Genomic DNA, 106,184 nt, shown 5'->3' on the forward strand with positions numbered 1-106,184 from the left:
ATTCCAACTTAAGGCCATTCATGGGTCCTAAGAAGACTAAAGGGAAAGCCGTGTGTATACTGCTTGCAAGCTCAAAGGACAGATTGAGGCTGCCAGGAAGAGCCTGGCTGATCTGCTGATATACTCAGGAAAAAGGTGCTTCCTACAAAACTGCTGACTGTTCTGATCGGTCTAACATGACCAAGAGAAGTAATGGCTGTAACAATAATAGGAATGAGGGAAGTGCAGAAGTTTGATGGGACTTGGAGCTATTTTGTGTCTGCTTTTTGGAGAAGTAAGCTGGTGTGCTTTGGATAATTTGGTGGTGATGATGTTGACAAAGCTCCAATAATAACACTTAACAAATTGTCATTCTTTAGCCGTCAGCATTTTTACAACTAATACAGATAAATGGTGAGTGTCCACATTTTTGAACTCCAGGTAGATACAAACTATTTAATGCAGCTATGAATCTATTAAATACATAATGTATTATTTGAATTATCTGCGTAAATTGTATTCTCAGAGCTGTCATATTTATTTATCAGAATGCTTGGAAAGTGCTTACATCCTTGTTTCATGTTTCCCTTATTGCCAATGCTAACAAGGTCCATTGCCACCCAAGGTAAAGATGCCAAAGCACACCCAACCTTCAACCCTTCCCTGCCCTATGGTTACAAAGAAAAGTGTAATTTGATGTTGAGACTTTGACAGAGATATTCATTTTTCTGTGCATGTATAACACCCAGTTAGGTTAACAAAGTTGCCATTAATTTACATTTCTACATGTAGGTTACATTTATTTAAACATGGTTTGTGATTTTATACAAACAAAGAATTTTAGTGGTAATAGAAAATTAAAACCATATTGAACTCAAAAGTTTATTCATTACATTTATAATTTTAGATTCTAATTTAGTTGGGAATTTATAAAACCAGCCTAGGCACTTAGAATGGCCAGTGTTATATACAAGATAAAATATTTTGTATCCTTTCAGTCATTTCAGATATATTACATTTTTAAGTATTACACAAACTTGTAGATTTGGCAGCTTTTGTATTATTTAGAGAACATCTAGTTTTATTATCTTAGGTTGCCACATTCCAAAATATGTAATACAGGTAATAAACTGGCTTTTAACTAATTAGCATGCATAGGAATAATGGTCATCACTCTAGTCTCAGATTCTAGTACATGAATCAGTCAATGACCTTGCCTTGTACTCAGGATTAAAATGTTTCATTGTATTCTTATCTCTCCTATCTTCAGGCCACATAACACAAATTCATAAATTTACCAGCAGCTATCCTTCCATTTTTGACAAGGACACATTGGCTATATTCAGTATAAATTCCCAAATATCTAATTATTCCTGGAACCTTGTAGTTAGAAGCATTATACTCAGGACTTGACACACATGTTTGGACTATAAGACAAAAGTGTCTGTGTTGCCCATGGCTACAAATCACTCCCCAGCTGCCATTTTTCTACTATTGGTTAGAAAAACAAACGTGACAAATTTAATTTAATTTTTTCTTTTTTTTTTTCAAAAAGCAGTGGTTTTACACACAAATATGAATGTTGCTAGCTTTTCAGACAGTAGACCATGATAGAAAGTTTAATGAGTCTTTTTCTTTGGGTTTCTGTAACATATACAAAAGGTCAGATTCCACTAAAATTAGTTACAGGTAAAAGCAGGGATTGTTTGGATCCAAAGTTGCCCAGGGCACCCATAGATGCCACCTAGGTAGCACAAAGTGGCTCTATTTTGTATCTAGGTTATTGTTGATGGTTAATTAGAAAATTATATTTCATCTTCTGTCTTCTGTGTTTCACATATATAGTGCTGTGAAAAAGTATTTGCCCCCTTTCTGATTTTTTTCTTTTTTGCATATTTGCCATGCTTAAATGATTCAGATCATCAAACAAATTTTAATCTTACACAAAGATTATCGAGTAAATACAAAATGCAGTTTTTAAATGATTATTTCATTTATTAAAAAAACAAATTCTGTCCAAACCTGCCTGGTCCTATGTGAAAAGGTAATTGTCCCCTATGCCTAATAACTGGTTGCGGCCAGGGGCGGACTGACAACTCATGGGGCCCCCGGGCAATAGGGGATCATGGGGCTCCTGTGTCCTTGCCCAAACTCAAAAAAGCCTATGAAAAAGGTACCAGGGGCATCTCATGGGGCCCCTTACTGACCCCGGGCCCTCGGGCAGCGCCCAAGTTCCCAGATGGTCAGTCTGCCCCTGGTTGTGGCAACCCTTTTCAGAAAAAAGCATTTATAATAACTGGCAATGAGTCTTTCACATCACTGTGGAAGAATTTTGGCCTACTCTTCTTTGCAGAATTGTTTTACTTTAGCCACATTGGAGTGTTTTCAAGCATAAAAAGGCATGTTTAAGATCATACTACAGCATCTTAATTGGATTTAAGTCTGGACTTTAATTTGGCTACTCCAAAACCTTAATTTTGATTTTTTTTTTTTTTTTAGCCATTCAGAGGTGGACTAGCTGGTGTATTTTGGATCTTTGACCTGCTGCATAGCCCAAGTGTGTTTGAGCACAAAATTCATGGTTCCATCAATTATGGCAAGTTGTCCAGGTCCTGAAGCTGCAAAGTAGCCCCAGATCATCACACTACCACCACCATGTTTGACTGCTAGTATGATGTTCTTTTTATGAACTGCTGTTTTATTTTTATGCCAGATGTAACAGGATGCACACCTTTCAAAAAGTCCAACTTTTGTCTCATCAGTCCACAGAATATTTGCCCACAAGTCTTGGGGATAATCAAGATGTTTGTGGCACATATGAGACAAACCTTTTTATTCTCTTTGGTCAGTAGTGGCTTTTGCCTTGGAACTCTCCCATGGATGCCATTTTTGCTCAGTCTCTTTCTTATTGTTGAATCATGAACATGGACCTTAACTGAGGAGAGGCCTGCAGTTCTTTAGATGTTCTGAGTTTTTATGTGACCTCCTGGATGAGTCGTCATTGTGCTCTTAGAATAATTTTTCACATATGGCCAGGAAGGTTTGGTCAGCTTTTTTCCCTTAATGAATTAAATCATCATATAAAAACTACATTTTTGTATTTACTAGGGTTATCTTTGTGTAATATTACAATTTGTTTGATTTGAATCATGTAAGTGTGACAAATATGCAAAAAATAATAATAAATTCAGGAAGGAGGCAAATACTTTTTCACTTTTGTGTATATCAAAACCATAATGACAGCCCCTATGTTAATAAATATTAAAAACTATACTCTCTGTGAAAGATTATTTTTTTATATAAATAACCCTCTTAATAAAGATTACTCTGTATTGGTAAGTTAAACAAATAAAAAATATCAATGGAATTCCCCAAAGCCCAAGGTTATAGAAAAAGTGGCTCTTACACATTAACAAGTATGTGCTAATCATAGCACTTAGAACAGGTACTGAACTACATATGTTGGCATATCTTTTAACGTTTACCCATACTACATACTATAGTTACAAAGCTTAATAAAAGGATACATTTTTATGTCTTGTTTTTATAATTGAAACGACAATTTTTTTTATATTTTGTTGACTACAGTGAACAATGCCATTCTACAAATTCATGCCTGTGTAATGTTCACGGTCTATAGGGAAAACGTGATTTGATCAAATTAACTTTAAAGCCCAAATATATCGGCCAAAGTCTTGAATGAGACACAATACTGCAGGTTTAAAACAAGGCAGGTCTGAGTGGTATATTAAAATGTCATCTAGGTATAGCAAAACTCGTTCCTACAACTGACCAACCTGGATGCCCCTATATGAAGTGGACAATCAAAATATCACAGCCAATGGCTCAAAGGCCAGAGCAAATAGCAGCTGTGAAAGTGGGCACACCTGTCTAGTGTCCCTTTGTATATTAAATGGGAAAGAGATCCAACCATTGACCCACAATTGAATCCAATTCATTACTGAACCCAAATGCCTGCAGAAATCGGAGTAGAAAAGACCATTCAATACAGTCTTATGTGTATCGAAAGATACCAGTGCTCTAGGTACAGATGAAATGTTGGGAAATTGTAAACTACTAAACAACCTACGGAGGTTGATATGGGTACATCTGCCAGGAATGAATCCTGATCTGATTTCACTAGACAGGAAATAACCTCAACCTCCTAGCATGTAGTTTAGAAAGAATCTTAAGATCCGTGTTGATTAAGGATATCGGTCTAAAGGACTCACAATAAGTAAGGTCCTTATGAGGTTTAAGGATTAATATAGTGAGTGCCTCTCTCATGGAAGGGGGGAGGGTTTTTTCTCTAAATATAGCAGTATAAAGTGTCACTAGGCGCAGTACCACATATTCCTTGTGGGCAATATACTACTCAATTGGTATGCCTTCCAAACCAGGAGTCTTATGTTTAGATAAAGATCCCAGGGTTTCCTCAATTTCCTCTCCTGTAATAGGGCAATCTAAAAAAATTCTGTCTTCAACGGATAGAGGAGGTAATCATATAGATGTTAAGTATCCCGAGAGTTTGGCAGGATCATATTGGACAAGGGAGGTATAGAGATTAGTATAACAGTATAAGAAGGCATCCAGAATATAGTCAGTAGAGGTCCAAAGAGCACTCGTACCATCAGATATCCTAGGTATAGTAAGAGGTTTCAGGACAGGATTAGCCAAGAAGGCCAAGAGGCAAACATTTTATCACCTGATTTGAATATATTGTGGGTCTGATATAGCAGTTTCTTTTGTGTTTTATTAGTAAGAGCTAAAGCACATGATGTTTAAGCCTCCTTCCATTGCTGTTAAGTACTTGGAGAGGGAAACATAGAGTCGTTCAGCATCAGAGGCCTGTTGACCTAACCAGACAAGTTGGTCATCATTAGCTTTTTGAGTTCACAGACCCCTTTCATATAAGAAGCTCTCATACCCACTTTAAAGGTATCCCATTTAAGGTTTTCCAAGGCTTCCTGATCATTGTGTTACCAAAAGAGTCTCATATTATCCCGACATGTGTACAGAACCATAGGGTCCGCCAGCCAAAAGGGACTCCAGTATACAGGAGAGCAAAAATCCTGTGCGGAAGAAACCTTTGAGGTATCATGACTGATAAGCTTCCCTTGCTTTGGACATTAAGACACTAGTAGAGATCTTACTATCTTAAAGGGACTCTGTCACTGTCAGATGTCTGTGATAGTGAGCCTTTGTAGATCGCCAATTTGGGGTTCCCCAGGGCATGGAGTCTAAGCCCCAGCCTGTTTCTTCACCAGGACCCCTAATGGTGAGGATGGACTTTCAGCAATCTGGAACCCGTCTGCGGCCCCCAGGTATGCCCAGCAGAGGATGTGGAGACCTTTTGCGTGGACAGAGTACAAACGGCAGGAGACAGGTCAGGGCAGGCAAAAGGCAAGTACAGATGGTAGATGAAGCTGGGGTCAGTACATGGGAAGTCAGACACTGAATAAACATATAGTAGGCAAACAAGAGCTCAGAGAACTGGGAAGTTGCTCAGGCAACTTGCGGTACACTGAACATGCTGTATATAGGAAGCAAAGTGGGAGACGGGCCAGGAAGTTATGGAAGGGAAAAGAAATATAAACCCATAGAATAGCAGGCACATAGGTGAGCACAGAAGCAAAACAACACATGTGAAAGGAATACAGGTCTAGGAGAAGCACTGAAACAAGGAGGTAAGAACGACACAGGCAAAACAATTGCAGGCTAAATTTTGACAGTCATCAAAATAAAACTGCACAAAAGTAGGTTCTCTGGAAAGAAGATTGCAAATACTGCCGAATGATGCTCTACTAAAGAAAGATAGCCCAAAGACCTTTTTGAATCTGACACATCTGGGAGTGTCAATTTCCTAGGTGTTCCATAGTGAAGTAAGGGTATGGCAGAACCATACCAACTTCAGCACTGCCCTGTCCTCTCAGAATTCTCAGTTGTCACTGGTAAACACAAAAGCCGATAGAGGACCCAGTGGGCCAGATAAAAGCAAGCAAAGGGCCACAGTTTGGAGACCACTGACTTATAAAAAAGGGAAAATGGTATTTATAATATTTTTTATATCAATACACAAATGTTTTGCGTTGCATTTCTATTTTAAACTGAATTGGTTATTTTACAAGGTGAAGGTTTACAATCACTTTAATTCTCCATCATATTTTCCTCAAAAATGACATAGTTTCTGGGTAGATAGAGCCTTTAAATAGGTGGATACCAACATGAAGTATGTAAGCCCTCTTACAAACTATTTTTTTAATTGCTGTGTACTTATGCAAGTCCATTTCAAATCTTTCTTAACATCTGTAAAGGGAAGACATTAGAAAGAGAACACAGTAGATTTCTTGTACAAAACACAACTTCATTACAATGCATACACAAAAATGTATCATCACCTTAGCATCTATTCATGTTGTGTACTGGAATTTAGGTCTTTACTGCACTTCAGATCCTGTGTGTCATTGATCCCCCTCCCACTGCTGGGATTCAATGGCAGGAATTCTGCATCCCCTCCTATACTTCCTCAGGAAAAATATGAAGAAGGAACTTGATCCCAGGGTATTCAGTGTGGGACAGTGCAAGGAAGAGACAACTCCGCTGTAAATATGGTTCAGGAGTTCCAGCACAACCTCTGCCTTCTCTATCCCTATCCTGTCTAGTTCTTGGCTTCACATTGACTCCATCAACAGCAACCATGCTCATTCATATCACAAAACTGAGGCTGATGGTATTATTGTGGACTTGGCTGCCTGGATTGAACTCTCAGGACCTGGATCCCAGTGGGAAAAATATCTGTATATCTGATGGGTAAGCATTCATTACTCCACAGCTCCCACTTAATGTTTGCTCCTGAACTGGTTCTTCATTCTAGGAAAAGAAAACTCTGGCTAAATCTACATTTCCAGGAAAACAAATACTTGCGCAGTGTTTGGTTTTCATATGTGGAATAAATGAGCATTGCAGATTGTAAGGAGTACTTAGAATTGAATGAAATGCTGCTGTTGTATGTTCCAGAAGTAGACTTCATCCACTCTCATTATAGTAATTGCAATGTATCCTTGTCAGTAATTTGTCTAGTTATTTCAAGAGTCACTATGACATGCACACACTTCTCTTGACCTTATTTAAGTATTTATCTTGGATCTTTATTTGTAACCTGGAAGACAGAAAAAGAGAACTCAATGACTTGATCAGTATGAAGCAGTATACATTATTTTTCAAATGAAAATTAATATTCATGAAATATAATGTACACTTCCAAGCATCAAGTGCAATTTGATTGATAGAACAAGAGAACTCAAAGACCTGACACATTATTGTTTAAAGTACAACTAAAAGCAAAACTTTTTTTTCATTCTGGATAGGGAGGGATTTAACCCCCGTCAGTTCCTTTTTTGCCAACTGTGCCCCATTAGAGAGATTTCCCTTCACTTCCTGTTCCAAAGTTAAAGCAGGAAGTGAGAGAAAATCCTCAAAAGTTAAGGAAATCCCTGTATATCAACAGGATCACCAGAACTAGTGTCTATTCCTGTTTTGATGATATCCCAAAACGTAAAAGAGAAGTACGGCGTTTGTTTGTTTTTCTTAATCATACTTACCTAGGTGGATGCAGCTTCGGTCCGATGCTGCATCTGTGCCCCGTCGGCTCTAAGAGTGAGAACTCAGAGATCATATGACTGCTGATCGCTGAATTCTCAACGCCGCTGTGAGCAGAAAGTGCTGACTGTTGGTCACCATTGTCTGTTCTGCAGCCCCCATGCAGACTGGAGTGCTGGGCTGTGGCGGGGGAGGGAGCGGCTGAATCAGGCTCTCAGTGGATCTCAAGGATGGATCCCGACATTAAAGTCGGGATCTTTCCCCAGCCTGAGCTGGCTGGGTGAAGTCAAGAGACAGTGGGCTTCAGCACTCCTGTGATCCACAGGAGAATAACAGCCAAAAATGCTTTGGCTGTATTTCTCCTTTAAGATTTTATTTCAGTTTCGCTTTCATTGATAATGGTTACCAATACAAATAGAGAGGGTGAATCTGTCTAATGGGAACACAGACAGCAAAAAAAAAAACCTGACAGGTGTCCTAATTTGACTCCACTCATTCTAAAATCTTAAAACATTTTTGCCTTTTGTTATTCTTTAATCATCTGTAAAAAAGGTTTTACAAAGATGCAAAATTTCAAATATACTTTTCACGACTGACACCTTTCAATTAAAGTGATATTGAACCCAAAAAACAGAAATGTTATAATGCAGCTTACCAATTAGATTACTTTTTTAGACTTTATTTGTGAGCTATTAACACACTTCCTGTCCTAAGGTGGCTTCTGTATGTATGGAGGAGCAATGCAGTCACCCTTGGACTGGCATTGTCTGGAGAGGGTATTGTTAAGGTGTGTACAGACCAGGGGCAGACTGACCATTTGGAAACTCGGTCAGTAGGGGGCCCCATGAGATGCCACTGGTACCTTTTTTCATAGGCTTTTTTGAGTTTGGGCAAGGACACAGGGGCTCCATGATCCCCTATTGCCTGGGGGCCCCATGAGTTTTCAGTCCACCCCTGGTACAGACAGATTGAAATTCAACTAGTTCAGTAGGGACTGGCTGACTTTCGATCTGTGTGACCCCTCCAGTCCTACAGCAGTCGATAGGTAGATCTTCTTCTGTTGGGACGGCTATGCTGGAAAATTTTCATTCACTCAACAGTTGTTTTAATTAAACGAATAAAAGCTGACCATGGTAAGCACCCCTGTCAGTGTTAAATAGTTTGCCTCAACCCTCTATCTTCCATTTTTGCTGCACAGTTTGATCTATTAAAAGAAGCTGGAAAATAACAGCAGGGTCAATAGGTAAAAAAAAAAAGAGTTTCAGGGGGACTCACAGACTGATAAATGCTAGTGACAGACTGTGTCGATATGTCATGTTGTATTTTGCATATAATGCTACTTTATGAAATGGTGGAAAGCACAGAAGTATACATAGCTATAAATAATTACACTATTTACCTTTGGAGCCTAGAAAACTGATAGCTGGAAGTTTATTGGATAAAAATTAAAATCTAAAGCTGAACTGTAATTTACAAATTCCACAATGGATACAAATCATGTAATATATTATTATAGCCACAAAGGATACAAATCCACTATGTGCACCAATGCCTTTGCAAACCCAAATACCTTGTAAAAGTAGCAGTGAATTCATCCAATCATTACCCATTGGGGTAATGAATAAGCACTGTCTTTAGCATGAAACGCGTTGACCTGCCAGTCCCCCACTGTATTTCCACTGTCTGTATTGCTCGATAAAGTGGATTGTTTGCAGTGCAGCCGATCGGACTTCCTTTGTTCTCATCTATGCAGCTGGGCTAGCACCTACAGAAGAAGTTGTGCTTGGAGATTGGGAGTCTCTCTACTTTGAGCAGTGGTAAACATATATATGACAAGATAAATATGTTGAGTGTGCAGCTGGAGATGTGGTTTCTGCAAAGAACACCAAATATCAAACACAGCTGTCATTGTGAATTCCTGGCCCACCTCCTCCTGCCCTCTACACTTTTCTATAGGCCACCAACTGTGATAGACATTATCACTGATGGACATCTTGGCTGACTAATAAAATGTGCAGATGAGTGGAAAAGATGGGCTAAAGGGTGACCACAGAAGCTGTAACTCATATTTGCACAATAGAGCACTCAGGTGTCAGAAATACCCAGGCACTCTGGAAGAGCCTCTTTTGGGGACTTCCGGCCACCTTAGAAGGTAAGGTGAGCTTACAAAGCAAGTGCTGCACAGTAGTTTATTGGAAGACTTTTTGCATTCTATTGGACCAAACCACTGTTTATCCCATTTATATGGTCCCCGAACCCTAGAAAGCCTTGTTTTCTATACCTTAAAACTGCCAAAAAAGCCAACACACAACATGGAAATAAATGGCTCTGTAATTTTTATTTTAATTTGTGTCTGTGGTATGAGTCATTGATTCTGGATACACAGTTGCCTACAAATGGCATACATAAATTGTTTGCACAGCTATCCCAACTATTGTAAAATGATAATTAAACCTTTTAGATTTATGTTGGCAGTGATGACATGTACCTTCTGTTTTAATAGGTCAGTGCTGCATAAAACAATGGTTAACAATGGTAAAGGTCAAAGGGGGCAGAGCTTTTAGCTACAAATAGAATGTTATACTAAGCTTTAACACAGTGAGCAAAGGTTAATTTATTTCAGACTGGCATTTGCTTTCATTAGTGTGTGGGGAGTAGTTTACAGATGTGTGGGAGGTCTACAACCAAACTTGTCCCAATCCAATCAAATAATAATTGTATTTATATATGGTATACCATAAACATGAGATACGACAATGGAGATCAAAAGAGTCTTAACAAAAAATTCAGGTCCTATAATAGTAGTTAGCATGTACATGTGGGTCTCAAAATCCTATCTATTGTTTTAAGGCTGAGCATAAATGTTTCCATTATTATGCATTCAGGAAAAGACTTTGGCAGCCAACTTGAGATATTAGCATCCCCTATATTAATAACAAAACTGCACTAGAACTGCCACCACCAGTCATCGTAAAGGAGCTCACAGGTGAAGTTACATATACTTAGCCTGATTTGGAAGCACAGCCCTTGCTGACACCAACGTAAAACATTGACCAGGGGCTCTGAAACACAAAGTAATCACACAGATTAAGGTGAACCAGCATTCTGATTGTATTGAGGTCAAAGTAAAAATACTACAAGCACAAAAGAAGTAACAGTAAGCGTGTACAAGAGTTAGACACTCTGAAAAAACTCAGCCAAATGTTCAAGCACGGTACAACTTTAGAATGCAACCCAAAGTGTCCTGCAGAACCAGAGTTTAAATGCCAATTCCCACACTGAGATATCTTTCCCACAATGAGCTCAAATAGGCTATCAAGAATTTGGGCTAACTCACTTTCTGATTCTCAATGACTAGGAACAAGGCTAACTCACTTTCTGATTCTCAATGACTAGGAACAAGGTTTAACTCAAAAGATGGATATGTAGATAATAATGTCTCCTTTAGTATCACCCCTGAATATAAAAAGAACTCTTCTGACGCCGTGACGTCAAGCCGCCGGAGCAACATGGAGCTCCGGTGGCCATCTTCAATACTGGATGGTCAGTCCCTTATACAGGGAACATCTGTTTTACACATTTCTATACCTTTTGATGCATAAATTTTATTTTTTTATGACATGCCTCATTAAATATCTTTTTAAAACTTACTACACTATGGGAGCCCCATTTGATTGACAGCAGTGGGAGCCAATGTCTCCCGCTGTTAACACTGTGCCTAGCAAAGAGGGAGACAGTGATGAGAGACAAGGTAAGGCTCAGGTAAGTATAAGGGGGGGGCTGGGGGGATCCTGCAGCACATAAGGTTTTTCACTTTAATGCATAGAATGCTTTTGGGTGAAAAACCTGAAGGCTTTAGAAGCACTTTAATGCTAAAGCACATACTAAGACAGGTTGTGTACTTCTAACCTTCTAATGGTTTGAGGTATTTTGGTTTTTCAGCATGAATGTGCCAGTGTATAAAGTTCTTGTACTTTTTCACTACCAAAAACATTATGCTACTCTAATGTTTTTATTCGACCTCTAAATTACTATATTTTCTAATTTGAGGTAAATAAAAGTACTTGTGTGGTTTAGCCAATAATTTTCTGCATATTAGATCTTTGTGGCCAGTGTAATTGGGCTGTGGAATAAGTCCTTTGCCTACACACTGTATGCTAAAAGGTGTCCCATCTTTATAATTTCAGAAAGTTGCCTGTCCAAAAAAAATGCATTTTTGGCTGAAAGGGCACAAATTCCCAAAGACACACTTCAAATTTTGAGGAAAGCCTTCTGATAAACATTGAAGTTGTGATAGTCACAAAGGAGGTCAACTCTATATTATTGTCCAAGTTTTGGGATGAAACTTCCAACAAGTTAATGAGTGTGTTTAGGTGTCTTCAAACTTTTGGCCATAAACATAGTGAACATCAAAGATAGTGCAGAAGATAAACAGGAAAAAGTCAATAGTAAAATTAATAATAATAATGATGAGGATAATAATCCTATTTAGGTTATTTTCAATACCCCAGGTTTATGCCACCTGATAAGATTACAGCATATTGTAGATAGCTGTTCTCTTTGCGATAGAAGTAGGGGTCAGATGAGTTAACAGTTTTTCAGCAGGCAATTATCTTCAGGAACTGGCTCAGGACATGCTTATTTAATTGCATTAATATCTGTATAAGTATCAGACTGGCTTAGGCAGGAAAACACAGAGGAAATCTAAATACTGATAATCAGCTCCATGCTGAATTTCCCAAAGAGCCACCAAGGTCAGTAAAGCCTCATACACACAATGAGAATATCGGATGAATGATCATCCTTTTTTTTGCATGCTAGTGTAGCACTACTTCCTTACGAGTTGCTGAAGTTTTGGGTCCCCCCCTATAATCCTGCACAGCCAGGCAACATGCATTTCCACACAGACTTGCATTCAAGAGGCAGCAACCAGTCCTTGAGCTTGTTTTAAAGTTTTACTAGGAGATTTAGAACATGGATGGGGTAAAGGGTGTACGGGATGCCCAATAGAACTAAGAAACAGAGGACAACTTCCTGAACTATGTACTTAGTCCTTCTGTGTTGCTGGTGGGTCGGTGGCTGCTATCAGGCCTTTTAGCTGGGCCGCTCCTTCCCTGCCACACAGAGGGCCGGAGAAGTTCCAAGATTTCAGCCGTCCCAGATCCTTCTGCCCGGAGGTGAGCCCCTCTCTCATCTAGGCCCCCTCCCAGGCTCCTGCTCTTTAGCCTTACATCTTCCTCTTCTACCCAAACTCTCCTGCAGCTGAGCAAGCTATGTCACTATTAAAAGGGCAATCCTGACCCCATGCCAAGCCTCCTGTTGGGGATTGGTCAGGATCCCTCAAGAGTGCAGACTAGCCACTCATCACCTCCGCCCACTTTCTCTAGAACTTTCTCCAAAGTTCTAAGGCAGGGGGAAGTCTCGGAGAGCTGGCCTGCAGAGCCTCTCAACTCTGATCCTAATTTAACCTCCCTCTGACTGTTGCACCTGGGCTGCTACTCAGCCCCTGTCTAACAATTTGAGTCTAGCTCCCCCTAGCTACCTAGGAGGGTGCTACGCTAGTCTCCATATAGAAAATGAAGTGGTTACTAAAGTTAAGAAAATTCTTTACGACAGAATAAAAATTCAGAAGTGATGTAATGTATTGCATTGTAATTTCGGACGAAAACTGTACTGATTAAACAACAATAATATGATCTTGTTCCTTCGAATAATTTCAGATAAAAGCTGTGTATTAATGATCAGATTATCATACGATCACTTTGCGAGTGGTATTTTTTGTACGATTTTCTGATCATGTGTACTAGGCCTAAGTGTTCACTCTGACTTCATTTGTTTCATGTATGTTGGTTTGGTGATTCAGAAAGTATTGGAGTTTGAGACAGCAAGGCAACAAACAATTTCAAAAGCAGATCAGTAATATTTTCCCAAGTATTTATTTTGGGTGTAATGGAGAGTTAACAATCCAAATGAGTAAATGTGCAGGAAGAAAATGTATCAAAAGCAAGTTAAGCTGAAATGCAAAAGTCAGTTTCCACTACTACCTTAGGTGTAACCTTAAAAGCACGCTTAATGGCTTTCTCCTTCTTCATACACAATCTCAGTCCAGCAAGCAGGTAGACAGGCAGATATTCCAGCCACACTGTGGCTCCAGGATATTCAGTGCTGATTCAAGCAGTTCTAGTCATAATGCAGGTCTGTTGTGCACTCAATAATACTTTTTATTAATTTTAAGAGAGCTAATTTTCCAAGACTGAGAGCTGCTCTCCAAGACTTAGACTGGGAGGGAATATTCGCATCAATTAACACAACACAGAAATGAGAGTTCTTCAAAAAGACTGTATGTAAACACACTGCAAAATATATTCCCATGGACAACAAGTTTAAAAGGCTAAAAATCAATCCTATGTGGCTTACGGCCAAAGTTAAAAAAGCTATAGATAATAAAAAAAGAGCTTTTATTAATTATAAAAATGAAGAAATGCTATCATCGTTTAAACATTACAAAGAATATAACAGAATATGCAAAAAGGAAATAAAGGCCACAAAAATTGAAAACGAATGACAGATTGCAAAAGATAGCAGGACCAACCCCCAAAAATTCTTCAAACATATTAATAGTAAAAAGGTGTGGTCCGAGCATGTAGGCCCTTTATAAAATAATCTAGACTGGGTGACTGGGGACAAAGAGAAGGCAAATTTATTAAATACCTTCTTCAGCTCTGTGTATACAAAGGAGCATGGGGAGCTCTTGTCCATAATGGGTATGGTATTGGCACACCCCAGATGATCCACATTGGCTCACATTTGATATGATCCAAAAATATTTAGACAGAATAAAGGTAAATAAAGCACCCGGACTGGATGGAATACACCCACGGGTCCTTAAGGAATTGAGCTCTGTCATTTCAAAGCCATTGTTTCTAATTTTTAGGGACTCTTTAATGACTGGCATAGTACCACTGGATTGGCGTAAGGTCAACGTGGTGCCAATATTTAAAAAGGGGTCAGAAATCTTTACCAAGTAATTATAGACCTGTTAGTATAACTTCTATAGTTGGGAAGATACTGGACAGTTTAAAAAAGACCACATAGATGAGTTCTTGCTGAAAAAAAAATATTTTAGGCAACAGACAGTATGGATTCAAGAAAGACAGAAGTTGTCAAACAAATCTGATTTCTTTTTATGAGGAGGTGAGTAAAACCTTGGACAGAGGGGTGGTGGTGGACTTGGATTTTGCAAAAGCGTTTGACACAGTTCCCCACACATGGATAATGTGTGAGGTAAACTCTTCGGGCTTGGAAAAATCTGTATGTAAATGGGTAGAAAATTGTCTGAAAGATCATATTCAGAGAGTGAGGAGCCCGGTTGGTGACGTCACGCCGCACAGGCCACGTGGAAGGCCGGCGGCCATCTTAACTACTGTTTAACAGATGTGAGTGCAGTTTTACTTGGATATGCTTTGAGTTTTTCAATAAAAGTACTACACTATCAGAGTTTTCTGTTTGGGCTCGGTTTATTGCGAGCCCCCCCCTTTCAAGGTGGATTCTTCTCCTGCTCCATACATATCATTGTGAGTGATCCCCCTGCTGGTTGGATTTGATTCCTGTAACCTGGAGAGTGATCCCCTTGCTGGATGGATAAATGTTCCTGATACCTGGAGAGTGATGATAATCTGATTTCCTGTCTTTTGGTGGTTTGCCGGTTGATCCTTTGATTCTCACCTTTCCAGATCCAGAGGACCAGGAGTGGTCTGATTACTCAAATGCGCATGACATTGTGCTGTCTGGTTTGTGCAATGTATACTCATTAGTTATCACTGGAATCACGGAATTCACCTTTTTATTGTTTTTGGACTTATATATCATTATTTACCGTATACCAATTATCTATGTTACTTTTGCACTTTTAACGTCAATCATAAGATGTTCTTCTCACATTAATTCATTTGAGCGCTCCACAGCGCATGTGTGAAATTTGGAATTTTTATTACGTATCATTTATTAGAAATCTAGCGCTGCATTTGTTGATTAGTCTTATGTGGAGGTTCAGAGGTTTTGCCTTTATGCCAGCTGCTTTAAATTTTCAGTACCTAGCGCTCGTATACCCATTGATTTATTTTTGTATGTGGCATCTGTGTGAGCCCAGGACCTCTGAGAAAAGGGAAGTGAAGAAATATAGGAAGATGTCTATAATAGTGTTTAATGGAGCATCTTTCCTTTCCTCTAACTGGACTTTAATTCCAGGATGTCATCAAAACAAAATGGTGAAACTAATCTATTTCCTGCTTCTCCCTTCCCTTAGTGTCACCAAGTGCTGCCCTGGCTGGAAACAGGAAGGGCGAGCGTGTACAGCTGGTAAGTAATGCAAATCTTTAAAAGTGAGCAGAATAATGTGCGAAGATAGGATGCTACTAGCAATGATGACAAGGAACAAACTGTTCTGGGCCCCTGTGGTATTTCAAGTCAATCTGGGTGTTCTCTTTCAGAACAAACTCTATTGAAATGAAGTAGTAATATACAGGACCTATACTATATAGTTCAGTGGTATGTGAGTCCTAGTAATACCAGCAGATCTATAGCTAATGCAAATGCAGCCATGAAGGTATTTTCTTCTTAAAGTAGAACTAAAGGCATAACTGTGTTTTTTTTTTTCATTTTGGATAGAGTAAGGGAGGGTTATAAACTCTGTCAGATTGTTTTTCGCCATCTGTGTCCCATTGCAGAGATTTCTCTTCAATTCCTCTCCCATAGCCAAGCAGAAAGTGAGAGGAAATCCACTCATGTAAAGTAAGGGAACTCCTTGGGGACCCCCAAGTCACCAAAACTAGAGTCCCCATTGAAAGATTTCCACTGAGGACATTCCAATATTTGAGATTTTCTTTACTTTCACTTTCAGTGATAACGTCAAACAGGACAAAAAAAGATGGTGAATCTCCTTAAAAGGAGCCCAGACAGCAATAAAAACTGACAGGTGTTCTAATCCATCTGCACTCTATCCAAAACTTATAAAAAAAGTTTTGCCTTTAGTTGCACTTTAAAAGATCATTCCATCCAAAACCAGAAAGAAGTGCTCAAACTGACTCACCTGCTGGGTTCTCATGCATCCTAGGAACTCTGGTGGTGCAATTTTAACTACAGAGTTCCTAGTTTCATCCTCTTGTCTAGTCTTCCAAATTTTACATTATAGAAAATGTACCATTAGAAATGAAAAAGTGAGATTCACATAGCTTCCTAAAGACTACATGGGAAGGAGGGAGGACAAACTACCCTAATATATGTAAACTGGTAGGTTATTTGCAGCTGAATTCCAGGAAAGGATTTTCTTGCTTACTTCCATTTGCCCACCTATGACCAATGTAAGTATGCATATACCATACCTGTGGGCAAGGGCGTCCCTAGGGTTGGTGTCACCCGGTGCCAGAACACTTGGTGACACCCCTTCCCTCTCTCTCTCTGCCCTCTTCCCCCCCTCTCTCTGCCCTCTTTCTCCCCCCTTCTCGCTCCCCTATCTCTCTTCCCCCTACCTACTACATGACGCTGCAGTGCTGTCACCAGGGTCTGGGGATTACACACTGACCTGCTGCATACTCTGCCTGCCCCTCCAGGTCTCCGACTTCAGCACCCGTGGTAGGGATGTGGACCTGCCCCTCTGCTGAAATTCCGAGGAGGAGAGGTGTCCAAAGTGCCTGCTTCACTGTCCGTCCCCTCAATGCTTGCTTATTTCAGAAGCGGCACATACAGGGACGGACTGAGCCTCTCCTGGGGCCCTGTAGTGACCCCGGGCCCTCGCTCAGTCTGCCCTTGGTGGAGCGGGTCCGGTGTCACCCCATGCAAAAGGTGTCAACCAATGCGGCTCGCACCCCCCGCACCTGCCTAGGGACGCCTCTGCTTGTAGGACCACTGTGTAAGCAGAGAATTACTGTAGTAGCCACCTCATACTACATTGATTGCTGCTATCTTATTGGTCCTGTACCAAGGCCCTTCCTTGCTGCATAGTAAATACTTGTGGGTTGCTCACTTGGCACGGGCGCCATACACAGAATGCCTTGCATTTTTCTCAATTTATGCTAAGTTCTTTAACTGGATGAGGTATAGATCATGACATTACTGCCCTGACTCTCCACCTCGTCCAATCAGAGAAGGCCTTGCATTCCCAAGGCATTCTGTGAAGGTTGTCCATGCCAAGCAAGCAAACTCCTGTGGTTACTATGCAGCCTGGCAATCCCTGGGCATGGGACCCAGAAGACAGAAGTGATCACTATAGTAGCAGCACCCACAGGAAACCCATAGGTATGACAAATGCATATTTACAATAGTCCAATGTATCTATGCAAACAAAACCTCCATAACTGGACCTCAACTTTAGCTCATTGGGAATCATACAAATTTAATGTATCATATTTAGCTCAACTCAGTCTTTAAATCTTCTCCTTTACAAAGTATATTTCTGTTGCTTTATAATAATTAAATCCCAGCTCCAGCCAAAACCTTTTTTGTAATTTGGATAGACTGGGATATGGTTACCAATTCTGTTATTGTTGTCTATGATTTCAATGGGGCAGATGAGGAAAACACTTTTCTATTAGCACAGACAGTATCATCATAACTAGTGGCTTCATATAGTCTGCCAGCAAGCATAAAAATAGTGCTAGGCTTTCTAATTAGAAAGCTCACCATGGCTTACCAATTCAGTATTGTTTATACCAGGGGCAGGCTGACAACTCATGGGGCCCCCGGGCAATAGGGGATCATGGGGCCCCTGTGTCCTTGCCCACACTAAAAGCACACCCAAAAAAGCCTATAAAAGGTATCAGGGTCATTTAATGGGGCCCCCTACTGACCCCGGGCCCTTGGGCAGTGCCCGAGTGCTCGAATGATCAGTCCGCCCCTGGTTTATACACTCTGTTGGGGTGTTTGTCCACCTGTTGTCCAACCAACCTGGAATGCAGCTTCTCGCCAGCAGAAACCATGGTGGGACATTGGAACTCAGAGTCAGCCTATATACTATGCATATTAGTCCCGAATAGCTTCTAATCTGCCATGGAACTGGACCTTGAACTACCTGTGGGCCAACAAATACCTAACCAGACCTTAGCCTATATTTTGAACACTGTGCTAAAATTAGCTATAGAATCCCAGACCAGAAGGAACAGGGTTAACTAAAATAACTAAAATAACAGGAGCTATATATAAACTCTATTGCAATAAGCCTGATTCACCTACAAACATACTGCAAGATACATATGCTCACCGTATGACAGACTTCGCTATCTGAAATAGTGCATGTGGGATAACAACAAGGGGACAGATATACTTCTGTCACTAGTTCTTTGTATAATTGTATATATATGCACCCAGACACTAAGGGCAACAATAGTGCACTATTAAACACAGAAACACCTGTCTAGTAATCTCTGCGTCTGGTCTGAATCAATAGCACTCCTTCAAAATTCTCTCTCTCTATTTATCTCTTCCCTCTGGGGTTTCTAACCCAGGAAAACAGAGAAAGGAAGTGATGTACAAAAATATTACTCTAAGACAAAGAGGTGGGGCTGTACATATAGCAGTGAGATATGACATATACTTATATCGGGGGGTCACCACCCCAAAAGTCAACGTAAAGAACAAACACAAAAAAAGAAGGGTTTTCAAGGGTAACCCGCCAGTATATGTATATGGAAAAATCAACTCTACAAATGTGATCATATAAAAAAATTGCAACAGTTTTTATTGAACATACATTAAAAACACAGCTCATCTAACAAAAAAGAATAAAACTGATTACAGTATGGAGTTACACTTGTTGTTTGTGATGATTATGCATTTCGTGGTAACAACCACTTCTTCAGATTGATAAACTCCAGTGTGACAGATATTCATAACATCTAAAACCAAAAAAGATATGCCAGGATTTAGTCACTTCCATCTAGGCTGTAGAGAGGCATATTACAGAGACCATGGACAGGCAAATGTGGGCATAATCTCACCAGCTCTCACCAGTTCTATAGAGCCAATTATATATGTGGTAGCTCCCTATGCCTGGCAACACATGCATCAAGGCAGCAATGGGTTTTAACAGATGTACTACACTAGACGTGAGAGGCCATTTCAAACAATTTATGAGGAAGATATGTCTCTCCTGGATGCTTTATTTTGCCTCATATCATGATTTCATCTGTAGTTCACCAGATGCACTTTTTTCCCACTCCAATGTTGAGTAGTGGTGTATTTTGATAAAACTGGTTTGGACGTTACGCACCTTTGGATTGTTGATTTGAGTTGTATTTTACGTTGGCATTTACCACATATATATTTGGCTCTAGAGAACTGTTGAGATTATGCCCATCTTTGCCTGTCTCTGTTGTATGCCTCCCTATAGCCTAGATGGAAGTTACTACATCCTGCCATATCTCTTGGTTTTAGATGTTATGAATATCTGTCACACTTGAATTTAACAATCTGAAGAAGCGGTTGTGAAATGTGTAATCATCACAAACAAGTGTAACTCCATACTGTGATCAGTTTACTCTTTTTATTAGATAAACTGTGTTTTTAATGTATATTAAAAAAATATTGTTGCAATTTTTTTATATAAACACGTTTGTAGAGTTGATTTTTCCATATACTTACACCAGCGGGTCACCCTTGAATACCCTTCTTTTTTGTGTTTGTTTTATATGATGTACATAAATAACTGTGACATTAAGCAGAGCAGCCACTTACAAATACAGACTGTAGAGGGCAGTTGATCCAGGCCTACCTAGTAGCAGAAAATAAGAGACTCCAAGGTTAGCTGGAACAGAGTATAGTGCTATAGTGCAGGGATGTCAAACTCAATTTCATTGCAGGTTGCATCAGCATTATGGTTGCCCTTATGGGCGGTTGTATCCATAAGTCTATATACAGTTAGGTCCATATACTGTATATTTGGACACAGGCACAATTTTCATACTTTTGGCTCTGTATGCCACTAAAATAAATTAAAATGAAACAATTCAAATGAATTTGAAGTGCAGACTTTCAGCTTTAATTCAAGGGGTTGAACGTAGATATCAAATACAAATTTTAGGAACTGCAACCATTTTTATACAAAGTCTCTCCATTTTCAGGGGATCAAATGTAATTGGACAAATCACATAAATAATTGGACATAAATAAAATTTTCATTTTTAATATTTTGTTGAGAATACTTTACTGGCAATGACTGCCTGAAGTCTGGAACTCATGGACATTACCAAAGACTGGCTTTCTGATGCATTACCAGGCTCTAACTGCAGCTGTCTTCAGTGGTTCTTTGTAGGTCTTTCTGCCTTTAGTTTTGCCTTCAGCAAGTGAAATGGATGCTCTGTTGGGTTAAGATCAGGTGATTGGCTCGGCTATTGCAGAATATTCCACTTCGTTTCCTTCAAAAGCTCCTGGGTTGCTTTTGCAGTGTGTTTTGGATCATTGTCCATCTGTACTGTGAAGCGCCGTCCATCAACTTTGTTGCATTTGGCTGAATCTGGGCTGACAATATAACTCTAAACACTGCAGAATTCATCCGGCTGCTTCTGTATTCAGTCACATCATCAATAATCACCAATGACCCAATGCCACTGGAAGCCATGCATGCCCATGCCATCACACTGCCTCCACCATGTTTCACAGATGGTGTTGTGTGCTTTGGATCATGAGCTGTTCCAAGCCTTCTCCACACTTTTTTCTTTCCGTCATTCTGGTACAGATTAATCTTAGTTTCATCTGTCCAAAGAATGCTTTTCCAGAACTGGTTTGGCTTCTTAAGATGTTTTTGGCAAAATCTAATCTGGCTTTTCTATTCTTCAGCCTTATGAATGGTTTGCACCTTGTGGTGAACCCTCTGTATTTGCTCTCGTGGAGTCTTCTCTTGATTGTAGACTGTGACAATGATACGCCCACCTCCTGGAGAGTGTCCTTCACTTGTCTGGATGTTGTGGATGGGTTTTTCTTTACCATAGAGAGGATCCTGTGATCATCCACCACTGTTGTCTTCCATTGACGTCCATGCTTTTTTATGTTGCTGAGCTCACCAGTGTGTTCTTCTTTCCTCAGAATGTATTAAACTGTTGATTTGGCCACTCCTAATGTTTCTGCTATCTATCTGATGGATTTGTTTCATTTTTGAAGCCTTACAATGGCCTGCTTCACTTGCATGGACAGCTCCTTTGAATGCATGATGTAGGTTCACAGCAATAGATTCCAAGTGCAAATACCACACTTGGAATCAACTCCAGACCTTTTACCTGCTTAATTGATGAAGAAATAATGAAGGAGTAGCCCACACCTGGCCATGAAACAGCTTTTGATTCAATTGTCCAATTACTTTTGGTCCCTTGACAAAGGGGGGATGTCTGCTCTTAAGAGCTGTAATTCCTAACCCCTTCCTGCAATTTGGATGTACATACACTCAAATTAAACCTGAGAGAGTGCACGTTCAGCCCATATCCATTATATAACTATAGCTTGAATATGTTTTGGTAAATACCTGAAAAAATCTAAAATTGTGCCTGTGTCCAAATATATATGGACCTAACAGTAAATGTATCTACTCTTTATCATATTAAATAATTGCCTCTGCATTTGATTATTGGTTTTAGTAATAACTTAAGACTTAAGCTGTGAAGGGCAGGTGGGGATCACCACGGAGCCCACTCACACTCCTGTATCAGATGATGCAAGTCTGAAAAGGAGGGTCGCACACCGCTGGCATCATCCACAAGAAACTTTTTTGCAGACTGCTCAGACAACACATGGTTCTGCCATGGTGTTCTGTCTGAGCAGCCTCCAATATACTAGCAGTGTGCAACTGTCCTTTTCAACTGGCACAGAATTGTATTATTCTCATAATAATTATAAGCAGATGTACAGATCATTCCACTTACATCAGATGCCAAGAGTCCCCCCAACATCAGAAATCAAGAGTTCCCAACCCTCCCCTACATCACAGTGCACCACCCTTACCTTGTGCTGGTGCCAGGAAGAAGCTGTGGGCAGAGCTAGGAAGCAGAAAGTGCAGGATCTTGAGAAGGACCAGAGGAGGGCTGGCGTCAGCTGCCGGAGTCTTCTGAATGCTGAGGCCAGGGGAGTTGGAGAGGAGGGGGTGTTGCAGCTGAATAGAGAGGTTCAGGATCTGTAGGAGGAGTTATGTCCTCTTCTCTGCTGTTGACCACTAAGAAGAGGGGTCTACAGACAAGGCTTCTTGTGGCTGCATGGAGAAGTGCAGGGACAAGGTGGGGGCAGAGACGAGGGGGTGCCACAGCTACAAGAAAGGTGCAAGGACCACATGAACTGCCCCAGTGAGCTGGATTCAGCCCAGGGGCCTTGTGTTTGACACGTGCTATAGTGAAACCTAAGACTGAAGTCCTAAGTGATAAGGCCAGCAGTTGGTTCAGTCCATCAGATCCAATTAATAACTGTAAATGTCCTTATGTTTGCTGGCCCTATCAATATTAACAGTATATTTAACTAATGGAGGTAAAATGAAAAGTAATATATAGTAAATATTTGGATGTCCCCAGAGTAAATCATGTTTGTTTATTTGATTTATCTTTTTGCTATTCTGCTTTATATTATATAATAATGCTTGTGCAGAAATGTGTTTATATTATCTATTGCTTGCTGCCAGCTATCTGTGAGGGGTCTGATGAATGCAAGAAAGATGAAGTCTGTATTAGACCGGGAGTCTGTCGCTGTAAGCCAGGATTCTTTGGTGCTGATTGCAATTCACGTGAGTACAGCCGTTACTGGATTTAAAAGGGAAATTATAATCGGTTGGGTCAATTTCTTTCTAAAGTTTTTATGTTTGTTGTAGTATATCTTTATTCACCTATTAACATAAACTTTTTTTTACAAAATAAACTGCAGAGCGCACCCATGGCACTGATGTCACATTGCATTATGGGTTTTCTACAGAGAGAGCACAACAGAAGTTGTTTGCTTTCAAACTATCTCTCTCTCATTAAATTTTTCAATGGAAGTGTGTGGATCAGGTAAAGAAAGGGGAAGCTGATGCAGTCAGCTGAAAGGAAGAGCCAGTTCACTTAGCTCTCTGTGCAGTTGAGTTGTAAAGAAAAGGCTTTTATTAAAAATGAAAAAATAAACCAAAATTATATGTAAGTAGGTACAGAGATGCAGGAAGAAAATATATAAATATAAATCTATAATATAATTATAGAGAAACATCGAGGCTGTCACTGCCAACATCATTCTGAAAATGCTATTGACCTGGATTTTGTTGATCCGCTGGCTTCAGTACTTTCAAACAATGCATAGTAAGCAGAATAGAATAAAACACCAAATAGTGCATAATATGAATGGCCAAGCCTGAATAAATGGGTAATATCTTCAAAAATCCATACATGTTATTTTAAGTCCATGAATGGCATCATATATCAATGAGAGAAGATATGGAGAACACTGGCAGCATCTGCATCTCTCATCCAGAAGCAAGATCTGTGTTAACCTTGCTGAGCACCATGTAAAGACAAAATAAACAGAATTGAGAAACGCTACTATTAAAGTGTAGTAGCTTTATTAAAACAAATGCACTCACATGGAACAAGTACACAATGGCATATCAAGATGTCCAGTAGGTGGAAGACATCCCCCAAGGAAAGTGTGATACTATCTGGCAGTGTCCAGTGACCCCCTAAGATCCTCGAGACAGCAGTCTTCCACTTAACATTGCCACTACATTTGGGGGTCTACCACGTACTGGAAAACTTGGTATACTTATTACATGTGAGTGCATTTGTAGGCAGCTGCCTAGGTATTCATGTTTTTTTTCTGTGCTGACTCATGTTCTTCAGTTATCTGTTTCTCAACTGAATAGTTACAATGCAGATGTGTGGTGGATCTGAGGAATTAATTGGCTAGATTTTCCCGCCAATGTTCTAGAGATCCACATAAAAAGGGGCCCAGAGAGCTCTCTGCTGAAAAGATGGACAAGATGTGGCTGTTACTCTGTCGGTCTGTGCCCCCATTTGGGGGTTTATCCGGGGTTCCCTATGGGGCTGGGAACCTGAGGACTCTTATGGACTTTTAACTACCAGTTATGAAGTTATTGCCTTGGAGGATTACTGCCTAAACAGACTTTTGCCTTTGAAGGATTGCGTGAATGGATTTGCCATCTGCCTAAGGTACAGTCACTTTGAGGGACACTTAGAGAACTCTGTACAGAAATGTATGTGAAGTTGCTTGTAAGAACTGTTCCTGTATGCTGGTGTACTACTTCAGTAAAGACCCTTGTTATTACTTCAAAATGTCTGGTCAACAGCCATATGTGTATCTTTGCTAAAGGCATCCAACCAGCCAGTGAATGAGTGACTTGGCAAGGGTGACACTTACTCTGGTAGCGAAGGGGTGTTGGGTATGCTTCCTTCACTGCAACCGGTGCCCCACATATTGGGACCGATCTTATGGCACAGAGTGCTTAGGGACCTAGCTTGGAGGGTACAAACTAGGATGTACCTATATATATAATGTATCGGCCGAAAATAGTGTTATTAGCATTTTGCTGATAGGAAAAAGGTGCTGATAATGGCAACTGATAGAGCGCAATTTTACCCACATTTTACCACATATAGGGTGCGTTTTTCATAGGTCATGTGACTCAAAAAAAATATAAAAATGCAACACGCATGCATTTTTGCTGCGTTTTCAATACATTTCAGGCCTGGTTCACATCAATGCAGCTTGCATTTTGTCTGTTTTGCAGTGATTTTTGCAGTGTGTTTGTGTTTTTGCACATATGTTTTTGATGCGTTTTGCATTTTTTCCTTTTTTTTTTGTTGCTGGACAGATTAAAAAAGCATCAAAAACACGTCAAAACCGCACTACATTTCTGCATTGTCTTTATTGAAGTTTATTGAACCAAAGATGCAATGTTTTGTGTTTAAAAAAGCCCCTGACCCTTTCTAAAAATGCAGCAAAAAAGCATAGATGTGAACGTGTCCCCTAGGAAACCATGTTAAATGGACTGTAGTGCATTTCTGCAAAAAGCACTAAAAACACAAAAGGTGTGAACCAGGCCTCAATAGGGAGGTGCGTTTTTGATGTGTGTTTTTATTTAACTGACCAAAAATGATGCACGCAGGGTTTTTACACCGTAAAGAAAGCCCAACAGACATACATTGAATTTAAAGGGATGCATTTTTCTTGAGCTTTTCTTGCACTTCAAAAACTGCTCAATGTGAAAGCAGCCTATTGGCCGAAAAGGTGCAGTAAATAAATTCATATTCATTTAAATTCATTATATTAATTAAAAAGTCGAATATAGTACAATTATATATAAATAAATTGCCATTTTGGTTTTGGTTTTCAGCCAAATGCATCTTACATTTTCGGTTTTGGTCCAGAATTTTCATTTTGTTGCACCACCAGTACAAACATGTAGTTACAGTAAATTGAATTCCCTGTATCCAGTAAGCATTTGGACATATCACTGGGAGTGAGGTGGCAGGAATTGCTGTGTTGGTGGAGACCAGTACAAGCTCTGTGGTCCATTTCCTAGAAGTGGTGTTCTCTAACTAGTAGTTAAGTCCTGCGTTAGCTGTGTAAACTAGATTGGCCACAGGTTACGTAGAGTTAACTGCAAGTGTGCCCACTTCTAAGTTTGGGAGACATGCCTTAAAGCGGTAGTAAAGCTGTATATTTATGTGTTATCTATGGGGAAGCCTATAATAAGGCTTACCTGTTGGTACTGTAAATATCTCCTAAATGTGCACCGTTTAGGAGATATTTACCTGTGCAGCTGCCGGTGACGTCACAGGGCCATGCGCTCTGAAGGAATGGCATACACGTACCGTTCCTTCAGAGCCCTGTGCCATAAACAGTGACTCCCACGTGCTGCCTGAACTGCAACATTCTGCTTTGCCAATGGCTTGTTTGGGACTGGTGAGCTGCTGGATCTGCGGATTGATGGTCTGCCACTGCCTTCTGCCTCTGCTGCCTCACCTCAAGTGATCCTACAGGTGTATTTGCTTCATTCAGTCCATGGTTCTCCAGGTCCCCTGCTGATTGGGCTTGGAGGAACTGCGCCTGGATTCCCTCATTTGTACAGGAGTTGAGTCTGCGCATGGAGAACCCTCCAAGGGAGCTACACCTGCAAAGGATCCTGTGTCTGCTCCTTCTACACCTTGTTGGGATGTGGACCTCAGAGAGCTTGCTACTGTTGTTGGAGAAGCATTGTTGGTCCATTCTGCCAGCCCAACACCAGACCAGTCAGGAGGGAGTTCCTGCTTGCCTACTCCTAATTTACTGGAGTTACTGTATCTGAAATGGTTGACTCCACTTAACCTGCTACTTGGGATGTGTGACTGTTGCCAAGGGTTCCTCCAGCTCAGGATCTTCAGCAGGAGTCTTCTGTCAAACTGCTTTTATCGGAAAGCTCCTTATGGAAATGCCTAGTCCACATGTCCACCAAGTTCAGCGTAAACATCCTGTCACGGGAATGGGTTGATTTTCCTGGCCCTGCCTATTATTTGCAATTTGCAAATTGCATTTGCATTGTTATGTTTGATGAAAATGCTGATGCCGCTCTATCATGTTGTACTATGATTATACCAGTGTTATCTGTTGTGAAACTGTTTTGCTGCTTTTCTCTTACCAGTACGGGTTAGAAGAAAAAGGTGTTCATAATCCTAGGCCACCTCAGAGGCCTTTCAGTATGCATATTTATTTTGGCTGTGTGTGTTGGATTAACCTGAGACAAGGACATCTCAACCCTAGGGGGGGACATGTGTAGGCAGGTGCCTACAAAGGGTTTACTGTCTTTTTTCTGTGCTGGCTCACGATCTGCAGCTGTTTGGGTTCACTGTGCTCTTTATTCACTGAACTGTTACAATGTAGGAAGTAAATAGCATTTGAATTTCAGGACCCAATTAAAGTGATATTACACCTTTCGTGATATTAAACCTCCCGCTGCTGTCAACCTGCCCAATGAGGAGGGAGACAGCAACTAGAGCCACTGCTCTCATGCACATTGCGGGATCAGATTGGGCTTAGTTAAGAAAAAGGGGGGCCCCGGGGGGGAGGGGGAGCTGTAGCACAGAAGGTTTTTCACCCTAATGCATAGAATGCATTTAGGTGAGAAACCTTAAAATTTTAGAACCACTCCAAGTCTATGGCAGAGCACAGAAGTTATTAATTGGATGGGAATTTAAAGGCCACTTTTTGCATAAATTTTGCTCAGTCTATAAAATCTACTTTCAGCAGTAGAAAGCTTTACAACAATTTTGAGTCCTCCATTCAACTATTAACCAACTGAACTTTCTGCATGTCTCAGTGAAAGTCAGGTAGTTAGTAAAGAAACGCTTTCCCCTGCAAGAGAGCAAGTCCAGGTCTACATGGTAAGTGAAGGAGATCTCAGCTACACGGTGTGCACAAATGGCATATCTAACCCTGCTCATGCCGATAAATTATAACTAGAAGAATCACAATACATATTTTTCCATGCCAAATAGTTATATTGCTCATCAGCAACACACATCTGTAGTAAAAAATCATCTTTGTTATTTTTTACAAGATCTTACAAGCAAGGTCCCCCTCTTGTTTTGATCTGTACTTTAACTGTACTGTTGCCCTTTCTTTTTTAAAATGCTGCACAAACTGTTGGTGCTATATAAATCCTGTATAGTAATACAAATTTGGCAATTATTGTTAATTAAAAGTAAAAAAATAATGTAAGACTTTTCTCCATTTTTTATAGCTTGTCCTGACCAGTATTGGGGTTCAGACTGTAAAAAGAGGTGTTCCTGCTATCCCAATGGAAAATGTAATGGAGTGACTGGACAATGTATCTGTTATCCTAACCGCTGGGGTCCAGATTGTCAGCATACCTGCCACTGCAACCAACGAGGAACTTGTGACCCTGTCATTGGATCATGTCAATGTGAGCCCGGCTGGTGGTCCCAGCATTGCACTAAGCAATGTTTATGTAACTTAGAAACTTCTCACTGTAACCAGACTAATGGTCAGTGTGTATGTAACAGCGGGTGGTGGGGCCAGCGATGCGGTATAAAATGCAACTGCAACAAATCACCCTGTTTGCAAAGCAAAGGAATCTGCAAATGTCGAGAAGCCTGGCATGGTCCCAGATGTGAATTTCCATGTGACTGTGTGCATGGGAAATGCAACTCAATCAATGGTGAATGTGAATGCGACATCGGCTACCAAGGAAAGAGGTGTGCTGAACATTGCTCTCTTGGAACCTTTGGACCTAAATGTGAAAATAGGTGAGTCATTTAAGTAAGCCTGAAACTACCCCCAAAAGAGCTGGGATGTTAGGCAGGAAAGATTCCGCCTGATGCATATTCATATATTTGGAGCCTAACAGTACACATGGAATGCAGCCACCACTTACATGTCTTTACTGTGATGGTGAGCACTTGACTGCTGGACACAAATTTCTAACCAGTGCATTTAAACCACCATGAAGGTGGCAATCTGCTATATCTAATGAAAGGCATACTGCCTGTGCAGCCCAGGTCATTGTTTTGAGGGTGGAAAAGGTAACAGGATCCTAAAGGGGTTCTATTGGGCTTATGATAGAGTGAGACCTTCTTTTCCACCACATCATCTGGAGTCTTCTGTAGAGGAACCAGATTCCAAGGAGGATGCTTCACAATTTAAAGTCTAACTGAAGTCCAGTATTTTTGGCTTGGACAGAGTGAAAAGTTTAAAGCAGAGGTGCTCAACTGGTGGCCCATGGAGCCCTCTGATGTGACCCGAGACCTCCTGCTCTGGGATGGCAGGTTAGCAAGTCCAGACCGCCGGTTCCCAGCCCACCATCCCAGAGCATCAGCGTGGATGGAGCCAGTGCTGGAGGATGTAAGCGGCTGCAAAGGGAGCAGGAGCAGCATAAGTTGATGCTTCCTCTATAGCGCCAGCTCCTGTCCTAGGCAAAATGCATTTGGTATCCTGGGATAGGAACCTTTCTAACAGCCAGCAATTCCAGCAGAAACTGAAAGATAAAAGGTCACATCACAGTTTAGCAATGGGCATATTATGTATTAAATATAATTTTTCAATTAGGCTGCTTTCAAACTGATCCATAGGTGCAGCACAGTGCACCAGCAGCTTTCCTTCAGGTTTTGCAGGAATTTTGGTGTGCTTTCAGAAAGTGCACCACACCTGCAAGATATAATACAAGACTATGGCAATGCATAGCTAACGCGCAAGAAAACCGCAGGTGCACTGTGCTGCAGGTAAACCGCAGCACATCAGTGTAAAAGCAGCCTTACACCACTTTCACATAATCAATGCAATTGGATCCACCTATCCCTTTTTCAGGAAGACCAGATCGACCCTCCATTCTCCTCTTTAGAGTGGCTGGATGTAAACAAACACACACCCACCTACTTCTAAAAAAAACAGAAGAGGATCCATTTCCCTCCATTCCCTTTAATTTAATTGTGGCCGTGACTGGTTGCCAATTTTTTAAATGCCCCTCACTCTTCAAAAGGTTGAGCACCCCTGATTTAAACCCTCTGTCAGGTTTTATTGCTGTCTGTGTTGCTATTGAAGAGCTTTTTCCTCAATTCCTGTCCCCGTCAATGGGGAAATACAAACAACAATAGCCAAACCTTAGTTTTTAGTAGAGAGGAGAAACTCTGTTGGGTTTTCATTGATATCTGTTTTGTTACTGGGGAGCCTTATTCTTGCTGCCTGTCCCAGCGACACCATGGGTGTCATAGTGTGATAGGCTGTCAGTGAGACAGGAATTCAAAAGAAATCTGCCCATTGAGGACACAGGCAGCAGACTGGAGTTAGCTTTTAAGAGCCATGCCTTTGTGTTTGCTAGGGTGTTGGTGATGTCAGCTAGAGCAAACGTGTTAATGATGACGTGACAAGCATCTGTGTATGAAGACACAGCATATTATAAGAGCCTTCAGGGTTCCTGAGCTAGACAGACTCCCTTGGGGGCATACTTGCAAGGTGACGTGCACTTACGATTAGTAACAAACTAAGCTTAATGAAAGTGTGGGGTTTGGTTCCAAATGAAGAGTTAAAGCAGACTGTACACTCTGCAAAGTTCATTTTTAGTGCTCCTGTCCACTGTTATTGATCAATAAAGTCGTTTGGAAAGGTGTTAGCCTCTCAGAGGTGTTTGGCACCCCTTGCTCATTCACATGGGGGGCTGTATCTGGGGCCCCCTTGGTTAATGGCGCAAGTTAAAACTTTCTACAAAATAGTTAGAATGTGATATAAATGAGCAATGAAATTGCCCAGAGCAATGTTGTAAGTAGAAAAAATATCAGAAAACAATGTTTTCCAGTAAACAAATGTTGATATGTCAGTTTGTTCTTCCTTTTTTTAATGAATAGTTTGCCAGGTATAAACACTGTAAATCCTGGATAGTTGAAATGTGATTTTACTTACTCTTTTTGTTCTTTCATCGTGGGTGTATGGACAGCTCTCTGGCAAGAGGTTTCATGCTCTATAGGTATCTTATCCTGCTGCTGATTTTCTTACACCATGCATCCTGCATAGTCAGACATACATACTGTATGAAAGGATTGATAAAGTATATATGCAATGCATTCATAAAGTATTCAGACCCCCTTTACTTTTTTTCAATTTTGTTATGTTGCCGCCTGATACTACAGTTGTTTAAATTCATTTGTTTCTCATGAATCTACACTCAGTATCCCACAATGACAAAAGTGAAAACAGAATGTTACAAATGTCTATGAATTTATTTAAAAAGAAAAAACTGAAATATCACATCTATTCCCATGTTGTCTTGGCTGTGTGCTTAGGATCATTGTCATGTTGGAATGTGAACCTTTGTCCCAGTCTGAGGTCCCAAGCGATGGAACAGGTTTTAATTGAGGATATCTCTGTAATTTGCACCATTAAGCATTCCCTCAAACCTGACCAGTCTTCCAGTCCCTGCTGCTGAAAAACACCCCCACAGCATAATGCTGCTACTACCATGCTTCACTGTTGGAATGGTATTGGGCAGGTGATAAGCGGTGCCTGGTTTCCTCCAAAATAATGTGTAGAATTTAGGCCAAACAGTTCAATCTTGGTTTCATCAGACCAGAGAATCTTATTCCTCATAGTCTGAGAGTCTTTCAAGTGTTTTTTTTTGCAAACTCCAAGCCCTCCGGTGGAGGGCTGCAGTGATGGTTGTTCTTCTGGAGCTTTGTCCAATCTCTACACAGGATGTGTGGTGCTCAGTCAAGTGACCATTGAGTTCTTGATCATCGCTCATACTAAGGCCCTTCTCCCCCCGATTGCACAGTTTCGCCAGGCGACCAGCTCTGAAAGAGTCCTGGTTGTGCCAAACTTTTTCTATCTGAAAATTATGGAGGTCACTGTGCCCTTGGGAAGGTTTTTTATAGCCTTCCCCAGATTTATGCCTTGCAATAATCCTGTCTCTGAGCTCTGCAGGCAGTTCCTTTGACCTCATGATTTTTGCTCTGATACACTATGCATTTTCAGCTGTGAGTGCCCTTCCAAATCATGTCCAATCAATTTCATTTAACACAGGTGAACTCCAATCAAGGTGTAGAAACATCTCAGCAATGATCAAGAGAAATGGGAGGCACCTCAGCTAAATTTCAAGTGTTGTTTCAAAGACTGAATACTTATGCCAATGTGACATTTCAGTTTTTCCTTTTTAATAAACTCACAGTCTTTTCTAAAATTCTGTTTTCACTTTGTCATTATGGGGTACTGAATATAGATTAATGAGAAAAACTGAATTTAAACAACTGTGGTATCAGGCTGCAACACAACAAAATTGAAAAACATGAAGGAGCTCTGAATACTTTATGAATGTACTGTATATACATACTGTATAACACGTATACTGTAGAGAGCAGGGGCGGACTGACCATTTGGAAACTCGGGCACTGCCCGAGGGCCCGGGGTCAGTAAGGGGCCCCATGAGATGCTCCTGGTACCTTTTTTACAGACTTTTTTGAGTTTGGGCAAGGACACAGGGGCCCCATGATCCCCTATTGCCCGGGGGCCCCATGAATTGTCAGTCCGCCCCTGAGTCCGCCCCTGGTAGAGAGAGCATCCGCACAGCAACAAATTTGAAATCACCTGAAATATGCACATGTATTAAATCTTTTCTTTAGTTGTGGAAGATGCAAACAAGGACAGACATGTTCTCCAATGGATGGCTCCTGCCCATCATGTGAACCTGGCTGGAATGGTACAAGCTGCGATACACCCTGCTTGCCTGGATATTACGGGGAGAACTGTGCACAGAGCTGTCCGAAATGCCGCGGAAATGAAGTGTGCAGCTCAGGGACAGGGACCTGTCAGAACTGTGATCCTGGGAGGATGGGACCCCGGTATGTCTATTAACTGAACACAGCAACAGGTAACCTACGTATATAGCTCCAGAGGCATAAATGCAGACGATGGTGGCCCATTTCAAAAATTACTATAGGGTCCCTTGCAGGAGTGCTTTCTCAAAGTAAAAATGCCAAGCTATAAGGGAGGGGCAAGAAGTGAACATAGCAAATTTGACTTGGTTTAGAGGGACACATGGCTATGGGTGTTCCACATCTCAGGTTAGTGAATGAGACAAGACTCTGATGACTTCCATAACCTAATCTTGTGCAAGCAAACATTTGTATTTCTTTTTATTCTTGCATGTGATATAGTATTCTTTGTAAAATTAATTTTCACCACATGCACTAAGCTAAGGGAAAATTCCCTTGCAAAGTGAAAATCCTGTTTGCCTTTAGTAAATCAACCCCAATTTGTATACAGCCATATAAGAGGAGTGCTTTTGTTGATAATGGAAAAAAAAATAGGTGGTCCATAAATATACATGGCAAGCTGCCTCTTTTTCTTCATATGAATACTTTGCCTAATAGTTAACCCAACCCTGCTCACAAACTAAGCAAATCCCTTTCAAGAACAGATGTTCATCATTAGCATGACATTCTCCAGTGCTGCTGACTGATAAAGAGAGCAGGGGTCATTTGCCCTATTCTCTGACTTAGCGGAATATACACTGCTCAAAAAAATTAAAGAAACTAATGGAACACATTTTAATCAGAGTCATTAAGTCAATTAGACTCCTGAGATATTGATCTGGTCAGTTAAGTAGCAGATGGGGTTGTTAATCAGTGTCAGCTGCTTTGGTATTAATGAAAATAACAACAGGTGCACTAGATGGGCAATAATGAGATGACCCCCAAAAAAGGAATTGTTTTATAGATGGAGGCCACTGATATTTTTTTCCCTACTCATCTTTTCTGACTGTTTTTCACTAGTTTTGCATTTGGCTAGGGTCAGTGTCACTACTGGTAGCATGAGGCGATACCTGGACCCTACAGAGGCAGTCCAACTCCTCCAGGATGGCACATCAATACCTGCCATTGCCAGAAGGTTTGCTGTGTCTCCCAGCACAGTCTCAAGAGCATGGAGGAGATTCCAGGACACAGGCAGTTACTCTAGGAGAGCTGCACAGAGCCATAGAAGGTCCTTAACCCATCAGCAGGATCGGTATCTGCTCCTTTGTGCAAGGAGGAACAGGATGAGCACTGCCAGAGCCCTACAAAATGACCTCCAGCAGGCCACTGGTGTGAATGTCTCTGACCAAACAAACAGAAACAGACTTCATGAGAGTGGCCTGAGGGCCCGATGTCCTCTAGTGGGCCCTGTGCTCACTGCCCGTCACCAGAGCTCAGTTGGCATTTGCCATTGAACACCAGAATTGGAAGATCCGCCACTGGCGCCCTGTACTTTTCACAGATGATAACAGGTTCCACCCCAGCACATGTAACAGATGTGAAAGGGTCTGGAGAAGCCGTGGAGAAAGTTATGCTGCCTGTAACATCATTCAGCATGACCGTTTTTGCGGTGGGTCAGTTATGGTCTGAGTAGGCATATCCATGGAGGGACACACAGACCTCTACGGGCTAGACAATGGCACCCTGATTGCCATTAGGTATCAGGATGAAATCCTTGGACCCATTGTCAGACCCTATGCTGGTGCAGTGGGTTCTGGGTTCCTTCTGGTGCACAACAATGCCTAGCCTCATGTGGCGACAGTATGCAGGCAGTTCCTGGAGGATGAAGGAATTGATACCATTGAATGGCCCCCATGCTCACCTGACGTAAATACAATAGAACACCTCTGGGATATCATGTTTCGGTCCATCTGATGCCAACAGGTTGCACCTCAGACTGTCCAGGAGCTCAGTGATGCCCTGGTCCAGATCTGGGAGGAAATACCCCAAGACACCATCCGGCGTCTCATTAGGAGCATGCCCTGACGTTGTCAGGCAGGCATACAAGCACGTGGGGGCCATACAAACTACTGAGTACCATTTTGAGTTGCTGCAATGAAATTTCAGCAAAACGGACTAGCCTGCTGCATCATTTTTTCACTTTGATTTTCTGGGTGTCTTTGAATTCAGTCCTCTGTAGGTTGATAATTTTCATTTCCATCTAACAATGGGGCATCCTTACATTCCTAACACATTACCCAGCCCATATCAGTATAGATATCCAGCATGATATTTTTCCCCATTGAGATATGATATGTTTTCAAAGTGTTCCTTTAAATTTTTTGAGAAGTGTACATCTTTACTACATCCTTACTCACAGATGTAACTTTTTCATCAGTCTACTCCATGCAATATAGATATTTCTCTTCATGAGCAGTATATGCATTGCACTCACCCATATAATACATACACATTTTCAAACACAGTAACCCAAGCAGCACATACTTAATTCCCCAGGAATAATTTAATGCCCCATAGATGTTCACCCCTATATCCCCACAACTATTTATTGCCCCAGCCCCAGCAGCAATATTCTCTGCACATTTGCCATGATCCTGTATCTGCTCTCTTCTTGTCCATAGAACTACATGCATCCTCAAATGGAAGAAAATGTGAAGGGTGTGTTACCTTCTGACTTGTTGGCTCCATACTCAGAGGTTGATGGTGTGAATATGAGCTGTTCTAGTGGGCAGAGGGCCTCTTTTAAGTGCACTCTGACAATACAAAAGTGATGCCAGGGCTGTACCTTGGAACAATGATGCCTCTTCTACTTGTTTGTTCAATTTCCTAATGGTTAGCATGGTCAAATAAATGACCATTTTGACCATAGTGATGAGAACATTTGAAGGAGCAGGATGAAATTTGTTCTCATTTCTTATCTGAACAAACACAATTTTAACCATGAATATGATTTAAGTTATGGAAAGATTCCATTCAAGCAGCAGATCTGGATAACATTTTAAGGACATTAAAAAAATTAGTAGACTCAGTGATGGCAAGTTTAAAAGCTCTGATAAAAGAGCTTTCAGAATCTGGAACTAAAGTGAAATTCTACTGGTGTATGGCCTTCATGCTATATAGATAAATCATAATGGGGTTGATTTGCTAATAGACTGTGCACTCTGCAAGGGCAATTGCTCCAGAGCTTAGTACAGGTGAAACTGGAAAAATTTGCATATCGTGGAAAAGTTCATTTATTTCAGTAATGCAACTTAAAAGGTGAAACTAATATATGAGATAGACTCATTACATGCAAAGCAAGATAGTTCAGTTGATTATGGCTTACAGCTCATGAAAACCCCAAATCCACAATCTCAGAAAATTAGAATATTACATGCAATCAATAAAACAAGGATTGTACATAGAACAATATCAGACCTCTGAAAAGTATAAGCATGCATATGTACTCAGTACTTGGTTTGGGCCCCTTTTGCAGCAATTACTGCCTCAATGCAGCATGGCATGGAAGCTATCAGCCTGTGGCACTGCTGAGGTGTTATGGAAGACCAGGATGCTTCAATAGCGGCCTTCAGCTCTTCTGCATTGTTCGGTCTCATGTCTCTCATCTTTCTCTTGGCAATGCCCCATAGATTCTCTCAGGTCAGGCGAGTTTGCTGGCCAATCAAGCACAGTAATCCCATGGTCATTGTACCAGGTTTTGGTGCTTTTGGCAGTGTGGGCAGGTGCCTAGTCCTGCTGGAAAATGAAGTCAGCATCCCCATAAAGCTCGTCTGCAGAAGAAAGCATTAAGTGCTCCAATCTCCTGGTAGACGGCTGCGTTGACCCTGGACTTAATGAAGCACAGTGGACCAACACCAGCAGATGACATGGCTCCTCAAATAAACACAGACTGTGGAAACTTCACACTGGACTTCAAGCATCTTGCAGGGGGTGCCTCTCCATTCTTCCTCCATACTCTGGGTCCTTGGTTTCCAAATGAGATGCAAAAGCTGCTCTCATCAGAAAAGAGGACTTTGGACCACTGAGCAACAGATCAGGTCTGTTTTTCTTTAGCCCAGGTAAGACGCTTTTGACGTTGTTTGTTGTTCAGGAGCGGCTTGACAAGAGGAATATGACATTTGAAGCCCATGTCCAGGATCTGTCTGTGTGTGGTGGCTCTTGATGCACTGACTCCAGCCTCAGTCCACTCCTTGTGAAAGTTCCCAACACTTTTTAATGGCCTTTTCCTGACAATCCTCTCCAGGCTGCAGTCATCCCTGCTGCTTGTGCACCTTTTTCTTCCACACTTTTCCCTTCCACATAACTTTCTATTAATGTGCTTTGATACAGCACTCTGGGAACATCCAACTTCTTTTGCAATTACCTTTTGAGGCTTTCCCTCCTTATGGAGGGTGTCAATGATGGTTTTCTGCACAACTGTCAGGTCCGCAGTCTTTCCCATGATTGTGATTCCTACTGAACCAGACTGAGAGACCATTTAAAGGCTCAGGAACCCTTTGCAGGTGTTATGGCTTAATTAGCTGATTAGAGTGGGACACTTTGAGCCGAGAATATTGCACCTTTTCACAATATTCTAATTTTCTGAGATTGTGGATTTGGGGTTTTCATCACAATTATGACAAATCACGGCTTGAACTATCTTGCTTTGCATGTAACGAGTCTATTTCATATATTCGTTTTACCTTTTAAGTTGTATTACTGAAATAAATGAACTTTTGCACGATATTCTAATTTTTTGAGTTTCACCTGTACATGAGGGGAAGCTCTGCTGACTTCCATCACACAATCAAGTACAAGCAAAAATGTTTTTTTTTTATTTTCTTTGCATATCATTGGGTATTCTTTGTAAAGTGAAGTTTTACCTCATTTACTAAGCTCTAGAGCAACTGCACTTGCAAAGTTCATAGTCTATTTGTGTTTAGTAAATCAACTCCGGTGTGTAGTTATGCCTCTGAACAGTCCATAGAACATCATGATGTTGTATAAATTTATAATACATTTTCTATGTAAGAAAACTGGAGCACTATATTTTCATGAACACTCCATATCTCTAGTATCTAGGATGTCATTAATGCAAGGCATAAGTGCTAAACGCTAAGCCACAATGCTGCCAATAATTACAGATGTCAAGAGTTATTAAAGCAAATTACCTTTTTAATGGCATGTTTGTCTAAAGGAATGTATAGTAATTACAGTGCATTTGTAAAGGTGTGAATTCAGTTGCCCAGAGGGAAGTTATGGTGAGAGATGCCAGCATCTGTGTCCACTGTGCATTCATGGAAGCTGTGACCCAATGACTGGGGACTGTGTCTGTGAGTTGGGACACTGGAAACAAAGGTAAGAGACTGTTCATACAAAATCAATTTAGGTTCTTTGTAGGCAGGTGCAGTTAGCCTTCCCATCTTGAGGTGGCCTAGTGCCATTATTGCATGGTAAAAGGGAGTCTCATAAGGGAATTGGTCTCTTGAGATTCCTTACAGGGCCTAGAGAAAGAAAGGTAGTCTGACTAGACACTGAGCTTTCAAGAGACGGTGGCAATCTTGGCTGAGGGAGCCTTTTAAATCAGGAACCCCCACATCAGTTTGGCATGCTTTTGCCGAGTGTGTAGTAGGGAGAGGAACCCCCTTGTGAGGGACAATGCTTAGCACAGGGTCAGGTTCCAAACAAGGAAGGCTTTTTCTTCCCCTTATACACAGTAATGGAGCAGAATTGTGGAATCAGTGCAGACTGCAGGAACATCTCTGCCTATTCAAAGAAGGGACAGCTCCCTGGTAACGAAAGCAGCCCCCCAGTAACATATACTGTAACCACTGAGATTATATATTATCTACATTGCTTATATCAGTACTGAAAAACAGTTTATCTATTGCTGCAACCACTGGAGCTGCTGTGTTTGCAAATAACAAAAATGTAATAAAAATATATATAAAAAAAAGATTTATATAAAAGACATCAGTAAGTTACAAACTGCATGTGAGTATTTCCTCCCAATACAAGGTATGTAACTCAGATCCCAACTACACTTTTAGGATATAAATGGATAGTCATCCGTTTATATACGTTTTTCCATAGTAATGTACTGGTGTCCATTTTTAATCCATCAACAGATGAATAAAAAACGGACAAACAGAGCGCTCGTGTGAAAGGGGCCTTACTGTGAACTATTCAGATTCTTTGCTTTATGTTTTTTTGAAGCTGCTCTTCTGGCAGATATAAAACTCACAAATTAATGAAGTTCTGTTTTCATTAAAACATTAATTTTTTTTCAAAATTATAATGTAATTACCTCAATTTGACATGCTAGCAGCCTCTTGCAATCCCGGTAGAGCTGACTGAGGGCCAATTCACACCAGTATGTTTTAGCGCAGCTGTAAAAGCAAATCAATGAAAGGACATGTGAAAAACAATTTCCAATGTGCTCTATTCACACCATAACCTTGCTTTGTACTAAAATGCAAAAAATATATGTCAACGGATGTAAAAATGGATGTCAATGGATGTCAGCGCGCATTAACAATGCAACTAACATGGATGGAAATGTACATGCACTTTAGCACAAGTCAGTGTGAATTGGCCCTGAGAGAGGTTCTTTCATTGTGGGTTTATGGACACCTCTCTGGAAAGAGGTTTCATACTCTATAGGTATCTTATTCTATTGCTGTTTTCTTACACCATGCATCCTGCATAGTCAGACATACATACTGTATGAAAGGATTGATACAGTATCAGGGGCGGACTGACAACTCATGGGGCCCCCCGGGCAATAGGGGATCATGGGGCCCCTGTGTCCTTGCGAAAACTCAAAAAAGCCTATGAAAAAGGTACCAGGGGCATCTCATGGGGCCCCCTATTGACCCCGGGCCCATGGGCAGTGCCCGAGTTTCTAAATGGTCAGTCCGCCCCTGTACAGTATATATACAATGCATTCATAAAGTATTCAGACCCCCTTCACTTTTTTCAATTTTGTGTTGCAGTCTGATACTACAGTTGTTTTTCTCATTAATCTACACTCAGCATCCCACAATGACAAAGTGAAAACAGAATTTTAGAAATGTCAATGAATTTAATAAAAAGAAAAAACTGAAATGTCCATCCACTCCTATGCTAGTGTGAATTGGCCCTGAGAGAGGTTGAGGCAGCAAAAGGAACCAGTCAGCTGTGTTGTGGTGCTCATGTGCTAACAAGGGACATGCTGATAGGAGGAGAGGTCAGAGTGACAGAGAAATTAGCTCATCAGCCTGCTGCTTCTTTCACTGCCCAGTCACAGGCTGGTGAAAGGAACAAGATCTGTTAATGTTAATTACAGTAGACAGGTCTCCTGGCCAGCCAGACAGGGCTGTGCTGTATAGGGATGTGTAAATCTCAGTACTGGATAGATAAAATACAATTCCATAGGCAGATAAACCATCTCACATATACAGTATGCATTTATCTGTGTTTAGCTGTCCGTGAAGCTCAGCTTTAACATGAAACCTTTTTTAACCATTCCCACAATATTTCTGGGCATGAATGGGCACACAATTGCTTGTTTTTGTAACCATTTTCCTATTTTTTAGCTATGGGCCTATTAAAGTGGAATTATACTCACCATGACTCCAGCAATGGAGCGTCCTGGAGCTTCCCACTGGCCGCTGTCGTATTTGAGCAGCTAGCTTCTGGTTATTGGTTGTCAGCTGCTTTCATTGGCTGGGCTGATATGACATTACTCCTGCGCATGCATGGGAGTTCAATTGTTGGCAGCATTGCCAAACTCCTACAGTGAGCTGCGTGTGTGCAGCTCACTGTATAAGGATGGACAGGCAGGTAGGTAACTTTAATGCAGAAGAGACAAAGCATGTCTCTTCTGCATTAAAAATTCTTTCTGTTCACCCTTTTTTAGTTTTCACATAAATTCCACTTTAATTTTCCAGGAATGCTACTTATTACACCGAAGTGATACAATTTTTTGGAACAAACAAAGCTTGTTTCCCTGTGCTTTTGTCTTACAATAGTTATTTAAATATTTTTTGTATATTTTAAATGCAAAAATAATATAAAAATAGAAGATGTGCTTTTTATCCAGTTTGAGGTGTGACAGTTTTACAAGTGTTACTATATTGATATAAGTACAGCAGAGAATGAAATAAACAACAAAACACTACCTAAGGACAATAGGGGGAAGAAAGCTTTCATTAGACTTGTTAGGGATAGAGCGGGAGATTTACTAAAATTGGTGCACACAGAGTCTGGTGCAGCTGTGCACGGTAGCCAATCAGCTTCTAACTTCACTTATGCTTCGCCAATAAAACCTGGAAGTTGAATGGTTTCTATGCACAGTTGCACCAGAATTTGCACTCTCCAGTTTTAGTAAATGACCCCCAGAGTGTTAATAGAGAGTTGAAAAGGAGATTTAGGTAAATAAAAAAAGAAAACCAAGATTGTTTCCACTATCTTGGTTGCTTCTCCAGCTCCTGCTTGATAAAACATGAATAAATAAATAGTAATTTTCTGTTCCTGACAGCGGCAGCTAAATTCAGTACATACTAGTTCCTTTACACTTAACTCTACAAGGCAATATTGTTTTTTTCTAAAGTCTTCAGAGCAGTCATGTGACATGCTAGGTCCTCTTCCTCTTTAGTCCTCCTCCAGATGTGGGCAACTTTCAAGAGTTAGCCCTGGTTCACACTGATGCGGTGCGGTGTTCACAGCGGTTTCTGTGCGAATTCCTTACCGCTTCAGAATCGCATCCGATTCATGTGAACCGTTGCGGGAGTATATGTTAAGTTAAAAACACCTGAAAGCAGTCCGCAAAATGCGGTGCGATGTGCAGAATTGGTTCGCATAGGTGTGAATACCTATGCAATCCGATTCTAGTGCAGACCCAAAAAGGGTCCTGCACCTTTTTGGTGTAGGTGCGGTGCGATTAGAGCCATACAATATGTATGGCTCCAATCGGACTGCACACAAATCGCATGTGATTTGCACAGGAATGTGGTGCGGTTCCCGTGCAAATCACATGCGATATACTGCACCGCATATATGTGAACCCGGGCTCAGAGGGTGGTGCTAATGTGATGACATCAGTCCTGCTCTCTACATCAATATTATTGAGATGCAGGGTGCCAATATACATTCACAGCTATGTCCTTAGTCTTCCAAGTTCAGTGACATTGGGCATCATTCAGCTCAGAAGACTGAGGACATCTTATAGTTGAAAAGAAGTAGTAGTGAGGCAGCTATGGATTGAAGGTGCGTATCAGCCAAAGATCCTTTTTATTAATAAGCACTGATTCTTACCAAAGTTCTGCTATACGGATCAAGGTCTTGGCTGTCAAACTGACAGCAGGTCCCAGTCACTACACCCATACAGAGAAAGACATGGTAGACATAGTAGACATTGTAGAGAAAGACATGCCTGGTATAATATATTCCTTATAATAAAATATAACATACTTTACATATTGCATATATGCCCAAAAGATTCTATAGCTAAAGTAGTTCCAGTTCTAGTTCAATATTGCTGGGGCATAACATAAAAAGAGGTCTTTATGCTGTAATCCATTCACAACTTTTCTCGTGGAAGCTCTGGTGAGATGCACGTTTCACATGTAGTACTTACCATGAGGCTTCTATGGCATACAGATTACAAATAGTAAACAGTAAAATTAGAGAAAAAGTGAGAGAGGGCAAGGGGATACAAAAAAAGTGAAAATTCATGTAAGAACTCAAGACAGATGGCTAGAGACAGCTGGACTGCAGCATTCAAATGCAGCTAAACTCTGTATCTGGATGCAGCAGCACTGTGTGCTAGGACCGAATACAAACTGGACAATTACCTGCACCCAGCTTGTGTGTGGCTAGAATGTCACTGAATGCAAACTATCTGTGCCCACGTGAACAGCGGCAGTGCTGGCCATTGATTTGTACAGGGTGCAATTCTGCCTACACCGCTGGCTGGTTGCAGCTATTAACAAATAGAGTGTGCATGGAGGTAGTTTATGCATCAGCAAGAACTGTAGATTCTCATTGGTGGTAATCTTTGTGAATGGACCTTAAAAGAACAAAATGTAACTGCGAAAATGAAGAATATGTATGTTTTAGGCAGAGAATATGTTTTACTGCTTATTAAATGACTGACCCAGAACAAGTATGCAGTAAGGACCCATGCACACCATGGTGCATGGTGGTAACACATGTAAGGCAATGCACTTTACCATGTGTTGTGTCATGCACCATTACTACAGGCCATTCATTTGGGCCCCAAAACAAAACAAGAAATTGATCACTCTTTATATTTTTTCTCCTCAGAGCAACTTACATCATACCTTGGGTACAGTATAGCATAGGTACATTCTGTAGATGCTTTGAGGTATACAGCACTGTGCTTCATGTGTTGCCATGAGTTGGGTGTATTACTGCATTGTGATGGAGTGAAGTCATATTAAGTATCAGACCAGTAATGCAGCACATGTAGATTTCTATTATTGATTTCTATGTGCATTCATTAATAACACAGCAAATAGCAATGGCTTTGTTAATGTTTAATATATGAGAATGTCATGTCAAAGAGGTATATTATAATTCTCTAAGACAGTACAATATCTTTGTATTTTCTTTTGTGTATAATTTAGTTGCAATGAAACATGTCCACATGGCTTTTTTGGATCCAACTGCTCAAGTGCTTGTGAATGTCATGGTGGTCCTTGTAACCCACTGTATGGAACTTGTCTGCTCAGTAAGTCTTTTTTTCTGATATGTTACTTCTTTCTTTATAATTATAGTATATATGGGGGTGTATCTTCCATCATTTCTGAGTTCTCAAAGAAGTTCTCATAAGGAGCACATACAGTGTATAGAAATATATATATCTATAAATATATTTATATATAGATAGTGGCATGGGTAGTTAGCTCTCGTGGTAGATGCGTTTATATAGTGAGTCCATGGTAGGCAGGAACTATTTTCAAGGGCCTGGTAGCCCACTTTTATTTAAAAGAAGGCAAAAGTTCACAACAGAATGACTTCCCACAAAAGGTATTCTCTTCAGCTTCTGCAAAAAAGACAAACACTGGAAAATGCAGAGCCACCTGCCTTATAAGCTCACTCAGCTTCAGTTGCAGTACCTCTCCTGGATCCTTGGCTCTCTAGCCTTTAGACACAGTGCCCTGCTCTAAGGCCCACCTCTGGCATATGGATGCGGGTTCTCCTGACACCCCGATAGGAGCTGACCTGACTCCTGGTACTAAGACCTCTGTCTCTTGGCTTCCAGCTGGGTACTCTGACACCTTGATGAAACCTTTTGTCTGCCACACTGGGAGTGGTCTCTAACTGGGAGCCCTGAGCTATTCTCAGATCTGAGTATTTAAGGACACCTCACAGCTGTGTACTCCAATTTGCAGGCACAAAAACATGAAAACAAAGAGGGAACAAACGTCTAGCACATTACCTTAAAACAATATATTGAAAATAAAAGACAAAGGTTTTACTCACAAACAAAGTAGGTAATTGGCATGTGGTTGCCTAAACACACAATGTGGACCACTCTCCACCTCCAACTGAAGACAAGATGGTGTGAGCCTTTGACACGTTTCGTGGACCCTGTCCCCTTTCTCAGGGCCTTTGCTTTGTTTTCATGTTTCTGTGCAGTGTTGGATTTCCCTGGTCTGAAGAGGGCTGCTCCACCATTTCTTTACAACCCTGGTTGTGAAAAGTCCATGGGATCACACCTAGAGTGATGGTATCCATTTCTGAGTGCCAAGTGTCAAGTTTGACAATCTTTCTACTTGCTACTCCAATTTACAGACTTCTAGGAAAACCCAGACACAGGACTGGATGTTCCAATCCAGAGCTGCAAAATCCAGAGAAAGCCAACTCCACAGATTTCTCTGCCCAGAAACACTAGGTTGAAGCATCGCATTCACCCTAAATGCGAATCCTGTTTCACATTTTCCTATCTTCTCACAGTGACAGTCTCCCCCTTTCACACTTTTTATATATATATACACACACACACACACATACAGTGGATATAAAAAGTCTACACACCCCTGTTAAAATGTCAGGTTTCTGTGATGTAAAAAAATTAGACAAAGATAAATCATTTCAGAACTTTTTCTACCTTTAATGTAACCTATAAACTGTACAACTCAGTTGAACAACAAACTGAAATCTTTTAGGTGGAGGGAAATAAAAAAAAAAAAACTAAAATAATATGGTTGCATAAGTGTGCACACCCTTAAACTAATACTTTGTTGAAGTACCTTTTGATTTTATTCCAGCACTCAGTCTTTTTGGGTACGAGTCTGTCAGCATGGCACATCTTGACTTGGCAATATTTGCCCACCCTTCCTTGCAAAAATACTCAAAATCTGTCAGATTATGAGGACATCTCCTGTGCACAGCCCTCTTCAGAGATCACCCCACAGATTTTCCAATCGGACTCATTTTAACAGGGGTGTGTAGACTTTTTATATCATATCATATCATACATATATACACACACATGCACACTGTACTCTTTTTTTTTTTTGATAAGTGCTGTCACATTGAGGGTCTAATATACACCAGATGTCACCACAAAGAGAACCTGTCACCTATTCATGCTATCATATAGGGGGCTTGTTAGCTCTCTTGTGATAGCAATTAAGTCACAAAAGAGTGTTAAAATTAAATGTTTATAACATAAATAAAAATATTAATAAAATAAATGTAACCACTTGGCCTCTGGAAGGTTTTAACTTTGTCATGACTAGAGCATTTTTTGCAATTCAGCACTGCGCTACTTTAGCTGGCAATTGCTCCAGCATGCGACACTGTATCCATTCAAAATTTAAAAAAAAATTTCACACAAAAAGAGCTTTCTTTTAGTGTAGTTTTATCACCCCTAGGTTTTTTATTTATTTTTCATTATATAAACAAAGTGAAAATTTTGAAAAAACACAATATTTTCTACTTATAATAAAATATATAAATAAAATAATCTAATTTCTTCATAAATTTCGGCTAAAATGTATTCTGCTACATGTTTTTGGGAAAACTAATCCCAATATGTGCATATTAATTGGTTTATGTGAAAGGTATAGCGTCTACAAATGATAGTATATATACTGGAATTTACGCAGCTATGATGCTATACTTGTAATGGTGATGATCAGCGACATATAGTGGGACTGATAGTGTGGAAGGCAACCTGGCACTAGCTGATGCTGACTGGGAGGTACACTAGCTGACTAACTGGCACTGACATCTATAGTGACACTAATACAGTGATCAGTGCTAATACTGTACACTGTACTAATGATACTGGCTGGGAAGGGGTTACCATCAAGGGGCAATCAAAGTTAACTGTGTGCCTAACAAGTGTAATTTGTGTAATATGTGCTGCTTTTTACTTACAGATCTGGCTGCTTTTTCTCCCTGCTTTGTAGGAGAAGCAACAGTCAGATCACTGATCTGTGTGCAGAGCCCTTTGTGTTTGTAAACACCATGCTCTGTGTTGTGATTGGGTACAGGCAATTTAACAGGTCTCAGCCATAAATCTTTGGGAAGGACCTGCTGACAAAATCCTGATGTAGCCAGTGACAGCAGGGGTTAGCAGAGGGGGTGCCTGCATGATTCAGCCTGCAGAGGGGGACAGAGGGGGACGTACATGTGCATGATTCAGCCTGCTCGTGCCGCCTGCCTGCAGTAAATGTACTGTGGGCAAGCACCGAGTAGGTAAAGTACTTCTGTCCAATGTTAGCTTAGGGCCTGTACATGTATGTAAACAGCAATTGCTACATACAGTGAAGGAAATAAGTATTCGATCCCCTGCTGATTTTGAATGTTTGCCCACTCACAAAGAAATGATCAGTCTTAAAAAATGAATGGTAGGTGTATTGTAACACTGAGAGACAGAATAGCAACACAAAATTCAAAAGAAATGCATGTCTAACAAATTATGCACTGATTTGCATGTTCATGAGGAAAATAAGTATTTGATCCCCTTCACAAAACATGACTTAGTACTTGGTGGCAAATCCCTTTTTGGCAATCACAGAGGTCAGACATTTCCTGTAGTTGGCAACCAGGTTTGCACACACCTCAGGAGGGATTTTGGCCCACTCCTCTTGGCAGATCCTCTCCAAGGTCATTAAGGTTTGGTGGCTGACGAACTTTCAGCTCCCTCCACAGATTTTCAGATTGAGATCTGGAGACTGGCTAGGCCACTCCAGGATCTTAATGTGCTTCTTCTTAAACCACTCCTTTGTTGCCTTGGCTGAAGGTTCTCACCAAAGATTTGACGGTACATTGCCCCGTCCATCGTCCCTTTGATGCGGTGCAGTTGTCCTGTCCCCTTAGCAGAAAAACACCCCAAAGCAGAATGTTTTCACCACCATGTTTGACAATTGGGATGGTGTTCTTGGGGTCATAGGCAGCTCTTCTCCTCCTCCAAACACGGTGAGTTGAGTTGATGCCAAAGAGCTCCATTTTGGTCTCATCTGACCACAACACTTTCAACCAGTCCTCTTCTGCATCATTCAGATGTTCAGTGGCAAACTTCAGACGGGCCTGGACATGTTCTTTCTTGAGCAGAGGGACCTTGCGGGTACTGCAGGATTTCAATCCTTGTCGGTGTAGTGTGTTACCAATTATTTTCTTGGTGACTGTGGTCCCAGCTGCCTGGAGATCATTGACAAGATCCTCACGTGTAGTTTTGGGATGATTCCTCACTGTTCTCATGATCATTGACACTTCACGAGGTGAGATCTTGCATGGTGCACAAGACCTAGGAAGATTCACAGTTGTTTTGTGTTTCTTCCATTTGCAAATGATTGCACCAACTGTTGTCACCTTCTCACCAAGCTTGGTGATAGTTTGGTAGCCCAGTCCAGACTTGGGAAGGTCTACAATCTTGTCCCTGACATCCTTGGACAGCTATTTGGTCTTTGCCATGGTGGAAAGTTTGGAATCTGATTGTTTGATTGCTCCTGTGAACAGGTTTCTTTTATACAGGTAACAAAATGAGATTAGCAGCACTCCCTTTAAGAGACTGCTTCTAATCTCCACTTGTTACCTGTATGAAAGACACCTGGTAGCCAAAAATCCTGCTGAATTATAGGAGATCAAATACTTATTTCCCTCATGAACATACAAATCAGTGCATCATTTGTTAGACATGCATTTCTTTTGAATTTTATGCTGCTATTCTGACTCTCAGTGTTACAATACACCTACCATTCGATTTTTAGACTGATCATTTCTTTGTGAGTGAGCAAACATTCAAAATCAGCAGGGGATCAAATACTTATTTCCCTCACTGTATATGTAAGGTATTGCTGCAACCAACAGAGGGTATTAAAGTGATACTAAAGTCTTGTTTTTTTTGTTTTGTTTTTTTAAACAACAAACATGTCATACTTAGCTATTCTGTGCAGTGGTTTTGCACAGAGCAGCCCTGATCCTTCTCTTCTTGGGTCCCCCAATGGCGCTCCTGGCCCCTTCCTCCTAGCAGCATGCTATGGGGGCACCCAATGAGGCGTGCTTCTGAGCCACAGCTCTGCATGTCCATTCACACACACAGAGCTGTGGCTTGGCCCTACCTCTCCCTCTCTTGATTGGCTTACTGGCTGTGACTGACATTGGCTCCCGCTGCTGCCTCAGCCAATCAAGAGTGAGAGACCCCAGAGAACTGAGGCTATCATGGACATCGCTGGATCAAGAAGGGGCTCAGGTAAGTGATGGGGGGGGGGGGGGGTTGGGAGGCTGCTACACAGAAGGTTTTTTACCTTCATGTATAAAATGCATGAAGGTAAAAAACCTTGTGCCTTTAGAAGCACTTTAATTCTGAGCTGATAATTTATAGTTAACTATAAACTAGTAACCTGTAAGAGCTTTTAAAGCTTTACCTATAAAAAAATGTAGGTATCAGACTTGAAGGCCACCTCCTGTTCACCAGTTAATATAAAAGCACTAGCCTGGATCCCCAACACTTTATGTCAACAAACCTTGAGCCCCAAATGAAACATACATTAAAAAATTGGGATGGCTTTAAATATTCTAGTAACTTACTCCATATCTTCCCATACTTCCTATAACAAGCAACCCACTTTTCCCACCAGGCCTAGAGTCTCCTAACACATACAGTATCTTTGATGGACAACTCATGGCCTCGATACTGTCCATTATCTGCTTGAAAGACCTTCAGTTCTCTCATGGCCCACAATCAAAGAGAGATTCAAGCACCTCCTTCAGAATACTGTGATACATACAGTTTCAACATTGGTGATGTCCCTTATGAAAGACAAGGATCTCTCAACCACCTTCACTGTCTTTGAACATATTTGCACTTATACCCCTTCGACACCTAAGCTTATTTCAATAGTTTACTCTCCTCTCAATCATTTATCTTCATTTACCATGCATATATATATATGTATGTCACAAAATGGGAAGAAAACCTAAAAGCTAATAAGCCAGAGGAAGATTGGCATACTTTGTGGATGACCATTGCTACTTGTACAATTAATGTCACCACTCTTGAATCTGCATTTAGAGTCTTAACTAGATGGTATCTTGTACCTTCCAGACCTGCCCATATATTCCCTAGACATTCTGGTCTTTGCTTTAGGAGCTGCCAAACTGCTGGTGATGTTCTCCAGACCTGGCGGTATTGCCCAATGCTCAAATGCTTCTAGACTAGGATTTTCACACTCTTACACAAAATGTTTGGGGTTCAACTAACTAAGGATCCCTGGTTTGCCCTTTTACATTTTAAACCCCTAAACATTACTAAACTTAATTTCAAACTGTTCCATTTTATTTTACTAGCTGCCAAACTGACAATAGCTAGAACATGGAAAAAAACATTTACATTTTTCTCCAAGGTTGAAAACCATATTGACGCTTTTTTCATTCATAAAACATTGACTAGCATTCTTACAAACACCCATGACATACATGTGGCGATTTGAGAGCTTGTTTCTGTGATGGTGAGCAGAAACATCTGGGAGTGTCTTAGCAACAAGGTACGGCAAGATGATGCTATCTCTGGATGTTTTTCGGCCAGTCTTTGTGAGCTATGTAAATGTCCTACAATTATAAGGCATTATTTAACTTTAACTTTAGTCAAAGCTGCACAGTGTGTTTTTATCTACAGGAGTTCCTTACCTACATAGGCAGTTTTTTGGTAAAGGGTTTGCTGACGCTTTAAAGATATCACTAATATATTTCGCCTTTCAAGGTCACTTGTTGGCTTTTTTCAAGCAGTTAAAGTATATTTCCAGCCATAACTTAGTTTTAAATAGGGAGGGTAGGGGTTTTACTGCTATCTTTTGTTCCATTAGAGGGATTTCCCATAATTTCATGTCCTATTGAAAATGTTTAACGTCAAACTGCAACACAGACAGAGAAAAAACATTTCTTTATTAGTGTAGGGGAAGGCTAGAACTTCAGATATTTATTTCTGCCTGTGTCCCTTGTTGCAGATTATTTTCTTCCTTCCTGACTGATAAAGCCATTGTGAACAGGACAGAAAGTGAGGGAAGATCTAAGGAAGCCTGGATAGCAGTAGAAACCAGACAGGGATTGTGATCAATACCCACTCTAAAATGTATTTATTTCAAGTACCTATATAGCTTATATATATTCAATTTACGCAACGCTTTACATATATATTGTACATCCACATCAGTCCCTAACCGTCAAGGGGCATACAATCTAAGGTCCCTAACTCACATTCATACATACACATACTAGGGCCAATTTAGACAGGATCCAATTAACCTACCAGCATGTCTTTGGAGTGTGGGAAGAAACCAGCGTATCCAGAGGAATCCCACGCAGGCACAGAGAGAACATGCAAACTCCAGGAAGGTGGTGCTGTGATTGGGATTCAAACCAATGACCCTAGTACTGCCAGGCAGAAGTGCTAACCAATTCGTTTTTAAAATTCTTTTTCTTGACATACCCTTTAATAATCTTTGTTCTTTAAACTGAGTGGTGACATAGTGGCATGCATTGATTAATGAACATATCTGATCTTCCTGGACAGCATCCAGCCAGAAAGGGGCAATAATTGCTGGAGTTCTTATTCCCGTGTGCCTGCTGTTTATACTCTGCTGCTGTTGCTGTTGTTGTTGCTGCTGTGGGAACAATCAAATGGACAATAAACACAGGTAAAGAGTGACCTACTTTCATAGTCAATTTCTCTGACCAAGCACAAATCTTACCAGGTAACTTCTTCAACAATTTCCACTCTGACTTTATTTTTAGGCAGTCCACTATAGATTCATGATATAGTCATTATATGTAGTTTGAAGTTTTACTAGTCACTTTCTGCTACTGTGATGCTGTTGGTTATTAGGAAATCAACAGACTTTCACAGAGAGCAGTTTATATTACATCACTACTTGCTACTTATTTAAATCCCAATGGTCAACTGCATTTTAAAAACTGTGAAATAATTTTGAACTTTTTTAACCAGTTGTGGACATTAGGCATGCTATGTGTGTCCAAAAAAAGTCATCAAAGTATCCAGGGAGTAAGTTGAAGGCCCTATACATCTTGACCTGATTGTGTTCCCCATTGACTTTTAGCAGCAATTGCTACTTGTAAATACAGCAACCGGCTAAGGGCTGCGATCAACAACTGAGCTTTAGAGCAGTGCTTGCAAACACTATTTAGAAGTGTGATTCCAAGACGCAAAGCAACATTACTGTTACTTAGGATTTAGATGTCAATTAAAGCAACCTTACAAATAAAAAAAAAAAGTTTTTAAATAAAATGTATTTCTATTTAACCCCCTAATAGCCCTTAGTTTACCCCAATCACCCCTAATTAACTCCTTCCCCCCATCTCCCCTTAGCTATTATTATTCTGCTCTTTATTACCCAATAATATTTAAACTTTTTTAATTTGTATTTGTTTTGTTCATTATTTTTTATGTTTATTTTTGCTAGACATTATCACCAAACAAGTCCTGTCTTATCTGGGGGTGCAGTGAAAATGTCAGGGAGGCATACTGTCAACTCACCAGCTCTCCCTATTGGCTGTGTGAGTCACTGATAGTCTGCCACACAGTGTAACAGAGAACCACTTTAAGTCTATGCATATTCATGCAGTGTGCAACAAGCTGATAGGTTATATTTGCTTACCTGGTCTATATCTGGTATATATCTAGTCTATAGAATTTGAGAGGGTATTATGAGTTACCAGGCCAGTTTTCTATTCACTCTATCCATTCATATCTTCCATAGGGGAGCTTGTACAAATATGGGGTAGAATTTAAAGTATATGAGTCAAAAACTAAAAATAACCTTAATTTATCTTGGATCTGACCCTGTTATATCGCATATAAAGTAACTAAAGACCAGATTAATTTTTAAAAAATGTCACAGAGTTTCCAATGTTAGCAAAAACAAATCTAGAAACAATGGATACACACTTCTACTCACTCCAATGGCAACTGCCTTGACCTTGTATTCTCCTACTTATGCACGCCTTGCAAGCTCACCAACATTACTTTTCCTCTCTCTGATCACTCCCTTATTAGCTTTACTCTCTCCTTGGCTTCCTCCTCCTTGCCTTTCAACTACCTAACAGTTACCCATAGAAACCTTTGCCAACTTAACCCTTCTCTTCTTTTTTCTGCAACAGATTGTCTCTATGAAAATATCTCAGCCCTGTCCTGCCCCAACCTGGCCACTTTTGCCTACAACAATTCACTGTCATCCACCCTGGACACATTGGCCCCCCTCACTACACACAGAAACAGGCCCCATCCGCTACAATGCTGGCAAAATAGACAATACCAGAAGCCTCAAAAGACGTAGCTGCGCTCTTGAGCGTCTGCGGAGTAAGACTAAGTCCCAGCATGACCAATATAAATTTGCCCTCCAAAAAAACAATTCCTGACTCCACACTGCCAAACAGACCTATTTTATCACTCTCATTAACACACTCTCAACCAGTCTCCATCAACTCTTTTCTACCTTTAACTCTACTTTGTCCTTCATTACCTCCACCCACTAACTCACTCACTGCTCAGGAGATCGCTAATCACTTCAAAAATAAGATTGATACAATTTGTGATGAGATCTCCACTGTACAGATATCTCCCTCTTCTAACACTCCTTATCCACCTGCACAATCAATACTTCCCTTGTTTAACCCAGCTACCATAGAGGAAGTCACTAAACTTTTCTCTAATGCCCACCTGTCCCCTGGACCCTGTTCCCTTGCAAATACTACAGTCACCCTTTGGCTCTATCCTGCACTCTTTGACTCATATCTTCAACCTCTCCCTATCTACTGGCATCTTCCCCAGCCCTCTAAAACAAGCACTAGTTACCCCCATACTTAAAAAGGCCTCACTGGACCTCACCTTACTCTGTTTTGCATCCAAACTCCTTGAACGTCTAGTCTACAACTGGCTGAGCTGCCACCTCATTGAGAATAACCTTCTTGATCCCCTTCAGTCTGCATTTCACCCACAATACTCCACAGAAACTTCTCTCCTAAAACTCCCAAAACGACTTACTAACAACTAAAACCAACAGTTACTATTCCATACTCATACTCTTGAACCTCTCCGCTGCCTTTGACACAGTTGACCACCCCCTCCCCCTCAAAAAACTCTATTTATATGGTCTCTGGGACTGTACTCTCTGTTGGTTTGAATCTTATCTATCTCACCGCACCTTCAGTGTCACTTACAACTTTACTTCCTCCTCTCCTTTTCCTCTTTCTGTTGTCCCCCAAGGTTCTGTCCTTGAACCTCTCCTATTCTCGATCTACACTTCTTCCTTGGGTCAGCTGATAGCTTCCCATGGTTTCCAATACCATTTCTATGCTGATGACACACAAATCTATCTCTCTACCCCTCAGCTCACCCTCACGTATCACCGATTTACTAACAGACATATCAGACTGGATATCACACCACTTTCTAAAACTCAATCTATCCAAAACTGAACTCATAATATTTCCTTCCCCATGTGCCACTTCCCCTGATTTCTCTATCAAGTTTCTTCGCCCAACAAATACAATTCAAAATACTAACTACTAACAAAGCCATCCACAACTTAGCCTCCAGCTAGAACACTAACCTGGTCTCAAAATATCAACCAAACTGCTTTTTTGCTCTAGTCCCATGTCACCTCTTCCTATGCTCACATCCAAGACTTCTCCAGAGCTTCTTCCATCCTATGGAACTCCCTACCCCAGTCTGTCCAACTATCTCCTAATCTATCCACCTTCAGACAATCCCTGAAAACACTTCTCTTTAAAGAAGCCTATCCTGCTTCTAATTAATAAATTGCGTTTTTACTTTCTCCATCAACTCATTCCACACAGCTATTACCTTTTGTATCACTCAACCCTTCCTCCTAGATTGTAAGCTCTAACAAGCAGAGCTCTCTGATTCCTCTTGTACCAAATTGTATTCTATCTGTACTGTCTGCCTTCATTTTGTAAAGTGCTGGGAAAATTGTTGGCACTATATAAATCATGTATAATAATAATAATAATAATAATAAAACTAATAAATAATAATGTTCCCACCATCAGGGGCTGACTGACAACTCATGGGGCCCCCGAGCAATAGGGGATCATGGGGCCCCTGTGTCCTTTCCCAAACTCAAAAAAGCCTATGAAAAAGGTACCAGGGGCATGTCATGGGGCCCCCTACTGATGCCGGGCCCTCGGGCAGTGCCCGAGTTTCCAAATGGTCAGTCCGCCCCTGCCCACCATACATTTGCCCAAATTGGTAGAGTTACACAAAGGTAAGGTTACACATTTTGCAAACAAATTACATCATTTACTAATAGGTAATCTATTCAGCTTTCAAAATATTTGTTGAACAAGGTTGTATAAAATTAACCATGAACACTGTGATATTATCAAAATATCCACAAAAGCATTAATTACCCACTTCCTAATGTCAACAAATGAGATAAAGAATGAATGTTTTTCAGACTCAAGCCATCTTTTAAAACAAAGTGTAAACACACTTTGATATAGATCAGGTAACATGGCTTTGTAGGGTCACTTGGGGGAGTCAGTATGTTTTAAAGGAAAAATAAGAATAGACATACAACACCATTATTTTTTTAATTTGTTTTTGTTTTGTTTTCTGTCAACATCAAGCAAATGTTTAATTTGCTCGAACCTAATATTCGGATACATATGAATTTTGGAATAACAAAAGAATAGTCTGAATTTCGATTCAGAAAAAAACAATCCGCACATGTCTAATGACTGCATATTCCATTGCAGCCATTGGTATGTCTTGGTTAGAATAGTCAGGAACACATACACGGTAGATCTGCCCAGTAACCTAGGAGCTCAAACATGTTTTCTGGAACCCAAATCTATGGAAAGGCCACATTTAGAACATCAACATTTCAGCTAGAAGAGATAGACTGTCCTGCATGTCAGTAACTAATCAAATTCCCATTATTTATAGGTAAAAACAATAAGGTGCTTGTTTTTTCTCACAATATTAGCTATTTAACATATTTTGTCATTCTCGCATTTTGTACCTGGCTATTCCACTTATTGCTGTAATTCCCTAAATTCCTGTGTGGTCACCATGTGAAGAAGACTCACACCTATAGTTAGATGCAATAAAAATTGTAGAATAGGAAAATATTAGGAGCTTTGACAGGTTTTATTGCTATCTGTGTTGCTATTACAGAGATTTCATTATTCCTTCTCATATCAGTGGCACAAACCAGGAAATTTCTTCAGCGGGTACTCATGCAATAATTAAAACATGACAAAGGCTGCAAGACTTCAATACTATGTAAAAATTTAAAGTGGAGTTCCACCCAAAAGTGGAAGCTCCGCTTACCTGCCTCCTCCCCCCCTTCCCCTGCAGCCCTCTAGGAAACTCAACAGGCCCCAGAGGACTGTGGCCCATTCATAAAGTGCAGCGCGCTTTGTGCATGCGCAGTAGGAAACCAGCTGTGAAGCCACAAGTCTTCACCGGTGGTTTCCCTCAGTCAAGATGGCGGAGCCAGCACCTGATAGCAGATTAAAGAATAGGCTTGGAGTGACGACACCACTGGATGCCTGGACAGGTAAGTGCCCTGATATTAAGACTCCATTAACATATAGGCGTTTCAAGTTACATGTGGAATCGCCATGATTCTGCTCACGAAAATGAAAATGCATTGTTAAAATATGAAATGCGCATTTGTTCAGGTGGCATTCATTTCAATGGGACATGAAAATGCGGGTCATTTCTTCCATGATCTCAGCGCATTTTTCCATGCGACAAACGCCCTGCAATCATGCAAACAAAATCGCAGGATGCGTAACGCCCAAAAACAGTTCCAGAACCTTTTTTGCGTGTTGCATGTCCCACAATTTTGTTTGTGTGATCATGGCATGTTTGTCGCGTGGAAAAATACACTGTGATCGCGGCAAAAATGCCCTGCATTTTTAGGTGCCATTGCAATGAATGGCACCTGAACACGCTAATATGCGTTTTCAGATTTTACCAGTGCGTTTTGAAATTGTGGGCAGAATCGTGGAAATTCAGCCCACAATTTGAAATGCCCTAGTGTGAATGGAGCCTAAAAGTCAGCAGCTACAGTGTTTGTAGCTACTGACTTTTATTTTATTTATTTTTTTGGGGGGGGGGGCGGGGGAAGGAACTCCACATTAAAAACATTGAGTTCCACTCAGAATTTGTTGGCAAGAGGAATATAAAGGGAATGTGTAGCATTTTTGTATTTCATTTCTCTCAATATAGGCAGTTTACTAAAAAATAGAATGTTTAAAATCTTTTTCCATACTAATATTTTAAGTTTTCCCTCTAATGCAGCAGGTAAGTAAAAGGTATCCCAATCAGTTTATGCCCAGCAATTGTATCCACTGCAACCCATAACACTTGGAATACATACTTGGCTTCTGTTCACCTAAAAGCATAACTCCATGCATAGGAAAACTACTTGTTTTTTTTAAGGGGTTTTGTGGAAAAGCTATACTTACCCCATCCTCCTATCCGCCGGAAAACTGCACTCCCCCGTGTCCAGTGGTGGACTGTTCCTGCCATCCTCATGCCCAGAGCTGGTCTATGGGCGTGCTGACATCAGGAACAGTCCGTTCACAAGATCGCTAGTGTGCAGGGGGGAAGAAGAAGCAGGGACTGGTCTTGCGCTCCGAGGATCGGAGGATTCGGTAAGTATATCTTCTCTCTTATGACCCCTAGACAAAAACGAGCAGATGGCCCATGCACAGCCCCACAGCATGGTACAAAAAAATGTTTTGCCCGGATTTCTGCTTTACATATTGGGCCATCATGTGCCGTCCAAAACCACACAGTCTCTGCACCAAGAATAAGCAGAGCTGGATAATTGTACTGGAAAGTTAGAGGTGTAAAAATATGGTTATCCTTGATATGGAAATTCTCACTGGAACAGGATCGTTTACGCATATCCTGAATTTAAACCCTCCACAACACAAGTCTTGCCCCCTCATTGAAATATAGCATGTTTCAAACACAACCCAGTCAATTTTATCATGTATATCCACAACAGTATCTATTATATATTTCAACTTGTATATTCCATTGTGATTTGTGTTTTAGAAATTGTATGAATTTACTGGCCCCCAGAGGTATACTCATTAACATCTGCTTTTAACTATAGAGTGTCTAATGGAGACGAAGGGTGTTTATCAAGAATGAAGCACAATTTCCAGGGTGCCTTAGTGAACATAAGCTCCCTCTTGCCGTGCTGTTCTGTCGGGAACAATAAAGTTTCCTGGGTTACTGGTAAGAAAAACTTATTGTTGATCACTTTAGTTTGTGGTAGCAATGAACAATAATTTATTAAAATGTAATAAATCAAGCAATGTTGATTTTTTCTAACTGTGAAAAAGAAGTTGGAATTATGCCTTTTCAGCTCATGCTGTTTTTTATTTCAGTTTCTCACCATGATACTGAGCTTGCTTTCAACCACAGTTTCATTGAATCCCCGTCCACTGGCTGGATCTCTGAGAACTCATTTTCTTCATTTGAGTCAGATGAAGAAGGCCCAGTCTACTGTGTTCCTCCCAGAGAAGGTGAATAATAAGTTTACCTAATTACAGATAGAAGCACATTGCTAGATAATATTTTCAGTATATTGTGGGAGTGTTTAAAATAGATGCAAAAAAATTATTGACTTTGGGGTTGGTAACTGATTTGCCTTGCAAGCATATTGATATACAGCAGATATACTGTATATGGCATGCCAAGGTTGCTCCCTGATAGTAGACATGCCACAAGCCTTACCGTGACTCTACCAAACAGTGTGGAAAGTAACAGAGCCAAGTCTGTAAAAGTAGAGCATGTATACTTACCTTCTGGAGGCCTGTGTCTACAAGCTCTGCTTTGCTGCTGATCCCTGGCTGCTGCAGGCATTAGAAACTTTCTGATGAGTCAAATTCTTGCTCTTCCCTGCAGTATGCTGTGGTTTCTGCTGCCTGCCCATACGTTCTCTAGTAATGTAGAAGCTGTCAGGAGGAACCACAATGTGCTGCAGGATGAGCAGGAGTTTTCATACGCTAAAGCAACATATTCATGGAACTTGAAGGTAATGGCTGCCGGCTGCCAGAAAGATAGGTATACATACGTTCGGTTTTTTTACCCTGTTGTCAGGGTTTATCCCCAAAATGGTTAAATTAGCTTACTGGTGACTGACTCCCTATTTCTGCTGAGAGCTTGAAGCATCAACTACTCTTTCTGAGGTTAAATATATGTACTCCTGATAGTTTAAAGTCATGTCCCTGTGTACGTGATCTTAACTTTATATTGAAAATGCTGCCCTCCTAAACATTATTTGTACCCTTAATGTATTTAAAGGTTCCAGCCATGTCCACCCTTTCCCTTTTTCCTGGATGCTGTACATATTAATACATACTCATTCACTCCCTGGTTATCTCTTGCCTTGACTATTGTAACTCCCTCCTCATTGGCCTACCGAATCGCAGGCTATCCCCTCTTCAGTCTATCATGAATGCTGCTGCCAGACTCATCCACCTTACTAACCGTTACATATCTGCCATCCCTCTCTGCCAATCCCTCCACTGGCTTCCCATTGCCCAACAAATAAAATTAAAAACATTAACAATAACATATAAAGCCATTTATAACTCTGCCCCAAATTACATCACCAATCTTGTCTCCAAATACTTGTCTCCAATCTTGTCTCCAAATACTCTCCGCTCCTTGCACGACCTCCTACTTTCTAACTCCCTTGTCTCCTCCTCCCATGCTCATCTCCAGGACTTCTCCAGAGCCTCCCCCATCCTCTGGAACTCTCTACGCCAATTTATCAGACTATCGCCTACTCTGCTCACTTTTAGGCGATCTCTGAAAACCTATCTCTTCAGGGAAGCCTATCCTGCCTTCAGTTAATAATGGAATCTTCTATTCCTCCTACCAGTCCATCCCCCACAGTTATTACCTTTTGTACCACTAGCCCCTCCCTCTTAGATTGTAAGCTCCAAGGAGCAGGGCCCTCCTAACCCTTTTGTATTGAACTGTATTGTTGCTGTATTGTCTCCTGTTATATTGTAAAGCGCTGAGCAAACTGTTGGCGCTATATAAATCCTGTATAATAATAATAAGTCTCTTCAGTAATTTCTGATATGTTTAATTCCTCAGACCTTGTACTATTTGTGTTGCCTATCTCTGGACTTGTTTTAGCTAATCAGTTTCTTTTTGTAAGGGAAGTCTCTAGACCTAGACACGGGGAGTTTTACTAAATTGAAGCACTCAAAAATCTTCTGCAGCTGTGCATGGTAGCCAATCAGCTTGTAACTTCAGCTTGTTCAATTAAGCTTTGGCAATAAAACCTGGTAGCTGGTTGGTTTCTATGCAAAACGACACCAGATTATTAAATGTATGTATAGTGGAATCAGGGCCCCCTTCCTCCTTCAATAATCCTTCTAGTGATGCACCCTGGCAATCAGTGTGCCACACTGTTTGCTCATTGTGCAATCATCTAAAAGAAGCCCCCAAATCTTTTTATGTAGTTCTATTAATTGCAGAACAATTAGCAGATCTCACAGTAAAGATGGCCATAGATGGTTTGAATCTCGGCAGGTTCAGAGAGATTCAATCCCTGTATGGGCAGGCTGATTGCACCCAAGAAGATCCATCGATTATTGCCAGTGGCTATAGTCGCTAGCAGGCAGGGACAGCTCTCCCCCACCCCACAGTAGCTTAGCGGGAGGGATTCCCCCATAAACACTGTGTTGATGGGGGAATCTAGCAATTTGATTGCAGGAAAACAAATCACATAATCTATGGCCTGCCTAATTTTATAAGCATGCAACCTTTGACCACCACTACTACTACTGTGTTCAATGGAGGGCTTCATGTTGGTCCTCAAGCCCTACTCCATAGCAGTTATTGTTTCCAAACACTGCATTGATGATGGCCTTTAAACCCAAAAGAGCTGTATGTAGTTTGGCAATGGCATAAATGGTTCTATAATATTAGGCTGTATATGTGCTATGACCCAGAGTATATGGCTTCACAGTTGGACCAGAGGCATAAAGAAATGGTTTGCAGTACACGTAAAGCACTTTTGTTAATTTTCATTTTTTTTCTGTGCACCCAGGGGCTTCTTAGTCCCAGATACATGCTATAGTCTGTTATGTCAAAATAATTCCTCACCAGTGCAAAGACCCATTTGTTTCATTCAACTATTTTTGAACGATGTAGGCAATTCTTAGTTTCAATGGGGATGGAACTTAACTCAAAGTCAAGATGGAAAACCAAGTGTATGTACAGTGCAACGGAAAGAGAGATAGAGACACAAAGATTGGCTTTTCCTTTTTATCAAGTTTGTTCTTGCAGAAAGTTATGGGAATTAAATTAAGTTACTTTAGATTATACTCTAGGTATTTCAAAATGCATTTAATTATTTTTATAAATAAATAACGGTAGGAAGCTGTGCTTTTATAGCTGCCTGGAGTTCCACTTAAAGCTGGACCTAGGCTGGCACTGGCTGTATTAAAAGTTTGATCTAAAATCCAACTAATTTCACCCTTTGCTTGATTTCATAAGCCAGATATATATGTGTACAAGTTCCGAAATAGATATTTCATCTAAAAAGTGTCAATGTGGTACTGCTGTGAATGCATCACAAAAAAATTATGCTTCTTCATTATCCCTTATTATTGTTTAGTTAATCCAGTAATCAGTCTCTTTGATGTGCACAGCTGCAGTTATATTATTTATAACTAAGGCAGTGAAATAAATCGATAGGGGGGCAGCATTTTAAGTGCAGAGCTCAATCAAAGAAGTTGAATAATAGGAAAGGATCGAGTTTATATTTTGGACTTTGAGATATAAGTTTGTGTGTACCATTATTATGGTTATTTTTCACTTCACAATAGGCACGTGTGATTATATTATATATGTGTGTTTTTTTGGTTTATGCACATATATATAGATATTGTTTTTTGTGTTCCCACATGTTTTTGAGCTATTTATTTGATTTATGTTATTATCAGTGAGCACGTATAGACCTGTTTTGATAACATTGTCACATTTTTTTATTTAATATTTTGGGATCCCACATTCACATTTTGTTTGATTTGAATGTAGCGCAGCATTCCTTATGTTTTATATTTACTTAATCACTGGTATATGATTTAATGCTAGCAGCTCTCTTTGGGATTTACACACATATTTAATTGATTTATTTAATTTTTTAAATATACACTTGGAGCGCAGGAGGGTCACACCATCCTTATTATTAATGTGAAATCCATGAATCGCCTCATTTTGCTGAACCAGCCGAATAAAGGGTTCAAGGGTGAGGATGAACAGAAGGGGAGAAAGAGGGAAACCCTGTCTCATTCCATTCTTAATAGTGATTGTGCCAGAGAGCATGTCATTGACCTTGATCTTAGCCATGGGGTTTTGATACAGAGCAGCGATCCAGTACAGCATGTTAGGGGCCAGTCTGATATGAGCACACGTAGCAAACATGAAGTCCCAAGACACATGATCGAAGGCCTTCTCCGCATCAGTAGAGAGGAGAAGGCCCTCAACACGCATCCTATAGATTAAGGTAAGGACCTTGACAATATTGTCGCATGCTTCCCTACCCAGCATGAAACCGACTTGTTCCGAGCCAATGATATCAGAGAGAAAAGGCCTAAGCCGGTTTGCCAGTATTTTTGCAAGCAGTTTTATATCAGTGTTGAATAGGGAAATAGGTCTGTAGCTTGTGCATTCAGCAGGGTCTTTATCTTTTTTGGGGATAACAGTAATATGTGCAAGAGAGAAAGAAGGGGGTATTGGCTGAGACGTAGTTAGAGAATTAAAGGTCTGGAGTAGAGGCTTAGACAGCAGAGAACTAAATGTCTTATAATGCTGTGATGTCACCGGGTTTAAGTTTTTGATAGCATTAGCAAGTTCCACCTCCCCAATGGGGCATTCTAGCAAATTGACTTCTGAGCAGTTTAGGGAGGGCAGTTTGCTTTTCCTAAGAAAATCCTCAATTAAGTCAAGTTTTTCACCTTTAAGATCTTTGGGGGTGTGAGTGGGGGGCAAATTATACAGGTTGGTGTAATATTGATGGAACTTCGGAGAGGACAAACTGGAGCCCGGACCAACCTGCTTCTGGTGACTGGTCTTCCTGAACTGTGCTTTGGAAGGGGTTTGCAGAGGCATGTGTGCCGTGACAGGCACTGCTGATGGAAGTCGAAATTCTTCATACCATTCAGGAAGTTCCACGTGCGGAAGTTGGAGATCATCACAGAAACCCAGAAGGTCAGCAGGCAGCGTGAGCAGATAGTGTTTGCCATTCAGTGTCGCTTTAAGGCAAAATGAAACCGCCATCTGTAAAGAATCCCCTTCTCCTGCATAACGGCCAGTGGGGGGCGTAATGTTATTCTATTTTTCACCGTAATAGGGGCGAGATCCTGAAAGAGTGCGAGTTCATCACCATTAAAAGTAATGAGCTCATTTTGCCAGGCTTTTTTAAGGATTTCTCCTTTGAGTGTGAAATTGGCAATACAGCAAATAATGTCTCTGGGAGGGGATCCACCCATCCCCCTTGGCCTAAGGGCTCTGTGTGCTCTCTCAAAATCAATGACAGTGTCCACAGGCCGCTCTAACAGATTATTGAAGATGGATTGTAAGGCTGACATGAGCTGTTCAGCAGACAGATTCAGGGACACCTCTGACTCTAATGTTATGTTGTCTCCCTATGTTATCTAGATCAAGGTGGCGATTCAAATTAATCAGGTATGTGGCATGTGTTTCAGAAACTTTCTCCAGCCTAGAGATGGCCCTGTCCCTGTAAGCACCAGCCTTCTGCACAGTTATCAATTGCTCAGAGAGAGATAGGAGATCTTCCTTTAAATCGGTTATGGCAGCTGTGAACGAACTCTTCAGATCTGCAGCGATCTGTGTCATCTCAGAATATGTGAGTGGTGGATCGGGGCGAGTGTCCTCTCTTACCCTATTCTCAGATGCTGGCAGAGACTCCTCACTGTGAACCTCCTCATGCTGTATAGTCGCAATCTTGCTCCCAGCAGGGCCGTTCCTCTGTATGCCTCTAGTCTGGAAAAGATCCTGGATCTGTCATGCTGAAGACCCGGAATGCGAATGGTGTGCGCGATTGTGTGACTTGGGCTTAACGATCCTACCCATGATCGTCCTGCTGTGTACAGATTAAATGGCTCAAAAGCTGACTTCTCCCTAGAGCTCACTCAGTGTGCTGCCATGCGGCTCAAGCTCCAAGCCATGCCCTCCAGTTTTTCTGCTTCTAGTTTAATAATAGATAAAGAAATGTTTATTATTGGAAGCAGGGATATTTATGCAGTGTCTACTTATTAGGGGTACATTCATTAGGTGTGCGCAGCCTATTGCATTGATCCCCAGCCAACTCCACCCTCCCACCCAATTCCGCTGTTCCTCAGAGAAGAGAAGTACAGTAAGCAGCGCCAAATTTGTGAACTGCAACAAGATAAATGTGTAACACGGAGTACCGCACTCAGGAGGTGCCCGTATCACACTGGTCACAGAAAAAATTTGCACAAGGGACTGCACTTGCATATCTTCCCCAAAGTAACCATCTACTGCTCACCTCTGCACACCTTTTTGCTTTCCTTTGTACCCCCATCCACAGCTCTTCTCTGTACCCCCTGTCCGCAGCTCACCTTTGCAACCATTGTCCACAGCTCACCAATGCCCTGTCATCCACAGCTCACATTTTCTTTCCCCATCCACAGCTCACCTCTTCTCCTCCACCCCACCCCCCCCCTTTCCAACCAAAGCTCTCACCCTCCCCCCGCCCCTTCGACCACAGCTCCCACTCTGCAGAGGTGAGAGCTGGGGAGGGGGAATTTGTGCAAAGTTCCCCCCTCCCCAGCTCGCACCTTGGCACAACACCCCCAACCTTGTCACAGCTGTCTCTCTGCACAACCACCCCCCTTTCCCTTCACAGCAATTATCTCTTCACATATCTACCCTCCCCCCAGGCTACCACCACTTCACTACACCTCCAAACTCCCCACAGCTGCCTCTATCCATAAACACCACCCCCCCACACCCCCTTTTTCACAGCTCTTTCTCACCTCTTCACAAAAGCTTCAGATCAGTGGAGCCAACACTCTGCTATGTGCTATAAGTCTGAAAAGTGGGGGCGGGGACAAAAGCCGCCTCCCAAACTGCCACAGAAATTCATGCAGTTGCAGTGTCAGGACCTGGGCACCCACCAACATATGCCCTTCCCTGAGTATGCAGCGATAGCACAAAGGTGGTAGAGGAAGTGAATAGTGCAGTAACTTCCTCTACCTCCTTCTGTGTATTGTGACAGGTTGGGGGCAACAGGGCAGCCAAACTCTGGCTGATAAGAAGCCCTTGATAATTTACACAGGGTGATTAGGGGTTGCCCAGGCACATCCAGCACACCCCATGTGCACACCTATGGGTATATTCCTTATACCCCAGGCTATGCTTTGGAAGAATTCCTGGATATTTAAAATAATAATGACTCTTCTTCTGTCTTACAGGGTTATCTGTTGCTGACCTTGATGGATTTCAAGAGATAAGTTCTAAATGTAATGTGTTTCCTGAAGCAATGGCTCTCAATGCAGAAGAGGTCTACCTTCCATTTTCTATTCCCAGGACATCAAGTATTGCCAAAGCAAAAAGACCGTCTGTGTCATTTGCTGAAGGGACCAAATTTGAAAGTAGAAGATCTTCCACAACTGATACACCTAACCTTGCCAGAAAGCCAAAACTAGCTATTAGCCTTCCAAAACTGCCATCTATACAGTCTCAGACACTTAGAGGAAATGAGTCACAGCAGTATGATGATGGCACTGATAATTATGACAAAGTAAGTCCTAATCTAGAACCAGAAGATCATCCCAAGCTTCAGAGGTGTGTTCCAGCTGGGAGACGAAGGACAATGTCTAATGCTCAAAAGCCACTCTTTAAAGCTGAGTCGACAGATTCTGGATTAAAAGATATTAGTTCAGAAGCAAAAAAGAAAAGTCATAACCTTACAACTGTTTATGTGAGTGTTGGTCCTCCTCGAAAGTCTTACAAGCCTCGAAGAAGGTCAGAGGGCAATATGGATGGGGCAGTCCAGGCTGTTCTAAAGCGCTTTGGCAGTTTTCAGAAAGGGATTCCAAAACCTGTTAGAAAAAGCTTGTTGCAGCATTCAAACTCCAGACTTTCACAGATAAAGGCCACTTGTGAGGAAGTCACAAATAAAGGTTCTGCTGTTAGTAAATTACTGGACAATGCAAATAAGAAACCAGTTATTCAAACATCCTCCATCCTTAAGAAAAATGTTCCCGAAGATGGAAATTTATCTGAGCAGACTGGTAGCTCTGGGAAGCTGGAGAATATGTATTCTAACTTGCAAGAACCATTAACCCTGCAACAAGCACCAAATAATGAACACATTTACCAAAGTCCAGATGAAAGAGAAGATTCAGAGCCAAAGTATGAAAATGTTACCATATCTAAAAGTTCTGAGGTCAATGAACAGGACCCATCTTCTCTTTACGAAGATGCTCAAATGACATGTGAGACTTCCAGCTCTTAAAAGACAATTTATTATATATGAGAAACCATAGCTACATAATGTTATTTGTGGGTTTATATCAACACAGTTATGTGAACCATTTCCTCATTTTTTAAAAGAAAACTAATAATAAAATGCTCTTGATCCCTTGGTGGGCCTTTTTGTAAAATGTTCAGACTTGTGTTTACAAATGTCATTTGTTAACCAGTTAAGTCTGATGACCTACAGTAAAGGACTTGGAATGGTTTGTTAAAAAAAATGTAACTCATAATTTTAATGTCAGTAAAAGATAAATACAGAATAGGTAGTATATAGGAGTCTGAACAGTTTTTGTTTTTTGGGGGGGGGGGGCGGAGGAAAAAGTGCTAAAGAAAAGCCTGAGAAAATCAGAGACAGAATGAACACGGTGTATGAGCAACAGCTCACACACTAATGGTTGACCATTTGTGTATATATTATTCGTACAACCTTTTCCTTCTCTTCAAACTGTAACAACTAATGACTGGTGCTACAAGAGTACCAGAACATATAGGTGTGGAGAGTTGTGTAAATAATGTGAAAACAAACTCCAAAAATAAAGCACACACATCTAGCAGAAATCTAATCCTATAACATTGTCTAACATATTTTTTGTTTTTTCTGTACAAAAGTCAGTTGATAGTGTTTCCTTTGTGACCTATACAACACCTTTTAACACTTCTCCAGCAAGGGATTTGTATGACTGCTTACTTGAAATAATAGCAGAGGGGACCATCTTTTGTACAATCTATAATAAAAGCTTTCATAAAAGTGAAATAGAAATTCTGAAGTACCTTCAAATTCAGATTGTCATTTAAAGGGATGTTAAGACGTTATTGAAAGTTTTAATAGCTTTATTATATAATGTGGCGAAACAATGGAAGTGGCAGAGATCACAGTCCACCTAGATCTGAAGGATGTGTGCAGAAGGCCTAAGAACTGGAATGGCAGTAGTGTTGCACTGCAGCTCTGGCCACTATAATAAGCCTCCGTATCCAATCAGAACCTGTGGAGGCTTCAGACTCCGCATACTATTGTTATGATGAAAGTGTTTGTGTTAATATAATTACACCAAGGCCTCTTTCACAGGGATAGTAAAAACAGGTGGTTGGGCTGTGCCACCGCCAACCTAAAGTCTACAATACAGTGGGAGGAGGCCATTCACATGCTGTGGTTAAAATGTTTGCATGGGGACAAATGTAATGTGGCATGCCAAGCTGACTGGTAGAATAGCCTGTCAAACTCGGTCATTCAAGTCAATGAGGCTGTAACTTTGCTTGCAGTTGCAATACATTAGTCCCATTGTAAATTGCAATTCGGCAAAAAAGAAAAAAAAAAAACATTTGCAAGGTGGCAAGATTACCTCTTCAATTCCTGATGCCTATTTAGCCGCAACGTGGATCACTTTTCAGAAAATGAGCTAGTGTGAGCTTAGGCTATGTTAATTGATGTAATTGCACTAATGAGATGGCATGAATTCATCAACAGGATCATGATGTTTTCTTATACCAAGAGGGATAGAGTTTGTTAGTGTTTATGTATCCATGGAAGTGCCAGTAACTGAATTTCTGTATTTTGGTCCATTTTAGATGCATGTTATGAAAAATTATTTTTATAAATCCTAGAGTACAAATAATCAGTGGTATATTGAATAAATCGTTTAAACTTCTACTTGTCCTAGTTTAATGGTCACTTCAGAAGGTTAAGTCCACACATATTTGATTTTGGTGAATGGAGGTGAGGTGGATAACATGATTTATCGTAACTCTCAGGGTCCTTTAAAGCGTCTTTGGGTGGAGAAATTATAATACCTATTTTGGATTTTCATAGGAATAAAAAATAAATTGGCAATGTGGATTTAAAAAAATAAGGCTCAGTCTAAAACTAAAACTTTATGGTTGCTTTGGGGGGGGGGGGGGGGGAGGGCTGAGCAGGGAACCCTGAAAAATGAACTGATAGATTTTGAGGAACTAAGCCTTTACTTTCATTGCCATAAAAAACAGTGCTTTAATAGGATGATTTAGTTGACATTTATTTGGTGGGTATTCCAAAATCAGTTTGGATATAGATTTGAATTAACATGGAACCTTAGTGTTAGAAAAAACTGGTGGTAGGGAGGCTTTTAAACTTTTTAAGAAAGCCTTTCGGTTATTTTTAGGAAAAATGTTACTCTTTAAATTGTGTATCTATGACATGTACTGTATGTCATCTTGTACAGAGATTTATCTAGATTTATCAAAGAAGTCCAGCTGACCTTAACTGATTTCCCTAATCTAATACAATCGCCCTGATTTGGGTTTACCCAGATGTTCAGCCCGGAGTGTTTAGCCCTCAGCAGAGACTTCTTACTTGCCTGCCAACAGTATTTCTTCTTAAGGTTCACTGAGCCATGCATGTGCAGCACAGTGTACATTCTCAGCATGCCGTGGGCTCTGGGATAAATTAACTCCTGTGCATATGTCTGGGAGTTATGTCATCTCTGACTAGCCAACTAAGTTGGTTGAAGGTGGAAGAAGACCATTTGCAGGGAGTGAGCTTGCAAACATCTCATCTCTTGGGGGGGAGGTGATTTTTGGAGACTTTATTCCTCATTAAAAGTAGAAGTATGGCCAAAAGATTAAATTACACAGTTATCTGGGCTGCCTATGTCTGCGAGACTGTTTTTCTAAGTACCTTTCGGAACATATAGTATGTAACAGTATGTACCTGTTGATCCTACCAGCAGAACCTTTGGATAGGCACTACACTCTTATCATAGCTGCTTGGATGTTGGCACTGCTATTGGCATTATCAGTGAATAGCTCCACCTAGCTTCACACACACAGACCTTACAGCTGCCCATACATGCATCGAAATTCAGCTGGTTCAGCAGGGACTGATGGAATTTCAATCCATGTCCATACAATCGCCCTTTCAGATTTTTGCTGCTTGGTCAGTTTAGTGTATTCTGATGGCAGGGAAGTCGTCAGAATACAAAGACTCAGCAAGGACAATTCCCTCATCCACCTTGAATTTGTGGATGGAAATATTGGGTCAATTTTTTTCATTCGACTTGTTGGTTGAACAAAAAAAAATGAGCCACCTATGGGTTACTTAACTTGTTCCCAACCACGCTATAGCCGAAGGACGGCTACAGTGCGGTCTTGTAATTCTGGGATGACGTCAATGGACGTCATTTCGAGAACGTGCTCCCCGCGCGCTCCCTGGGACGCGCACCTGGGAGTGCCTGTGATCCAAAGGACACAGAATCACAGATTGCGGTATAGGGCCAATCACCGTGGCCCTGTACCATGTGATTAGCGTGTCTAATGATACGTGATCACTATGTGTAAACACTGCAGGTCATCTGGGGGTTGACAGCTCTCCTTCTTTAACACAGAGACGAGTCTGAAGGAAGGAGACGTCTGTGAGATCTCAGTGAGTGATTTACTGTTCAGCCCAGTGTCACACAGTGCCCAGTGTCACACAGTGCCCACACTGTCACACAGTGACCATCACTGTTGCCTTATCAGTGCCAACTATCAGTGTTCCCTCATCAGTGCCAACTATCAGCGCTGTTTATCAGTGCCAACTATGAGTGTTCCCTCATCCGTGCCAACTATCAGTGCTGTTTATCAGTGCCAACTATCAGTGTTCCCTCATCAGTGTCAACTGTCAGTGCTATTTATCAGTGCCAACTATCAGTGCTGCCTCATCAGTGCCAACTATCAGTGCCATTTATCAGGGTTCCCTCATCAGTGCCAACTATCAATGCTGTTTATCAGTGCCAACTATCAGTGTTCCCTCATCAGTGCCAACTGTCAGTGCTGTTTATCAGTGCCAACTATCAGTGGCAACTATCAGAGCTCCCTCATCAGTGCTGCTTATCAGTGCCAATTATCAGTGCTGCCTCATCAGTGCTGCTTATCAGGGCCAACTATCAGTGCTCCCTTATCAATGCTGCTTATCAGTGCCAACTATAAGTGCTGCCTCATCAGTGGAGCCCATCAGTGCTACCTAATCAGTGCAGGACTTTCTCATCAGTGCCCATTAGTGCCACTTATTAGTGCTGAATGTTCAGTGGAGCCTCTTCAGCACCCATCAGTGCATATCAGTATAGCTGAACAGTGCCGCCCCATCTTTGCTGCCCCAACTGTGCAGCTTCATCCGTGCCCATAAGTGCAGCCTGATTAGTGCCCATTAGCACTCATCTGTACAGCCACATCAGCACCCATCTGTGCAGCCGCATCACAAACCACCACATCAGTGTAGCTGACCAGTGCCGCCCCATCAGTGCAGCCGCATCAGCACCCATCTCTGCAGCCACATCACCAACCACCACATCAGTGTAGCTGACCAGTGCCGTCCCATCTTTGCAGCTGCATCAGCACCCATCTGTGCAGCTGCATCACCAACCATCTGTGCAGCCGCATTAGCGCCCATCTGTGCAGCCACATCACCAACCATCACATCAGTGTAGCTGATCAGTGCCGCCCCATCAGTGCAGCCGCATCTCACCGAGTGTGCCGATCACAGCAGTGTGTCACCTACAGCCCACAGTAACCAGTATGGCTAAAAAATAATTTACCTGTGAGAAGGCATATCAAATTCTATCTCTGACCGACGAGAGCAGCTGGGAGCTCCCTGTGTCAGATTCTGATTACGAGCCAGTTCCAAGTAGTGAAACTGTAACGGAATCAGAGGAGGAAGAAAGTTTGCCCACAAATGAAGGCGTTCTGGTGAAGAGCAGGCTACCACCAGTAGTGCAGTGGCATCCACTAGTAGTGCAGTGGCATCCACCTCTAGCTCAGTGGCATCCACCAGGAATGGAGTACCTCAGCAAGAAAGGCCAGGGATTAGTGGGGTGTCATGTCAGCCCCAAAGGTTTAGAGCTCATGCCAGTCTACCAGATGCCCTTGAAAACCCTCTATGGCTTCCTCCTGAATCAGGAGCAGCTAATATTCCCCTTTTTACCGGTCAGCCTGGAGCCCAGACCAACACAGAAAATTTTGCATCTATAGATTAGTTCAATTTATTTTTCATGGATTAATTATTATGTTTGATTGTGGACCAGTGTAACCTCTATGCCCAACAATTTATAGCCAAAAATCCAACTTCCAGTTATTCCTGTCCCTATGAATGGAAACCGGTAACAGTGGAGAAGTTCAACATCTTTTTGGGCCTCATGTTAAATATGGAACTGACAAAAAAAAATTAAGTCTACTCGTATTGGTCAACCCACCCACTACACCACATGCCCATTTACTCGTCAGTTATGCGAAGAACACGATATCTGATGATCATGCAGTTCCTTCACTTTATTGATAACACCCAGTGCCCCCCACGAATTGACCCTGCATATGATAAGCTGTATAAAATTCAGCCCCTTCTCAATTTTTTTTCAGAAAAATGTGCCCAATTATATTTCTCAGACAAAAACATCTGTGTAGATGAATCACTTGTTCACTTTACTGGGAGGCTGAGCTTCAAGAAGTTCATCCCCAGCAAAAGGGCCCGATATGGGGTGAAACTGTACAAGTTGTGTGAGAGAGCCACGGGGTACGTGTATTCATTCCGTGTGTATGAAGGAAAGGACACCCAGCTGCATCCCCCTCAATGCCCAGATTATATTGGAACCAGTGGGAAAATCGTTTGGGATCTTGTATTTCCCCTCTTCAATAAAGGTTACCATCTGTATATGGATAACTATTATACAAGATTGCTCATTTTCTGCAATCTCTACCCAAATCAAACACTGGCTTCTGGCACTGTGAGATCTAGTAGGAAGGGCTTCCCACAAAGGCTGGTGAATACAAGATTGAAAAGAGGGGAGTCGGTGTGTTTGGGGAATGAGGAAGTATTGGCTATGAAGTGGAGGAACTAACGTGATGTATATTTACTTTCCTCAATTCACAATGACACCTTTGTGCAAATCTACAGAAGGAATGGCCCAGTCCAGAAGCCCAAATGCGTACGTGTACAATATGTTCATGGGGGAGTTGATCTTAATGACCAGATGATCCAGCCCTACCTTGCAACAAGAAAATCCCAATATTGGTACAAAAAAATTCTCAATTTATCTTTTCAATTTGGCTGTTTATAATTCTTATGTAATTTACCGCAAGTCCACTGAAAGACCCGAAACCTTTCTGAAATACCAGGAGGATATTCTCATTGCCCTTTTGTAGCCAGAAGGCCCACCAGAAAGCATTCGCTCAGATGCTGTGAGCAGACTCCATGAACACCATTTTCCTGATAAATTGCCTCCCAGAGAAACAGGCCAAAAACATCAAAAAAGATGTCGGGCGTGCTCCAGAGCGGGAGTTAGACGAGACACCATTTATTATTGTCCTCAGTGTCCTTCCCAATCAGGCGTCTGCATAGGGGAATGTTTCAGACGTTACTATACTTGTCTGCAATATTAGAAAATTCCTGCCTATTCCCATCTGACCATTTGCCTTCACACTCATCATGCCACTGCCTGCTCCTGAACTGACCCTGGCCTGTTATTTGACCGTGCCTCTGCCTGCTGCCTAAACTGACCATACATCTGCCTGCACCTGAACTGACCCTGGCCTGTTATTTGACCGTGCCTCTGCCTGCCGCCTAAACTGACCATACATCTGCCTGCACCTGAACTGACCCTGGCCTGTTATTTGACCGTGCCTCTGCCTGCCGCCTAAACTGACCATACATCTGCCTGCACCTGAACTGACCCTGGCCTGTTATTTGACCGTGCCTCTGCCTGCCGCCTAAACTGACCATACATCTGCCTGCACCTGAACTGACCCTGGCTTGTTATTTGACCGTGCCTCTGCCTGCCGCCTAAACTGACCATACATCTGCCTGCTCCTGAACTGACCCTGGCCTGTTATTTGACCGTGCCTCTGCCGCCGCCTAAACTGACCATACATCTGCCTGCACCTGAAGTGACCCTGGCCTGTTATTTGACCGTGCCTCTGCCTGCCGCCTAAACTGACCATACATCTGCCTGCTCCTGAACTGACCCTGGCCTGTTATTTGACCGTGCCTCTGCCGCCGCCTAAACTGACCATACATCTGCCTGCACCTGAAGTGACCCTGGCCTGTTATTTGACCGTGCCTCTGCCTGCCGCCTAAACTGACCATACATCTGCCTGCTCCTGAACTGACCCTGGCCTGTTATTTGACCGTGCCTCTGCCTGCCGCCTAAACTGACCATACATCTGCCTGCTCCTGAACTGACCCTGGCCTGTTATTTGACCGTGCCTCTGCCTGCCGCCTAAACTGACCATACATCTGCCTGCACCTGAAGTGACCCTGGCCTGTTATTTGACCATGCCTCTGCCTGCCGCCTAAACTGACCATACATCTGCCTGCTCCTGAACTGACCCTGTCCTGTTATGTGACCACGTCTCTGCCTGCCGCCTAAACTGACCATACATCTGCCTGCTCCTGAACTGACCCTGGCCTGTTATTTGACCACGCCTCTGCCTGCCGCCTAAACTGACCATACATCTGCCTGCTTTGGAACTGACCCTGGCCAGTTTATTGACGATGCCTCTGCTTGCCGCCTAAACTATCAACCATGATTCTGCCTTCCACCTGAATTGACCTCGGCCTGGTAATTATAATTGACCACTCTTTTGCCTGCCACTTGGACTGATCTTTTGCCCTGCTACTGTAGTAGTGGGATTCAACATAGCACAGGGGTCTCACATATGTGAGGGTCTCCAGAGAAGTTTTTCTGAGCGGAGAAAAATAAGTGGTTTTCTCCGGGTTATGTCATTCTCGGGTTAGTTTCTGCAGAGCGGAGGCTTCAAAGAGATTTGGGTACGAAGAAGACTCTACCCCTGTGCCCAGGTCCTACCTTACCAAGGCCTTAAGGCTCATGTTTCTGCCAGCTGCTAACTAACCCTGGCCTGCTAATTGATCATGCCTCTGCATGAACTGACCACACCTCTGCCTGCTACCTGTACTGACTATGGACCATGTACCTGCCTACTGCCAGTACCAATACTGTGGGTGTGCTAGATGCTGCCTGGACAATTAATTTGGCTGTTGCTGACCACATACCTGCCTGCTGCTTGGACCAATTCTTTGGCTGTTGTTAGCCACACATCTGCCTTCTGCCTGGACCAATGCTTTGGCTGTACTGTCAATATCTCTGCCTGCTGACTATGGAAAGTATTCTTGCCTGCTGCCTGGACAACTGCAGTAAAACCACAGGTAACCTTGTGTTTATCCTTTGCTCAGCTGAATGTGGTCATTTTGTGGGTCCTGGTGCTCCAAGGCCTTCAAAAATGTGATAGGCAGTCAGGAAATTAGAAGATGGGTGGAGACTAAACAAAAATAATCTAAAAAACCTTCTGCACTGCTATAGGTATAGATAGGACTATTGAAAAAAGCTGCAAACACCTAGACCTAGACACCACTAGCATAAGGAAACAAAACAAATAAAATGGTGATGTGCTAATATCAGTAGTACTAAGGGCACAATAATTTGAAGAGTGGGGAGACAAAAAAAAAATAACCCCAAAACAGAGGTTATAAGTATAAAGGCCTGAATCCAGACCTAATTAGGTGCAATATGAACTGTGACAACAACAACGTGAGTAATAATCAGCAAGTGAACATAAATAATAAATAAAAATGTAAAGGCCTGAACCCAGACCAAACTAAGTGCAATATAGATTGTGATGAAATACGTGAACAATAGTTACCAAGTGAACATAAATAATGTATTCAACATAAAAGGACTGACACGTCCTAAATAAAAGTGCACAAAAAACACCATGCAAAGAAAACTGTGCCAAAATCAAATGGCAAAAAATATGTGCAAAACTAATCATACAAGGTGCACAAAACTATAAATGCATGAAACTATAAAATGCATCATAAATAATGTAAAGGCCTGAAACCAGAGCAAATTAAGTGCAATATGAATTGTGATGAAAACAACATGCACAATAATCAACAAGTGGACAAAAATGATGTATTCAACATAATAGGACTAACACATCCTAAATAAAAGGGCACAAAAAGCACCTTGCAAAGAAAGCTGTGACAATCAAAAAGCAAAAAATATATGTGCAAAACTAATCATACAAGGTGCATGAAACTAAAAATGCACCTTATAATCAGGATTGATGCCAGTGAAAAACACACAGTGGAAATAAACGTGCGTCAATAACCACAAAAACGAATTAAAGCAACTGTGTCCGCAGTCTCTGGTCAACTCCTGTACTATGTCTGCAGTCTCTGGTCATCTCCTGTACTATGTCTGCAGTCTCTAATCATCTCTTGAACTGTGTCCGTAGTCTCTGGTCATCTCCTGTACTGTGTCCGCAGTCTCTGGTCATCTCCTGTACTGTGTCCGCAATCTCTGGTCATCTCCTGTACTGTGCCCGCAGTCTCTGGTCATCTCCTGTACTGTGCCCGCAGTCTCTGGTCATCTCCTGTACTGTGTCCGTAGTCTCTGGTCATCTCCTGTACTGTGTCCGCAGTCTCTGGTCATCTCCTGTACTGTGTCCGCAGTCTCTGGTCATCTCCTGTTCTGTGTCCGCAGTCTCTGGTCATCTCCTGTACTATGTCCGCAGTCTCTGGTCATCTCCTGTACTGTGTCCGCAGTCTCTGGTCCATCTCCTGTACTGTGTCCGCAGTCTCTGGTCATCCCCTGTACTGTGTCCGCAGTCTCTGGTCATCTCCTGTACTATGTCCGCAGTCTCTGGTCATCTCCTGTACTGTGTCCGCAGTCTCTGCTCATCTCCTGTACTGTGTCCTCAGTCTATGGTCATCTCCTGTACTGTTTCCGCAGTCTCTGGTCATCTCCTGTACTGTCCGCAGTCTCTGGTCATCTCCTGTACTATGTCCGCAGTCTCTGGTCATCTCCTGTACTGTGTCCGCAGTCTCTGGTCTTCTCCTGTACTATGTCCGCAGTCTCTGGTCATCTCCTGTACTGTGTCTGCAGTCTCTGGTCATTTCCTGTACTATGTTTGCAGTCCATTGGTTCAGAATATTTTTTTCTTGTTTTCCTCCTCCAAAACCTAGGTGCATCGTATGATCAGGTGCGTCCTATGGAGCGAAAAATACGGTAAGTCTACTTTTTATCTTGCTGCTCAATGTTCTGTAACATTTTGTTTTGTTGACATTGTTGCAAATATTGTTAAGGGTTTCCGATCTGTATTTAACTTATTTCCCCCACGTATTTGCATGGCAAACACATGACATCCTTTGATGTCATGCAACAGAATTTCACAACTTTCTACTATGCTTTGAAATTATAAGTACAAAGTGTTTAATTTACTAATTTTCAAACACTCCACTGTCAAGGACCCTATCCTATCCTCGTGCTCCCTTCCATCTGTCCTCTTCAGCTAACGGCTCCACCTGCTAGCTGGCCTCTTATTCACTGGTACCCTCATAATCATAACACTCCTTGTGGTGACCCCATCTTGCTTCCTGGCTGAGGACCCCAATGCATGTCTGCACCAAATATACAAACCAAGCATAGGCAGACACTCAAATCAATATATAAGCAGAAAAGGAAAGGTGCACATGGGTGGGGCAATGCATTAGACATGTAAAAAAATTTTGCATGAGATACAGATCTTAACAAAAATCAATCAATAAATAAAAAACTGTTTTTAACATTTTAATTTAAAAACATAGGTTTTCGTTGCATCCATTTGCAAATATATGAGAGACCATACTGCCATGCCAAGACATCTCTGCAAAGTTTCTAACTCTAAACTATATGACTACCCAAACTTAGAGCAGGTCCCCTTTAAAAAACATTTAGAGCAGCCAGGCTTACCTTGGAGCTAGCACACAAGGACAGAAAGCCACAAGCTGGTAATACTATCTAGGGCTAAGCCATGGGTAGGTCAGACAGTAAGAAGATCACTTTGAACTATGCAATATAGTTTGCCAGTCTGATCAACAATGCTTTTAAAGTATGAAAAGTATTAAATATTTAAGTTGCTCTCGATCAAATCCCATTAAATAATATGTCTTTCAGCCCTTAGGCTTAATGCACACTTGGTGTTTAGTCCATGTATGTCAAGTCCCATTTTTTTGGTGCACCTGGGAGGCAAGGTCCATCCCTACTGCTAGCAACATGTCAAAATCTATGACAGGCCTAAATACTTGGTGGCTTGTATACAGCATTAAACCATGTGCTACAGTGCCCAGCCTTGCCTAGACTGTCATAGGTTTTGGCTGCTGCTGACTGGGATAGAAGCTGCACCTGTGCCTTTTGGACAAAAGAAATTGCCAGGATTTCACACAAAGGACTAAACATCCAGTGTGCATGTAGCCTTAATTATCCATGCATCTGATATCCTTACAGTTTTCCCTCCCAGGAAAGTGCCACAAATACCTGTTTAACCACTTGCCTACCGGGCACTTATACCCCCTTCCTTACCAGGCCAATTTTCAGCTTTCAGCGCTGTGGCACTTTGAATGATAATTGCGTGGTCATGCAACATTGTACCCATATGAAATTTTTATCATATTTTTCTCACAAATAGAGCTTTCTTTTGGTGGTATTTACTTGCCGCTGGGGGTTTTATTTTTTGCGCTATAAACAAAAAATAAAAGCAAAAAATGTGAAAAAAAAAGTTTCTTTGTTTCTATTATAAAATTTTGCAAACAGGTAATTTTTCTCCTTTACTGATGTGCGTTGATGAGGCTGCACTGATAGGCAGCACTGATGGGCACTGATAGGCAGCACTGAAGGGCACTGATAGGCAGCACTGAAGGGCACTGATAGGCAGCACTGATAGGCGTCACTGACTGGCGGCACTGCTGGGCACTGACTGGCGCAACTGCTGGGCACTGACTGGCAGCACTGCTGGGCTGCACTGATGGGCACAGGTGGGTGGCACTGATGGGCACAGGTGGGTGGCACTGATGGGCAGAGGTGGGTGGCACTGATGGGCACAGGTGGGTGGCACTGATGGGCAGAGTTGGGTGACACAGGTGGGTGGCACTGATGGGCACAGGTGGGTGGCACAGGTGGATGGCACTGATGGGCACAGGTGGGTGGCACCGCTGGGCACTGGTGGGTGGCAACGCTAGGCACTTGTGGGTGGCACTGCTGGGCACAGGTGGGTGGAACTGGTGGGTGGCACTGCTGGGCACCGATCATCAGGGCACTGATCATCAGTACCCTGATGATCGGTGCCGATCCCTGCTCTGACAACTGCCGGTTCTCGGCAGTACTTTCCCCACGTTCTGACAGCGTGAGGAAAGTGCAGCCGAGAACCGGCAATTGCATTTCTCTGTGATCAGCGTGTCATTGGACACGGCTGATCACGTGGTAAAAAGCTGCTGTGATTGACCTTTTACCACATCACGTGATCAGCTGTGATGGAGCTGTCACAGAGATCGCCGGGTGCGTGCCCCGGGGGGGCGCACAGGAGAGCGCATTCTGGGAGGACATCATATGAAGCCCTCCCAGAACTGGCCGGCCGCAGTGTAGCCGTCATTCGGCTATCTGCGGTAGGCAACTGGTTAACTTGCCAGTGAAGTCCATGTAATGCAGCTTCCTGTGATGGTGTGGAAACAATGCTGCACTGCTCCTGAATTCATAGCATTGTAGCTATTCTCAAGGAAGTTGTGCCTGATTGCACTACAGTGGGATGATTTTCTTTTTTTGGGGAGGGGCATGGCTATCAGCATTGTCAGTACTGATTCACAATCATGTAGCTTGACAATCAGCACCTGGCCACACCTTGTCCTGCTCACTGCTTTCTAGATTGAGAGCACCTTTTGTGGTAGTGAAACAGAGATTCATGTGAGTGATCCGTAAGGCCTGGATTATATTAAAAGCACTTTATGACCTTTTTTGGGGGATCATTCTCAGAAGGTGAGGGTGTGCCCAAAGAGCAAATCAGGGTGGAGGCTTCTTCTTTGAACAAGTTTCGGGGGGTAAAAAATTGTGGTGGATTTTTGGATCTGTACCATTACACACGGTGCCTATATTTTTTGCACTTTGTGATAATGCATTTGGATAAAGCGTTTTGAACTTACACTTTATTTTTGGAAGCAGTTACTGTGTGGACTAAATGTCTTTATATGTGTAGTGCTACCCTTGGCTAGGGCCACTGATTTAATGTCCCAGGTTCTATTCCTGCTATTTCAGCAGCCAGGCAAACATTTTCACACTGTTTTGAAATTTTATTGCAGTATTAATTTGGATCGGGGAGCTGTGAAATACTCCACATTACTAACTGGAACAATGAGGACACTCTTTCTTGTAGTAGTTGAACTATAGGCAAAACGTTTTTTTTTTTTTCATTTTGAATAGAGCAAGGGAGGGATATAACCTGTGTCAGATTTTTTTTACTATCTGTGTCCCATTGCCAAGATTTCCCTTCACTTCCTGTCCCATAGCCAAACGGGAAGTGAGAGATAACCCCTACAAATTAGGGGAATCCCTGGGGAATCCCCAGGTCATCAGAACTAGTGTCTCCATTGGAAGCTTTACCCTCTATTACTTTTCTCAGGACAACCCAAAATCTGTGATTTTCTTTTACTTTCACTTTCAATCATAATGGTAAACTGGACAAATAGAGAGGATATATCTCCCTAATTGGGGCACAGACAGCAATAAAAACTGATAAGTGTTCTAATCCCTCTGCACTCTATTCAAAACTAAAAAAAAGGTTTTGCCTTTAGTTATACTTTAAGTTGTGGGACATTAAGTTTACATCTCTGGAGCACAAATAACAATGATCCAGGCCAGGCAAGCTTTGTACTTTTTGCACTGGGGGTGATAAAAGCACACAGTCACTGAAACTTCTTTCTCTCTCTGGGTCAGTGCTCACAGTGTCCTTCCAGGATAGAATGCAACTCTAAATCCAGCAGAAAGGCCCCCCCTGTGAACTTCCAAGGCAGGTCTTCAGTGGTGCCACTTTTTGGTCCCTGAAAGGGTTTGTGGCTGAGCAGGCCCTCTCAGCTAAGGCTGGACCTTCAGCAATACAGCCAGTAACGTAGGCAGTCCTCCCTGGCTGGGAACTTCTCCTGAACAAGAATCCTGCTCTCAAAGGCTCTAAAGTATTTATCCACACCCCAACCACCTTCTGAGCAACACCTCCCCAGGGAATGGCTGGAGTTACATAAATATTCAGACTGCTCATCTGACTCTCTCACCCTCTATGTTCTAGAAAGCTCCAGAAAAACAGGGGGAGCAGTCAAACTTGTGGTCTGCAGAGCCCAGAGCAGCCCAAAACAAACACATGTAGCTCAGCTGATTACAGGAGAGCAAAACTAAATTTGTCTAACCAAAAAAACCTAGCAGCCTAACTAGGAGGGTGCTATGTATGATTTTGCCATACACTTGAGTATGTTTGTATGAGATGGAATAGTGCAGCATGTCGTCACATAATGTTGGTGGTGATTAATTAACAATTTGCGAGCAGCTGAGTTTAGAGTCTTTTGTGCACAAAATTGTTTTTACAAATACTTGCAACTGTACTAAACTACTAGCATTTTCAAGTGCTTTTTTCCACATATAGTATACATTTTTGAGACACTTCCTGGCAGATGCCAACACACAGTAACAGTATGTTTAGCAAGTCTGCTGTATCCGTATGCCGGAATCTACAACGTACTCTGGCAGAAGTGTCCTTTATGCTTGATTTCCGCTATTTGAGGCTTTGAATGGACAATTTCAAAGATATCATGTGACTGACAAAGGTGCAGTGTTTCTACACAGCCCGTTTGTATTCTACAAACTGTATACATGAGTATTTCTACCTTCTATGGTGGCATAAGCAGGGCCGGCGTTAGACTATTTTGCACCCTAGGCAAGACCAGATACTTGCGCCCCCCCCAATAAATAAATAAAATATCTTTTAAAAACAGTAGAAAATATTAAATCATCAAAACATGAAACTTTTAAATTTCTTTTAATTTGTAAAAATAAGTGCCATAAGATGCCACCAGCACCAAAATCAAAAGACAAAATCAGTGTCACAGACGGAATGTATCTGGGGATGGCAGTGGCAGATTGACAGTTGCAATGAGTGGAAGATGATGGATCCACACTCTGACACATCCCCGGCTGGGATTCCCCAGGCAATGGGGGGAGATAAAAGGCTGTGACAGCAAGCAGCTGAACTGAGCGATCCCGCACAGTGACAGATCCGACACAACACACCAACACTGACACAGATCAGCAGGCACTAGAAGAGCACAATGTGGGATCATGGTAAAGTCATCACTCACTGACACATTGCACATGTGATGGATGGCCGGCCAGCTGGGTCACACTCACACAGACAAGAGATATCGGAGTCAGACATTACCTTCCTCCGCAGGCGCAGCTCTGCCTCTACTAATGAATGGGAAGAGAAGGGCTGGAACTCCACAGTGATCAGCAGCAGCCAGCTGGCTTGGAGTAAGGGACTGAGTCCAGAGAGGAACATTGGAAGTAACGGCAGTTCAGCTGCTACCCTGGCCCCAGACATCTGGAATCCTCCTCTGTCCTTTCTTCCTCCCCTCTGCTACCTTTCCTCTCAGCTGAAGGATCATTCATGACGTAGCGAGGTCCCGCACAGAGAAAGTGCTGGCCTGTGCTGCACCCAGGCACCCCTAGGTGGCAGTGCACCCTAGGCAGCCGCCTAGTTTGCCCGGTTTACCCCAGCCCTGGGCATAAGGTGTATTGTCATCAACATGTGGGAGCTGCTGACAATAGTGGATTCCGAAGCCTATGGAAAACCACAGTGGATAGAAACTATTGGAGAAATTCGCCTCTATTATAACTTGTATTATAGGGCTGAGTCCAGCCTGGGACACATTTGGACTTATAGTTCTGGCATTGTCCACTCTGGGTTATGGCTGTTATTGTGTATTTGTGCACCTAATTCTTTTCTGAACATTCGCTTATTCAAAAAGTAATTTTGAGGCAGCCTGGTTCTACAAGCAGTCCCTTTGTTACGCACACGATAGGTTCTGTAGGTTTGTTTGTTGAATTTGTACGTAAGTTGGAACAGGTACATTTTCTAAGTGTAGCTCAAGCCGGAAAAATATTGTTACATTTTTGGGATAGCATAATGAAGGGTTAATACCCTTGTAATGTTTGTTTTGCGGTCTGTGCCCCTCTTCAGAAGATTTCACCTCACTTTCTGCCCCTCTGACAATTGGATTTTGAAAATGTTGGATTGTCATGGAAACAAGGATTGGTGATAAACCTTCAGTCGAGACATCTATTTCTCGTGATAACTCTTACAGGAGTGAAATTCCCTTCCTAGGGGTAGATTACCTCTCACTTCCTGATTCCCTCTCCCTTTGTAAGTCGAGTCGTTCGTAATTTAAATGTTCGTAACTCGGGGACTGCCTGTATAGATATTCATAGGCATAAATTTGTGTCAATCAGGAGAGCTGCTGTGTATAATAAAAGGATCAGGTATCAGGGTGAGTGCCAGAGTAGAACCTAACCTATAATATACAGGACTTCTATTATGGACTAATGTGCATTTATTTATATGAGATGTTATACATCTTTCTCTTTTGCCTGTTATTCTCTTTACATGTCTGTTTTGTCTACATTACATAATGGGTAATAGATGTCTCTCTTTCTCCTCCTCTCTGTATATGATGTAACACCCTCTTAGATAGGTGCTAGGTTTAGATTGATAAGATTTAGTTGTGTTTTGATAGGTAAATTTAGTTGTCGCACTGTAGTCAGTGTGGTTGTGATTTCTGTTAGGTAAAAGCATAACTTACACACTGTAATCAGTGTTGCTGTGTTCTGCTAGTTAGGTCTGCTCGGTGAGATCTGCTGCTGCCAGCCTGATAGCTCCCTCTGCATCCAAAAATTTCTGGATGAAAGGTGTGGAGCTATGCAGATGGCAGCATGAATATTGATACAGCCCTGGTTTATCGCATAGAGAGATAGGCTCTGATGGCATGCTGGGTAACTGTATATATTCAGTAAGCACACAGAGTTCTGGGTCTTTCCTGTATAGCAGTGGTCTCCAAACTGCGCTTTGCTTGCTCTTATCTGGCCCTTGGAGCACTATTTAATTCACTGATACCAACAAAGGGGCACAATTCCTCCCAATGACACCAACGATTGGACACAATTCTTCTCAATGACACCAATGATGAGGCACAGTTCCTCCCAATGACACTAACAATGGGGCCCAATAACACCAGAGATGGGGCACATTCTTTCCAATGACACCAGTGATGGGGCACAATTCCTCGCATTGACACCAGTTATAGAGCACAATTCCTCCCAATGACACCAACAATTGTGCCCAATGACACCAATATTGGGGCACAATTCCTACCAATGTTGGGGCACAATTCCTACTAATAATGGGGAACAATTCCTACCAATGACACCGACGATGGGGCATTGTTTACTCCAACTGATGCCGGGACATTTTCTACTCCTGACGGCCACAGCCTGGCCCCCCTAAAGTCTGAAGGACAGTAAACTGGCCCTTTGTTTAGAAAGTTTGGAGATCCCTGCTGTATAGGATTGTTCCAGCCTCAAGGGGGCATGCTGCCCTCTCAGGCAATGCTGCTGCATCTACTGCCATGACCTGAGGACCTGAATGCTGAGACCCGAGTTCTGCTGAAGCTGACTGAGGGGCCTTCTACTGAAGATCTGGTCTGGTATCAAGGAGGAAAGCAACTAGCTGTCCTTGGGCCTTGTGAGTACAGACACCTCAGAAAGAATCTTAGAGACTTTGTGCTACTAAAACCCCTCTGGTGCTTGGGAGTCAGCTGTGAGTCTAACTAAAAGGGACACCGGCTGGTATTCTGAAGAGCTTTGTCCACCTAAATCCCCTACCTGAAGGGACTCTTAAACCCATAAAGCAGAGTGCCCTAGGAAAAACTTTAGAAAATATTGACCATCCTCTGTGGAATTGTAAGGCTAGGTTCACATAGATGCGGTACGATTTTTCTGTCAGTTGCAATTTCAAGGGGTAGTTGTACAGTGATTCAGGTGCCATTTGGCAGCAACTTTCACAGTCAGTCTCTTTCTCACTCAGTCTTCCTCCTCATATGGACCACGGTTGGGAAGTAAAGAACAAAACAAAGACTTGGAGAAAATGTACTGGAATCATGTTATATTAGGACAGATAAGTGATTTTGTTAGGGCTCTGTCTTCGACAGAGGTGTTAGGAGACCTGGCACCCATGCCAGTACCTTGCATGGCCGCAGAAGTTCACATCAGCTCAAATTTGGCTCCAAACGGCCTTTATAAGGAAGCCCTTGCCCTATTCTCATGTGCTGGTTGATCTCTGGCTTCCCAGTACCTTGTTCCTGTTTCCTGTGCTATTGTGATCTGTGATTTCCTGATACCGACTCGACTTGCTCTTGGACCTGTCTTCTCTGCTTAACCCCTGATCTGCCCTCGGCTTGGCTAACGGATATTCCCTCTTTGCTCCTCTGTGTATGACCTTGGCTATCCCATCTGACTACATCTGCTCTGATTCCCACCTGGTACCTGACCTCAGCTTTGAACTGGCTATCCTGTGATCCTCTGTTTCCCGGAAGGCTTGCATACCTCGCACAGGCACCACCTGTTTGCAGATCCCATCTCAGTGCATCAGCCGTGCTCCTGGGTGGACCACCAACGAGCACTCCTACAGGCGACCTGTGCCACTTTGGGACTGACTCCTGCTGTCCCACTCTCAGGGGAGTCTGGAACTTAGCCACAGGGGAATCCCTCTCTCCACTGGCCTCTAACACCAGGTGCATGATAGATTTCCATTCAAGTCTATGTAGATACGAATCGCACCACACCGCAGTGCGCTAAACTCACACAGGACCCTTTTTAAAATCACATTGGAATCGCGCTACATGTATGTGGATAATCTTCATAGAAACTCATGTTATTTTACTTGTCGAGGGATTCCACAAGGTCTGGAATGCATCAGATATCACATCAGTGTGAACCAGGGCTATATGTGCTTGGGTGGTTTGCAGAAGAGGTACCTCACTTATCCTAAGACTTGGCAGCCTGCAGGTTGTAGGTTTTAGACAAGGACTTTAAGTATTGGTTTAAATCCTTGCAAGCCAGAAAATGGACTGGTGAATAATGAAGTCTATGAAAGATGTATTGTAGAAAGTGTCTTCATGGGACTAAGAGTGAGCTCTGCAGTCACTTTTGCAGCATTTATTTTCTTATTCCGGGGCACAATCCTGCACAATGTTCTTTTGCCTCTTTCAGTCAGTTGACCATGCCAGCCGCGTTTATGCTTATCAGAAATTTTCCCGGAAACTGTACATGCCGTCATAACCTTTGATACTGTACTTCACAAAATGGCAAATAAATTGGCAACTTCAGTCACAGAGGCATCAGCTAAGCGGCACCAACAATTTGCCCTCTTTGAAGCTCAGTAAGCTCTGACATGACTTCGTATTACTAGCAGCGCACGCAGTGAATGACAAAAGTGAGGCTTCTCACCTGTTAGCTAGGTGTCTCATCACACAGCAGAAGCAAAAGAATGTTACTTTTGCTTTCAACGCAAAATATGTCTTCACTTTCACACCTTCAAATCCTGTAGTGTTTCCATTTTTTTGTCCAACCTGTATCACTATAAAAATGCACAGCAGAGACATTTCTCAAATTTCAAACCATAGCGCAATGCACCGCAGAGCTCTGAACAGCCCAGTTGAATAGCATCGCTTCTTAAAGTGAAACTAAAATTTAATTCTCACAAACTGCAAGTAGGCATGCTCTATATTGCAGAAAGACACGCAATGTCTCCAGATGTAAACTGAATTGTGCATGTGCAGCTCAGCTTACATCCCCAGTGCGCTCCCTGTGTGTTGGGATAATTTACTCTAATGCATGTAGATACAGTATGTCATCCCGCACTGGCCAATGAAGGTGGCTGAAGACCGACACCCAGAAGAAAATGCCAGTGCCGGCAAGGGACAGGGACTGTTGAAGGAATGGGAGGTTTAGCTCCGCTTTAAGACAAGCAATTTTGTACTTTATAATGCATGTGTTAGACCATGAAGGTGTTAAAGAGGTATTAGTGTTTCCTAATTGCTTCTAGTCTGTCTTTGTCTAGTTACACCATCTATTGGCCTGTTTCCTTTACCGGTCCCTGTCTGTAAGTCTTTTTTTCAATGGCTATCTTTGTCATATTAATGGAAAGGGCCACAGCCTTTTAACCATTGGTTGGTGAGAATTTCTAAGTCTTTGTATTTTTATATTTTCTTGTCCTAGGCTACTTACATGGTCCTGACCACTGCTCTCAGCTTTAGTGAAATGTGACTCTTGCATTTCCTTAGGATACCTTGTTGAATCCTGATAATTATTATTAAACAGGATTTATATAGCGCCAACAGTTTGCTCAGCGCTTTACAATATAAAGGGAGACAATACAGTAACAATATAGTTCATTACAAGAGGGATTTGAGGGCCCTGCTCCTTGGAGTTTACAATCTAGGATTTATATAGCGCCAACAGTTTGCTCAGCACTTTACAATATAAAGGGAGACAATACAGTAACAATATAGTTCATTACAAGAGGGATTTGAGGGCCCTGCTCCTTGGAGTTTACAATCTAGGATTTAAATAGCGCCAACAGTTTGCTCAGCACTTTACAATATAAAGGGAGACCTTACTGGAACAATACAGCTCAATACAAGAGGGTTAGGAGGGCCCTGCTCCTTGGAGTTTACAATCTAAGAGGGAGGGGCTGGTGGTACAGAAGGTAATAACTGTGGGAGATGGAGTGGTAGGAGGAATAGAAGATTCCATTATTAGCTGAGGGCAGGATAGGCTTCCCTGAAGAGATAGGTTTTCAGAGATCGCCTAAAAGTTGGCAGAGTAGGTGATAGTCTGATAGATTGGGTTAGAGAGTTCCAGAGGATGGGGGAGGCTCTGGAGAAGTCCTGGAGACGAGCATGGGAGGAGGAGACAAGGAAGCTAGAGAGCAGGAGGTCGTGTGAGGCGTGAAGAGGACGGTTTTGGTGATATTTGGAGACAAGATTGGTGATGTAATTGGGGGCAGAGTTATAAATGGCTTTATATGTTATTGTTAATGTTTTTAATTTTATTAGTTGGGCAATGGGAAGCCAGTGGAGGGATTGGCAGAGAGCGATGGCAGATATGGAAGGATTGGTAAGTTGGGTGAGTCTGGCAGCAGCATTCATGATAGACTGAAGAGGGGATAGCCAGCTATGAGGCAGGCCATTGAGGAGGGAAGTGCCTTACAGCCTGTCATCTAAACATTCCACATCATTTTCAAAAAGGAAAACTTCTAATTCTAAGAGGGATGGGTGTGTTCTTTCCATCCAGTGCTTCAGAACATTTGGCTCTTTGACATTTAGGTCTCCTGATTGGAGAACCATGTTAAGTGTTTTACTTCATCCTGGCATTCATTAAACTACTCTTGAATGTGTATGGCATTGTGCATCACTATATTGGAATATGGTAACATCACAACAAAATAGTGTTGGATCACAGGGTGCACCAGGTTCTGTAAAAAGGTCTTATCTTGCTTGGCTATTAATTTCTACAGAGCAATCATCAGACCTTCTGACATTTGACTTTCTTACAATTATCAGTTTATGCAATATTTAAATAGACTCTGTCACCTGATCAAAGTTTATTAGTTACACACAGCAATCAGTCAATTTAGATAAGTGCATACCTGCAGCCCTACTTGTTTATTATGCTGCTAAAAGTGTTTCTTCAAATCAGTGATTAAAATGTCATGAGCATTTGACTATTCTGTTACTTATTTGTGCTGGCTGCTCTCTGCCACAACTTCAGATTAGGGGCTTCCTGCACAACCTCCCACAAATTCATTTGACAGCAAAGGCGGGATGAGGGAGCAAATTCATCTATTAGGCTTTTTGATGCATTTTGCGTTTTTATTTTTCTTGCTGCTAGGCAGATTTAAAATGAAAAACACATCAAAAAGGCAGCAAAAATGCAATACATGCTTTTCTGCAGCATTTCCATTGAAGTCTATAGAAACAAAAACGCAACTCTTTGCGTTCAAAAAAGTCCCTGACCCTTTCCAAAAAACGCACCGGGTGAAAACACACAGGTGTGAACATGTCCCATAGGAAATCATGTTAAATGGACTGTACTGCATTTCTGCAAAACGCTGCAGAAAACACATAGGTGTGAACCTAAGGTAAGGGCTTGCCCACACTATGTCCTCTGAGCTGCGGTGATCTGCATAGATCTACGCTAGGGTTGCCATCTCATCCCTTTAAAACCGAACACATATTAATTACACAGGTTCTGAGGCTAAGGTAATGCACACAAGGCACTAAGTGAGTTTAATTACCACCTTAATCAGCCACAGAACCTGTGTAATTAATATGTGTTCAGTTTTAATGGGATGAGATGGAAACCCTCATCTACGCCATTGTTTTCTATGTGCTTTGTTCACACAATACATGTCCCATCGTGTGTACTATGTAAGGCCACATGCATATTTAGCTTATGTGTCCAATCCCTGTGTTTTTGACAGATGTAGGCACAGTCCCACTGCTTGCAGCCTGTAAAAGTCTATGGCAGGATGAAAAATGCTGTAGCAGAATGATGCACCTATGCATATTTGCGGGCTGCGTTTGCTTTGGCATGCCCATTCATTTGCGTTTTTTCTGTGGTTCAGGCACCCGCAAATGCACTGCGTTTTTAAATACATGATGGTGCAATTCAGAATGAATGGGCGTTCCATGCGTTTTCTCAGCAGCGCATTGTCACTGCGGGTGCGAGAATCTCTGCGACTCCCACACCCGCATAGGAATGAACTGAGCCTTATATGCTCTTGAACACATACGACCCCAAACTGAGTTTGAAAGCTCACATCATGTGTTAACTGATAATTTTCAAAGAACATAAAATGTCAAAACAATCAGATCTAGATTTAAAAATGATAGGCTGCTGAAATCATATGTAAACCTCGACTTGTCATGTAAAAGTCACACATTTGGCTCTGCCCCTCCCTGGTGATCCTTTAATGTAATAATTTATGTCATAAGCCAAAACGGGTGTTCAAGGGTCAGAGGTCATCTTGTTATTTACTGGAAATGTCAAGATTTGCATGACTTTTTTTTTAGATCCAATTTTAATTTTGACATGCAAGATTAACAATGTATTTTTGGCAGCTGGCTACAAGATCAATGATTTGTGTAGTGATTATTCAGAACGTTTTTCAAGGTTATCTTTATTACCGATATAGAGACTGTGCCAAACTATCACATCATACAGATGGGAAAAGGTTTGTTTATAACATCTTTCCAATTTTTATACCAGCCTTTCTCAACCTTTTTACTCCAGAGAAACCTTTGAAATAATTTGTCAGGTCTTGAAGAACCCCTGTTAAAACCAATTCATTGGGCATCATTGGCAAAAATGCCCCTTACATTAGTGGCCAGTGGAAAGAATGCCTCCCTTATAAGCCTGGGGAGAATGCAGCCCTTACACACAACTAAAAAAATCACTGGTGTTATGCAGCTGGCGTAGCCAAGTAGTATTGGCCCCAGAAATTTGCAGGCACCATCAAATGGGGGAACAATCAGCCACAGCTCAAGGAACCCCTAACAACTTCTGAGGGAACCCTAGGGTTCTACAGAACCCTGGCTAAGAATAGCTGATCTATACTAACACAAATTTTATTTTTGTTTGCCTTGTCTGAAACTATGGAATGTCACTGTCAGTTTGCTCAGCCTATTCTTAGGAAATAACTGACATTGTCATGTTTTATCCATGGAGAAAATTAGTGCATGCATACTACTTTGATTTCCATCACAAGTCTAATCCACTGCTACAACTACAATTGTCACTTTGTTTGTGTAGCATTACCCCCATAGACGTTGCTAGAAGATTTGGGTCCCCCTATAGTTCTGCACAGCCAGGTAAAACACATCTTCACACAGGCTTGCATTCAGAGTCAGAGATCAGTCCTGGAGCTTTGGTTTTGTTGTTTTATTTAGGAGAATTGAACTGGGATAGGGTTAACAATGTATAGGATGCCCAAAGGAACTGGTGAAGTGAGGACAACTTCCTGAAACTATTTACAAGCCTTCACTGCAGCACAGTCTTTGTTGGAGAGCTAGCCAGCGTCTCCTTAATGTACCACCCCAGACCCTAGGTGAACTCTTCTTCTTCACCCAGCAATCTGGAGGTATCCCTGCACAGGGGATCTGGTGCCTGTTGATTTAAAAGTGGAAAGTCCCAAATAGGTAGTGAATCTGGTTTCCCACCAGAGTGCTCCTTTCCCTATCCACCCAGGGGGTGCAGGGGCACTCACTCAGATTCTCTACTGTACCGCTGGTGGGTTGGAGGCTGCTACCAGGCCTGTCAGCTGGGCCACTGCTTCCCTTTCATTACAAGTGGTCCTTTCTCTGAGGGCCCAATGAAACTCTGAGCTTTCTTCTTTTCCAGCTCCAGACCTGCAGGTAGACCTCATCCCACTGGGTCTCCTTGCAGCCTTCTGCCTTCAGGCTCACATCCTCCTAACAATCTTCCACCTGAACTCTCCTGCAGCTGAGCAGGCTCACTTACATTTAAGGATTTCCTAGCCCCTTGCCAAGCCTCTTGTTGAGGGTTGGCTAGGAGCCCTGAAGAAGACAGGCCAGCATCTCCTCAGATCCACCCACTTCCTCTATGTCTTCCTCCCAAGCTCTAGAGCAGGGGGAAATTCCGGAGGTGCTGGCCAAATGCGCCTCTCAGCTCCAGACCCAAATGTGAACTACTGACTATTAAACCCAGTCTGCTACTCAGCCCTCCTCTCTAACAATCAAGATTCTAGCTCCCCCTAGCTAACTAGGAGGGCGCTACACTTCATATATCTGAACAGGATGGTGTGCAGGAGTCACAATGACAACACTTTAAGTACCATTAAAAAAATATTGCCCGTGTGCACAAGCCCACCACTGCTTGAGCTGCTTGAGTTCCATTGTCCTTGTCCACTCAAGAGCCCCAGGGCTCCTAGTATACACATCTATTTTTCAAATGTAAGTGCACAGACATGTTCTTATTGCTTCAAAGGGAAAATGTTCCAACAAAGGTGCACATACGTTCTTTGTTCCTAATATCTGCAATGGTATACACATTTTGCTTACAGTTAAAAGAGAAGTATAGGTTTTTGATAAAAATCATACCTAGGAGGATGCAGCATCCATCCAATGCTGCATTTGTCCCCCGCTGCTTCTATGACTGAGAACTGAGCAACCAAAGACCGCTAATCTTTCAGTTCTCAGTCTTCAGTGAGCAAAGAGAGATGACTGTCACCAGCTTTCTGCTCTGCCCCTGCAGCACTCCATGGAGCTGTTGGCTCAGGCTATCAGCAGCTCACTGAGAGGCTGAGCCAACTGCTGGTTGAGGCATTTGGCTGGATCCTGACTTTAAAGTCGGGAGCTTTCCTGAGCCTGAACCGGCTGAGATCTCCAGAAGTATATCAAAAATAGCTTTGACTAAACTTCTCTTTTGCAGTATATGATACTGTATATGAGAAGAAAAAGGCAGTGTGTTTAGAAAGTCATGCTGAACCCTCTACAAAACTTGTTGTTACAGTGTTGAAAGGACTGAAAGAATCTTGCTGCAGACGGGCAGCTGAGCACATCACCAGCTGCTAAAAAAGCCAGAATAAAACAAACTGTGGTATTCTGTTTGTCATAAACATAGGTAGATGTCACAGTATTACAGGGTTTGGAATATAAAACACTACCTAATAATTGCATATTACAAATAGTGATGAGCTGAATACACCAAGGTTTGGTTCGAGGCAGGTTTGGCGATCAGTAGCACAATTTGGGTGTAGAATCTGAAACCCTTTCATGTTAAAGTTGCAAAGTTGCATTAAAGCATTAACATTTGTTTCACCCTTAGTCACTAAGGGGTTAAATTGCAATCAAAAGAACAGCCCCCAGCTAGGAAAGAACTTAGTGTTCGGTTCGAACGTTGGCTGCTCAGATCCAAACGCCAAACATTTAGGGTGTTCGGGGGTTGTAGAAGCGTGACAGCTTACGGCTGTCATTAGCTGCTAGCAGTCTCTGTGGCCCATTCACTTATAGTACATGGCTGGGAATCCCTGGCCATGTAAGTGCTGTCATCCGGCTAGTGTAGCCATCACTTATGTGCAGCGTGCTGTCAGGTATTTTTTCCAACAATCGGCGGTGCCGGGCATAATGATTAACAATGGATTTATAATGAGGGGCGTTTTTTGGAATTTTAATTTTTTTAATAAAGGACCCAAACATTTGGGTTTATTTATATCTAGGATATATATTTTTGAGGGCATGTGGCCTGGCATGGTTCAAGGGAAGGGGGCACACGCTCATTCCCGCTTTCCTGGACAACTAGGCTGCATGCTCGGATTAAGGGTCTCGTATACATTTTTAGGGGGACCTAACTCTTTTTTTTTTGTTTTTTTGAGTGGAGTCCCTTTTAAAATCTGTACAAGACCCGAAGGATCTCAAAGGGTCTGGTAAGCACTTTGGGCAGGCTCTATGAAAAATTTTTTTCATTCCTGTTGTAGGACATGTGTCAAACACAAGGCCCGCAGGCCAAATCCAGCCCACTGGCCATTTCATGTGGCTCTCATACTTCTGCAGCTGTGGAACCCCCCTCATCTCCACCCCCGTCTTGTCTCAAAAGTTGGCAGCAGAGTAGAAGGCAGAACTCCTCCACCAGATCCTGCACCTCTCCATGCAGCTGCAGCACCCTCTCATCTCTGTCTCCCCTGGTTTCAGCATTCAGTCTATGAGAGTTGACTCAAGCCCTCCTCTGGTCCTTCTCCAGACCCTGCACTTTCTGTTTTCCAGCTGCGCCCCCAACTTCTTCCCGGCAGCCAAAGGTAAGGAGGGGGAGCACTCTGATGTAAGGGAGGGTGAGGAAATTGTGATGGTGGGGTGAGCTGTTAATATATGATGTAAGGGTGGTTGGGTTGCTCTGGACATCTGCTTATACGTAATTATTATGAGAACAATACAATTCTATGCCAGTTATAAAGGATGGCTGCACACTGCTGGTATCATACACAAAAAACCTTTATTGGAGACTGCTCATGCAGAACACCATGGCAAAACCATGTTCTGTCTGAGCAGTCTCTAATAAAGTTTCACACTTGAATCATCTGCTACAGGAGTGTGAGTGGTCTCAGTGATGGTCCGCACCTGCTCTTCACAGCTAAAGTCTTACGTTATTACTAAAACTAGTCATAATCAAATGTAGAGGCAATTATATAATATGATAGAGATACATTTATATAGTCTTACAGATACAACCAGCCCTTTGGGGGCTACCATAATGCTGATGCGGCCCCCGATGAAATTTAGTTTGACATCCCTGCTGTAGGATGTGCTATAGCAAAAATGACTTTTGCAAAGAAAAAAATAGTTTAAATTGCTGGTTTCTTAAAAATAAAAACAGTACACAGACCCTTCCATCTCCCCAAATAATATGTAACATGTATTTTGGAAGGACCTTTTGGGGTCTGTGCTGGTTTTTTCTTTTAAGAGAAGAAGCAAGAGGAAGCTATCATTTGCCAGCAATTTAAATGTTTTTTTTTCTTTTGTAAATGTCAGTGCAAAAAAATCATTGCTTCCGGCTGCATGGAATTAAATTAAACAAAAAAAAAAAAGTTTGCATATTCCCTGGGATAGTGACATACCTCTTATGCTATTTTTGACTCCCCCTTGATTATTAGCCCAGAAAATTGACTTTTTTGATTCCACAGATTCGGCTCCCATTGATTTCAGTGGGGTTCACATTTGTCATCCAGTCTTTGAAGTTCGGTGAACCCGTCAAACTAAACAGAAGGCAGTTCGGCTTATCACTTTTCATGGCCACTTAATTTTGATTGTAAGCAATGCAGCCAGGGATTCCCTTCATTTTTTTTCTTTTGGCGGATCTGTGGGCAAAGTTATTGATGTGGATCTACGTCACTCGACAGCATGATTAATGATGGACATTGTGGAACTTTTTTTTTTTTTATTAAAGGACTTGTCAAAAACTGTGCCTGTCTTTAGGTATACTTTACATTTTTTGTAGGGGGGATGGAATCTGGGGGCCCCTTTAATAAAGGGAGCTTCCAGATTCGATAAGCCCCCCACCCACAGACCCCCACAACCACAGGGCCAGGGTTGTGAGGAAAGGGACCCTTGCCCTCTTAACATAGTGACAAGGTGCTTTGCCAGGGGGTCTCTACCGGCAAGGCACAGCCCCAAGTTGTGCGTAGTATGGTTCAGGGGGGAAGGGGTACATTCCCATCACTCCCACTTTCCTGGCCTGCCAGGATCTGTGCTTGGATAAGGCTCTGGTATGAATTTTTGGGGGACCTCTCTTTTTTCTTCAGTTTTGCATGGGGTTACTCCTAAAATCCATAGAAGACCTGAAGGGAAGCTGTCATATTTAATCACGTAGTAGTTCTGCTTTAATACATGACAATACAATGTCACCAAATGAAGAATGAATTGCTTAACTTCCCATTCTCCCTATCTTTTTATAAGTAAGTCAGGACCAGGGGCGGACTGACAACTCATGGGGTCCCCGGGCAATAGGGGGTCATGGGGCCCCTGTGTCCTTGCCCAAACTCAAAAAAGCCTATGAAAAAGGTACCAGGGGCATCTCATGGGGCCCCCTACTGACCCAGGGCCCTTGGGCAGTGCCCAAGTTTCCAAATGCTCAGTCTGCCCCTGGTCAGGACACTTTCACCCCCCTCCAGTCCAGGCCAATTTTCAGCTTTCAGCACTGTCGCACTATGAATGGCAATTGCGTGATCATGCAACACTGTACCCATATGCAATTTGTATCATTTATTTCACACAAATAGGACATTATTTTGCTGGTATTTGATCACCACTGGAATTTTTTTTTTGCTAAATAACTGAAAAAACTATATAAAATTTGGAAAAAAAATATTTTTGCTTAGTTTTTGTTATAAAATTTTGCAAATAAAGAATCTTTCCTCATAAATTTAGGCCAAAATGTATTCTGCTGCATTTTGTGGGTAAAAATAACCCAAAACAGTGTTGGAAAGTTATAGAATCTACGAACTATAGGATATATATCTGAAAATTTATCAGTTGAGACCCAAAAATTCCAGACGCTGGTATGATGTATGGCAGTGATCAGTGCGTTGGTATGAGATATGGTGGAGATCAGGACGTTGGCATGAGGTATGGTGGTGATCAGGATGTTGGTATGGCGGTGATCAGGATGCTCTTATGGGGTATGGTGGGGATCAATATATTGGTATGGTATATGGCAGTGATCCAGACACTGGTATGGGGTGATCAGAACACTGGCATGCGGCATGGCAATGATCAGGATGCTGGTATTGCATATGGGGTGATCAGAACACTGGTGTGGGCTATGGCGGTGTTTATGATGCTGGTACGGCATATGGAGCGATCAGAACACTAGTATGGGATATGGTGGTGATCGGGGTGCTGGTATGGTGTATGGTGGTAATCAGGGTGCTGGTATGGCATATGGCGGTGGTCAGGACACTGGTATGGAATATGGCAGTTATTATGGTGCTGGTATGGCGGGGATAAGAACAGTGGTATGGTGTATGGCAGTGGTTTTGTGAGCACTGGGACCGGTGACAGGTGCTGGCTGCATGTTTTATTAGGACTACACTGGGGCAGTGATCAGGGACACTAGAGCTGGCAGGCACTGCAATCTGTGAGTGTACAAGCAGCCTGACTGGCTGCGGTACACTCACAGGCTGCAGCATCGCTTCTCTCTGCTTCCACACTGAGAGAATCTTTACTTTCACTTGGTATTCTTGACTATGTGATTGTTGTGATTGGATACAGCAATCACATGGTACAATACCATATGACCACCTAAGCACAGTGGTAATGTGATCCACTGTGCATGGGTGACACACAGATCACCAGGCTCCTGTGTACGTGCTCTGTGACCGCACAGGACCCTCTGAGGTACGTTAGCCTGCATTAGCGCTGTCCATTAGCGCTGTAAAGGATATTGTTTTGTTCTGGATAGAGTGGAGAGGGATTAGAACACCTGTCAGGCTTTCATTGCTGTCTGTGCCCCTTTGGGGGAGATTCACCCTTTCTATTTGTTATGTTTACTATTATCACCAAAAGTGAAAGAAAATCCCAAATTTTGGGTTGTTCCAAGAACAGTAATAGAGGGGAAATCTTCCAATGGGGACACCAGTTCTGGGGACCCTGGTAACAACCAAGGATTCCCACACTTTGGAGGGATTTCCTCTCACTTGATGTTTTGGCTATAGGACAGGAAGTGAAGGGAAATCATCTCAATGGGACATATAGCAAACAAACCCCCAAAACAAATGAGTTAGAACCTTCCCTTAGTCTATCAATAATGAAAGAAAAAAGTTTCCCTTTAGTTCTACTTTAATACAAGCTAGTTTTCATTCAATAGGTGCCTGTGTTGATGGGCTTTGCTTGCTTCAAGCTGGTTTTGCATTTTCATAATCATAGTCAAGTTTATAGAAATGCAAAATGAGCTTGAAGCAGGCTAAATGCAGGTCAGAAGGAGATCAAGTGCAGGTCAAATGTACCTGTCAATTAGTTCTGAATGATCTTGTTAGCGTCTCAAGCTGATGTCAAACTGGTGCCATCGACACAAACCAAAAGCCCATTGACACTAGTTCTGAGGGCTCCTTCACATGAGCCTGCATGTGTTATGCTGTATATCATATGTGTGCACTTGTGTGTGTTGTAAAGGGCGGTGTGATCTTACAACTGTTTACTTTTCTTTTAACTTCATTAAAATTACAAAAATTACATTTCATTCTATCCACTACTGCATGTTGTGATGTGCTGAAATGGATCGACAGGTGATGCAGTGTATTATGCTGCATTAAAATGCATACATATAGCACAAATGTATGTAACAATTGTTTTGTAAGCTTCCTTGCAGAGATACTGAATTGATCTATGCAGATCAACAGACATGGTGTTAATGAACCCTATAGAACAGGGGTCTCCAAACTGCGGCCCTTTGCTAGCCTTTATCCGGGCCTTGGGGCACTATTCCTCCCTCTGACACCAACAATGGCGCACTGTTCCTCCACTGATACCAACAATGGAGCACTATTCCTCCCACTGATACAAATGTTGGGGCACTATTCCATCCCTCGAATGCAAATGTTGGGGCACTATTCCTCCCACTGATACCAATGATGCGGCATTATTCCTCCCACTGACACCAACACTGGGGCACTATTCCTCCCACTGATACAAACGTTGGGGCACTATTCCTCCACTGACACAAATGTTGGGGCACTATTCCTCCCACTGATACCAAGGATGGAGCACTATTCCTCCCACTGATACCAATGTTGGGGCACTATTCCTCCACTGACACAAGTGTTGGGGCACTATTCCTCCCACTGATACCAATGATGGGGCATTATTCCTCCCACTGATACAAACGTTGGGGCACTATTCCTCCCACTGATACAAACATTGGGGCACTATTCCTCTCACTGGTACCAACGTTGGGGCACTATTCCTCCCACTGATACAAACATTGGGGCACTATTCCTCTCACTGGTACCAACGTTGGGGCACTATTCCTCCCACTGATACAAATGTTGGGGCACTATTCTTCCCACTGATACAAATGTTGGGACACTATTCCTCCCACTGATACAAATGTTGGGGCACTTTTCTTCCAACAGATACAAATGTTGGGGCACTATTCCTCCTCATCACAACCTCATCACCTTCTCTGTCTCCTCGTCCTCAAACGCCTACAGCCCCAAATGTCAAACTATTACCAGCCGGAACCTCCGCAACCTGAACCCTGCCCCCTTCCACTCCGCAGCTGATCAACTTTACGACAGCATCCTTCCCCTGTCCTGCCCCGACCTGGCCACGACTGCCTATAACAACTCGCTGTCATCAGTTCTAGACTCGCTAGCGCCTTTAACCACACGAAGCATCAGACCCCGCCCGCTCCAGCCCTGGCAGACTGATCATACCAAAACTCTCAAACGATGCAGTTGTGCGCTGGAGTGACTATGGCGCAAAACCAGGTCCCAACTAGTGTTCACCCTCTACAAATCTGCCTTTCACACCTACACCTCCTCCCTCCACACTGCCAAACAAGCCTACTTTCTGACCCTCATCAATACCCTCTCCTCCAATCCTTGCCGGCTCTTCTCCACTTTCAACTCTCTACTCTCTCCGCCCCCACCTCCACCCAGTACCTCACTCACCACCCTCGAGATTGCCAATCACTTCAAAAATAAGATTGACACTATTCGCAGGGACATCGCTGCTGCTCAGACCTCCACCCCACCTACCTCCTCTCACACAGCAACCTCCTCAACACCCCTCCCCCTTGGCTTCACCACTGTTCAGACCTTCAACCCATCTAACATCCATCTAACCCCATCAAACATCCCTCACACAGTAGCCCCCTCAACACTCCACTCCTTTGACCCCACCACCACTGAGGAGGTCACCAAGGTCCACCCCCTCCTCCTCAAAAAAAACTACACTCCCTTGGCCTCAGAGACTCTGCTCTCTCCTGGCTCTCATCCTACCTATCACAACGCTCCTTCAGCGTTACCTATAACACTACCACCTCCCCCCCACTCCCCCTCTCTGTTGGGGTTCCTCAAGGCTCTGTCCTCGGGCTCCTTCTGTTCTCCATCTACACCTCCTCCCTTGGCCAACTGATACACTCTCACGGCTTCAGCTACCACCTCTATGCTGACAACATGCAAATCTATCTCTCGACCCCTCGCCTCACCCCTTCAGTCTCCGCCCGAATCACCAGCCTACAGAACGACATATCAGATTGGATGTAGCTCCACTTCCTTAAACTGAACCTCTCCAAAACCGAGCTCCTAGTCTTCCCCCCAGCCCACACCCCCCGCCCCCCACTGACTTCTCCATCACGTCCAACCATGCCACCATCAAGCCCACCCCGCAAGCCAGAGTACTTGGTGTCATACTAGACTCCAATCTATCCTTCCAGCCCTAAATCCAATCGCTAACAAACTCATGCAGACTCCACCTCCACAACATCGCCAAAATGTGCCCATTCCTAACCCCAGAAACTACTAAGCAGCTCATCCACTCCCTCATCATATCACGACTCGATTACTGCAACTCACTGGCCTCACTGGCCTGCCTCACAACAGGCTATCCCCACTTCAGTCGATCCTGAATACGGCGGCCAGACTCATCCACCTTACCAACCGCTCCGTTTCTGCCACCCCCCTCTGCCAATCCCTCCACTGGCTTCCGATTGCCCAACGGATCAAATTCAAACTGCTAACACTGACATACAAAGCTGTCCATAATTCTGCCCCAAACTACATCACCGACCTAATATCCAAATACCACCCAAAACGCATTCTCCGCTCTTCACAAGACCTCCTTCTCTCTAGTTCCCTGATCTCCTCCTCCCATGCCCGCCTCCAGGACTTCTCCAGGGCATCACCCATCCTCTGGAACTCCCTATCCCAATCTATCAGACTATCACCCACTCTCCTCTCCTTTAGGCGCACCCTAAAAACCCATCTCTTCAGGGATGCCTACCCCACCCTCTGCTAACTGCCGATCTCCTCCACTCTTCCTACCACTCCATCCCCCACAGCTTTTCCTCCCATACCACTATCCCCTCCCTCCTAGATTGTAAGCTCCAAGGAGCAGGGCCCTCGAACCCCTCGTGTATCGCACTGTATTGTTATTGTACTGTCTCATGTATTGTCCCCCATTGTAATGTACAGCGCTGAGCGAACTGTTGGCGCTATATAATTACTGTATAATAATAATAATAATAATAATAATATTCCTCCCACTGATACAAATGTTGGGGCACTATTCTTCTCACTGATACCAATGATAAGGTACTAGTCCTCCCACTGATACAAACAGTGGGGCATTACTCCTCCCGCTGATACAAATGTTGGGGCACTATTCTTCCCACTGATACCAATGATATGGCACTATTCCTCTCACTGATACAAACAGTGGGGCACTATTCCTCCCACTGATACAAATGTTGTGGCACTATTCTTCCCACTAATACCAACAATGTGGCACTATTCCTTCCATTGATACAAACGATGAGGTACTATTCTTCCCACTGATACCAACAATGGGGCACTACTCTTCCTCCTACTGACAACCAACCCTGAGGCCATGTTTGTTTTCACTGATGCTGGGCCCAGGACATTTTTACCCCCACTGGCCAAACCCGGTCCTCCTAAAATCTGAAGGCCAGTAAACTGGCCCTTTGTTTGAAAATTTGAGATACTCCTGCTATAGAAGATTCACAGTAAGCAACCTCATATGGTAAACAGATGGACTGGTCAGAAATATCCAGAAGAGGGCACTGTGCGGCCTGTTTTCCATCCCATAGAAGACAGATTTACACAATGCGCTTAGGGCTCTGTTCAACAACAACCTCTAAAAGAAGTCATTTTAATCTCAAATCTTTCCAAGAGATTTGAATGAATAAAAATACAGCTGGCTCCTGCAAACAGTCTGGGTTTAAAATTCTTCTCTAGTCCAGTAATTTATAGACTTTCTGTTCTATGAATTCAGATCAAGGAATAATGTACTGTTTGGAAAAAGGAGAACATCTGTACAAAAACAAATCTATTCTGCGTTCAGAGGCAGCCAGCTTTCTTGCAGTTCTGTAAAGATGTATATGCAACAAAGTAACCAGAACATGTAACCCCTAGAACTGTCTTGTTAGCAGTATCATCTTTAATTCATTGCAGGCAAGGAATATATTGAAGTGTTCTGCTGAAAATTAAAGAAGAATTCCAGATTTCAATCCATTTCAATAAATAGTTTGTTTGGGACAAGCTGACCCAAAGAACTATTTCCTTTACTAAACAATGAGGCTGCTGTGTTTGCTGTAACATACTGTAGTAGCATTAGTTACATACAGTATGTGGCGTTGCTGGAATGAAAGTGACTGTTAAAGCAAGTTTTTTGTAAAATAACAAACATGTCATAAATACCTGCTCTGTGCAATGGTTTTACACAGAGCAAGCCCGAGCAGCCCTGGATCCTCCTCCTCCCTTCTGAGTGCCCCCATAGCAAGCCGCTTGCTATAGGGGCACTTGTGGGTGCTTGCTTCCAAGCCAGGCTCTGTGTGTCATTCACATACAAAGCATGGCTCAGCCCCGCCTCTGCTCCCTACTGATTGGCTGTGACTGACAGCAACAGGAGCCAATGGCGCCTCCATGTTCAATGAGGAGAGAGAAAGCCAGCAAGTGGACCGTGCAGTGGTCAAAATCAGGCTCAGGTAAGTATGGGGAAAAGGGGGGGGGGGGTGAATGGAACACAGGTTTTTTTTACCAGGCTCAGTTAAAATAAAATAGAAATCATGTTATAGTTACATAATCTATGCATTGGTTTTGCACAGAGCAGCCCCAATCATCTTCTCATGTCCCCCGCTGGCACTCCTGGCCCCAACTCCTGCTGAGTACCCCCAGAGGGAGCTGTTTGCTCTGGGGGTACTCATGCATGTGCGCTCCCAAGCCATGCTCTGTGTGTCTTCAAGATATACTGAGCATGGCTCATCCCCCCCACCTGCTCCCTCCTCTCTACCTGTGATTGACAGCAGTTGGAATCAAAGGCTTTAATCTCCAAATACGGAAAGGTTTCTTCACAGTAAGGGCTGTGAGAATGTGGAATAGACTCCCTCAAGAGTTTGTTCTGGCCAGATCAGTGGATTGCTTTAAAAAAGGCCTGGATTCTTTTATAGATACACAGAATATAACTGGATACTAACATTTATAGGTAAAGTTGATCCAGGGAACATCTGATTGCCTCTCGGGGGATCAGGAAGGAATTTTTTCCCCTGCAGGAGCAAATTATATCATGCTTTGCTGGGGTTTTTTTGTCTTCCTCTGAATCAACTGTGGGTATAGGATTATAATTTTTTTTGTATGGTTGAATTAGATGGGCTTTTGTATTTTTCAGCCAGACTAACTATGTAACTATGTACTGTGTAAGCCAATGAGGAGAGAGAGAGACCCAGGAGAGTCAAGGCTCCTGTGCACAGTGCTGGATTGAGCTCGGGTTTAGATATGTTTTATGGGGAGCTCAGGGTAAAGCAGCGCACAGACTTTTTTTTTTACTCTCATGCATAGAATGTATGAAGGTAAAAAAACTTCACCCTTTACAACCACTTTGTAGACAGTTGGACTGAGTTTCTCCACTATTCAAGATAAGCCTTGTATTTTTATCAAGAAATATAAGGTTTCCTCTGATTGGCTGAGATAGAGTGGTGGGCTGGCGAAGCCTTCTATTCAGTAATAAAAATACAAGGTTTCCCCTGAATGGTGATGAAGTATTCAGACCAACTGTATTTATTCCTGGCAGCAGATGGGAAGTCATCTGTACTTCTGAACAAACACCGATAGTAGCATTTTTGTGTTGGCTTGTAGTAGTATTTTAGTAGCATTTAGAAGTATTTAGGAGTGTTAGCATTTTATTAGCGTTTATACAGTACATGAAAAAAAGCTGTTTTAGAAGCATTTAGAAGTGTTTAGGAGCGTTTTTTTCTGTCGGGAAAATGCTCCCAAAAACTCTACAAAAACATAATAGCCTCTAGGAGCTTAAAAAAATGGTGGTGAGCATGGAGCCTTTTTTTGATTCTTCAGTCATGTGAACAGAAAATTGCTGTTTATTGAGTGACTGGGTATTCAACATGAAAAACAACTACAATATGTTGACTGAAGATTAACAACTCTTTTAGTACCCCAGCCTGTCTTAGTGCCTCTCAGCTATAAATTCTATTTGCAGCACCACCTCAATTTTTGTTGTAGTTTGTCCATTTAAAGTGATAAATTAAAGCTTTATTTTTTTTTAACACTTTCAGCTGCTGAGGGTAACAGACTATATGCTACTTCTTCATGTTTGAAAAGTTGCCTTTCTGCCAGTTTCATCCGGTCCAATGATTTCTAGCTCTCCTTTCCAGATTCAAGGTGGTTCCTTGCTTTGCAGAGCTCTATGGATTCCTGCCAGAGTCACCCGTATGTGCACATTCCTGGGAGAGGACTGCAGGCTGACATGATGACGCTGCCTGTGCTGACATGCATAGGCAACCCAAGAACACTACATACAGAAGAAATGTGTCTGCCCCTGCTCCGCGGTTAATGATTGACTCACGTGGGGCACACATACACAATGGCACTTTAAACTATGGGACATGTATTCTGAGGGATGGCTTTCTATGACATTATGGGTGTGCTTTCCCTTTTCAGATGTTCAGGGAAGTGGTACAGAGGAAGCTGGAGGCTATGTTTATAAACAGATTAAGTTGTAAGGGTTTCTGGACTTTATATAAATTGGCCCATACAGCTGTAATTCAGTTAAAAATTCTATGCATGGAGGTAAAAAAAACCTTCTGTGTGTTGCTCCCCTCACAGCCCCTCCATTATACCCACCGGAGCTCCCTCTCAAGCCACAGCTGTCTAGGGTCTCTCTCCTCATTGGTTGAAACACAGCAGCAAAAGCCATTGGCTCCCACTGCTGTCAATCACAGCCAGAAAGCCAATGAGGAGAAAGCGGGGGCGAGGCCAAGCTGCGGCTCTATGTGTCTTATGGATGCATAGAGTGGTGCTCAGGAGCAAGTACACACCAGTGTCCCCATAGCAAGTGGCTTGCTATTTGGGGCACTGGTCAAGGGAGAGGAGCCAGGAGCCCTGGCGGGGGACCCAAAAGAAGATTGGGGTAGGTATAAAACTTTTGTTATTTAAAAAAACAAACAAAAAATCCTAAACCTTTAATATCACTTTAATATTCACACTTCATTGGAATCAATAGGGCAGATGTCAGCATTACCAAAATATTTTTTCTTAGTAAAAAACTTACCACTTTTTTGGTATGAAAAAAATGTGCATTGTGGGTGTTTAATATCAGTAAAGACTGTAGAAAGTACAATGCTTTCAATAACAAAATAAAGTAAAGTAAAATAAGAGGATCAACAGGAAACAATGCCTGTTTATGTAATGGGCCAAGATGGTTTACCTATGTCTAGTTATAATTAAAGCTATATAGAAAAAACAAGCTTTTTGAAACAGTACCACATTTTAATCAGATTATTTATGTTTGGCTGATATTTTTAACATGTGACTGTACAGATCTAAAGCGGAGGTCCAGTCAAAATTAAAAAAAAAGTCAGCAGCTACAAAAACTGTAGCTGCTGACTTTTAAAAAATGGACACTCATCTGTCCCTTGACCCTACGGTGTCCTCACACTGGCTGGGTTGAACGACCAACCTGTCTCCTCTGCACCGGCATCTGCAGTGTGGGCACCTGGCTGTGACAGCTTGCTGCCTTACAGCCAGGTGGTCATTGCACATGCGCTAGTAGTGCTGCGCTTCATGAATAGTTGCGTAGTCTTCTGAGACCTTTCACTTGTCCCAGAAGACTACGGGGAGGGAGGAGGGGGAAGACAACTTCCGCTTCCGATTGCCTAGGTGATCGCAGCGGAAGTGGGAGCAGGTACCTGTCAAATTCGGGTACCCCCCCCCCACTCCTCAAAGGTGCCAATCCTTAATGGGGATCGGGGGACAAAGCCTTAAAGCGGAGCTTCCCCTTTTGGGTGAAGCTCTGCTTTAAATATATGAAATATACAGTACATAAACATCAACATGTACAATTTTTTTGAAAATTGTTGAACTTTTAAATCAGCTAAAATAGTTCCAGGTGTTTAAAAAGGTGAACAAAGTCTTTTAGTTTGTTCTCTCTAGAAAGCAGCCATAGTTTGAGAACAAAGTCTGTCCCCTGCCAGCATGCTGTACAGAAGTACCCTTAATGTGGAACACTCTTTCTTGAGTGAGAGCCAGGGATCTACAGTAAGCAGGGAGCATATGATTTGCTGATTGGAGAGCTCTGACTCAGCAGGGAGTGTGTAGGACCTCTACAGAGAGAACACTGTTTCCATTCAGATAGCAAAGATCCTTCTATACAGTATGCTGCCAGTAGACATGCTTTTCTACTGAGACTGCAGCTGCTTTATATGAAAACAAATGCCACATCTTTGGTTTTGCTGTGCTTGGAGTGTATTTAGCTAATTTAGCAATAAATCAGTTCACAAGTGTGCTGTGCTTTCAAGCAAGGCGGTGCTGGTGGTGCTGGTAGTGGTGGTGGTGGTGGTGGTGGTGGGGGGGGGGGGTCATCATTTTCTGACTTCAATCCCACACACTAATGTCCTATGACAAGTCCTGGTACAGAAAGTTGGCATGCACTGCTTTTGCCTTGAGGGCATGTATCTTAATTTAGCTAGTGTATGCAACCTTTTGACTGAGGTACCACTAGCATGCTATGAATTTGGAATTTTGGGTAGATCACATTATCTTGGTGCCATGAAGTAGGTATCTTGCTAATTCTGAAATTAAAGTGATAGTAAAGTTTTTTGTTTTTTTTTAATAACAAACATGTTATACTTACTTGCTCTGTGCAGTGGTTTTCCACAGAGCAGCCTGGATCCTCCTCTACTTGGGTCCCGGCCAGCGCTCCTGGCCCCTCCCTCATGCCAGGTGCCCCCATAGCAGACAGCTTGTTATGGTGGCAGCCAAGCAGGCGCACTCCTGAGCCACAGTTCTGTGTATCCATTCACACACAGCCATGGCTCGGCCCCACCCCCTCCCTCTCCTGGGAGTTCCCGGAGAACTGAGGTTCTCGCTGGATTGGGATGGGGTTCAGGTAAGTATTCGGGGGGCTACTACTAACCAGGGGCGGACTGACAACTCATGGGGCCCCTGGGCAATAGGGGATCATGGGGCCCCTATGTCCTTGCCCACACTCAAAATAAGCCTATAAAATGTACCAGGGGCATTTCATTGGGCCCCCTACTGACCCCGGGTCCTCGGGCAGTGCCTGAGTGCTCGAATGGTCAGTCCGCCCCTGCTACTAACAGAAGGTCAGAAGGTTTTTACCTTCATGCATTTAATGCATGAAAGTAAAAAACCTTGAGCCTTTACAACCACTTTAACAACATATACAAATACTATTAACATGTGGTCATATTTCTCCCTGACTTTACTTCTAGGTGGCATAGTGGTTAATTCACTAAGAGATAAACATCACATGAATGTTTTAGTTAAAATAACTCATGCAGTATTTATCTCAAAAGTAGTCAATTCACTAAAAAGCATGTGTTATTTACCGAATGTGTTAAATATTTATGTTTTGCTATATTTAGCTCTTAAATCTTGTGTTATTTTTAGCAGTGATTTTTCACAATAATTTTTTTTTTGCAGGCTAACACGGCTGCAGAAGGCACACAGCAATATTGTGAAACTGTGAAAACATTGTAGTGTGCTTTCATTCACAAAACTATTTCAGATTATGTTACAATTTATTTTCATTCCTTTGCCCAGAGGAGAACATTTATACACAGATACATTGTATACTTTTCACTTTCTGCCCAGTGCAG

General features: G+C 42.3%; 1 protein-coding gene across 1 annotated transcript; it reads left to right on the plus strand.

Annotated features, from left to right (window-relative positions):
* Positions 1 to 6,530: 6,530 nt before the first annotated feature.
* Positions 6,531 to 67,523, plus strand: SCARF1 (scavenger receptor class F member 1). Its single transcript, XM_089657877.1, has 11 exons — positions 6,531 to 6,789; positions 15,884 to 15,936; positions 23,225 to 23,326; positions 28,307 to 28,832; positions 32,691 to 32,909; positions 38,031 to 38,159; positions 43,433 to 43,536; positions 50,833 to 50,956; positions 57,437 to 57,561; positions 57,714 to 57,851; positions 64,812 to 67,523. Exons 1-11 carry the CDS (start codon positions 6,677 to 6,679, stop codon positions 65,855 to 65,857), a joined length of 2,679 nt encoding a protein of 892 aa, XP_089514003.1. The 5' UTR covers positions 6,531 to 6,676; the 3' UTR covers positions 65,858 to 67,523.
* The last annotated feature ends 38,661 nt before the right edge of the window (positions 67,524 to 106,184 follow it).

Source organism: Staurois parvus, unplaced genomic scaffold (genome assembly GCF_062004578.1).
Source record: "Staurois parvus isolate SC_StPar_1 unplaced genomic scaffold, SC_StPar_1.0 ptg000029l, whole genome shotgun sequence".
NCBI lineage: Eukaryota > Metazoa > Chordata > Amphibia > Anura > Ranidae > Staurois > Staurois parvus.

What these genes read in the sequence shown, in the direction of transcription:
- SCARF1 (XM_089657877.1), top strand. Translation starts at nt 6,677, where the DNA reads ATGCTCATTCATATCACAAAACTGAGGCTGATGGTATTATTGTGGACT. An exon ending in AATATCTGTATATCTGATGG is followed by an intron (nt 6,790 to 15,883) that starts GTAAGCATTCAT and finishes CCCTTCCCTTAG; the next exon opens with TGTCACCAAGTGCTGCCCTG. An exon ending in CTGTGTTCCTCCCAGAGAAG is followed by an intron (nt 57,852 to 64,811) that starts GTGAATAATAAG and finishes TCTGTCTTACAG; the next exon opens with GGTTATCTGTTGCTGACCTT.